General features: G+C 49.8%; 3 protein-coding genes and 1 long non-coding RNA gene across 6 annotated transcripts; 3 read left to right on the forward strand and 1 right to left on the reverse strand.

Annotated features, from left to right (window-relative positions):
* Positions 1–4,974: 4,974 nt before the first annotated feature.
* Positions 4,975–21,850, forward strand: LOC137668260 (uncharacterized). The gene is made up of 3 exons (XR_011048908.1): positions 4,975–5,047; positions 8,006–8,081; positions 21,779–21,850. It is a non-coding gene; the product is annotated as an uncharacterized lncRNA (long non-coding RNA).
* A 1,269-nt stretch (positions 21,851–23,119) lies between these two features.
* FLNB (filamin B) lies at positions 23,120–96,321 on the forward strand. The gene is given in 53 exon segments (XM_068409649.1): positions 23,120–23,240; positions 23,243–23,281; positions 23,284–23,325; positions 23,327–23,446; positions 23,448–23,508; positions 47,133–47,381; positions 48,358–48,455; positions 49,342–49,489; positions 52,615–52,733; positions 53,479–53,556; positions 54,354–54,516; positions 55,768–55,965; positions 57,672–57,809; positions 59,019–59,145; positions 59,699–59,835; positions 60,209–60,402; positions 60,762–60,875; positions 61,405–61,548; positions 61,897–62,020; positions 62,279–62,439; positions 63,015–63,105; positions 63,360–63,529; positions 65,685–65,802; positions 66,533–66,795; positions 67,414–68,011; positions 68,241–68,414; positions 68,802–68,964; positions 69,351–69,511; positions 70,649–70,816; positions 72,333–72,456; positions 72,727–72,883; positions 74,598–74,787; positions 76,715–76,962; positions 78,727–78,801; positions 79,526–79,628; positions 80,497–80,637; positions 82,235–82,363; positions 82,862–83,035; positions 83,188–83,346; positions 83,726–83,929; positions 84,546–84,698; positions 85,020–85,142; positions 85,696–85,756; positions 85,758–85,812; positions 85,814–85,961; positions 86,418–86,555; positions 86,646–86,761; positions 88,626–88,758; positions 89,803–89,891; positions 89,893–89,980; positions 92,427–92,645; positions 93,597–93,800; positions 94,516–96,321. Coding segments are annotated over 53 exon segments (7,866 nt in total). The 5' UTR covers positions 23,120–23,153; the 3' UTR covers positions 94,704–96,321.
* Positions 96,322–105,633: 9,312 nt separating this feature from the next.
* DNASE1L3 (deoxyribonuclease 1L3) lies at positions 105,634–111,379 on the reverse strand. The gene is made up of 8 exons (XM_068409487.1): positions 111,236–111,379; positions 109,478–109,566; positions 108,680–108,772; positions 108,269–108,381; positions 107,645–107,757; positions 107,115–107,272; positions 106,114–106,210; positions 105,634–105,852 (listed from the first exon to the last, which is right to left on the reverse strand). The coding sequence occupies exons 1-8, from the start codon at positions 111,365–111,367 to the stop codon at positions 105,724–105,726; spliced, it is 924 nt and encodes a 307-aa protein (XP_068265588.1). The 5' UTR covers positions 111,368–111,379; the 3' UTR covers positions 105,634–105,723.
* Positions 111,380–119,863: 8,484 nt separating this feature from the next.
* ABHD6 (abhydrolase domain containing 6, acylglycerol lipase) lies at positions 119,864–135,176 on the forward strand. 3 transcript variants are annotated; one of them, XM_068409418.1, is made up of 10 exons: positions 119,864–119,940; positions 123,572–123,641; positions 125,352–125,499; positions 128,871–129,027; positions 129,444–129,557; positions 129,800–129,932; positions 131,016–131,173; positions 131,964–132,018; positions 132,501–132,601; positions 133,301–135,176. In XM_068409418.1, exons 3-10 carry the CDS (start codon positions 125,381–125,383, stop codon positions 133,475–133,477), a joined length of 1,014 nt encoding a protein of 337 aa, XP_068265519.1. In that variant the 5' UTR covers positions 119,864–119,940; positions 123,572–123,641; positions 125,352–125,380; the 3' UTR covers positions 133,478–135,176. The 3 variants fall into 3 exon arrangements, with proteins under 3 accessions (XP_068265519.1, XP_068265520.1, XP_068265522.1); XM_068409419.1 differs by lacking the exon at positions 119,864–119,940 and adding an exon at positions 122,876–123,094; XM_068409421.1 differs by lacking the exons at positions 119,864–119,940; positions 123,572–123,641 and adding an exon at positions 123,651–124,314.
* The last annotated feature ends 4,829 nt before the right edge of the window (positions 135,177–140,005 follow it).

Below are 140,005 nucleotides of genomic sequence, written 5' to 3' on the forward strand. Positions count from 1 at the left end.
GAGGTCCCCAGCTCCCTTAGGACCACCGGTGGCTTCTGGGCATCATCTGTGTATTTCACAAAATGTTCTGAACTATTTTCTGCTGCGGTCACTTCCAGCAGGTGTTTTTAAATGTGGCGACCACTCGTTCTTCTTCCAGCCCTTGTTTTCCTCTCCTCTTCACCTGTTTGAATGTTCCTGTCACAGGGGAGCGGACCAGGAGGGTTGGACCACTGGGCTGAAATTTTTCTCCTTTTATTTTTCTGAGATTTTTTTTTAAACAACTGCATTTTTAAATGACATGTTTATAAGTATGGACCTTATTTTCAAAACAAAGCGCACCACTAACTTTGCAAACAGCTGTTACAGAGGAGAGCCCAGACTGGAGACCTTTCGCATCCATAACTGACCGTGTGCAGGTATGTGTTCAGTGGCGCTTTGTGCGTCTGCTTTAAATTGCTTTAAATTACAGCAAGGGGTCAGCTATGTTTAAACGGACTCGGAGGTGAGACCGAAGAAATGAGGCTTAAAATTCAGAGCAGCCCAACCTGCCCCGCCACGGTGTGACTGTCTGAGTAACTCGCTGGCCTCAAGCCATCACCCTGGCTCCTGGGAGAGATGCTTTAAAAGCTCCTCACATGGGCAGTTCAAGTGATGTGCGCATGGGGGAAAAGAAAATAGTGTTTAATTGAAGTGCTGCACATGTATATATGTTTTTAGGATAAACAAAACAGATTGGGCAAATATTTATTTCTGCCCCTACTGCTACAAAGCAAACTTTCCCACAGCTTTTGACAGAGATAATCTGTTTTTTAGCCACGATGGTGAATTTGTAATGACAAGTTTTCATTTTGAATGTTTCAGGATTTCCTGATTGGTTCTCATGCAATTATTTTGATTAACAATGAGGTTCTCAGACCAACTTGAAAGGGTCTTGGAGGCTTAGGAAGAACCTGGCTCTCTGTTACTCCTCTCTCACTGGGATTATTTTCCACAGCTTTCTAGCACTTGAATAAAAGTCTTTGGAAATCAAAGAAAACTGCATCTCAGAAATATTTCATATCTCTACCCTTTCTGAGAAGAGTTTCTCTAAGTTTATAAAAATGCTTGTTCCCACATAAAAAAAAAAAGAAAAATGTAGGGCTGTAATAAGAATGAAAACCCAACATATCTTTTTTTAATGAAAAGGTGTATTTTTAACAAACAGATGAATTCTTTAGATGGTCATTTCTGTGAGAAGGCAACACCTGAAAACAGAGACTGAGAAGTATTCAGGGTGTTTCTGATTAACAAGGAAATGAGATCTCAAACTAGGAACCTCTGGATGTTTCTCTTTCATTTATAAACATGGGAGGTGGCTTAAGAAATTAGGGAAAAAATCCATTAGTATTGTTTGCTCAGATTTCATTGTTCTAGTCTTATAATTTATATCTTTTGCCCTTTTTTTAAGATGATTTGGAGATCTCAGACTAGCTTAGGCTGTGCATGCCAGCAGGTCCCCACCGCACTGCCGGTCTCTACTGCAGCTGATGGCATCATTCTGCAGCTGGGAACAGTCCTCTGGAGCTCCCAATTCCCCCCCGAAAACGCCCTCAAGGGCAGGTAACCATAAGCAAAAGTGATGTATAATGTGCATGGACGCAGTGTACCCTGGGCAGGGTCCAAATCAGCTGGGTCTGCACCTCCTTGAACTGCCCCCTGAATGCCCGCAGCCCACGGGATTCCTCCTCATGGGGAGGGGAGAAATAGGAGACCTTGTTTCTGCTGCTCATGGAGGTAACCCAATCTCTTTATTTTCAGCTGAGAAATCACCATCATTTAATGCAACTGCTTAATTAACATCAGCAAGGGCGAAGGCTGCGGTGGCCTGGGCACTGGAGCTGCCTCGTGCCGTGCCTGGTGGAGGGCAGGGTCCCGTAGGGTGGCCATCGTGGTCCACGCTGCCCCCCCGGCACTCTCCATGGCCACCGGCACCTCTGCCCCTCACCTAAGGGAACACGGAAGGGTGGTGTCAGCCAGGTGAGCCTAAATGTTTGCGATGTAACGCTGCAAGGGCTGCTGGGACAGGTCCTGCGTTCACTATTCGTGTCCCAGATTAATTTATCACCTTGCAATAATTGAAATAAAACAGCAGATTTAAGCATCATAGCGGCAGATCCCAGTAAGGACTGAGGAGGGTGGTTTTGATACAAGCTGAGCAGCCTGTAAATGAAAAAAAACACGGTTTTAGCTTTCCATGAAAGTGAAGCTTTCTGAATCCACGCAATTCCGCAACCAAACTGTTCAAGTTTAGCAAACACATTAGCTAAAGGTAAGTACGTTTAGCAGCGCGTTTTCTTTCACACTGCGGCAAGTGGAAACATAAGCCGTGCGTCTGGTGTGATCTCTGTACAGATGGGTTTGAAATGCTGGCTCCATTCTGAAACATCATCATTTTTACAGCGGACTTCTAAAAAATATATTGTTGCTGCTAATATTAGGTATCTGTATTTTAAAAGTAATTTCCCTGGACTGCAATAAAATATTCTAACAGAGTTTTGTTCTCTAAACAATTTTAACCCGTGTTTCGCCTTTTGGGGAATACTTTTGGCCCCAAGGCAACGCAGAAGAAAAATTGCTGGCTAAGTAACACCAGATGCAGGAAAGACTGCCGCCTGCTCGCAAGCTCCCAGGTGAGGCGGCCTTTCGGGCTGAAATACAAATACGTTTTGTAATGAAAGCAGAAACTCTCTCTTGCTTTAGGACACAGGGACCAGCCATGAAACACAGAAAGGTTTCTTGCTTGCGCTGCAGCAAGAGGCATCGGTGTAGTTACATTTTTCATACTTGCAATCAAAATCCCCAAAGCTGCCCTCCCTCCAGAGCAAGGCTTGAAAAATTATCTTAAATGTTGGCCTTTAAGGCAAGTCACATAATGGGGCTGATCTCGGGGATGGATGAAAAGCTGCCGCAGCCCTTTGATAAGGGTGTCTGCACAGGGATGACCTGTCGGCCGGCGTCTCGTGCGCCACTGCCGGTGAAGCCGTGGGGGTGCCGTGTGTCACCTGGAATCACAGCGCTGCACTCAGAGCCTCCCGCTCCGGGGAAAAAGAGCAGGGGGGCACCTCTCCCCTCCCTCTCCTTTGCTCGTGTTCTTTCATTGAGGCTCCTATTATTGGGCACAAAAGTCACCTTTTGTGTCACTCGGGGTGCCTGGGTGCTCGAGGGGCCTGGCCATGGCATATGCCGATGGTCCTTCGGGAATGACCTGGCCAGGCAGAAACGCTGACGGGCGCATCCACCCCAGAGTGGCTGGCTGAGGCTCCTGTTGTTTATACGGGGCTAAAATGCATTGGAGTCATTCAGGGGCCTAGGCAAAGCCTGTGGCCTGGGGAGCTCACAAGAGAAGCCCAGACACAGGGTGCGGGGTGGGACGTGCTGGTGTTGGAGCTGTGAGTTGCAGGAGCCTCATGTTCGTTATTTGCTCTGAGCGCTTTGTTGCCAGCGATGAGGGCCCTGATGGGTCCTGTCCCTCTGCACATGCATGGGCTGATGCGTGGAAGTTCAGCAGGAGCAGGCAGGGGCGAGTGTCGGTGTGCCGGGCAAGCGAGCACTGTGCCACAGGGCACTGCAGCACCCTGGGGTGCGACGGGTCTCTGAGAAAACCTCCACCACAGCTTGGCCCTGCTGCCTTCCTGCCAGCCCCGTGAAGTGCTCTTGTCCCTGCCCTGCGTGGCCTTCCCAGCCCGCCCGCCTGGCACATCCTCCCATGGAGGAGGCTGGTAAGTGTTCGCACCTGTCCCTTTCCTCCGACTGCCCCCGCAGCCAGGCGAGAGGGCAGCCCATGTGTGACAGCAACACCGAGAGCAGGGTTTCATACTGAGCCATGATTTCATGTCTAACAAGTGGTGTTTGAAGAAGCCTTCACCAGGGCAAGACTAGCTTAGATTCCTGGAGGGCAGGAGCCTTAAGATCCCTATCTGCTGACTCTGAACGGCCTGCACGGGGCACGTATGGTGGCTAAATGTGAGTGTGAGCCTGCAGCAGGGGACAGGGGACAGAAAGCAGTGCCTCAAAAGGCAGAAAGCGTTTCCATCGCTCAGTGTTGTACAGCAGAGAAGTGCAAGAGAAACATGGAGGTCAGGGCTGACATCATCACTTAACTGTTTTATGCATCTTGCTGGAAATAGCAGTATTTTGAGCTCCTGGTGGCTGGCCCTACCCTGTTCTATGTATTGTGGTAGTACCATGTGCAGGGGCTGGTGCACAGGGAGCTGGAAACCCAGTGGGCTGCGAGGGCCAAGCAGAGGCACCTTCTTCCCTCTGCTCTTGCATGAGCAAATGCCATTTCATCTTGAGCTGGACCACCAAACCCCATCCCCATCCCAAGGAACCCCTCTCTGATCAAAGCAAGGAGGGAGGTGGGTACGCAGGAAAGGGCACGGCCAGGCTGGGGGCTCCTGGCAGCAGGTCTGGGGCTGGGATGTTCTAGGGCCACCTCTCCACGCGCCCTCGCAGATCTGGGTTTCTCCTCTGCCAGAAGCGATTTCCACCCTCTGCAATTTCCCAGGGACTTGGTGAGAAAGGAAAAAAAAGTGCTGTCAAAGGTTTTCCCCTTCCCTTCCCAAGCGTAAGCCCCTGGGGTCTCTGGCTGGGATTTGGCAGCCACAGGAATGCGTGGGAATGCGAGAGGCTTCTTCGGGACGGGGCTTGGTGGGGTGTAAGTTGTTAAAAGAGGAAGATCTCACTGTGGGCTTCTCTGCAGCAAACTCACCCCCAGGTCTCAGAGCAAAATCGCCCACGCCGACCCCCCACGTCCCGGTTTCGCTCAGGTGCGTGTCCTTGTCCTCGGCAGCCTGGTGCAAGGGTGTGCTCAGCGTCCCCAGCACGGGACGAGCGCTGCCACGCAGCCGGCCCTGCCGATATTTCACCTTCCAGGGCGTGAAGGAGTTAAACTTTTCAGATGGAAAACGAGCTGAAGATCAAACCAGCAGCCTAGTGACCTCCCGCTGCTGTCCCAGCAGCAGCTCCCAGCCTGCGCCCAGCAGTTTCATCCATCGCTCGGCGGGGCCACGGGGAGCAGCAGCCGGTAGGTGCGAGGGGTGGCATGGCTGGGCACCGTGGGCGACCTGCCCTCGGCTCCGGCGGGACCCCCGGGCTGGGGCTGGAGGGTGATGGCAGGGTGCGATGGTCCGCGGGACAGAGGGAGCGCCAGGAGGGCTGTCCGAGATCCGCTTGCAGACAAGGGCTTGCTCAAAGCGAGCTTGTCCGAACAACGGCCAGGAGTGCGATTTCTTGCCATTTGGGATGCCCAGTTGGCGGATCCTGAGGCTTCGGGAGCAACATGGTTTTGTAATTGCACTCCTTGCAGGCAGCAAGGGAGGCTGTTGCGGGTTCATTTCTCCCTGACAAGGAAGGAATGATGGCCATGTTCTTCAACCCTGCCCTCTGATGATGGGCAGCTATTTACCAATAAGTGCAAAAAGCGCGGGGTGTTGGTTTGCAGTTTCTAAACAATGAAAGATCTTCTCAGTACAAATAGAAATTGTTTTTTTTTCCTTTGAGCTGAAAACATTGTGGTCTGATTCTGAGTAATATCAGGCACAGCCTATTGTGCTAAGTCTGTGTTGTCTCCCTGGCTCTTTGGTTTATTGAATGATAGCAAACACTCACTGGTTCAAAGACACTGTGTCAATAATTTGGATGTCTATTTTGCAGTAGTAAAATGGTGTAGTCCTACCTAAGTATTTGCATAAACATTTATCGTATCATTTATGTTGTAAAATGTAATCATTTTACATTATAGTAATAATTCCTCTTGTTCAGAAATCAAGGCTGAATCAAGAGTCATGATCATTTCTGGCGAAGAAACAAGGATTACACTTAGTTCAAAGAAAAACAAGTAGAACTACATCCCTGTAAAATTAAAACTAAAGTAGTGTAGCGTTCCCCTCACCCCAAGAATACCCTTATGGCGTTATAAGTTTTTCCGTAGAAAGAAACCAGGAAATATATTTCCCTAAAATCTGAGAGTCTTTTTTTTTTTTTTCCAATTGAAATGATCTTGGGATGGCGTCTGAAGGAGGTTGCCAGGCGGATGGCTGCTAAGCGGTAGTTTCTGAGCAGGAGAATGGAATTGCAATCACCATGTTTCAGAGTTGGAAAAGCTCAAATTGCTCTTTACTGGCCTCCCAGTCGCTACAATCCAATTCCCACAAGGTACTTTCTGGCCAGAGATGAGGCTCTTGATTACAGAAATGCAGGTCTCCTGGTAACCGCGCTTGATTTATTCTTCCGTATCATGGAGAACAAGTCAGTCTTATTCTCTGGAAGCGTAAACTCCTCCAAATGGTAATGTGTGGGGAGAAAGAATACAGCAATCTTTATTATCTTCTTAACAACAGCCCGCAGGAATGTGCTTTGCAGCGAGCGCAGCCTTCGAGTCCTCCTGCCTTGGCCCCGGCATCTTTCCAGGGGCTGCTGGCACAGCCGGGGACCCCTCTGCCGCCCGGCCGGCTGAAAACCAGGCAGGGGAAGCAATGATCCGAGTGGGGGGGAAGGAGGCTGTGGGGTACATTACGAGAGGAGCTCTGGGAAGTCATTAGTAGAAGTGCAGCGGGGAGCCCCGCTCCTGAGGGCACCCCAGAGTCAGCCTGCGACGGGGGATTTGGGGGCATCTCCTGGGGCCAGGCAGCATCTGATGTAGGTGATATTGGATGGGTCCCTGGTGCTTCATCTCTTAGGGCAGCAGGGAAGGGATTCTGGATGCTATGGGTTCTGCCATGCAGCTCGACGCCTTCCCGCGATGGGGGGGTTTCCCTGCGGACGTCCCTGTCTGCCCCTCGTTGTCCATAACTGAGGTCGCAGGGAAAAATGCCTGTAGGCAGATGGTAATGCGTCCAAGGGAAGCAGAACCTGCCCAGGCTGGTGGGGTTTATTCAGAGGGGACTTGATGCTACTCCCATTCAAGTGGATAATAAAACTCCCATTGATGGTTTTCATTTACTTATGACTTTCTATGGACTCTCGATTACCACTGCAACCATGCCCGGAGTGTGCGAGTGCGCAGGGGGGTGCATGGTGCCGCAGCGCAGAGGAGTCTGCTGTATCCTGTTTTTGTAAAGGGCTTTTCCTCTTAGTAGTTGTAGTGAAAACAAACATGTGGGAGAACAATGGGATTTTTTTTTCTATTTTCCTCTGCATTTTTAAATACAATAAAAAAGCCTATTAAAATTCCATAAAGCATGTTAACAAAAAAAGTGTTACCTATATGTTAGTGAGGAAAATAAGCGTAACTATGTGAACATAAAATCACAAGCACAAAGGTCATTTGCCTTCCTGATCTCAGCCTGTATTTTTGCAGCTGAAAGCCTATTCATTAAATACCTTGTGAAAACAGGGCAATGGTAAAGCAGAACAATGCCCGTGCCATAGAGCTGATATCAGTAATAAAGGAGGGTCAGCTTCACACCCCAGAGAAACACCCTCGCGCGCTGCTGCTGCGGGACTTTGCAGTCTTCTGAGTCATCGTCTCAGCAGGCAGCAAAGGGGAGTCCGCAGAAAGGATTTCCTTTCTCCAGAAGAGGTAATATTTTATTTGCCATGTCTAAAATACTTTGCAATAAGCAAATAAGAATGATTCTAGTCGCTGTAAAAATGGAAGTAATAGGAAGATATTAAGTCTTTCTAGGAGTAAAACTTGGGGTCACTGTTCATAGGACAAATCACCCCCAAGGAAGCAGGGACTGTGAAATCAGTGATGACGTGCAATATAACAGGTGGGACAACCACCTTAAATTGTTCCTATTTAAATTAGATGTGTTTTAGAGAAACGTCTGATGTTCATTTTTCCATACGCAGTGGTGGAGGATCCACCATGTTGGGTGGGTAAGGGTACAGTTAGATGTTCACAACGTAAAGTTGCTCCTGTTTGAAGATACATTTCCCTAGTGGAGGGCTTTGTTTAGCTGCAGCTTTCTGCCAGTGAGTCCCCTTCCCTCTGGGGAGGGGGGACCCCTCGCCTCTGACATTGCTCTTCCCCATGCAGGTGCTGCAGCCTGTGACTACGTCTGGCCGTGACCTCCTCAGCAGCAGATCGAGTTCCTGAAGCCCTTTGCTACAAGGTGGGTTTCCTGTGGCATAGCCATCCTCCTCACCGCTCTCCCTTTTCTCCTTGTCTTTTCTGAGTGGCAAACACCACACCTGAGTGCAACTTTCCAGTATGTTTGTATGGGATGAGGTTATTCATGCCACTAACAAAGTCCGGCATTCTTCTGACAGAGAAACTTGCACTAGACCCAGAAAAATACGAGATAAATTTTACTTTTAAAAGAGACCACATCCAGGGCTCTATTAAATAACGGCTGCTTGTCACTGCTGCATTGAGAGTGGCTGTGTGTGGACACCAGGGTGGGGACACCTTACTGGCCCCATCCATCGATGGGCAGGTGGGAAAGGCTGGGGACATATCGGTGGGACCAGATTTCATCCCAGTGTGTTTCGTTTCTGTTGAGGTCAAAGTGCTTCGTGAAATCGATATGAATTTGAAGGGATTATTTTAAGGGTGGGAGAAAGGAACAAGGTGCAATAATGTCAAAATACTGCATTCAACATTATTTCAGATTTATTTTGAAACAACATATCCTTTCAAGAATTGGTTTACTTTTATTCTGTTCTAACACATAATACAAAGAGAAAAAGAACAGTTTTGAAGTGCCTGAGACTAAGGGAGCAGCTTTTTACCATCCTCCTCCTGAGAACTGTACGCATCGGGGTTTTGGCTCTGACTCACAGTGATGCTAAATGTAAAACTCCTTTCAAATTAGGGCTCAACCTTTCTCACAGCTCTCTTCATAAAATGCTGAATGTTGAAGTGATAATGTTCGGAACAAAGAACACTTAGTATAAACATTTAGTTTGTACTAAATAAATTACACTTGGTCTTACAGTCACGTTATGGGTGACAGCTCATACAGCCTGCACCCTTCCCCTGTAATGCGCCAGAGCGAAGCAAATATACATCGTTGGGAAAAATGCCTTGTCTTTTGTCAGAGAGCCCAACTGCTGTCAGCAAACATATTGTGGGAATATGAATCTGGAAACAAACAGATCATTAGAGGGTGAGTTAAGGTTTTGTGATTTAATTCTAAACATGTTGAGTGAGGGAACCAGAGACGTGCAAGGCCAGGAAAACTGCGCACCAGAAGGTTTGTTTTTTTTTTCTTTAATGAAAGCTGGTATTTTCATTGAATACAAAGTGCTTTGGGTGACAAAGATGGTTACATATGGAAATATGAAGTTCCGTTGTTCTGGAGAATTATGAAGATCACTTGATTAGAAGTAACGTTGTGCCGATGCAAGTTCTACATTCTTTCCTTTGTGGAAATTATTCATCCATTTACAGAACTTTATTAACGAGGTACAATAATTTTCTGATGTTAAAAAGAAAATGTATACGGAGGACCTCTGCTTGCACAGAAAGCAGTGACTTGGGCTTGTGCAGTCACAGCTCTGGCTGGATTACATCTGTGCTTCACCCTATTGCAACTATAACAGGGTTGAGAAAATAAAACGACTTCCCTGTTCAGAGCATCCTTGGTGGGAAGAGCCTGCGCTGGGGCCGCAGAGCTGCCCAGCCTGCTCTGACTGCCAGAGCCGCTTGGGCTGAGGACTGTGGGGAAGCCAGGGAGGCAGAGGAGCTCTTCGGAAGTCTCCTGAGAGGACTTGGGAATCATCGGTGGTGTCCTGAGAGGGCCCCACCATTCCCAGCGTTTTAGAGAGATGCAGGTGTGGGAGTGGCCCAGGAGGAGGGAGGGAGCCAGGCCCCGTCCCTCGGTGTGAGGTGCTGCGTCCCCTGGGGTGGACCGAGTGCCTGCGGCCAGGCTTGTGCCTCTTCTGGGCTTTCATTCTTCTGCCACATCTCAAAGCTCTCTCCTCTGTGTCTAGACACATCACTGTAGAACGGATATCCCGATCTGCCCCAGACCCTGCTCTGCAGGGACAGTCACAGGGCAGGCTGTGTCCTTGTGTATTTTGGCAGATGCTGAGGCTTTGCTCTCTCAGGGAAAAGCTGCTTTGGTCTCCTCCCTTCCTATAGCCAGACAGCTACTGTCTTGGCCCTATAGCTATTCTCATGGTAGCCTGAGCTGCTCCATTGTACTGAAGAGGAGAAGGTTAGGGCAAGGGAGCAGCAGGACATCTCCACCTCAGAGTGCACCACTGAGCCCACATGGACCTGGAAGTCTTAAAAGGCTGCTCCTCTGTCCGGTACCTATCCCCAGAGTGCTTTCTTCAGGCAAGGGCAGCTCCAGACGCCTCTGCCATTAATGGTTTCCTGCATGGTGCCACGCTAATGAAAACTGAAAATCCCCTGAGGTGGCCAACCTTGTCCACCTGCTGCGTTCCCTCCAGCACGGCCCAAGCACATCCTGGTTCTCCCTAAAATCCAAGGATCTGCTTCCTGCGATGCTCCGAGGATGAGTATCCCGCCCGCACCATTAACCCAAACACAAATACAGTATGAGATTAGAGGGGGAGAAAATCATTCATTTCCCAAAGTCTTCAACAACATAGCAAAGCCATTCTCTTCCTCAGGAGCAGAAAGATGATTTTATTGGAGTAAATGCCCCTGCAAAGCTGGCCACAGCCCCATGAGCGGCTTGCAGCCGGAGAGACCCTCCTTGGGAGGATGACGGAGCTCAGGCTTGGAGGTGGCTTCAGCTGCCCCCACTGCTCATGGTCCCTTCGCTGCCACATGCCAGAGTCTTTCCCTGTGCCGAGAGCACGTCTTCTCTTGCCCAGCCCTTCTGCGGTGCGGTCAGGCTCCCAGTTATTTCAATCCTGAGTTTTATATGCTGTTAATTTTATAGCAAGGCAGAGGTTGATCAATACTTTCTGCTATTTCCTGCCTTCTCTCACAACGCTGGTTCAAACTGTTATTAGCAAACCAACCCCCCTCTAAAAAACCCCAGCCAGCTCTGTGAATCCAGCCCAGCACTCAGGGCAGCGGTTAGGGGGGATGCACGGGATGCACTGATGCCCATCTCAGGGTGAAGGAGCAGCTTTTTGCTGCCCTTCCTTTCTGCCCAGGAGAGAGCACCGATGCAGGAGCGGGCTGCGAGAGCACGGGAGCACTGCCTGGAGATGTTGGGCTGTAGCGAGAAGATACCAGTTGATAGTTTCAGCAAATCTGCCTGTCGGGATCTGAGTCTTTGTTCAGAAGTGGTAATGGCCGGGATAATGTGTTGTTTATTGCAAACAGGCATCTGCAGTGGCTTCGAAGGTCTGGGTGTCCGACCGCCCCGCTACACGCATCAAAACCCCTGTTGAGAGTTTCAGCCCCAAATTGAGCCTCCAAAGCCAAACGGTGATGGTATCACATTCGCTTTTCATTTCTGCGCGGGCACCGTGCCCGTGCAGTTATAACACAGCTGATTCTGATTTTCATATAGTTCATTGTTTACTTATGACTTACTATAAAGTTGAGCTTGTCTTATTTATGAGCAGCCATGAAGATATGGGATTTCATCCATGGGGTGATGACTCATTCATTGGGTTGGACTCTGTAGCTCCTAATACGTGACATATTTTGGACTATTGGATGAACAGCATTTCTGCATGAGCCCAAATTAAATGCAGTGAATGGAAATAATTAGTTATTTGTTTTTAAAATCATGTTTGTAGCTGGGTTTGTGCTGGTTCAGCTTCCGGCTCGTTCCACCGATGTGCACAAGGTCGGGATGAGTGGCCATACAGCCTCGGTGGAGAGGTGATGAACAGCATTTCAGGGTCAGACATCTAAACGTGTCAGGGGAGACTTTGCTTTGATTCTGTTGCACAAGGAAAAGCTTTGCAGCGCTGGAGCATTCAATACTTTCTATGAACTTTAATGACTGCAACATTTCTTGTGCTGCTGCAAACAATTTGAGAAACTAATTTGTAAAATCACTCGTAAAAATCTCATGTGCTTTCTGTAATAATAGAGCTCCTCGGCTGGAAAAAGAAATACAAATCTTCAGAAAGAGCAGCTCAGCAGGGGAGTACTTCAGCTGCTCCAGTCTCGGGCACACTTTCCCCTCCCATGGGTGCGTCATGCCCAGTGAGTTCAGCAGGAAGGATTCGTGCACGGTCAGAAACATCGCCCCCGGTAACGCTCAACTGCGTGAGGATAACGCAAAGTTTTTTAAAACCTTTTCCCCCTCCTTCTGCACATAGCTCTCACGGATGGGACAGGTAAATCTTGGAGTAACTCCGTCGCAGTGAGCGGCTGTTACGGCTTGCGAGTTTTCGCAGCCAGGAGCCCTGCCAGCAGGAATCTGTGCCTCCATTTCAGCAGTAACGATGCTTCCCAGAGCTTCGGGCTGGCGGATGGCTGGGAGGCAGTGGCAGGGCGTGTGGGGGACTCGCCATGACATAACCGCATTCCTGCAGCATTAGGAGATATTCCCAGGCTGCCGCAGGGGCAGCACATCCCCTTCCCCGCCTCCCACCCAGCCATGCTGCGCCGCAGCGGTTCTCAAGGCTCGGGGAGAGCGAGCGAACCCTTCACCTGCAGTGGGTTTAGGTGATTTCCCCGCTGTGGGTTCATGGGGATTTTTATCAAATTAAACTAATAACCTGTTTCAGTGGGGTTTGTCCTGTGCTGGGAGCGTGAGAGCTGGCCGGTGCCCTGCGCCGAGTGGGGCGAGGAGCAGCCGTGAGGGCAGGTTTGGTGGCAGCCATGGCAGGGCCAGACAGGGCCCCATGGGGAGCGTCCTGCCGCCCTGGGCACAGCCATGGGGCTCGCGGCAGCCGTGTGAAGTGTTCATGTGTAGGATTCGCCCTCCTGGGGCACGGGAGTCAGGCTGCCCATGGGGAACCCCACTGCTGGCTCTGCTCCCGAGGCCAGGGGCACGCAGCGAGTGCCAGGAGCCTGCCCGCCCCTGCTCAGCCCCGCATCCGCAGGCTCAGTCCTGCGTGGGGCACCCACTCATGGTGGCCGTCGCCTCGCCATGGCTCAGCTGTGCGCACACAGCAGAACTGTGGTGCCCGGCTTTGCTCCTAACCCACGGATAATTCTTGTGGGCTTGTGTCCAGCCCTGGGCTGAAGTGCCCTTCGCAGGGCCCTCTGGGGCAGTGATTGCCTTTACCGCGTCCCTTTGTCCTCCATGGCTGGCAGCTAAATGGACTTTGTGCTAATTAGTGTTTCTAAGAGCTGTCAGAGGGGTTGGGGTTTGCTGGGAAGGGAAACTGAGCTGCACCAGCTGCTGCTCTCCTGCCTTGAGCCTTCTAGGCTGGAATACAAATGACGAAGCCATTTCCCAGTTGCACTTCACCAGTTTGCAACCACTTCATCACGCCTCCCACTTTGCTACTGGAAACCTGCTGCTGTCAAGGAACCAGGGAGAGGATTTTTGCTTTGCGGAAGGAAAATTCGCTGCTGCTGTGAGGACTACAGAAAACAGGGTGGGCCAGTGCCCCCCGGGTTTGCACGTGGCCGGGCCCACCACCGCTGAGGCTGGTGAAGGAGCAGGAGGAAGGCTCCCGTGGGGCCGACACGGCCTGTAGCAGGGCAGGGCATGGCTCATCCATCTGTACACAGCTCCCAGCCCCGCCTGCACCTGCACCACAGTACCCATCCCAGCCGGGCACCGGCAGCACCGGTGTGTCAACAGCTGGATCTGTGCTTTTCTCACAGGAGCGAAGGCTCTCGCTGCAGAGCCTTCCCGGAGACAGAGATAGCGCAGGGGTGCTGGCGCGCGCCCCGCTCAGCCCCACGCTTTAAGGCACAGCCATACCAGGAGCTTGCCAGCCCGCAATGGCCGGTGCCAAAAGGACCAAAGTCCGTGCAGAACGGAGGAAAAGTTTTACATCCAAAGTTCAACCAAAAGGAGATATATCCAGAAGACCATTGCCGTGCAGAAAGCAGGAGAAGGGGACTTCTTGGGGGTACGCCTGGCCCTGCTGGTGTGTGTTGCAAACCGGGACGGGAGTTTCTGGTGCCCGGGGGAGCTGCTGCCATCTCCCTCCCCAGGCTCGAGCCTCAGAGAGGCCAAAAGCAAACAAGGGCCATCGGAGGCACCTGGGTGGCCACCGTGCTGTGCCCATGCAAGCAGCCAGTGCATCTGCAAGGGCAGCGGTGCTAACCCAGAGCTTTGCAAGGCTCCCGCAGCCCTGCCCGGGCTCTGGTGGGGTCCCTGCTGCCAGGCCCCCGCGGGGCTCCCACGTAGCACGACTGGCCCCAGCTGGATCACCTCCATCCTGCTGCAACCCATGTTATCACCACGGCTGTAAAGATAAAACCACTTACTTGAGGCTGCTGTGTCTATATCTCACTCTTCCCTCTCCCTTCTCTAACACCACCACTGCAGCAATGGGGAAGCAGGGACTAAGGGACCACCCTCAAAAAAGGGTCTCAAGCCATGCCCCCACCCTGTTCCCCTGTTATATATTGCTCTTGCTCGCTCTGATTAGCAGGACTGGGCTTGGTAGGGCTCCTTTTTTTCCCCTCTGTGTGATACCAGCCTCTCTGTTGGTGTTTTAACCTGTAATGCATATGGCTTACAAAGAGAAGGCTCCTCGCCGGGAGCACTATGCCAGATGGCTGATGTGAACTGCGGTGCCAGCTACTGCAGTGTGCCTGAATCACCCTTTGAAATACACTGTTCTTTGATTGGAAAGGATCTATTTTTACTTTTTGGCCCTTTTCAATCAGACAGCGCGTGACCAGGCTTGTTGTTGATATTATCTCCCGTTTCAGGTCTCTGTCAGGCACACACAAGGAGCAAGAGGCACCAGCTGCCCAGCTAGCTCCACCAGTAACACCTTCCTGATGCCATCTTCTCCCAGCAGCATACCTTTTGTTGCTTTTTTTTTAGCTGGTGATTTTGGAGCTGCTTCGCACAAGCCAGGAATTACCCTTATCCGCACTTTATAGTGGGGCAAGCAGGGACACGGGAATGGCAGGTTTTGCCCTGGAAGACAAGGGCAGAGTCAGAGCAGAGTGGGGGTCCCCACGGGGGAATCTCAGAGTTTTTGGGAAAAGCTTATTCCCAGAAAAGCTCCTGGGAAGAGGTGAAGCACAGATAGTGCCGGTGGGATGGGTGATCTGCTCAGCTTTCTCCCTGCCCTGTTTTGTCCCGTCTGGGGGCTCCAGTTTCTCCGGACAAACCCTGCAGAGCCATCCCAGGGCAGCCAGCCCCCCAGTTCCTGCTGGGGGCTGTGCCATCTCGCACAGCCCAGGGTTCCCCGAGCTGCTACCTTCCTCCTGCCCTCCCCTGGGGTGATGTCTCCCGTGATGTTCTGGGACAGCGGCAACACCCTGCCCTTTTCCCCCGGCTGGTGCTTCTTGCACCCGCGCACCCGCCTCCGCCTTTCCTCCTCGCAGGGCGTTGCTGGGCAGAGCTCAGCCACAGGACATTGTTATGCTGCAATATATTAACAGCAGAACTGACTAACAACTACGCGGGGGGAACAGTGGCTTGAGGCTGGTGACTGCGGGCCAGGTCCAAGTGCTTTTCTTCCACCCTGTATTGTTCCGAATTCTCACCCAAGTCAATGCGATGCTGCCCACAGAGGCCTCTGCCATTCCTTCTGGTTTCTGCAACATGTTTAAAAGGTTAAGCTCCCTTTCGAGCAGAGAAATGCCCCCAAATACACGGCCTCACGCATACAGGCGTTTATGAAGGAAGTTAAATTCTCTAATTGCTTGGCTGGATCAAGACCAGGCTGCCAGCGCAGCACCGGGCTGAGCAGAAGTGTGCCCTTGTGCACCAGCCAAGGCTTATCAGCCCGTGTAGGGGCTAATAAAGTAGCTTTCAAAATGAGTCAGTAGACTTAAGGCTTCTTATGCAAGATTTCTGTCTGGGAATATTTTCGTGAGAAATGTTTAAAAGAAAAAAAAGGAGAGTGACTTCAGCCTTCTGCAGAAAGCAAATCCACTTAAAGCGTTTTTTTTGGTTGATTATTCACCATCATGAGAACACTGCGATGGGGACATAGATGTGAGCGCCGCACAGTATCGTGCCTTTCTTCTGCAGTAGCCGGGAGGTGCGTGTTTTCACCCACCCCGTGCACTGGCATTCTCATCTGCGTGGCTGCCGCATCCCGGGATGCGCCAGGAGAGACCTCCCCCTTCGGCTGCACGTAGGTCAATGGTTTTGTTTATGTCTCACAGAAGGGCTTTGGCTTGTTTAAAAAATATACGCTGTTCCCCTAGAAAGCGTTCCTTCCTACGCTTCATCCAGCTGTCCCGAGGAGGAGCTTGGCTGCTCCGCTGCAGTCAAACACCATCATTCATCTGTACCCCAGGTTAACACAACTCCCAAAGAGTAACCGGTAACACTCGGAATTACATGCAGTTCACGAGCTCTGGCAGATGTGAGATGTTTTATTCTAATTTTACACCGTCACTCCCGCGAACTCCAACTCATGGAGTAAAAGCATAAGAAAATAAGCTCAAAAGCTGAGAAAAATGGGCGTACCATCTTTGGAAGAGAGCCCTGGTCACTCTGGGTGCAAACACAAGCCGTAGGTAAAGCTGGAAGCGAGCAGAGAAAATGCCTAATGAGGACCATGCCTGCGGTATCTGATAGGGGCAGGAAGCTGTGATTAGCTGCACACTGGAGCATTGTGTGATTTTGTATAGGATCCGACTTCTCAGGTGATGAAATCAGATCCTGAGTTACTTTAAAAATGCATTGCTATTTCAAATTATTTTTCAACTTCGTGTTTGATATGTCAAGTCACATTTATTTGGTTAAGCTACATTTTGCTTGGACACCCACAGCGTGGCCATCGCTGCATTCCTGGGGCTTGGTGGGGGTTCTGGCTGGGAGCGGGGCTGCTGTGGGGATGTTTGCATTGCCAGGCATCATCCTCAGGTACCAACACAGCTCATAGCTGGATTTTGCAAAGAAAGAGATGCTTATCCATGGCTGCAAGTATACATTCCTCACTTAAAACCATCTTCACAAATTACAAGTAAAATTAAACACCCTGTAGCACTTTACTAACCAGAAAAATAGATGAACCTAGAAAAACAGATGAACTTTGCAGCATTTCCACAGGAACAAGTGGCGAGGGTATTTTGGACAAAGAAACGAGGTGAATTCCTGAATGAGACACACTCCCAGAGAATGCCCTGTCCTTGCTTTCCCAGCATGTGCTAAATGGGTTCCAGTTTGGTTGTCTCCTCTGATTTCAGCTGCCACAGGATAGCAAAAAGCAGGAGCAGCCTTGTTCTTGGGCCATTTACAGCCTGTGTCAAACCCAGGGCTTTAAATTCCAGCTGCGAGTCTCCCTGGGATCCAAAGCAAGAGCAGCACTGTAAGTTCTGGCAAAGCACTGTGTTTGCCAGATGGATGGCTGCTTTTGGCACCACTTTCAGCTTCTGGATACATACATAATGCAGCAAGACATATATATATACGTATATAATGCAGAAGACCTCTACGTACAGAAGAAAAATCATATTCTTCCAGACACAGAGAGATGGAAAAAATGCCCCAGACACAACTGCTACTACAAGCAACTGTTGCCTAAATAGACTTTTGAATGATAAATTGCAATACAAATTCCAGGACAAGTCTTACATTTTTCAGCATATTTCTAGAGATTTCTCTGCCTAAAGACATCCCTCTGTCTGATTTGGCCTGAACTGCTGCTGCGTGCTCTCGTATTGCTGTCTTCCCTGGATAACAGAGGTAGGAGGAAAAAGAAGATGGAAAAACTCAGAACAAGTTGTATCAAATGTCCTAGCCAATATTTGTATAATGCAGAACTGCTTTGCTTTCCATAGAGCTGCTGAATAAGGAAAATGCAATCCATGACGCAATCCATTGAATTCATGCTTTGACTTGAACGACTTGCCTCGGTTTTGCTTCGCTTGGTAGAGATCATGATAACGAAAGGAGAGGCTAAATGACTACTTCATCAATCAAGAAGAAACACTTCTATTGTCTTTTAAAGCCCAGCAAATAGCGTACCGGATGAAGAAAATGTGCGGTGTGTCTGGGAACCTTTGAGGCGGGAGGCGGGGTGCTGCTCCCAGGGACCTGGCTGTGACTGCTGAGCCAGGATCTGCCATCTGCGGGGCAATGCCACTTATGGTCACTTAGTCATGAAATCCCATCGAGTTACGGCCTCTGAAAAACCAAACCTTTAATTACTTTGGGCCTCAGCTTCCCTATCTCTAATGTTACTGGCCGAGTGCTGAATTAGCGGAAGAGTCTCCCTGCGGCGCTGCGAGGATTAGCATCTGCACAGCGTTTTGAATGTGCTATAATTTACTTTATGGCATGTGTTGTGCATGGCTTTTGTTGCACTGCACAATGCTGTCCTGTGTTTGGATAAGGCTATTATGTGTCAAAAACTTATAAATATTTAACGTCTCCTGACAAATTTCTAAAGCTACCTGGGTGCTATAGTCCATGGCCCAGTTATTCCTTTTCCAAGCCATTGCCCTGACAACTCCCAAGCTTCAACAGCCCCAGGCTACAAACCCTCAGAGTGCTGTGGCTTTGACAGAAGCCTTTGGAAAGGATGGAGGCATCTTGCTGTCTTTTCACCACATGTTTCTGCTGAGATGTGATGCACCTTCAAAGTCATTTGTGTGGGGTTAGTTGTAGTGTGGGGAAAAAAAAATCCGTGTTCCTTGTGTATTAGCAGCAGCACTGAAATCTTTAAAAGATGACGTTTCTAGTTGCACAGATCCTCAGAGAGGTGATAACTGAACCATGATCTGCCAGTGGCAGAGAAAAGCCCTTTCACCTGCAAAGACTCAGCCCTGAATGCTCAGCCACGGTTGATTCCTGCTCTAAGCAAACTGTGCTGATATTGGATTAACATTCGATATTAATTCTGATTTGTGTCCTCTTACGATCAAAGCAAGCTGCTGCTGAATAATGAGTCAAGCAGAGAACACGTACGGTGTCCCAAATGGCCGGGATCTCTCTTAAACAGCCCATGTTTTGGAGGAATCCAAGAACATATCATCACATGAGACGGTGATAAAGTTGATCACCCCAAAGCAGACCTCAGACTTCATTAGTCAGCCCATCATGCGCTGTCTGTCCACTGATGTCAGTGAAGGGCCGCGCCGCTGCTCCCCACACCCTTCTGCTTTTGCAAGCCAGGCTTAAACAGACCTTTCCTGAGTTAAACAGCTGGTGATCAGAGCTGCTACTTCCCCCTACTATTAGGATGCTCCAAAAAACTAATGGCAAGCGTCCACTGCGGGGTCCCACAGTATGCTTCCAGGGCCCTGAAAGATGTGATAAACAATCTGTGCTGAGATTAAATTTCCATTAAGGATTATCACAGATTCCAGCAAGAGCAGCAGCAGACCTGTAAAGACCAGCCAACTTTTATTTACCTTTACAGTTTAAACTATGCTCCTAATTTTTTTACTCCTGCCTACAAAGCAACTCCCTGTAAATTCACAGAGCCTAACGCCATAATCTGGTTTGAGAGACATTCTTCAATGTCTTTTTTGCTAAAAACAGAGAAACCAAATGCCATTACAATTCATTCCATTTGTCAAGGCTGCATTTTCAAACACAAAATATTCGGAGCAGTTCTATGATAAAACTGTAAGTATGGGGCAGTGGAAGACCTCCGCTGCTGAATAGACAGGGTGTTTTTAAGTCCAGCCTTGCAGTGAATTATCATGAAGAGGGAGGAAGAGTATTTTTAATACAGTGGAAAAATTCAGTGGTGTGTTTTTGCAACTGCTTAAAGAGAACCAAAAAGCAATGACAGTGTTCTTCCTTCCTTGTATCTGCATCTAATGAGCAAAGGAAGAGCCGGGATGGAAAGATCCTCATCATACAGGACAAATCAAAAGAAAAAAGTTATCTGCCCCAGAGCATAGTGTTGAAATCTCCCTCCCTCTCTGCATATATACGTACATCCACACAAACATCTACCTGTATAAATATACACATAAGGTATTTCTGTAAGGCATGCATGAGTTCATTTGTAATAATATACAGTACCAAGACGGTATTCCATCAAGTATGGATTCATGGGTTAGCTTATTTTTACTTCTCTGCCTTCTGATGAAACTTGAAACACATGCTCACTTTTGTTAAGGTGTCTTCCAACTTCATTTCAAAGGAAATCCAGTTTTTCAGGCCAAACATGACCTCAAGAACAACCCGATCATGGAGCAGGACATGGGGACTCTCATCGGCTGCGGAGGACAAGGCATTGGTGCTGCAGGAGCTGGCCAGCACAGCGGTCACTGTCACGGCTGGGTGCCACGCTTGTGGCCAGGCAGCTCCCAGAGATGGTGCCTCTCCTGCACTGACCCCAAACACCCATGCAGGCGATGGGGTGCACTCAAGGAGTGCCCCCCTCCTCTGCCCATCAACCAGAAACAGTGCTCAGACCATGGTTGGGGCGGGGGTCATCTGTGGATGGGAAGGAAGGATGGAAGGAAGCAGGATCTATTCCTCAGCGCAGAAATTATTTTGCTTTTTTCCATTCTCTTCCCATAAAGCAGTCTTTGTCTCCCAATAATCATGAAAGCAATCAGGATGCAAAAGGCCAAATTTTGTTCAAAAGCCTTGTGATATGCAGGGAAGGGTGACTGCGACACGAGCTGCTGCATCCAGACCACCAGCGTCCCACCGACCCTGCGCAGTCCCAAGCAGCAACAGCCCCGACTGCGCCGCTGCCCTTCTCCCGAGGCTGATGGGGCAAGCGGGGCTTACAGCTCCGCGCCAGAGCTTTGCTGAGCGCTTCACAGCTGTTTTTGTGTCTGAATGCTGCTGGTGGGGTGGATGGATGGACTGGTGAAGTGGTGCAAAGCCACTCGCAGAAACCACTGCCCTTATGTGTGCAGAGCATGGTGTAGCACAATATGTCTTTGGGATGGAAATTTTCTTTGCTAGGTCTATGGAAAAAAATGACCTCTAGTGAAAATTTTAGCTAAGTATTTAAGTTAAAAATTAAGATCTTGATACTGATTCTGCCTTTTTCCTCTTTAACTTTTATTCACTCTGTTACAGAAAAAAATAGCTGAAGCTTCAGCTTTCAGTGTGGCCTGGGCACAAAACGATATTAAAGAGAGTGTGCATTACTAGGTGCAGGAGTGTAAAGGAACTGAAATTAAAACGTTATAAACAATCAGATAATCCGGATGTGGAATGGTTGCTAAGGAGTCCCAACCCAGGCCAAAGTCAATAAGCAATTAGCACCTATTAAAAGATGGAAGTACAGGATGATGGGAGAAAAGTCCTCGAAAAAAGGCTCAGCTCCACGTTTCCAGCTTTCTCTCCTGCCTGTGCTGATGGCAGAGCTGCTCGCAGTGGCACAACCTGCCCCGGCTGGGGCACTTCTATGGTCTGTTGCTGGTTTTGCTCTATAAATAAAACCCCCTCAGTTAAAGCCAGTTTTTATTCGCATCTTTCTTGCTGCTGGGCTCAATAATTTGAGGAAAGGGCAGTGGCTGCTGTGCCATGAGATACACCTCATCATTTCAGTGTATTAAATCTGCGCTCTGATTTCTTTGACAGTTTTAAAGCAGGAGGAGATGCTGCCTGCTGGTTGGGGAGCAGTGGAAGTTTAGGCATAACTCCCACTTTACCTCATCTTCATCTTGCTTCTTTCTTATGTTCTTGTGAACAAATTTATCTACTAAATTTATGTAGTCTGGGAGAAGTTGTTAGGTCACTGGAGAGAAACCACAGTGCCATGGTTGAGTAAAGGCATTAGAATAAAACCCTTGAAAGAAAATAGTTGGAAATCTGTATTCTAATTTTAATGGCGAGTGGCTATGGTCATTTAATTAAATTAGACTTTATTGATTATGTTTTAATGGATTTGTTTTCTCTGGCAGACACATCTTTCAGTGTGGTGGCCTTGATGTAGACAGATAAGCACGCATACACTTTGCTTGACATCGCTGGAGCAGCTCCTGGCAGCAAAGCCAAGACTGTAAGTGTGCGCAGGATCAGCCGCTGAGGGGAGGGCAAGCGGGTGGGCACGGGCTTCCCTCCGGGCAGGGACACGCAGAGGCACCTCACTGCAGCTTTCACTGACCCGGTAAGGGTTATGAGATGTGTTGGCGACCTGTACAGAGTCAGCATGTAGCAACTGCAGATGGGGCAGTTCTGTTGACTCTTTGCTGTCATCAAATGAGTCAGCGGCAAGTCACAGTCTTGTATGTCGGCAGGGAGTGGCAGGGCAGGAAATCCGTCACAGAAGTGGGGAAAGAAAGGAGAGAACCCTCCGAGAATTCAAGCCTTACTGATTGCTTTTTGAAGTGTCTATTTTCTTTAAATGGTTGATAAAATCGTGTGTATCAGTACAGAGGGTGCTATCCCCTAGCAGTGTGCTGCACCTCGTTCGAGCACAGCCACCCCCCGCTGACCCTCGCTGTACTTTGCCCAGCTCTCCTCATGGCTGCAGTGTTTTACAGACGTGCAGGCACCAATCCCTCCCAGCCGGGAGCTCGGGCTCTGCCGGCCTCTGCTGCACGGCTCCGCGCTGCGCAGGCCCCAGCGCTGCGGTGTCCACCCGTGGCTGCATTTACCGCTCCCTGGCTGGTGGGGTGGCCTTTGCTAGGTGCAGGGTGCTGCGCTGCCCCGGGTGTGCGGGAGGGCAACGGGGGCTGCGCTCCGGGGTGCGCTGGGGGTTTCGGTTGTGTTTGTGCCCCGGTGCGAGGGGGCTGGCACCCCCGGCCACGCACCAGCGCCAGGGCAGCTGCGCTCCTGCTTGGGCACTCGTGCCACGGGGGTTGTGCCCCGGCCCGTGCGACGCAGCCTGTGCTCCTGCTCGAGCACTGGTGCCACGGCGGCCGCTCCCCGGCCCCGCCCGGCGCCACGGCCAGGTGAGGGTCGGTCCCGCGGGGGCCCCCGGGGACCCCGTCCTCGCCGGGGCAGGGGAAGCCGGGCGCGCTCCCAGCCGAGCCCGGCCCGGCCCGGCCCCCGCGCAGCCCCCCCGCGGGGCCGGTTCGGCGGGGTGCGGGAGGCTGATGCAGCCGAGGGCGTTGCCGCTCCCGGCGGATAAAGGCCGGGCGGCGGCGCGGGGCCCGCGCAGAGCCGGGGAGCGGCGGAGCAGCGCGGAGCGGGCGGGACGAGGCAGCAGCGGGACCAGGCACAGGAGCGCGGCCGCCTCTGAGCGCTGCGCTCCCTTCCCTCAGGCGGGCGGGCGGGGCGCGGGCGGAGCGGATCGAGGAGGAGGAGGTGGCGGAGGCGGAGCGGGGCCGCGCCATGAGCACGCAGGCGCGGGGCCAGGGCGGGCGCAGAGCGGCCGATCCCGACGGCGAGATGCCGGCCACCGAGAAGGACCTGGCGGAGGGACGCGCCCTGGAAAGCGGATCCAGCAGAACACCTTCACCCCGCTGGTTGCAACGAGCACCTGCGCTGCGTCAACAAGCGCATTCGGCAACCTGCAGCACGACCTGAGCGACGGGCTGCGCCTCATCGCCCTGCTGGAGGTGCTCAGCCAGAAGCGCATGTACCGCAAGTACCACCAGCGGCCCACCTTCCGCCAGATGCAGCTGGGAGAACGTCCTCGGTGGCCTCGAGTTCCTGGAGCGGGAGAGCATCAAGCTGGTCTCCATCGGTGAGTGCATCCCCACCGCGGGGGGGTTGGAGTGTTTTTTTGTAGTTTTATTGTGTTTTTTTTTCCCGCGCCGGACCTTTGCCCCGCACGGTGTGGGCGGGCTGGGGGCAGTGGGTGGCCATGGGGTGCTGCCGGCCGGGCTTCCCGGGCTGCGGGGTCAGCAAGCTGCGGAATTGCTGCTTTTTCTTTCTTTAAAGAGCAAGTTTTGGGGTGCAGTGTGTGCTCTTGTCCTACAGTCCCCATTGTCAACGTTATCCTGTCCCCCTCAGTTTCTCTCTCAGTCACCGTTTCATAGGTGAGGCTTTGCTTTCAGGTCTTCTCCTGAAGAACCCCAGTGCCAGAGCACACTACCTCCCCGTGCAGTTTCCCCAAGCGCTGACCCCTCCGACAGCCCGGGCAGGAGATGCAGCCGGGGTGATGCTCGCCCTGGCTTGCGTCCAGTCGGGGTACCAGGGCTCTGGCAGGGTGCTGGAGCCTGGCTCTTGTGGGGTGAGCTGCAGGGAGATACACACTAATGTAGGTGGTGGAGGAGCATGAGGAGATTTTTCTTGCTTGCCAGAGCCTGGTAGATGATGCCAGTGTTTAGGTTAGCGGGGATGCTTGCCTAAGTGCAGTTGCAGCTTTTGAACAGGCTGCACTTTCTCCTTAATCTTTCTGCTGTGGTAGAAAATGTACGAGGACCTCTGCTAGCTCCTGGAGATAAGTGGTTTGAGCTAATGCCTGCCCTAGCTGGCACTAGGTTTGACTGTCCATGCCATACTGGAGGGTGCAATTGCTAGATAACTGGTGGTCTGCTCAGGAAATGAAAGCTGTTGGCATGCATGTTAAATTGCAGAGGATCCCTCAGGAATGCATGTGGTGACCGTTTTGGGAATAGCTCAGGTGTGGCTCCAACACAGCCTGCAAAGCAATAATATGAATGCCTGAGAGATCTCTGGGAAGGAACGTGAATGCCTGTTCTAGCTCTTTGCCAGATAACTCTAATTACTGCCTCCTGATGACTCTGGCCTCAGTGAATTTCACAGCTGAGTTTGGAGGAGTGCAGCTCTACTCTGTTGCCTAAAACTCTTGGCAAAGGTGCAAGCTGTTTCCCTTCAGAGGCTTTAGCAAGAAAATATAAACTTCTCCAGTTTGGGAGAGCCCTGGCCTCCTCTGGAAACCTGTGGCTGGGTGGAGTAGGTGGGTACCCTATTGTTCCCCCCTACTAATGTGTAAAGCAGCTTTGGGCAAACGGGGGACTGTTGGGTCCTGGATGGCTGATTATCCTCCTAGGGCAAAACAGCTAAGGTACTTGCAGCTGGGAACGGAGCTGGTGCTAATTGTTTACTCAGAGGTGCATTCCCTTTGCACACGGTGGGGTTCGAGTTGCAGCTGCTGGCTCCTGGGCTGAGCTTGCATTTGCTAACATCAGAGCTCACCTTTCTGCTTCAAGCCACTGGAATAGCTCCTTACCACACAATGCTAGCACCAGGCAAGCGCTCCCCTACTATTGTGGTGTTTGCCCTTAGAAAAAACATCGCTGCTCCAGCTGCCTTCCTATTTGTCTATGGGACTTCCCGAGGGCTGTGGGTTTGGGAGATCAAGGTCAGTCCGGTCAGGCCTGGCTTCCAGTGACTTCCTTTCTGGAAACGCTGCTGCAGCAGCACAGCTCCCTTACAGGATTAGACTGAGCTGCAGGGTGGCTGTAATCATTTAAGACTTGTCTAACTGTTCTGCAGTTTACTTGCATTGTGTTGGCTATTAAAAAACAAAACAACAACCAAACAAACCCAAAAACTGCCAAAACCCCCAAAAACCTGCAGTTGAAGCTTTGGGGAATGAAACAGCTATGACTGCTAGTGCCTTTGCCATATCCCAGCCTCTGCCTGAAGGGGTTTACAGCTCCATCTGTGCTGTGCCACCAGAGCTGACTGGTAGCACAAGAGCCATGGTAACGTACAGTTCTGGATAAACTGAGCCACTCCTGAACTCGATTTCCAAAAAAGACATTCAAAGCAAGCCTTGTGGTGCTCTGCTTGGTTGAAGGGGCTGAAGCCCACGCCACATTTCCTGCAGGCGCAGTATCGGCTGGGATCATTATCTGCCCCGAGTGCGTTTCTCCCTGCAGGTTCTGAACAACTTGGGACTTTCTTTTTGTTTCTAGTTTTTTGTCTTTTGTGTTGCTGAACAAAAATGAGGCAGTTATGGGGTCTGGAGCCATGTACCAGTAAAGGCTTTTAGGTAGAGAACTTTTATGACCAGATTGGTCTTTAGAGCCTGGTGTGTTTAGGGCCAGCTATGAGCCAAATCAGCTGGGAAAACCTGACAGCTGTGGCTGCTGGATTTCTGGCATTAATAATGCCATCAGACCTCTGCAAAGTGTATGCAGTGCCTGTTCCAGTTATTATTTAACTTCCAGGAATGTTTTGGAAGCCATGTATTATGGCTCAGCTACTGCTGCTATACTACAACCACACTTTTAAACTTTTTCAGTAGCAAGCTTCTGGCATTCAGTTTTTGTCCATTTAAAATAAGTTTGCCTATACACAGAGAAATCAGTTAAATTTATAGTGTTTGGCCACAACCCTTTCTGGATGCGCAGTTAGGAGTCCAACCTCTCCTGCTGATGAAACCCTTGTTTAATCAGTCTTCTGGTAGCTTCAGGATGCTTTTCTTCTAAGCATGAAGTACCTTCACTTCAGTGCAGATTTGACTGCATGTGTGGTCTGCTGTAAAATCAGCCATAAATCACATAGGTGCTTTGTGCCATCCAGCAAAGATGGGATTGAAAGCTCTGAAAAAGTTGCTGTGAGGGCAGGTGACTTCATGGAGTGACATGATATAGCTGCTGTGCTGCTCAAGTGTTAACAAGTGTTAAGTCTAGCTTTTTTTTTTGTCTGCTAGACTGAGATAATTGCAGATTCCTGGGTGCTGAGTGGCACACGGCGTGACAGGCACTGCAGAGTAGGACGCCAGGAATGCAGAGCACAAGGGCTTTGCTCTTGGCCGAAGGAGCTGATCGACTCTGCAGATTACTTTGTACAGGAGCCACATCGTGCCTTGGTAAAAGCCGTAGCAAATGGCAGAGAAGGGGGGGGGGTTGAAGCTAATTTGGCACTGAGCTTGCCCCTAGAAACCCTGATACCAGGCAATAGGACTCAACTGATTTAGCTTAGGAACAGAGGAGTTCAGTGTCTGAAGCCTGGTAGGTGGTTTCGCGCTGTGACCTGCCAAGCTGCACCCAACCTTGCAGCCGGCAGGTCCTACGTGCATCCTCTGGTGCCGTTCGGTGCCTGTTGGCAGTGTCCTCGTGGCTACTGCTCACCCAGCAGCCCTGTGTTGCTGGCAGAGGCAGCACAGGTGCCGAGCAGCTGGCTTGTTTGTTCGGTAAAGCTGCAATCTTAGACTGCAGCAGCCAGATTGATCAAACTGAAAAACATGTAGTTTCTCTTTGTTGGGTTGCGGTTTCACCAGATAAGTGAGCTGATCTGGCTTGCCTCCCAGCTGCAGGGTGCCACTGGGATCCGGTGCCAGCCTCAGCTACAGCTGTGTGGTTGGTTTTAAGGTTTGTCTTTGTGGTGGTCCTGAGTCCCTCTGCAGTGCCTGGATGGAGCTGAGCTGTGTCAGGATGGAGATGCGTAAGGAGAGGATGAGGTTATAATCATGGTCTGTTGGTACTTGCCTTGTGGAGACCTTGGTGGTCTTGTGATGTCCCAACTGCAGGAGTACTTCTGGAAGGGCTGTCTCTGACCAAGCCTAACCTGTGTATCAGGTGGGTTTTTGGTTAATGACCAGGTACTTGATGTGTGCACTGTGCTCTGTAGTGCAGACCTCCAGCATGCTCTAAAGATGAAAGTGTCTTGACCTGTGAGTCCTTTGAGTACCTCTTTGAAATCTCATTTTAGGAAAACGATTGAAGACCAACTTTCTTCCTAGGGTGTTGATACACTCAATGAAGGATGACAAAGCAAATTTTAAACTTTTGGAGGAAAATTAATCTTTTCTAAAACTTGGTTAATGTATTGTCCTGTAACGCCTAGAGCTAGGTGCTTGAAAACTGAAAAAAGGAAAACGTGTTTTCAGCCTGTATACGCTTATGGTCTCTCTCTGTCTCACTCCAGGTGCTATTAACACATCATAAGGAGGTAGTCAAAATACACTTGCATTTTGGTCTGCCCTTACCTGTGACTTCCCTGGAGGCTTTTTTTCTGGAAGATATCCAGTGTGTCTTGGAAGCAGGTTTCTGCTTCTTGGAAATGTGACACTTAATCCTTCCCCTCAAAAATTATTTTTGATTGGCTGGCAGTGGGCCTCACTGCTGGAGACTGGAGGTGGCTTTGGTTTCTGAGAGTGGCTGGTCTCCTCAGGACCTTCTGTTTCAGTAGTTGGACTGCTGGTCTAAAGCAAAAGTGGCTTTGCATGAGCTATTTGCTCCAAGTTACAGGAAAACTTTAAGGTAGCTTAAACAGGCTGTTCTTGCATTCTTTTCCATATGAGCGGAAACTTGTAAAGTGATCAAACTTCAGTAAAATTACTTGGGACCGGTTAGACTAACATGTTGAACAGCTATTTCATTTAGGGCACTGAATGCTATGCCAGCTATTCAAGAAAGACTGAAGTCTTAACTGCTCCATATTCTAATGCCGAGTCCTGTATTGACTTACGTGGAGATGTTTAAATCTAAATGGGTCAGGAGAACTCTTTTCCTAGCCTGCAACTGTAATCTAAGAACGTGGTTAGCCTTGTGTGTGGCCATGCTTCTGTGTTGCCAGTATTGTTCGGTGTCCGCTCCAAGCGATGGGAAGTAAAACAATGATCTCTGAATCCCCCAAGCTGCAGAGGAATTCTGTTTACTCTTTGCCACTCAGAAGCAGGCTTTGATGTGCAGCTATTGGGACCTGAACAAGGGCCTGCCAAGTTTAAACCTCTAATACACGCTAAGCCAGCACAGCAGAGCAAAACTGCATTGCAGGTGATGCTGGTGTGAACAGACCTCTGCACTGTGACACTCACCAGGTCTCTGCCACCAGCATCAGGTGGACCTGCCTGCGGACCTGTCCTTCCTCTGTTTGACTGGTGTGGTACACAGCCCATGAATATGGTGCCTGACCTGTGAGTCATTATGATAATGAACATGCAAAGCTTAGCGACCCGGGGTTTGGCTCAGTTAGTGCTTGGTACTGGTGTGCCTGAAGAGCTCATCCTAGTGGATGCTGCTTATGAAGCATCAAGCCTGACTTTGGCTCTTGGTGAGGTAGCCAGGCTTTCTGTAGAGAAACCCTGAGGGTTCCTGTGAGATTTCTTGCTTTCTGTGTGATACTCTGATAGTACTGTGGGTCCTGTTTCCAGAGCAGCTACCCATGGGGAGGGGGGAGTCATCTCTGTGCAGGCACACCAGTGATGGGCACGGATGTTAGGTAGGTAGGCAGATGAGGATGTGTTGCTAGTCTGTTGGGACTTGGCAAGAAAAACAGAATCAGGTGTTCCAAGTGTGTCTGTGCTGGAGGAAGGAAAATGCTGTGTAGCTGAGTGTTAATATTGGAGAAGAATCCAAACCAAAATATATATAGAAAGGCTGAGGGAAGGCACTGCCCATCCTGAAGAGGAGCTGAGCAGCCTTTGCCACCAGCCTTTGACGTATGGCACTGCTCACAAGGCTTAGTTTGTTGCAGGCTGAATTCATGCCAACAGTGGGGGGAACAGCTATGTGCCTTCATGTGTTTGGAGAAATAAGAGTAGCAGTTTTCATGAAAACACTGTGTCTGTGAAACCTGTGCTAGCTGCTTCTGTATCTTTTCTCAGTTGCTCTAGTAGTGTGTGTGTGATAGAGGTGGATACTCACCCACCCATCTTGCAACCGCCGCCGGGGTGGGGTGAGCAGAGCTGCCGTTGCTCTTCCTGGGAACTTGACCTTGGGTTCAGAGTTGAGTCAACCAAGATCTGAGGTTCTCTCTTCAATGGGCTAAGTGAGCTCTGCCTCTTGATTTGGATTAATGCAATGAAGCTCGAGGGAGAATTTTTCCCTAAATCTTGCTTCTGGGAACTTGGTGTAGGGTTTTTCCCCATAAGGCAAAAGTTTCTGTAGCTTGCCCTCCTACCTGTTTCTGTCTCTCCTGAGGAAGGACCAGTACTCTGTAATCTAATAGGGAAGACACTTTCCTTCAGGTCATCATTAGGAGACAAATCCTAGATACTGTACTCGAAAGCCTTCCAGTAAGTGTGTGTTTTATCATAACCAGATGGTTATCTGGGCTCTGATGTGGTCTCTAACCTGTCTGTGAGCCTCCCTCAGCTTTCTGTCCCTCCTGCAAGTAACCTTGAGTTTTGGAGGTGTCTACATAATATCTGGTACATCGTAGTGAGGATTGGATCTGCTATGGTGGGCTTTAGGTTCAGCTAATGGATTGCAATTCCTTGTGTAAACACTATTGTGCTGTAAGCAGCTGAAATCTAACATCCATAGCGAGATGTATGCAATCTCCAGTTCCTACTGTGCTAGTACGTGGCAACTGTAATACTCATGACCACTAGAAGAACAAACCGGATTTTTTTTGTTAGTGAAAACAAGCTAGGCCACTTCAAACAATGGCTGAACACAGCTTTGCCCAAGTTCCTGGGGAAGCAAGGGTTGCCTTACATGTCCTCCCCTGTGCTGAGTGACACAGCAGACACTGCCCTGAAGCTGCCTGGGGGTGGGCTGGAGATGGAGCAGCTGAATCCTGTCTTCCCTGCTGTGATGGGTTGGGGTTGTTTGGACCTCCTGCTGATACTGCCCTTGGAAGAAAACGGCCATGGCTCTCTAATAAACCTTCTGAGGAGAGTGGCCACACATACAGCTGCATTGTCTGGTTGCTAATGGGATGTTTCCTCTGAGTCAGATAGGTGATGGTCCTCTGCTGTTCCTTACAGCTAATCTAATGGGAAGGAATAGATACTGAAGGCAATCTCTAAAGCATGAATTCAGCTGATATTTCAGAGTTGTTTTCTCTGGGTCACTGAAATATAGCAAGTTTCAGTGATCAGGCTGGTAAGTTGGTGGTGGCAGAGCTGTGAACATCCAGGCTGGGATCTTTCTTCCAAAGGGACAAGCTGTTTTCATCTAACAGCAGCAGCAGGTTGCATGAACTCTCCTGCCCATGTTACCCAGTAACAGCACAGAAATGGCTGTGGGCTGCAATGACATCATGAGCTGTGGCGCCTTCTCCCTTGCTTCAGGGCACACCGTAAATCACAACGCATTTATTTGTCAGAACACTGGATTACTCCGGCATGAGCTGGCCAGGCTGTGTGGCAGCACAGCTCCTGAAAGCTGGGTCCTCTGGGGATGAGGTGGGCACAGACAGACTGCCATGCTGACACCCAGCCTGCCTGCTGGGAGGGAGGAACTGGGCAAGGGCTCTTGCAGCAGTACGTCCAGGCACACGCAGCGGGCCGTGCGTTGCCGCAGACGGTGCTCGCAGAGGCTGTGAGCAGCCCTCTGCTCTCCCCACGCTGTTGCAGAGGCTCTTGCTGTCTTCTGCAAGCCTGGGTGGGGTGCGGGCATTTGCGACGCTGGCCGCGGGCCCTTTGTGCTGCTGCAGAGCCCTAACTGGAAGCAGAGAAGCCACCCTTTCTGCTAGCCCACGGCTGCTGAGTTTCCACCCGCTTTTTGTGCTGAAATCTGGGGGGCACTTCAAACTGCCTGTGAGACGAGCTCTGGGCTGAGCTATCAAATGCAGCTCTGACACCCTGGCCTCTGCCTTGCGTAGGTGCTGTGAGTGTGTCCGGACCGGGGGCTGCTCCAGCCTGCCCTGGGGCTGGGATGGTGGTGGCGGGCTCTCCTCCATGGCTCGCAGCCCACCGTGATTTTGGGCTACCCCAGGCGCTTGCGGCTGCCTACTGGTTTTGATTAGTCTGTGGCCGCCCTTGTGAGGAGACAATGTCTGTGTCTGTATTTCTGAGCCTGTGTTACAGGGCACTGCCGTGGCTGGTGGGCCTACAGTGAGCTGTAGGAGGCAGCTGGTGAGCTGTGTTGGGTAAACAAGGTTTGAAGGCCTCCTCTGGAGCCCTGCAGCAGAAGGCACAGCGCGGAGCTGCTCTGAGCAAACACCCCTGATACGTGCATCTGAAGGTTATTCAAACACAGAAGAGGAAATACTGTTCCCCTTGGCTAGATACTAATGTGCTCTATCTGTGTTTCCTTTAAGTGGTATAATTAACTGTTTTACATTCCCTTTTCTCACAACAACCTTGCAGCAGTTTTAGTGGACTTCCCATAGGCAAATACTGTCAAGCCAGGTCTCGGAGTCAGTTTAGGTCTCAAGGCTAAAATACTGTTGAGTATGTCTTGGAGGTGACCTTTACCTTTGTGCAGATCCTCCTTTTATTATAAGGTGAGTGGTAGCAGCAGGTCCCTCTGGGCTCGGACCAGAGGAGCAAAGAGCCCAAGCTGGAGGGTATGTGCAGGGTCCTGCATTTGTCTGATGCATCTCCGTGGCTGGGAACTGACAGTATAACAAATATACCTTGTATCTGTCATGGTGTGAGACACAAATCTTGGATTAATCTGACTGCTTTTGATCCTCAGTACAGAATGGAGAACAGTCGCTTGCTAAACAAAGTTGGTGTCAGACTGTTGTCTTGATGGTGCAAGGTATCAAGTGTTACTTCACCTTCAGAGCTAGACAGTGAATTTCTGTAGGGTTTCCTTCTCCCTGCAAGGCTCTGAGTAATTCTGTTTGTTGGTCTCTCAAATGATCCAAAGCTCAGGCACCTCTGAGCCTGCTCCAGCACTGGAATGCTCCTGCAGAGCTGCTATTTGCTGGAGTCACTGCTAGTCGCGGTGGCTCTGAGCAGTTGTCACTTGCTCAGACACTGGCTGTTACGAAATTCCCCTGTGGGGGAAGCGTTAGTGTCTGAGCAGACTTAACATATCGGCTGTGGGAAGACTTAGGATGCTAATCGTGTTGTTTCAGCTTTGTTCTGGCTCTTGATTAACAGTGTGGCTGCATGCAAATATCTGATAGCTTATGTAAGTGCTTAAACAAGATCAATGATCTAATTAAATGTCAAATAGAAACAGCTTTAGTTGTCTCTGAGGATTATTTCTTTTGGTAACTCTTTTAGGCTTGTGGTAAAAGTGCTGCTATGAAGAAATAGGAAGACTAGGCTGGTGACTGCTAGGAAAACTTGGGGTGACTCTTGAAAGAGTGATGACTTCCAGTGCAACAGCCTGAGCTGAGCAGTGCTGGACACTGCGGCTGTTGGATGTCAGGACAAAGACATGGGTGCTTCTAAACTGGGACCACAGGACCCTCTGTAGTGGTGCAGTCTTAACGTTCTCTTAATGCTGTGTGGTTATGTAGCCCCGTGGTGTCTAGTGCTGGCTAAAGTGAGTTTGACACTCTTAACAGAGGATGCAGCATGTGTGGACAACTGACCTGCTACATCAAATATGGGTGGCCAAAGGGAGGAGGAGAACTCTTACCACACACCCAGGACAGCTGCTATCAGAGAAGACTCTGGTTGGCAGAGGTTGGCTGTGTGTTGATAAACCAACTCCTGTACTAATAGTACTTCCCTGACCTAGCCTGAGTAGTGAGCAAGGGTGAGGATTGCCAGCTAAATCAAATTGCCAAAGACCAAGTGCGATGTCTACTTGAGGGGCCACAAAATCAGGCTACTGAGGAGCACCTGCAAATCCCTGGGGCTCCCCAGAGCTCTGCAGAAGCAGGCATGGCTCACAGGTAGCCAGTTATAGCTTTTGCATCCAAAAAAAGCTGGAAAAGTCTGAGATTGCCTTCCAGTGATTCAGATTCTCCCTCAAAATGTAGGAGTGAAGAGGCACTAATGGAAGTTCTGCATTCAGCTCCCTGCCATGGTAAAGCTGGGCTGCTCAGCCCTGCCCTTGGTGCTGTCACAGCAGATGATTAGTGGCTGCTAAGTGAGCATTACTGAGCATGCTAATGACTTGCAGACATCTGCAGTTGTAGAGATAGGAGCATGTGGGACTCCTGGACAAGGATATTGCAAAGACCTTGTCCCAGAGAATTAACCACATCGCTGCCGGGATCCTCACTTGAGTATATCCCAATGTACTGCTTCCTGGGAGGAAACAGTTTGGAGCTACCCGGCAAGGGTCAGCTCACGGAGGTGGTTTGCTCTGCCATGAAAGCACCAGGAGCAGCAGGCTCTAGCGAGGACCTGCTAGGTCAGGCCCTGCAAACAGCCGAGATGTCTGGGGTTTCCTGGGTGGAAAGCTCTGCTGAACAACCCTGACTCAACCAGGGAAGCCCCTGAGGTTAGTGGCATAAATCCCTACTTCAGTAAGTCCACTTCAAATTTTGCAGTGGTTTTGTAGCCTAGCTCTGAGTTCAGTGTTTAAAGAAATACCTCTTCTGATATAGATATGTAACTGAAGAAGACTATGTACCTTTAGTAGGCTTTTAATTGCAAGGAGGAAAAATGAACTGCTTCACGTGAAGTGCTGCTACTATTGGTTAAAAACACTGCCTAAGGCAGAGGAAGCTTAATTAACCAGCTTTATTACTTAAACATAAGCTTTAACAAGCTGCAGAATATTTCTTACTTAAGAATATTTCTTTATTTACATGTAAGAAAAGTAGCTCAGGCTTCTGAAGCAGTAGTTGGGCAACAAAAGTATCGAAGCTCAAATGTAGAAGCTGAAAGGAGCAGCCAGTCCTCATCTAGGAGTAGGACAAACACCTGTGTGGCTTTTGGTCTGTCTGATGGAGATAGTAGTATGTTACTGAACATTTTTCATGGTGAAATGGAGGAATTGATAACAAATGAGGTGACCTAATGCTGTACCTAACCTGGTAGGTGACTGGAAGGGGTATGGGAGATCAGGCAGAGCAGCGTAGCTTGCAATGTTGCTGCAACTATTCCAGCTCTAGCAAAATGGCCCCTAGAGCCAGTGCTTTATTTTTTTGTGTTTTGTTAAAAATGTGAAATACAATAGGCTTGCAAATGTGAAAAATGTGAGACTGCAGATTAAAATGAGATCTTGCAGCTGGTGAGGATTTGGGTAATTGCCTGCACCCTGTTCAGTCAGCATGTGTGTGGCGGAGCGCTGTCCCTGAAGACTAGGGAGAGAGCTGTGAGCTTGTGAAGTTTGGAAAGACTTGTGTGAAGCCGTAGTTGGAAGATGTGAAGTCCAGCCTTCGGAGAGGAAAGGTGGTATCCCTCTGAGTGCTGGCTAGCTCGGAAATGCTGTTGGCAGCCAGAACCTGTTATGGCCAGGCAGCTCCCGACAAAGTTGGATTAGGCTGATGGTGTCAAACGAGCGGAGCTGCTCCTGCCTCCTGCTAGGAGCAGCCTGCGGGGGGAGAGCAGGAGGATGGCTCCTGAGCAGAGCCTGTGCGTGGTACAGGACCCGTGGTGTGGGAGAGCAGCTCCAGGGGCCGGGGCCAGCCAGCTCACGGCAGCTGGTGTGAGCCAGGGTCCCTTGGGCTGCTCGGAGCGATGCAGAACTTGCCCATCCAAAGTGCGGTGAGCGAGTTTGGGTGGGAGGAGCGGGCTCGTGGTCTGCGCAAGTGCGCGTCACACAGCTGTGGGTAATATGTGCTCAAGCTGTACTGTTAATCCCATATGGTCCTCTTTAAGGTGCTCAGAGACCACCCGTGCAGACTGCGCCTTTGCAGATTCACTGCTGTGCTCCTGCTTGTGAAGGCTCCTCTCAAAAGAGGTCTGTCTGATAGTGGCTGCCACTGTCAGATGAATTACCTGGGCCTCAAGCCAAGCGTCTATTCCTTATGTTAGTGGCTTGTAGCTGAAACCGTGTAAACACAGTGCTGTCCTGTGTAGGGTGTTAAACACACAGGGCTTAAATCTCGACTGCGCAGGGGCGGGCCTTGTGCTCATGTGCAGGTGGAAGTGTGTTTACTGCTGGGTTGCACAAGTATACAAAAATATGTTCAACGACTTCACTCCTTCTCCAGAAAGAGGGGAAAGCTGCTTTAAAAAGCATTAAGACATCTCATAGTGGTTGTGGAAAAGCAACAGTGCCTGCCAGGACTACAGGGATGTGCAGTGGATGCACATGTTTGTAGTGACTGTGCAAATGCCCCTCTTGGAGCATCCTCACTTGGTGGGCGGCCAGAGAAGGCAGCCTGGCTTGTGGCAGATGTGCCAACCCCTCCTGATGACACATCAGCCCTTGCATGGCAAGGCTGTCGTGGTGGCTGGAGCTTGGAGGCAGGACCACAGCTGATTCAGGCGGTTTGCACCATCATGGCAGTGCTGAATTGCAGTGGTGTGGCAAGACACGTTCTAGTGACAGTGTCTGGGTGTAGGGCTGCTTTTGGCGCTGTGTGTTTATGTTGAGAGTGCGTACTTACGTCTGAATGTCAAAATGAGTTGTTGAAATGGCTCAGATGTTGGTGGGAGACTTTCAAAGTGGCCTTTCCTGTCTGCAGTGGGAGTGCAATTGGCATGTAGAGATTAATCACTTTTCCTGTTGCTTTTTGGGGAAATGGTTAGGACAGAGATAGCTGACCTGCTGATAAATTCTGGAATAACTTTGTCACTAAGCTACAGAGGGCTACAGAGCATCTGTAACAGGGTGTCTGTGCTTAAATGCTTCAAGAGAAAACCTGCATGGAGCTGTGCTGTTAGGTGCTCAAAATTGGAGACTATCAGGACTGAGACAAACTACAAATGTTTTGGCATACCTTAAGTAACTGGCAGGGTATTTCTCTGATGTGTCACCAACCCAGGACACAAAGTATGCTCCAATCCAGGGCTACTCAGTACCTGCAGCACGGAGTGGAGATGGTTGAGCCATGCAGGGCTGCATGAATGGGGGATTTCCTTCGAACAGCCCTGTGTCACAGTGAATCACAGTCAGTACAGTGATTCTGGTTTCAGATGGAAAAATTGAATCTTGATGTATGTTGTGGCCAAGGATTTCCCCAAACAGTAATCACTTCTGATAATTTCCAATGTGTTGGTTTTGGCTTCAGAAGCTCCATCCATTGCAGCTTTCGTGCTTGGCGTCTGCCACACACAAGATGTTAGACAGTCCTATCTGAATGGGCTCATTTATCTCGGCAGGAATTTTACATGCTGTTTCTTATAACCATCTTGACCTACCCCCAGTGTGAGTAAACACGCTCTTCAGTAATGCAGAGGTCACTCTGGCGTCTGGAAGCCTCTAGATTACTTGTTGCTCTTCGGCCTCACCAAGGCACTTATTTTTTTTGCAGCTGCATCTTTTGCACCTTTTCCATCTCCAGTGCACGCTGGTGCCTAAGGATGGACCTTCCTGTTGGTCCTTTGCACTGAAGCTTGGTAACCTTCTTTCAGTAATGTCAGATGCAACACAGCGCTAAGGACTTGTCACCCAATGCCTGTGCCAGCCCATGGGAGGTCTGTGCATGAACTAGCCAGATTTTTAACCTTGATGCACCCTGAAGCGACCTGGTGAAATTTAGGATTACCTTAGTCCCACAGAGATGGCTACAGCACTGTCGTGCTTCAGAGACAATACTTAGTTTTGTTGTGTTAAACTTGCAGAAATCTGACCCTACAGCTGTTTTTATCAGTTCGGCCTTTTTTTATCAGTTCAGCCTTGCTGATCAAGGCTTGGCTTTGTAGTTGTGTAAGCACATGGTGTGTTGTGAGGAGGCGCTTTTTTGTTTGCACACGTGTGTGAAATAACCTTCAGCTTATCAGACTCCTAGACAAAGTATTTCTTGCGAAGGTTAGACAATTTTGCGTTTGACTAAAATTATAATGTCTTAAAGTGGAACTTGTATCCTTTGAATTGGGGAGCAGTGTTGCTGACTCGGGCGTAGCAGCCCACGCTGATGGGAAGGCGAAGCCTTGCAGCGCTGTGGCAATAAACATTCTGACCCCTGGGGAGCAGAGACCTGGCGTGGGATCATTCCCCTTTCGCTCCCATCCCACGCCCAGAGGAGGGAGGTGTAGTTTGTGTCATGTCACTTGGCTTCAAAAGCTGAGCCCTGCATTTCTCAGCAGAGTGTGGCAAAGGCAGGATGAGTCCTTTCTTCCCCCCTCCCTCCATCATTTAACAGAAATCCACTTTCCGGCTTGTTCGCTCCCCACTGCAGGGACTTTCCTTCACAAGTCATTCCCAAATGATTAATCAGCACTCGGATGGCTTGTGTTGCCCTGTCCCCATGGCTTCCTGGTGCTTTCCTCCTCCTGCGTGTGACCCTGGGGCAGTGGGGGCGAGCGGTGGTGGGGGTGCAATCCTGCAGCCCTTCCCCACAGTCCCATCCCCACACTGCCTGGGGCTTTCCCAAGCCGCCCGTTGCCCACAGGGTTGATGCAACTGATCTTTGGGGTGCTGCCAACCATACCGTCCTGGAGGATGGGGTCTGCTGTGTCATCCCCCAGCTGGTGGGGAGCAGGAACGTCCCAAGTGGACTTGGGCTTGGGAGGCACGAGGGGGTTGCAAGCCTGTTTCTGCCTGCCAGCTTCCACTCGTTCCTTCCCCGAATGCAGATCTTTGCAATCGAGGGTGCTGAATTTCAGCTGCCGCATCCCGCAGCGGCCTGGGGCGCTTCCACCGTCCCCCGCAGAGGCAAGCGGGAGCCGCGGTGCCCTGGCTCGTGGGGCCGGGGCCGGAGGGGCGGTGGGATGAGCTCAGCAGCGGGGAATGCGCTTTGCTGGGCGCGAGCGGGGCCGCGCTCACAGGGCCCATTGTCGGGGAGGTGTTGGCAGTGATGTCATGGAGGGCGGCGTGCCGCAGCAGGCCCCGCGTGCGCGAGGGCTGCCAGAGCCCGCTTCTCCATCGACGGGGTGCGGGAGCCGCAGGTGGGGTGTCGGGGCTGTACGAGAGCGGGGTGCCTCCGGCCCCATGGCCACCGAGCGCCCGGCTGTGCCGGTTAACGAGCCGGGGTTTTGGGGTCAGAGCGCGGTGGTGGCACGCTGGCCGGCTGCCCCACGGAGCTGGCGAGGGGCTCGCTCGCTGGGAACAAAGCAGCACTCATGGAAACTTGCTGCTGTACAAAGGCTGAACATTCAGGCTCCTTCCCCACCCCCCCCGGAAAGGATCTCGAATAATTAGCACAGCATTCCTGTACGCGGCTGGGCTGGGTGTCTGCTCCGTGGTCCTGCAGCTGCGAGCGGGGACCTGCTTGGCAGTGAGCAGCAGAGTCCGAAATAGCCGCTGTGAATGGCAGCTCTTACTCCTCTGCGTTGCATCCTGGCTCACTGCTGCTCCCGTCCCAGCAGCATGCAGCCCTCCTTGTGCTCGTGGTGGGGATGCTCCTCAGGAGCACTCGCGACAAGAATTGGATTCGCACTGACAGCTCCTGCCGGGGGCTTTTCCTTCTCACACGTTTACCTTCTCGTATCCATAACTTGGTGTATAGCTCTTACAGCAACAGAAGCCCTAGGTATATTCAGGCTGAACGTATTAAGGAATTTGAGCATAAGCCACCCACAGTTTGACTTTTTTCCCCACCCACCCTAACAATTCCTAATTTTGAAATTCTTGACTTTTCCTTCCAGCCCCCTTGGGTGTTTTCAGTTTCTCTGGAGAAGCTGGGTTGGTTGCTGTTGCTGTTATACTGCTGCTTAAGCTTGCTTCATGTTACGCCTTTTCTCTGCTGGATGTGGGATGTAAGTGGTCTCTGGGTGCCCATTAAGAAGTTGGGCAGAGCGATTTTAATCTGTATTTTGCTCCTGTGAGCTCCACTGGTTTGATTATTTTTTTCTTCTTTCTGTATTAAAAGTCTGTACAATTTTTTTTCTTGCCAAATGCTACGCTGGAAGGACTGGGTTTGAACTTATTTTTACAGTTGCCTGTTCCACCTCATGAGAGATCCCTTCCAGAGGCCCAACATGCACCAGTAGACAGTACAGGGTGGTGGATGCAATAGTGGCCTGAAGTTCTCTGACTGATCTGAATGGCTTCAAATCCCGTTAAAGTAAAAATGATTGAAAATCTCTGAATTGTAATGTTTAATCTCTCAAATCCTAAGATGAGTCTCACAAAGGAATTTTAATTTTTTTTTTTTAATAACCAGACACCCTGGTAAGCAGAGAGGAAAATGGCTTCTGTCCCCTTGCAAGAAAAAAACAAACAAACAAAACAAACCACCAACATTTTTTTCCATCCTTCTGTCTGTGCCCATATCAGCACTCAGTTACTGTCCTTGCAACCCTCCAGTGAAATGGCATTCATCCTCTGAAAACTCACCTTCTAAAAAGCTTAGTAGATCTGCTGTGTACATGGTGTATCACTCACACTGCCTGAAGATACACCTCCTCGGGTAAGGAACGCCCTGAGGCTCGTCAGTGAGGCTGACCACTGGCTGTGTCTTGGCAGGGTGTGGGAGCTGGCTGGGAGCAGATGAGCTGAAAGCCCGCTGGTGTTCAGGATGCTGAGGAACCGCTCCTCTTACGGGTCACAGCACGGACTACAAACACTGCTGAGAAGCAGAGATGCAGCGGGGCTGGAGCACATTGCCATTGGAGGCTAGCAGGTCACAGCCAGGAATCCACGGAGCTGGCTGGCGTTCAGCTGCCCCGGTGCCAGCTCTGTGCAGTAAGCACAGCCTGTGCTTTCGCGGTCTGAGCTGGCTGCACGTGGCCAGAGGACCAGCTATATGCTGAGCCCTGAGAAGCTGCGAGGTGGACCTGGGCTGAAGGGTCACTGGAGGAGATGGTTGCGGTATGTTCTCAAAGCACAGAGGAACCTGTGTAATTGATTTAAAGACATATTATCCCTACAGAGGATGTTGCTGATGTCTTTAGCAGGCGCGGTAAGCCTGTGAACACATACTGTATGCTTCAGCAAAGAATTTCCTTAGGCAGCTAGCTCAGCTCCATCTCATCTGCATGCTTCTGTTCAGCATGCAGTGCAGAGCAGGGCTTTCAAAAAGCTCAGTTCAATGTGGAGTTTTCACTGTTGAAGAAGATTAATCCCTAATGAGTGCTTAATTTTTCTGTCCCCCAATTGCTATTGCTGTTTAAGGATAGGTGAGAATAATTAGAGGCGGGGAAATGCTCAGAAACTTCAAGACATCAGGATTTAAAATTCCTACAGTCTCTATGTAAATGATCCGTAACTGGGATGAACTTTATGCACTATACAAAGCTCCTTCCATGTCTGGAAATAAGGAGTAAGGGCTGTTGTTGGGACCGCTCCTTTGTTTTGTATTAAGGAGCATGCATCTTGAGTTCTTCCTCCATATAATGCATAAACCAAAACTTTAAATAGGGAAGACATCAAGATCGGAGAGAGTGACCACCTTGTAGAGAAGCTGGATGCAAAGATCAGTGCTGGTTGTGTTAGAACCTCCACATCTGAAGATCAGCAGCAAAACTTCTGAGATGGCTTTGCCCAGACTGTGAATAAGCAGTGTTGACTGCAGCCTCAGCCAAGAAACTGTTTAAAAACAAAAAAAAATAAAATTCACTACTCAAAAGTTACTTTTCAGTCCTTCATTTGTTTCACAAGACTTTGCACAGTCTGTATTACTAGCTGTATTTGGTAAGGAAGCTGTCTGCTGCAGTAGCTTATCTTGTTTCCACTAATTGTCCAACAGAAATGACTTGCAGCTCTGCTGTAGGGCAGAGTTCAAGGAGCGCTGCCGCAGTTCGGGTAGTGCTTGTGCTTACTCTGAATGCAAAGCAGACTTGGACACACATGAGCAAAAGATACTGGTCACAAACTTGTTTGTAACACTGGGTTTGTTTTTTTTTTTTTTTAAACTGTAGAATAATTTAGTTTGAGAGACCCAGTGAAGGTCATATAGTTCAAGCCATGTGCTTATTCCAGGTAGAGTTGAGGGATCTCTACTGGAGCAGATGAATTTGCAAGCTTCAAATCGATTAGGAAGCATTTCTTCTCAGAGGGGGTCATTAGACACTGGAACGGGCTGCTCAGGGAGGTGGTGGAGTCACCATCTCTGGATATGTTTAAGAAAAGACTGGACATGGCACTTAGTGCCATGGTCTAGTTGACATGGTGGTGTCAGGGCAATGGTTGGACTTGATGATCCCAGAGGTGTCTTCCAACCTGATTGATTCTGTGATTCTGTAATGCCAGGTTTCAGTTCTGGCGCTTGCTCCTGGGGCAGCTGCAAGCACAAATACAGAGCACCAAGCTCTGCAGCACTGGCTGTTTTCCACTTAGTAGGTTGGGTTGGGAAGTTTTTTGTGGCCCAGGCCATAAAAACGACACACGTTTGTCTTGAGATGGTCACATTGCTGGCTCAGGCTAGTCACGCTGCTGGCTGAAGGCTAGGCACTTTCACATCTATCTTTGTGCTTTAAGGAGTGTGATATTAACAGACCAAGTGTAACATATCATATTAATATTTAGTATAGAGCAACAATTATAAATCATCTTGAGCAGTTAAAACTTGGTTCCTTTTCAAGACTGAGACTGGTGGCGTGTACTGCTGGCCTATGGAATTGCCATAATCCATTTTTTGGGCCAGTTGCCACTTAGTTAATAGGATAATAAAAGGGTAAGAATTACAATCTAGACTTGGAGGTGTGATGGGGGAAGCAAATGAGCTCTGCTTCAGTCTGTTTTCCTCTTCACCCTACCAGGCAGCCATTTAAATCCTAATAGCTGACTAAGAAGCAGGATATTCCTACATAAAATTTAATGTTGTAGGCTATATATAGGCTTCTTTTTTTTACAGAAGAGTGAGTGCTTGCTTGTTCAGTGCTGGTGTTGATTCTGCAGAACAGCTTAAGTCTCGTTGGCAGGTTTTCCCCAGTAGTGAGTGTGTAGGTCGTGTCGAGCTGCATCCCGATGCTGGGACCTCTGGGCAGCGGGCTGACTGCAGCCTGTCCCCGCAGACAGCTGCTGCCTGTGTGCAGCTGAGCGAGGGCTGCATCTTGCTTGTCAGCTGCTGCTATTTTGTTGAAGTTGGATTGCCATCAGGTGCTTTTAGAGGAGGAAAGCAAGTTAGAGTTGGAGTAACTGAAGTTAAAACGCACATTAAACAGTGTAGGTGGGAATGAAGGTTTGTGTTAAATCCAAACTTGAGCGTTTCTGCTTTTTCTGCTTCTTGCTCATTCAGGACCATGTGTTTAGCCATGATAACTTGCAGACTGTCTGAAAGTGGTCACCTAACAGCATTTGAAAATTTGGAGTCCACAGCAGAGTGTCAGGAGGGCTTGCATGTAACAGGCCAAAATTATTAGTTCTAATGGGGGGGGGAACCAACACACACCACACACCCCCAAGCCCTCACCCTTTGGCTGTTCCAGATGGTACCTCTAAAGTTGGTTGTTTCCAGTTGAGCTAAAGTCCTCCCAAGTACTGGTCTGAGGCAGGCGAGATGTCCTGTGGCACGGATTCTTACTTCATGCCTGGGCTCCCCATAAAAACGTGTCCTTTGAAAGCGCAAGTCAAAGGCTGTCAGCAGGTATCCCGCTCTGCTGCGTTGGCGTGACTCAGCTGTGCAGGAGCTTTGATCTCCAAAGCATGCGTCTCCTACCCGGGTACCGTGAACCAGTGAGCGAGTGCGCTCTGGCATGCGTGTAAGTGTATTGTGCAGGTATTAACATGGGCATTGTAATATGAATAAAGCAAATTATGCAGATGACCATGCTTTCTCCAAAAAAGATTGCATTAAAGCTGTCTACAGTGGTGCTGTAAAGAGTTTGTTCAGCCCCACTAAATTATCTGGGTGGATGAGATGCAACAGCTCGCTTCCTCCGAGCTGTGGGAAGGTGGGGATCGATGGCTGTCGCCTGCGTGGAGAGGGCTCCTTTAATCTGCGGAAACACGCCTGGTGCCACGGAGTAAACACATGCACTCTCCGTTTCAGCTGAAAGCAGGCAGTTTGTTCCCATCTACCTAACTCATAGAAGCTGAAAGCCAAATGCTGCTGATGGTGGATGTGCATCCTCGAGGGGCCAGGCTGTTGTGCTGTGGTTCTGAAGCACTGACCACAACACGTGTGCATCTCTATGTTGTAAATTTACTATGAGCTCCAGAGGAGCAATTGAGAAACATGGCTTGAAGGGCTCTGCAAAGTGTAGATCTTGTGAGTAATAAGTACGCCTAAAAGTAATTTTTGTAGTAGGAAAGCAGTGTTGCAAGATCTGTTCATGTAATCAGTTTTCCAGCCTGGCATGGCCAGAAAAAGTGTCTTGAAGCAGACCAGGGAATGGGGGGAATCCAGTTAAAAGCCAGCTGAGCTGGGGTACACGGCAGCACCTGCAGTAATGATTATTTGATTGTTGGTGCTTAAGTGTCACTGGAAACACATTGTTTGTTTTTTCCCACTGTTCCAAAACCCTTGGCAGTATGGCACTGGCAGTGTGCACTCAGAGCTGGTGGGTGATGCCTGTGAATTTGGTTGTGCTAAGAGGATTTCAGGGTTCTCTGAGACAGCTCTGTGCTTCTTGTGCAGGACCTGTTAACGGAGGCTTGTCTTCCTGGGTGCTGCTTGCATCTTAATGGCCAAGGACCTCGAGGAGGACACACTGAATGTTTTTAGTCGGTTGATTAAAACAGCAGCACTAAAGCGGAGGGTTTTCTGGAGAGGCTGAATGGTCAGGTGAAGCTGAGCTTTACACCAGTGCTTGGAAGCCAAGCCTGCTTTGGGCTGGGCTCTCTGGTCTCTTCTTGAGCATGAGGGTCCTTTTATATCGTGACAGACATTGTGAGCCAGGGCTGAGCTGCTGGTGGGATCCCCTGTAGCTGGAAGCGGGGTGCCTGTGGGAAGGGCGTGCGGGCAGCTCTGCTGGGTGCTGATACCGTCTCCTGTCCTGCCCAGAAGTTCTTCTCCCTCCCTCTTCCCCACCCCAAATGAAAGCAGACAAGCCCTCCTACAAGCAGGCATGGAAAAAATTACATCATGAGATCCCTATGCCTGTCAGGGAGCGGGGAGGCTGTAAGAGCTTGCTAACTTTGCTAACAAAGTGCAGTCGTGGGGCTGGCACGAGCCCTGGGGAGGAAGAGCCATCCTGTTCCTGCAGTGACCTTTTCCTGTCATCGGGGCAGTGGCCCCACACCCGACCTTTCTGGACGAGGCTGATGAGACGGGATATTCTTGCTCTCGATGTGAAGCTGTCTTGTGCCAAGGGCTCTTTTTTCCCAGGTCAAAACCCACTGCCCAGCCGTGCCCTCGGAGGTGGCGATGGGGTGCTGGAGGAAGCTCTGAGCACGCAGCCGGTTGCTGCAGTAACTGCAGCACATCCCATATAGATGTTGTTTATGTGCTGTAAGTATGAAATGGGCCAGTCTTTATCTCGAGTAACGTGCGCTTAGCAGTGTGCTCGAGGTGATTCTGTCCTGCTGGCTTTCCTCCCTGGGAATGCTGGATGGCTTTCTGAAACGAGTTTACTTGTAGCACACTAAATCTTCTCTGCATCGACTCTAGTAAAAATGCCGATGTCAGTATAAATCCGAAACTGAAGCTCGGAGACGTTTCTGGCGCAGGGATGCGATGGCCGGCGGTGCGTTCCAGCACTGCGGTGTGAGCGGGTGGTCCTGCCATGGGGGTGCGGGATGGAGGTGCCGCAGGCACGGGGAGCGGGTGGGCAAGGGGGGCTCGCACTGACAGTCTGGTTTTTGCTCACTGCAGCCCTTAGTTCCAGCTTGCGGAGCTCAGGCACTGCGGTGAGCCTGCCAGCAGGGCTTTGGGTCTCTCTCATGTAAAATGCAGCTCTTCCTTCTGCTCTGATACAATTCCTTTCAAGAAAGCTTTCCCTAATAGGTTGTAAGGGAGCATCTTCCCTCCGCTGACCAGTTTGCAGCTCAACTGGAAGAGAGGGGAAATGCGTAACAGCAGGGACTGTTTGGTTGTCACTAGGAGACACACTACTTACATGATGTAGACTTCTACCTTGGAACGTGTAATTAAAACCCAGTGGGGCTCAATCATCTCGTAGCTATCTGTTGTATATCTCAGACTGGATGTGAAATCAGCTGTGAGCAGTCAAGCGGCAGACACATCATAATCCTGTAAGATTAGTCAAAACTGATGTTAAAAAAATCCAGTACAAATAAAATCTGAGTAGAAACCAGACGTTAACTATCCAGAAAGGCCAAACACCATTCAAGGTCTGAAGTTACAGTATTATCTGTTCAGAACATACCGCCCTATTGTGAAACCATGTAAATATTAACCACTTTGCCTGAGCATTGGGTTAAAGGGAACACCCTGGTGCTTACTGTTCTTGGTTGCTGTTCTATATAATCACTTGTTTGGAAAGTCAGGAGTTCTTTTTGTATTGATAAGATGGTATTGGGTTGCTGCTATGGTCTCTGAAGAGGAGCAAGTAAGGCATGCCTGGTGGATGTTGGGCATGGTGAGGCTCAGCTTGGAGGACTTTACCTGTAACACTCTGAATTTGAACTGGAGAAGGCCATTGAAGTACCGAATGCTTTTCCTTTGCTAGATAGGACTCAATTAGATCCCTGTGCAATTATTCTGGTGGCATGAAAGTGAGTTTATACTGCTGTAGCTGCCTTTACTCCAGCATCTGCTCCGGGTGCTGGAGAACAGACAAAAGCTTTCAGGTCACTTGTAACTTCTGTTGAGTAAAAAGGGGTTTCTGTAACAGTTTTCACTGAAATGGAGGAAAGAACAGAAAAATGCTCTGCTGTAACGTGCTGCTGTGAATGAAAGGATCAGTCAGGCTGAGGGCATCCCAAAACATTTTAGAAGAGCCCTGGTTTGGGTGAGCTTGGACAAACTAGAGCTGTTACAAGTGTAATACAACCTGGGTAGCAACTGCAAGCTCAAAGGGAGTGCATCCAATCTGTGACTCACTAAAACCAAAGTAAATTGCAAGAGTATTCACAAAACTGTAGAGGTCACTTTGTAAGGCCAAACTGATGCAGAAAAATATCCTGCCCCTTCAGGCAGCTTCTTGTGACAATCTGATCTTGATACCCAGTAGCCTTAAGCTTAGCTGCACTGTGTGTTTTATAGTAGAGCTGCGGCGTAGCCACTGTGGTGATAAACTTTTGCTAGGCTAGAGCATGACATGGAAAAGCCAGAGCTGGCTTCTAACTATGGGTTTGTAGCATGAAGGGATGACTTTTTGTGGAGGCAGGAGTGTGATGGTGCAAAGGATGCCTGATGGACTTCCACTCCCCGCTTTGCTATTTGTACTCAGGTCATGATATATCCAGACTTTATTCTAATTCGAAACTCTGGCTGTGCTAGACTTCATCATATAGTGCTTTTTTTGGCTACCATTTTTAATGCAAACTATTGGTCTGTGTGGAGCGGCACATTTCTATATATAAATGCAGTTTTATAAATGGTGCTTTTAGGTATGCCCTGGGGTATTTCACCCCTGTTGGGATGCTGTTCTTGTGAACTCCATCGCATGCTGCTTGGCCTCTTCCATAAGATACAAATGCCCTTAAAAATACCAGGTGGCACCTATCATCCAAATGCAAAATACCAGAGATCTTAAACTGCCAGTTCTCCTAAGCTTAACGTTGTAAAGCTTCAAGGGCAAGACACACCACTTTTGGAGAGCACTGAGTCCTTGGACTCTTCTCTTTTCTCCCATCTAGGACAGGGCATGAAGAATGGTGTCTGTGCCTGAGCAAGTGCCTGCACTGACCTGGGTCGCTTCTCTTGTCCTTGATTACCTGGACACGAGTGCAGGCACAGTATTTTAAAAACGTGCCTCTTTCCTTTGGGGTGGGAAATAATCAGTTTTATGTCTTTTGTCTTCAGATAGTAAAGCCATAGTTGATGGAAACTTGAAGTTGATCCTTGGCCTGATATGGACCCTTATCCTCCACTACTCCATTTCCATGCCAGTGTGGGAGGATGAAGGTGATGATGATGCAAAGAAGCAGACCCCTAAGCAGAGGCTGCTGGGCTGGATCCAGAACAAAATTCCTTACTTGCCCATCACAAACTTCAATCAAAACTGGCAGGATGGCAAAGCGCTGGGGGCTCTTGTTGACAGCTGTGCTCCAGGTAAGTCCTTTGCTCTAATGGTCAATGTTTTCCTTGCTGTCCTCGTGGCTGCTCTGCTGTTCTTATGGGAGGACGTTTTCACTGCTGAGCTGGAGACGGGAATGGGGCTTTTAAGAAAACACAAGTCCAAAGAGGCCAGCTGTGGGAAACAGCAAGTTGTAAACGACTTGGCCAAGAGAAGTACTGGCCTAAAGCAGAATGTGTGATTGCATTATTGTAGGCGCCACGTCTAAGCTTTGTATTGGGTGCAAGGGACAAAGGCACAAATGCTGGCTCCTAAATGCAAGAAAGACTTGTTCCCACAGCAAGTGCCAACAACCTTTCAACTTCAGGGCACAGCAGGAGGCTTCATGTGTTCTCCTGAAATAGGGTTGCAGAGGGAGTACAGAGCAGCCAGAAGCCGCACACTACCTGAATCTCCAGCGTTTAGCAAGCTGAGGCTGTGCTACTTAAAGCGAGTGATGTGATGAAGTGTGAAAAAGGCACAGTTTCCTCACCTTCTTGTCCAACAGCCTTGCTAGTGCGATTGCCGGTATTCATCTAATGCAACCTGGGGTGATATGGCAAGCAGTTTAAATTTTCTTTTCCAAATTTGCTGCAGGAGAGCCAGTGAAACATAAAGATGTATTCGTGCTGAATTTGGAGTGGTGTCTTGCAAAGCTTAAATTTAAAGCAGTGCAGTTGTGTGGCTGACTGAAAAACTATACATCTTTGGTTGATGGCCAAGATGGGTGGGAGTCTTTTTGAACTGGCTGTTACTGGCCTGTGCCATAAGGGCCCATGGAGGTGCTGGTAGTTGTCTCAGAAGTGTTTCAGTGAGCAGCACATGCTCATCGTGTTCTGGTTACTCCTGCAAAGCTCTGAATGTCTTTCTGTAGAGCAGTGTCATACAAGTGGCTGTGGAGTTTGTGCTTGGTTTCTTCAGCTAGGGAAGCTCCTTTGCAGATAACACCTAATAACTGAAACGTGCTTGCAGGCCTGTGCCCTGACTGGGAGAGCTGGGACCCGAAGAAACCCGTTGACAACGCTCGGGAAGCCATGCAGCAGGCGGACGACTGGTTGGGTGTGCCTCAGGTAAGGCTGTGCAGACTGCCCACGGGAGGCACAGCGGGTAGCTTTGTGCTTGCAACCAGCTTGAGTTTAGATTGAGGAAAGCAGGTGAAGTTGTGTGGACACTTCCAAAAGTTACAGTTTACTCCTGTGAAATTGCCTGAGAAGTTGTAATGAACCACACTATTACATTTCAGAGCTCTGGTGGTAAGACTTTGTGTAGGTGTCTCTGCTGAAGACAGCTGGTGTTGCAGCATGTAGGGTAGGGAAAAAAGTGCGTGTGTAGTGGTGCCTCTGTCTTAGTCCATGGAATGAGTTTGTTTTGCTGCGTTGAATTCCACAGAAGAAAAACTCACTGGCTTAGGAAATCACCTGCAGAGATGACTTTCAAACAGAGAACAATGTTTTTGCAAACTGGATTGTTTTCGTGCTGATAAAGCCGGATGGAATTGTTGAAGTGTCTGAAGCTGTCAGAGCAGCTTGTATCGTGGGAGCAGGAGAAGAAACTGGTCACAAGTTTCACTTTGCAAGCACTGCAGTTCAGAGCTGTAGCACACAGGATTATGAATTACTAATTCTTTCAGTTTCAACTATCCCCATGTTGCTTTTCGAGGGGAACATAGCTACTGTTGTCTTGCCTTGCTACCATTTAGTTGTCACAATCTTCTGAGAACCCCAAATAATCAAGGCACAAAAAGCCCTCAAACCACGTTGAGACCATAATGAGCTGCTTGATTTTCTTGCCATGAGATAATAAATGATGTTGTGTGTATCAAGGGGAAAATAAAGGTAAGAAATCGCATTAGCGTGCAGGAGTTTTGAAATGTAAGACTGTGTCATGGCTCTGTTTCTGTGTTGACATGTGGTAACCACGCACTGGTAAAATATACTTAATTGCACTGTCTTTCAGGTTATTACCCCTGAAGAAATTATCCACCCTGATGTGGATGAGCACTCCGTAATGACTTACCTGTCCCAGTTCCCCAAAGCCAAGCTGAAACCAGGAGCTCCTTTAAAACCCAAACTGAATCCAAAGAAAGCAAGGGCTTATGGCAGAGGTAAGGACTCGGTGAGCTTAAGCTGCACAGAGCATTTAACTCTTCAGAAAGCTGGGTGGGGTTTTTTGCTTATGTTGAACTCCAGACCTACTGTAACTGACTTCAAAGTTTCACTTGTATACTCTTGGTGTGGTGCCTAGTTTCAGAAATACGTGGATATAGTCCAAAAGACACTCCTACTTCTAACATGTAAATTCCCCAAAGTCTCTGAACCTGTTCTGCAAGCTGCCAGCCTTGCGCTCCACAGCTGGAAGAAGTAGCATGGTATGGGGCTAAAACAACCTTGTGTGAAATTGAAGCTAGCAGTATTGCTGCTGATGGTCGTTGACCTAGCAGTGAATGCTTGCCGTGATAAAGCACTCCTTTAAAGAGGAAAAACCTCTTTACATCTGTGTGTCTCTCTGAGCAGGCTCTGTAGAGGCAGAGTCTCCAGTTTCCCAGGCTTGATGGCAGATCTGTATTAGGGTAGGCTAATGCTAAATAAGTTATTTGAATTGATCGGTCTGTGTGAATACTTCGTTTACACATGCACAAAGGTGGGTTGGTAAACCTTCAAACATTAAAGAGTGCCAAGCCTTTGCTGTAGAGGCTGTATTCACTAATTGGAAGGACTTGTCCATAGATATTTATGCAACTGTACATCTACATAGGCATTCTTATTTTTAACTTACCTTTTAAATGGATAATTTCCTGTAACTTCTGATGTGGTTCTACTCCAGATTGGAATACAATCACAACTAAACGAATGAAAATGAGTTTTTACATTAGGATGCTCGGTAGGTAGCAAGACGTCACTTAAGCATTACACTTTGTTCTCCATTCCATCTTCTGTTTTTTAGATCTGAGGGCTGCTGTTGGTCCTTCAAGATTTTTAGAATTAGTGGGTTTCAGAATTGAGTGTACAAGAGTGAAGTGGAAAGAAATGAAACACCTTATTTTTTTCTGGTTTTCTTTTTTTTTTTTTTTTTTAAACTTGAAAACTTAACTGGTGGAATGAATGGACATGGACACTACCTGTGCACTGAAGAGCAGTCACTACAGTCAGAAGTGGATTTAGCAGTTACCCTACTTGGGGCTTATGTCCTTCATTGGTGCCTTCCACAGCAAGCCATGATACATAGACACATTTGTCAGACCCTGAATGTGTAGACTACCTATACTCCACTTCCTGTGTAAATGACGGATCAACCTGCCCCAATCTGTCAAGTCTGGCTTTAGGCATATTCTTATTCTTTCAAAAACTGGAGTTTTGTTGTCTACTTTCATACATTCAGTGATCCAGGGCCATTGTAATGGAAATTATAGAGTGAGCTGCTCTTATTGAAAGATTAGTGTTTTCCCAAAGTTAATTGCCAAAACAATCACTAAATATAATTGACAATTCTGACTGCTAACGTGTGTCAGAACTGAAAGGGGACTCCAGCAGCAAGGGGCTTACTACCAAACGGGGCAGGGTCTTTTGGACAAATGAGTAACAGGTCTTCATGCTTCCAGAAAAAGGTGACTGTGAAGTGGGTCAGTCTTAGCTTTTTTTATTATTGTTTTTCAATGGAAGTTGCTCATAACCTCCCAACATGAGTCTTCGCTGTAGCACACTGCCCTGGACACTGTGGTGGCTTGCTCCGAGGGCAGCTGTGTGTAGACCTGATGTAAAATGAGCCTGTAGGGGTGCTGTACAGAATCGTGCAGATCATCAGTGATGCACTATGAGTTCTCATTTAACCAGCCAAAGCAGATCTCTGATAAGAGTAAAATCTAGAAGATGAAATGTTGGCTAAGGAAGTGTTGTGACTAATGCTGTCCTGGCTGAAGCTGTCTTCTGAGGATAAGCGATCCTTCTCGTTGTGCTCGCAGAAGAAGGGAGACTTAACTCGAATACCATATCCTAATGCTTGTTCGGTGGACTGAAGATACGCAGAGCGAATTTATAGCTGTGTAAACTAGATGATAATCTAGGGCTCAGTTTGAAAGAATGAATATGTCAATTGTTAACACCTTATCAGAATGCTCAGATTTCCTAGTAAAAACATGATCTTCCTTGCATTGCTCTCAAGTTATTGTTTTCTGCAGATAAACAAGTTCAGGAATTCTGTTGTTCACAACCACTTCCTTTATAATCTGTCAGACGTTGCACTTTCCACTAATTGTGCTATGGAGCAGTAGTGCCCACGGTTTTATGAATAAGCCAAGGAGTAATTCCCTTAGACAGAAGGGTGTATATGTTTGGGCTAGTCTGGAACCAGCAACTTTGGGGAAGTTCTTCCACCCACTCAGTCTGACACCACCATGACAGGTGTCATGACCTGGGGCTATGTATAGGGATATGATGAAACCCTGCCGGTAAATGCGTGCTGTATCAGGCCCTGTGCTGAGGAATATGGAAACTGATTAAAAGTTAACTGGAAGTGGCACTGAATTGCAGGATTTTGTGGTTTAAAGAGGTTCCCGTGTGCCATTTGTACAGTGTTCACTCTGGCAAAGTAGTTTGAACAGCTCTCAAAGAATAATAAATCCGAGCAGTGTCTATATATCTGAGTTCTGAAAATGGAGTAAAATGGGACAGTATAGGTAAGAACTGTCTTGCTTAAATTTAAGTCTTTCACCCTTGGCTCTAGGGTAGTGCCTTCACCGAAAGGCTTTCCAAAATTTCTCTCCTGCCTCCATGGTTGCCCTTCCTGCGGTGCAGCACCAGTGCAGTGTGTAGCTGTGTGGAGCAGCGCAGCTCCTAAAGAGCAACTAATGCACGTACCTGGCTCGCTGTCAGCGTCGGCTGGGCTCTCGCCAGCTGTGGGGGTGACCCTCGGTACGTTGCTCAGGCAAATGGGGTAACTTGCTTTCACCCGAAACCAGGTGCCAGCGGGGTTCCTGGCTCGGCCAGAGCTCCTGAGATGAGTCGGGTGCCAGTGATTCAACCGGTTCTTAAAAACACCTTTATTGTCAGAATAGGGGTTATTGTGAGCTTGATGCTCTGGGCAGCAGGTGAAGAGGTATCATGCAGCAGCCTGGGGAAGCTGGTGCTGGGGGCTTGTGTGGGAAGACAGGTTGGACAGCTTGTGGGTAGCCTCCAAACTACCTTCTGGGTTTTGCAGCAACAGCTAATGTGCCTCCCTGTGTCTGTCTTACAGGGATTGAGCCTCACGGGAACATGGTGAAGCAGCCTGCCATCTTCACGGTAGACACCATCAGTGCTGGGCAGGGAGACCTGATGGTCTTCATAGAGGATCCAGAAGGAAACAGAGAGGAGGTAAGTATGTTAAATATTTTATGCAGAAAAGTAAAGCTGGTCTGCATGCTGAAGTTTTTGCAGTAACCTTCATCTTTCACAAATGAGGTCTTAACAGATAAGTAACCTAAAAAGAAGTTGCAAAATACCATCTATCAAAAGTGCAAGCCTCAAGCTTTTTCTCATAATTGCCTTACTGGATGAACTTGAAAAAAAAGTCACTATCTGCAACTAAGCAACACAGCTCCAGTGTCCAGTAGTTGCAGTGCTTAGTTTGACTGGCCAAGTACATTCTGACACGCTTTTAGATAACACACATCACTAAATCACTGTCTGCCCTTACTCATTCTGCAAGAATGGCTAAAGCAGCTATTTAGATGCCATGAATCATTTTGAGTTAAAATGCTGGTTTTAATGTTTATAGAAACTTCTCATCCAAGTGCTCCACTTGATCATGTTACAACATTCCAGAAAAATACAGCTGTACATTGGACTTAACGTCTCCTCAGTTTTGGCCTGCCTTAATAGAGCAATTAAGAGCAAGGGAAGGGGCTGAGGGAGGAGGGTGGGGAGAAGGCAGCTTGTTTCATCTCATGTAAAGGTGAAACCAGTGGGGTTTTGCCATACGAGAAGAGGAGGAAGCAAGGATCCCTGCTTCCACAGCAACACGTCTCTGACATTGCTGACTCTGGAAATAGTTTGCAGTATCAAGCTTAGGCTGGCGTGCGTAGGCACAGCTCAGTGATGGATGTGTTTTCTCTCCTAGGCGAAGATAACTCCGTCCAGTGACAAAAACAAGACCTATTCAGTTCAGTACATACCAAAGGTTACTGGACCTCACAAGGTAGGTTGTGTGTCAATAACCAGTATTCTCTTGCTAAATGCGCTGCTCTGCTCGTTGTTAACATGAGCCCCTGAGGACTGCCTGTTTGCTGACAGTGTAGTAGCCACTCTGGGCATCCTGAAGAAAAGGTAACCTGATGTGGCCTTAATTCTCCATCTGGGCTACTGAGCTGCCCCCTTTCTCAAGGGGGAAAGGGTGTGTGTTGGGAGAAAGTGTGTGGGTGTTTGGATATCAAGTGCTACAGCTGGCTCTTCTCTCACCTGGGGCCACTTCTTGCAGCTCGTGAAGCCAGTTTTGTGGGTTGTCACAGAGATGCAGAGGAAAGTACCAGGTTGTTTCTGTAAGGCGTTTCTTTGCTGGTGATATTGTACACCGTAGGGCTTTTGCAGAGAAGGTTCCCCACCCAGCTCTGTCCCCAGATGCCTGCAGAAGCAGGTTTATGATGGGTAATCCCATTGCCTGGCACTTGCCTGACTGGCTGGTCCCCACAGCCAGCCTGAAAAGTTGAATGCAACTTCTGCTGCCACTTCACTGCTGGATGGTGATCTACCTCTTTTTGGCACATCCAGATTTAAGCATCCCTGCTGCTGTGGCTGATCCCATGATCAGTAGCACTTTAAGGAGGTGGCCAGCAGTTATGCTGCATGGGCAGGATGAAGGTTTTGGGATGGATGGTTTCTCTCACCTCTGAGGCATAGACTCTCTGTGCTAGGAATGACCCCATGCTTGGCTACGTGGCGGTGACACTGAGCTCTGCCTCTCTTCGGTGGGTCGGAGCTGACATTGTCTGCCTCTAGGTTTCAGTCCTGTTTGCCGGGCAGCACATCTCAAAGAGCCCGTTTGAAGTGAACATTGACAAAGCCCAGGGAGATGCGAGTAAAGTAACAGCAAAGGGACCGGGACTGGAGGCGACAGGGAACATTGCCAACAAACCTACCTACTTTGACCTCTACACGGCAGGTAAGCAGAATGAACAAGTGCCGAAATCCCGCAGCTTCCTCAACATGAGGAGAGCCTAAGCCTTGAGGAATAAACAAACTGAAAAGTGAATGAGGATTTGCAGCCCAATCAAATTAAGAGGTGAAATAATAGCCAGGCTGCTCTGGGGGCTTCAGCTGTGTATGAAATGTTTGAAATAGGAGCTGAGCTGGGCCAGGAAGGTGCTAAGCATTACCCAGAAATTTGCCATGAACTTGCTGAATGGCAGCAGACAAGTTCCTGGCTGGTTTCTTCCCCAACTCATTTTAAACAGGAATGAGAAATGCCCACCTCTGTAAATGCTTAATGTGTTCTGTATTTAGCTTTACAGAAAGAATCTGCTGCCGTGCTACTTTGAGCTCATACTTCCATGACAAACTGGTTTCAATCTCTGTTGTAATTATTAGAGGGCTGCTATCTTCATTAGGGCATCTCCATCACGTGACTTGTTGCCTGCTATTAGGCCAATGCTGTAGCCTAGGGGAGTGAGTCAATAAGATGCTACAAATGCTAATTCATTTAGAACAATGTGAAACTACTTAGGGCAGTTACTTGAAGTATTTAAACAAAATATGCTGAATAGCATATTTTAAATTGCCTTCTGCCTGAGGGTGCTTAGAAATAAAATTAAATGTGGTTATGGTGAGGGGAAGTGTTATGTTCAGCCTCTAATTGGGAGAGGGAGTGGTCTGAATCATGTACAGACATGTCTGGACTCTGAAAGTGTCTGGAAAACTGTTTTTGTTGCATGAGCAGTTGAATAAAATGTGAGAGGAGCAGGTGTCAGTACAAAAGTGAATATGTATAGTGTGGCAGAGAAGGATCTTTGTCCAGACCAACATGTACATTGTCCGAGCTCTTAATCTAAACCACTTCAAAGTTTGAGAGATTGAACTGACTGGTTTGTTGGCTAGTCTGGTGGAGGTGCTACAGGGTGGTGGCAATAGGGTAACTAGTCTGTATGTGTATTCAGTACTATAATACTGTTGTGAAACCCTGTGGATGGAGCAGCAGATCCCTGTCAGTTTGATGGCTTCATGGAGATGCCACCTTGTCTTACCCTCTCCCCACTTGAATGTCTGGTTGCTGTCAGTGGAAGCTGAACATCTAGGCTGTGCCTAGAAATGGTAGCAGAGGACAGCTGTCTGAGCCCAGACAGCTGGCTGTGATCCTAAATGCAGTGCATGTTCCTGTGGGGAAGCCAAGGCTCAGCTGGGCTTGTTTCCTTTGCAGGTGCTGGTGTGGGTGACGTGAATGTGGAAGTGGAGGATCCTCAGGGGAGAAGCCTTGCTGAAGTTGCAGTAGAAGACAAAGGCAACCAAGTCTACCGTTGCACCTACAAACCTGTCCAAGCTGGTCCTCACGTTATCAAAGTGACTTTTGCTGGGGAGGCAATTCCCAAAACTCCTTGCACTGTTCTTGTTGGAGAGGGTAAGCTTTTTAAAAATGCACCTAAATGTAGATGGACACTTTTCTCCTTGGATGTCATCACAGAATATGCTTGAATCTTGCCTTGGACATTCTCTGTACCTTTCAACATCTTGGAGTTGATTCAGTGGGTCACCTGGGTATTCATAGGGTAAAACAGTGCTCTCTAGCAGTAATATGGCTTTTGTGGCTAGAGTTTCCTTTCTGCCTAGACCTCTGAACCTTAAGCTGCCCTTTGTATTTTTTTTGAAGTGTTTTATGCAGCTACGTAGTGTCCTGCTGTTTTCCACCTTTGTTCCTCAAATGACTATATTTACTGTTTTCCTCCTTAACTGACACCTAACTTGCTTTCTGTTCCATCCTTACGTGCTCCTACGCTTTTAGATCTCTGCTCATCTCTCCTGAGCTACCCTCCATTTGTGGAATTTTGGACTTCACTGCTAATGGCTTCATAGTTGGTAAGAGGTGTGCAGGATGCTCCGTCGTGTTTGCTTTTTGTAAGCTTCTAGCGTGCAGCTTGTCCTGGCCAAAAGGGTTTTTGGTTTTGTTGGAGTTGGGGAAGAAAGTTGCAAGCAAAATGAAGCGGTGTGTGACCCAGTCAGTGAAACTGGCTTAACCACAAGCTGCCTGACTCAGTTGTGTAAGGGCTCTGCGAGCCGTTGCTGTTCCACGTTGGGCACGCTCCTGTATGCTCCCACCAAGTTTTCAGAGCTAGCAGATGGCATGCAATCTTCACTTACACCGTCCAGTGTAGGACATGGAGTGGTGTTGGCTGCTGCAGGGGTGAGGGTAAAACTTGTAAGCTATTGAAACGAGTAAAAACCTAACGAGCTGCTTGGCAGACTGTAAGCACGGCGTGTTTTGGGGAAATGCATGTTGGGTTTACACTGCTGGGAAGCTGTGGTTGTTTGTAGTCTCTTGAAACCCTTCAGGTCTCTGGAGTTGAAGACCACGTGATAGCTGAGATTGTGTAATGAAAACTGGTCATAAATGCACATTACTTATTTATGTAGCCGCTCTGCAGGCCTGGAGAAGCACTTGGAGTAAAGGGGTCAAGCGTAAGCTTAAGCTCAGCGATATGTAACCCACTGCCCCTATCCATGGCTGCTTCGGTCTGCAGAGGGCTTGATGGCTTCGCTTCTGAACGTGTGAACTGCAACAAGCAGAGGGTTTTGATGTGACGTCTCTTGACGAAGCACGTGCAGAACTCAGCTTTGGTAACACCAGTTATGCCAGTCACGTGCTTCTGGAAGAACAGCACAATAGTACAGTTCACTGGGGCTTATCTGCAAAGGGAGACTTCCCCCCGTGCAGCAGTGTGCCTCTCAGTGTGAAAGGCGTCAAGAAGATCGTGCCTGGTATGGCAAATACCTGTACATGATAGCTATATAAAAGGTTTGTATTGATAACTGCCATCAAATTGGAAAGCCACAGGGCTTCAGCATTTGCTTTACTTCTAAAAAATGGCCCTTGTAGGAGGTCAGTGTTGCCTGGCTGCACTGAACGCTACTGCCCAAAAGCGATGGGACGTAGACAGCGGCTGGGCAGACTCCTGTCTGTCTGCCTTAAGGCATAACGTTAAAACTTATGCTGAAAGCTAAGCTGTGGTTGCCCTGAGTCAACATTAAACTAAAAGTTGTTCCAGGCTGGCTGGGCTATGTGTATGTGGAGAATCAAAGACTGTATTGATGTCTGAAATTCCCTTGTAGCCTGCAATCCGAATGCGTGTCGTGCCACTGGGAGAGGTCTGCAGCCCAAGGGCGTCCGCATGAGGGAAACAGCTGACTTCAAGGTTGATACGAGAGCAGCGGGGAGCGGAGATCTCGGAGTGACTATAAAGGGACCGAGTAAGTGTTGGGGTGAATTTGTGCTGTGGATGTGTTTGGGAGAAGTGGGGGAAGCGGAGACTGCGAAAAGGAAGAGCAGTAAGGAGGTGGTGGCCTGATGGAACTGATGGGATTTGTATCACCATAAAAAGGCAAATTTCAGAAGGGTTTTCTGGTACTTTTTGTCTAGTGTGATGGTTCCGATCTGCAAGGCTGGGTAAGATCACACCTGGTTTTAGGTCTCTCCATTTCAATGCATGTCGGTTAGCAAAACAGAAAATCTGCCATGGCCTCCAAGCTTTATGGGTTCACATTGCATCTTCATCTGATCCGTGGGAGCAAGTCATGCTCCAGGGTCTCTGGCAGGGTGGGAATCCTGCTCTCATAAAGCTAGGAATGGCTCAGAGCAGCACTCCAGACTGCACTGGATGCTTGGGCACGTGAGCAGGGGAGGAGAGGGTCAAGGGAGCCTCTGTAGGCTGACATGAAGAGCTCTTGCCAGGATCCATGCCCAGGTCCTTTGCTGTGTCCTGAGCTCTGGATGTGGCCCTCTGCCTGGACCGTGGAGGCTGGGGCGATGGGAGCACCAGCGGCTGCTGGCTCGTGCAGCGGGCTCCTGGGCTCCTGAGGCTGCCAGCAGCGGTGGCTGTGCTGGGGGAGCTGCTCTGCTTGTGTTGTACTTGTGAGCCCGTCACCTCCCCCCCGGCTGGGATGGTATTAAAAGGTGCATTGTATTGCCTTCACCTCCTCCACACACACAGTGCTCTGACTGTGTGGCTTAATGTGGTTAGAGGGAAAAAAAACCCAACAGACGTATCAATGTAAATTTTAGCATATTAAGCTTTTCTCCCTAAATTCTTCATCTTGAAGAAAATGAAAAGTAGGCATTCCCTGCATGCTTGTGGTTACAAAGTCTGACAAATGTTAAGCTTTTTTGTTTTAACATATGACATGCATCATACTGCAGACTAAGAAAATAAAACACAAGGGAACCTATTAAGTCTGGTAACTTAAAATACTTTCTGCTGTATTTCTTCTGGAAGTGTTTGCTGTCTTTGTCCTAGAGGGCAACTAGAACTAACTTCACTTATAACCTGACCTTTTTTTTTTTCTGGTGGAAGAAATTTATTCTTGCAAGCTAAAATAAATACTAGAAAACATGAACTTGTCTGAGTAATTGAAGGCAGGATGGAAGCTGTTAAGTTTAATGCTGAACTGATCTTTCAACAGAGGGCTTGGAGGAGTTGGTGAAACAAAAAGGCTTTATGGAAGGTATATATGCCTTTGAATATTACCCAGCTACCCCAGGGAAGTACGTTGTCACGATTACATGGGGTGGGCACAACATCCCCAAAAGGTGAGTTAAAAGTAGCTTTTTTTGAGTTTCTGTGCCCTTTGGTGGGTTGTGTAATTGGTGGGCTTTTAAAGCTGACCTTTGAAGAAAATCTGGGGGGCGCAAAGTTAGTGGCAAGCAGTTGCTATGACAGTTTATCTGCAGCCTGTTTTAGGGCTGCAGGGGCTTATATTGGGAAAGCTTTGAAGGGTGATTCGCATCAGTCTTGCTAAACCCAAAATGATGAATAGAAAAAAAACAATAAAACTTGGTGGATCGTGCAGCTTGGATTTCACTGTGAGTTTTTGAAGGGATCTGTTATTTTAGTGTCCAGGGCTACAGCAAACAGTGCAAGCCAAGTATTTGACACTCAAGATTTGTCATGCAAGATGTAAGCATGCGATGGGTTTGATGACCTCTCTGCTAGAAAGACAGTCTGCTGGGCACTGTGCCACCACGTGATAGCATCTATTAATTTGGGAAATCCAATGTAAAGCCTCATTAAAATGCCTGGGGAAAACCACGGATGCTGTATTTGTCCTCGTTTCTAATCCCATGCTTTGCTTTTCTCTTGCAGCCCCTTTGAAGTTCAAGTGGGTCATGAAGCAGGTCCTCAGAAAGTGCGAGCCTGGGGGCCAGGACTGCATGAGGGGGTCGTGGGCAAATCGGCTGACTTCGTGGTAGAGTCCATTGGCACAGAAGTTGGCTCTCTTGGTATGTTACTTTATTTAGTTTGCCTGAAATATTTGTATATTGCAATGCTAGCAATGAACTCATGAGAAACAATAGCTTTTCCAGAAGTAAAAAAAAAAAAAAAAGTCTGTAAGACATTTTGGTCTAAAAACAAACTTATATCAGAGTATCAAAGGCAAGTCCTAGAGACAGGAATGTGTGTGATGGGGGGTGTTAATCTGTGGTTTGGTGGGGTGAGATCCAGAAGGGAATGATGAATTATCTCCTATATTGCTGAAGAATGGTGATAGAGTGCCAGACGTGGTTATGGCTAATAAAAAGCAGTTTGGGGAAGTGATGTTGAATTAGCAACCACCACAAACCTAACACAGGGAACCTACTTGTTCTTTTTCAGGCTTTGCAATAGAAGGCCCTTCTCAGGCTAAAATTGAGTGTGATGACAAGAACGATGGCTCATGTGATGTGAAGTATTGGCCCAAAGAGCCTGGTGAATATGCTGTGCACATCATGTGCGATGATGAGGACATAAAAGACAGCCCTTACATGGCCTTCATCCGACCAGCTTCAGGAGACTTCAACCCAGATAAGGTGGTGTATGAGAGTTCACCCATGGCATAACATGTCTTTGATATAACTCCAGTAGAGATGTTTCTGAAGGCTTTTGGTAACAGACTTGACTCTTAAGCTGCCTGTACTTAAAGCTCTGAATTTGCCATGCTCCAGCCAGATATTGCTCAGCATTTTCTAATAACACTGTTGTGGTTTTGATTTAATGTAATGAAAACTTGCTGAATTAGTCCAAATTCTTGACTTTCACACTAGCCTCTACTTGTATTCCATGCTTCATAGGTTTTGTGGGAAGGAGAAAGTCTTTAGAAATAAATCGCTTAGTTTTACTTCTCTTTCTGAACTGCAAGCTAAGATTCTTGGGGTGGTTTTTTTTTTAGGTGAAGGCTTATGGCCCGGGCTTGGAGAGGACTGGCTGTATAGTGAACAATCTTGCTGAGTTCACAGTTGAAACCAAGGACGCTGGGAAAGCACCTCTGAAGATGTATGCACAGGTAAAAAGCCAAAGGCAGCTATGTGAAACTTCAGCAAAAGGGTTTTAATACTGTTGAGAAAAATGCCTTGAGTATTTCTACTTGCTTACACACCACTTAATTCTGGGCATATGTAATTCTCTCAGAGCTCTGTGCTTTGATCTGTGTAATGTAGTCAGGCAAGAAACAGAACTCAGGACAAGGTGACTTCTCCCTGGCATATAAAATACATGGCTTTGCTTCCTTACTTGGAGTCTCCTCAGCAAAGCAAGCTGTAATTTCCTGGAGTTGTCATTTGGAAGCACCTGAAGTGTCTCTGAGCCTGTGAATTTCAGGCAAGCTTGTTAAAATATGTGTTGTAGGATGGTGTTAGGAACGAGCAAGTGTTAGATGAGGAAGACTTACAGGACTGTAATTTGCATGTTTCTTCAGTATTTCTAAGCTGCAGTTCTGGAAAAAAACCCTACATTTTGGAACAGTCTTGGGCTGTTCAAACTATACAAACACTTTTAAAGTACCTGAACCTTCTGCTTGTATTGCTGCTTTTTAGGATGGAGAAGGAAACCCTATCGATGTCCAGATAAAGAGCAAGCCTGATGGTGTGTTTGCCTGTTCCTATCTGCCAGTTAAACCAATCAAACATACAATTTCTGTTGTCTGGGGAGGAGCCAACGTGCCCAATAGCCCATTTAGGGTAAGTACAGAGATGGATAGCACTAGTTCTAGGCAAGCAGGACGTTCGTGCTCACAACTACAGGTCATTACAACCAGGATGATAAAACCCTTCTGTGAACTTCAAGGAGATGTGTCCTTCTGCTCCCTATTTTTAGGAATCTATCCACTTGAAAAAAACTTTCTGTTCTTACAAGCTCACATGTCAGAGGTCTCCTGTCAGTCCAGCTGGAGCCTGAGGGGATCAGGGCAATTCACTTTTAACCTTCGTACTGTTTTCCTGTAGCCTCTGTCCAAGCAATGCTCCGACTTGACTGTGAGCTCGAGTGTGACACAGATGTGTGATTCTGACCCTTGTGAATCTGTGTAGGTCCTTATAGGTCAAGGGAGTCATCCTCAGAAAGTGAAAGTGTTTGGACCTGGTGTGGAGAGAACTGGCCTGAAAGCAAACGAGCCGACCCACTTCACTGTTGACTGCACGGATGCAGGAGAAGGTAAAGGCAGGCTGGGCTGTTGCTGTGGTGTCAGAACCCCAGGTCATGCAAGGTGGGGGATTATATACTGCTTCATACTGCTTTTCCTTGTTTCGTGGAGAAACCTTGGGAAGCGGAACATTGCAATGAATTGTGGTGTGATCTGTTAGATCCCTTAACGTGGTGACTTGAACAGCTGCTGGAAATGGGAATGAGCTGACTGTTTGGCTAGCAATGTCCGTACCGTCGAGTAACGAAACCTCCGTTTGCTTTTCCTAGGTGATGTCAGTGTTGGAATCAAGTGTGATGCTCGTGTGGTCAGCGATGAGGAAGAAGACATAGATTTTGACATAATCCACAATGCTAATGATACATTCACAGTGAAATACGCACCACCTGCTGCTGGGCGCTACACTATTAAAGTGCTTTTTGCAGGAGAGGTGTGTAATCTTTGTCTTACAGCCTGATGTTTCTAGAGTCTGTTTATCTGCTCTTTGATCACTGAGCATGTGCTAGTTCACAGCTGGCTGTGGCAGTTTACAGCTGGCTTCTTCCGTTTCAGCTCACATGCACTTTGTCTGGTCACTGTTTCTAAAAGCACTGTTTTAGTACTTAAAGGTGCACAAATGAGGGGGGTTTGGAGACACTGAAGTTCAAGCGTGTGATGTGTTGGGCTGGCATAGTGAGTGTGGTCTCAGTGATGGGGCAAAGCTGCTTTCTAAAGGGTGGAAAACCTAAGTGACTCCAAGGAACATGGGAATAAAAATGTTTTCCTAAAAAAAAAAGAAAAAAAAAAAAAGGGGGAGAGAGGCCCCTGCAAACTGTCCAGCTGTTAACTTTGCCCTAGACTTTTAATGATACTACTCAGTAAGACACAGCAGAGTGTTTAAGTGAGGTGAAATTTTACTCGAGATGGTCCTGGAGCTAAAGGAGAAGTATCTTAAAATGATTATCTGTCTAGTTTTGGCTAGTGAAGAGTGACCTGGTTATGTTCAGAGCTGTGTTTCTGTTGCAGGAAATTCCTGCCAGCCCATTCAGAGTTAAAGTGGACCCCTCGCATGATGCCAGCAAAGTGAAAGCTGAAGGACCTGGGCTGAACAAAACTGGTGAGAGCTGGGTTGAGATGGTGTGGCCAGTGCTGGACCACGAGGGGCTGTTGTGGGGTAGCCACTGCCTGGCTTGAGCATTGCTGGGATGCAGCGATGCAGTCCTGGATATAATGGGATGGGATGCCAGGGAATTGGAAACGACTCCGTTCCCTTGGCATTTTGCTTGACTGGGCTTTGTAGGTACAAAATACTTCTTGGGGAGAGTTTCTGTGTGCGAGCTCTGCATAAATTAGAATTAACGTTTTTTTCAGGCGTGGAAAATGGCAAGCCAACACACTTCACTGTGTTCACCAAGGGAGCTGGAAAAGCGCCGCTGGATGTGCAGTTCAGCAGCCCGGTGCCGGGAGAGGCAGTGGCAGATCTGGATATCATTGACAACTATGACTATTCCCACACTGTTAGGTACACCCCAGTACAGCAGGTAGGTCCGACTCCTGTAGGAATACAAGAGTGAGCGGCTCATGTTGCTGTAGTGCTGTGACCTCCTGCCCTGGTACCCATGCCCAGAGGAACAAGCAGATAAAACTTGCCAGGGTGTCCTGTTCCCTGGGATCTCTAAAGCCGGCAGGATGATTGGGATTGGAAAGCAGTAATTCAGTTTTCTGGTGTAATTTTCTTTTCTGGGATCAAGTGAGATATTGAAGCAGTAGTGCAGAGCTTGTGTTGTCATTCCACACCTTATCAGTCAAAGAGGGAAGGTGGCGAACCTTCCTGGGGTCTGAAACAGAGCTGGGCTGCCGCGGTCCTGCAAAGTCAGGGCTGTGGTGTGCCGCCTCTCAGCAAGCTGCTGTTGTCAAAGGAGCCGCAGTGCAAACCAGAGCAGGGACAGAAAGCACAGTGTTTGGGTGATGGTGCAGCAGCTCCCCAGTAGGAAAGTGAACGAGTTGGTGCTGAGGAGGGGAGCTGGGCTGCACATTAAATGCATCAAAGTATTTGTCTATATTTGAGGTTTGCCCTTGGTTGGAAAAAAATTCAGTCTAACTCGTTTTGGTTCACAGACAGAGGCTTCCTAGCAACACCATTAAAGAGCTGAAAGTGGAAGCTGCTAATAACTAGAAGTATTTTTCCTCATACTGTGCTTGCATGTTTGTAAAGGGCCATTAAACACCAGAAAGCACCAATCTCATGTATTTCTGAAGACGTAGGTGCTGTAGGGCTGAGATGTAAGTGTTTTGCTGCTCCTGTTCTGCTGAACAAACACATCAGCTACTTGGTCATCTGCTCCGGCTTCCTTGAACATAGCTGTGTAAAACTGGACTGATACGGAGGACTGCAGCATTATTGATCTGATAATGCTGGATTAGCCGTCTTGGAAGCACCATAGAGCTAGCGTTTGCTTCTGGATAAAGCAGTTGCGTGATCTCAGGATGTGGCTGGCGTGCTTTTTTGGAGAAGCTTTTGCTTGTTCAGTCAGGGTTGGTATGCAGAAGGGAGCAGTCGTCTGAACTCTGTGCGTGTGTGTGAGCAGTACCAGATTGCCATGTGTCACGTGAAAAGCAGTGGTGAAACAAGCCAGGATGTCCAAACCAGATTTCCCACTTGGGTCTCCCATCTGGAGGGGGTACCTTGGGTCATGGAGGAGCTGTGGACTGACAGGAGATGCTCGCCGATAGCAGTGGCAGGAAAGCAATGGTTAAAAAGAGGAGATGAAAACAGACTGCACAGTGATTAGAGTAGCCTTGTTGTCCCTCCAGACTGTGAGCATGTAGGTCATTGCTGGACCCTGTCTTTCTCTGGTTCCTAAGCAGTGGCTTACGAATGAGACTCTGGACTCTTCAGAGTGGGAGGAGGACAGACTAGGTAGTTTAAATTCCTGAGGGGCTGCGTCAGCAGCAGAGGAGCCTTGGTTTAATGCTGTTTACTCAGCCTTATCTATCTACACGGTGTTGCTACAGCTACCCGTGCGTGTGTTTTCTAAAAACAACCAAGAAAAATCATGGAAGCCATTCACTAGCTTGCACGAAACATCCATGATTATTTCACTTGGGAGCTGAATCGGCCAAGAACGAAAAGTAAGCAAACAGTGAATATAGCTAAAATATGGACTGCGGTAGGAGAGAATGAAAGGAGCACACATCGTGGGCTGGAGCTTGCCATGGCTGTGCAGTATTCCAGCCAAAATACACAAGAGCATTAATCTTTCTGACTTGTAGAGCTTAAAACCCTGGTATTTCAGATGCTGTAATAGTACGGCCTCTTTGCAGGCTTGGCTTTGGCCTGGCCTCTCCATGTGGTGGAAGGGGATACCTGGGCTGGAGCACTGGGACATTCATTCAGCTGTCGGGTCTGAGTGCCGAGAGGGTGGGAGCCAGCCTGAGACAGAGGTTTTGCCAGGCAGCTTTAGTATAGTCTAATTAAGTGTTGGAAAGAACTGTCTTTTCTCTCTTCCTGCATTAAATAAAAAACATCTAATACTTTGAAGGGCTGCGGTGGGATGAGAGCTTGACAGTCCATAAACCAGTAAGTTTGGCTGTGGTCAGCTAAAATGGATTAGGTGAAGTGGTTATGTACTGCTCGGATGTTAGTGCGTCTGTATGAAGTGAGGAAGTGAGCTAACTTGTAAATTCTCCAACTAGGGTCCAATGAAGGTTTTGGTAACCTACGGTGGTGATCCTATCCCTAAAAGCCCTTTCACAGTGGGCGTTGCTGCACCGCTAGACCTAAGCAAAGTTAAAGTCAATGGACTTGAAAACAGTAAGTACCTCTGGGCTGGAAGCCCCATAGCCTGCCTCTGAAGTGTCTCCTGAATCTGGACGATAGCCAATGTGTCCTGCTGGAACAGAAGTGGGCAAAACAATCGTCTTTGTAACTTGCTGCAGTTGGGGATCAGCCAGCTTCAACTGTATAACTTGACCAGTCTGACTTAGCTGGTCCTCTTGAGGACTGAATTTCAATTTAGATTTTTTTTTTTTTTTTTTGGCAAAGATTATATAGCAATGTGTATAAAGCATGTGTTGGGGCTTAGTCCCCTGTGGTGAACAGAGCTGGACTTCACCAGGCTGAGCACCTGCTGATGAAATCTGGTTTCCTTGGGGCTACATGGCTGTTTGTTCAAATATATGTAACTGCTACAGTGCAGAATGTCATTCATACAGTCTCTTTGTTTTCTAAAAGCGGAAGAACTTAAGGCTGTGAAATATTGTTGCATTCCTGCAATGAGCCTCTGATACTGTCAGGCCATGTCGTACAGGCTTGTTTAGCACTGTAGCTTTGTAGCTCCAATTAACCAAAGCACTTGTTTGGTTTTCTGTTGGCAGGGTTTTCTTGCATGCAGAGGGGTGCAGACTGAGCAGGGCTCTGCCAGTCCTTGCTCCCTCGCTGGTATGTGCATGAGAGATTTCTTGGAGCACTGTCTGATGTTGAGTATTTAACGTGGTAGTACTCAATATATTTAATGTAGTAATATGGGTTTTGTCTTTTTCAGGAGTGGAAGTAGGGAAGGATCAGGAATTTGTAATTGACACCAAAGGAGCTGGTGGGCAAGGTAAACTGGATGTTAATATTGCCAGTCCTATGAGGAAAGCTGTGCCTTGTCTGGTGGAACCAGTTCTGGGTAAGGAGTGCAGCACTGCAAAATACATCCCAAGGGAAGAAGGACTGTACGTGGTGGATGTGAGTTATGATGGCAACCCAATCCCAGGGAGCCCCTATACTGTGGAGGCCACGCTACCTCCAGACCCCTCCAAGGTGAGTGGAGGGTTTAGGGCTGTAACAGCAACTGATACGTGAAAACTGAATTGTTCGTTATTTTTCATGAGACTTGGCTCGGTTTTGGCCAAACCAGACCCAGGAACATCCTTGCTCAGAGTGCTGAGTTGTTCCTTTTGCAGGCTCTATGACTCATGAAAGTAATTCCTGTAACACTCTATTTGAAAAAACAGTGAACTAATTAAGAATACTGCAAGCATCCTGCATAGTGGGGCAAATACGACTATTGCTCCTAATTTGATAGAAGTTGGCCTCATGAGCATCTTGACTGTATTAATTGAGATGCTTCTTTCTAAGGAAATAATTTCAAGAAAAACATGTATACTGCCATCAAATATTTTAACATTTCTACCTTTTATATCCCATGGCTATTGAAGAACAGCTATAGTGAGAGTATGAATATCCTTGCCTAGAAACCTCTTTGGAGGAGAGATACCAACTCAACAGTAAACTAGGAGGAGTGGCAAAGGAGACGCTTTCTGTGTATTTTTAAGAGCTTGTTAATAGAGTCCCACGTACAAACAAGTCTGTCTAGGCAATCTATGCTGGCAATAACATGAAAAAATGAGTTTAGCTTAACTGCATATTCTCTTCTAGGTGAAAGCTCATGGTCCAGGTCTTCGAGGGGGCCTCGTTGGAAAACCAGCCCAATTCACAATAGATACCAAAGGGGCAGGAACTGGAGGTTTGGGTTTGACGGTAGAAGGCCCATGTGAAGCTAAAATTGAATGCTCTGACAATGGCGATGGAACTTGCTCCGTCTCCTACCTGCCTACGAAGCCTGGAGAGTATTTTGTAAACATCCTATTCGAAGAAGTTCACATTCCTGGTTCGCCGTTTAAGGCAGACATAGAAATGCCGTTTGATGTCTCTAAAGTCATTGCCACGGGCCTGGGTCTGGAACGTGGTAAAGTAGGTGAAGCAGGGCTGCTGAACGTCGACTGCACGGAAGCAGGTCCCGGGGACCTGCGGGTGGACATGATGTCGGATGCTGGTTCCAAAGCTGAGGTCCAGATCGATGATAACAAAGATGGGACCTATGTCATAACGTATGTGCCGCTCTCAGCTGGCATGTACACGATCAAGATGAGATATGGAGGAGAGCAAGTGCCTAAATTTCCAGCCCGAGTCAAAGTGGAGCCAGCTGTGGATACAAGCAGAGTTAAAGTGTTTGGGCCAGGAGTGGAAGGGAAAGGTGAGAAAAACTGTTGTTATCAGTTTGTCGGGCTTGCAGTCCTTTATCCTGCAGAGATTATTCTGAGCACTAGAAGTTGCAATAGCCTTGCGTGTTCCCATGGTGACCCTTGGACAGGGGTGTTGCGCTGTGTTCCAAAATGAGTTGTTTATCATGCTGGTTCACAAAATGTTTTGTCATTGGAAATACGTGCAGTTCTTGAAGTGACTCTTCAAAACATATCCTGCAGATGTGTTCAGAGAAGCTACAACTGAGTTCACTGTCGATGCTCGACCTCTAACGAAGACTGGTGGTGACCACATCAGGACACAGATCGTGAGCCCGTCCGGCTCCCCCACAGACTGTCTCATCCAAGACAACGCTGATGGAACATATTCAGTAGAGTACACGCCATTTGAAAAGGGTAACCTCTGGGTTTGGTTTGTGTTTTTTTTTTTTAACTTGAGAGGGGAAAACCAAGAGCAAGCGGCTCTCCTGACACTTTCATTTGGCAAACTGCTGAGGTCTGCCAGTAACTTGTTGGTATCTTAGCAAGGTTTTTGCCAGTAGAGGAGCTAATTCTGCAGGAGGTAGCTCTATTTTAACTTGAAGAACTGACTTCTATGGTAACTTGGCTTCAGAAGAACAGTGTGTAGATGGCATCTCTGTTATGAAACACTAGTGAAGTCTTGTGAAATGCAGGAGGAAGCTCTTGCCCATATATTGATATTTAAGTCTGTAGCATCTTGAAGTAATGTTAAGGGATGAGAATATTTAGGAAATTCAGGACGTGTTTTCCTCCTCTTAACAGGTCCACATACAGTCAGCGTGACGTACGACGGCGTGCCTGTGCCACACAGTCCCTTCAGAGTGAGCGTGACAGAGGGCTGCCATCCATCACGTGTGAAGGCACAAGGACCCGGGCTCAAAGAAGCTTTCACAAATCAGCCAAACGCCTTTTCGGTTGTCACCAGGTACCTGGGTCTACTTGATCCTTAAGGAATATCTGAGGGAGGGAGGAGTGTAGTGGGCTGTGCGATACAGGATGCTAAACCCAGTACAAATACTTCTAAAAAGGCCAAGCTGTGTCCTTCTGATTACTGGGTGTGCTACCTCATCATGTACCGAGCACTCTGCTCTGCAGAGGTTAGGGCTTGGTAGTGGTTGAGGATGAAATTTAGGAGAATGCAAGTGAGGTTATGCTAAATGGCTTTGCATGCCAGAGCATGCTGAAGGCTGGACATCAGAAGTCAGGATACTGCGCTTCTAATAAGGGTAAAAATGCAGCCAGAACACACAAAGGCTACGAAGCTGCTGTTAGAAGCAAGTAATTCTAACAATGTGCGTTTCTGTCTTGCAGAGGGGCAGGAATTGGTGGCCTTGGAATAACTGTTGAAGGACCTTCAGAGTCTAAAATTAGCTGTAAAGATAACAAGGATGGGAGCTGCAGTGCCGAGTATGTTCCTTATGTTCCCGGAGACTATGATGTTAACATCACGTACGGGGGAGAGCATATTCCTGGTAAGAGCTCTTGCTCAGTGGCTTTCAGGTGAGGGAAGGCATTGAGCTAAGGACTCAGTGCCTTGGCTGCATCTCACTCGTGCTTGGGAAGGTTGAGGTTTTGACTTTCTTCTTGTCCTTGGAATTCAGGCAGAAACGGTGGCGGCATTTGTTCCTCGCACCCGGCAGGGAAGCGTGGAGCGCTTTATGCTGTGGTGCGGTAGTTTTGAGGAAGGGCTACAGGCTCTTCTTTCTGAAATAGCCTCTATGGGGATGTGGAGGATCCTTGTTGAGACTGTAGCACCCACAGGGGGAACAAAAGAATGGGTGCAGATGGGTAGGACAGGGAAAGGGATGCTAGCACTAGACAAATAAGTGTTATTGTGCACAAGTGGTGCATAATACATTAGGTAAGAAATAGCCCTTTGGTATATGGATGCCTTCAAGACTGTTCTGTAGTAAGATGGTCTAATGGGTGAGCTTGTCATGGGGATTATATTAAACACTGCAAGTTTTGGTCACTGTGGAAAGCATAGTAACTGTTTCCTAAACTAGACGTTTACCTGTGTATGCATTTGCACTGCATGTTAAGCTGAAGTGAAGTAGGTTTAAGGAATGTTCCAGGTACATCTGGCATCCAGCAGTTCGTGATTAAAAGAAGGATATTTTGCTTGATACCAAGAATTAAATGTTTCTAAATGCCAGACACAATTTGCTGCAATGTTAGAGTTCTTATGTGCTGTCATACAGCATACATCTAGGTATTCTTTCCTAGACCTTGAGTGAGACAATTGTTTCCTGTTTGTCCCATTTTATTTGTCAACGTACTGAACTTGGTAAAATATGAAGGAAACAAGTGCCTGCATGATGCTTCATTTGCACTTCAGGTTTCTTTCATGCATTTTTTTTTCTGAGGTGTGAGAAGCAGATGGATCACAACTGAATTGTTGAGTAGACAGTGAAAATATGGAAGCACCATCATTACACTTCTGTCTTTTGCAGAAGCAGAGACATAGCGTGGAGGCTGTGGGGCTGTCATTCCTGCTCGAGATTAAGGGATATAGTAATAAAGCCTAAGGAAATGTAGGGAAAAAAGACCTTTGGTTTCCTGTAACTGTTAACTCTGTGGTGTTTAACACTTGCTGCATTAACTTCCAGGAAGTCCTTTCAAGGTTCCTGTGAAAGATGTCGTGGATCCCAGCAAGGTGAAGATAGTAGGACCAGGTCTGGGAACAGCTGTTCGAGCCAAAATCCCACAGTCCTTCACTGTAGACACCAGCAAGGCAGGAGTAGCACCCCTTGAGGTGGTGGTGGCAGGACCCAGAGGTAAGAACCAAAGTGCTCCGTCCACCTGTGCCCCCATCTCTGTGTTTGGGTGGGTAACATGGTCCTAGACCTGAATGCAAAGGTGGTGATACCACTTGAATGAGCATTTCCCTCTGTTCCTGTTCATCCAGTGTGTGCACCTTGACAGCCGACCCATGTGTCGTGCTGTAAAAGGAGGAGAACTGTGTCCTAGGTAGTGCTGCTGTAGGCAGCGTCTTTGAGCTGGGAGAAGTGACGTGAGTAACCATCACTGGTGAACAATTGTGGCTTAGATTTAGACATCAAAAAGTAAATCCAAAGTCTCACACGTGAATGGTGACTTGGGAAACCAGTGTCACTGGGTTGCAGGAGTCTCTGAAACACGGTGGAACCCCTCAGTGATCCCCAGAGAGCAGCAAGCCTCTCAAGCGATAGCATTAATGATGTTTGCGTTAACCTAGGAAACTGTGCCTTGGTGGCACAGTATCTTGGGCAGCACGTACCTTATGGCTGCAAGTCTCACCTTGCTAGGAGGCAAGAGCTGCTTCCCCACTCAAGTGCACAGGTCACGCTGGTGCGGGTGCCCCTCAGGTAACCCTTCTTTAATTTTAGCGGATGAGACGGATTCCCAGGGATGGCGCTCCCCGTTGAAAGCGATTTCGGATTTCTTTAAAGGTGATCCAAAGGGTGACACTGAGACAGGTTTGAACTCTCACTAACTACTGGCAATTTTGGCTCTCGGAAATCCAATTGGCAGCAGCAAGAATCATCTGGAGGAGGGAGTGGGAACCAACAGTGTTGCTTTTAGGCTTTGCATGGCAACCATACGTTTCTTTTGCATTTGCTTTACTGCTAATCTTCCCTGTGTTTTAAAGCCAACTTGTAATTGTAGACTGCTTTGTGTGTTGATCTGGACTGATATGTCACGTAATCTGCTGTAGATTTAGCTTAGTGCAAATTGAAATAATTGATCCTGCTTTCTTAGGACTTTGGCAGCTCGCAGGGCTCTCCTGCCTAGGCAGTGAGCCTGCCTTTCCAAATACCTGATTGTGAAAGACTCAACTGGTGAATGCTAAGCACCAGCTGGCTTTAGGGCTCAATTCTGTGCAGTGAATCCCAGTAGCAGTATGTAATCTTCTAAATGACAGTTCAGGCAATTATAAACATTACTCATTTTCTTTCTCAAAAGATCTGCAGTGTATTCTGAGCAACTGCACTTGACTTGGACTGTACAGAAAGGCAGATTTTTCTCCTGTATTTTCATGTTAGCTTTTGTTACAGGGAGAAGATGGGAGCCCAGAGAGTAGTGGATAACAAATCTTATCTCAAGTCAATGGCTCTTGAATACAAAATAAGGGAAACTGATCACTGATCCATTCCCATTGCCTTTGTTAAAAAACAAACAAACAAACATTTGAAATTTAGCTTGTTGCAAACTATATATGAGCAGTGCATCTTGGAGCTTTGTGCAGCAAATGGCTGGAGAAGAATTAAGTTTGAATAGTGCAGCTGAGAAAATCGTCTGTTGCTTTTTTAGGAGTTCTGGAGCCTGTTAATGTAGTAGACAACGGAGATGGCACCCACACAGTAGTGTACACCCCCACGCAGGAGGGACCCTATATGATCTCTGTCAAATATGCTGATGAAGAGATTCCTCGCAGGTAAGGTGATGAAGTTGAACTTAGATGAACTGAAGATTTAATGACCTGATCGTGCTCTCCCAGCACGAGCACCGTTTAAGGGCCAACTGTGGTCCTTTCTACTTAACCAGTGCAGATCCTTGCACAACTTCAGTGTTCAGTGGTGGTTTGAGCCTGCTGCATCAACAGCAGAGATGCCACAGGGGAGGTGTATCCACACCTCAGCGTGTACTGCAGTAACTATCAGCTGTTGACTTAAGAAGAGGGGGCAATAACGGGTTTCCCTTTAAGTCCCTTCAAGGTGAAGGTGCTTCCTACATATGATGCCAGTAAAGTGACGGCGAGCGGGCCAGGTCTCAGTTCCTATGGCATACCAGCCAGCCTGCCTGTGGAGTTCGCTGTGGATGCTAAGGATGCCGGGCAGGGACTTCTGGCCGTACAGATCACTGTAAGTAACTACGAAAGCAAGCAGGAGTGGAAACACATTGTTTTAGGTGGGCGTGTGAGTGGAAGTGTTCACAGCTGTACCCTGGCATACCCAGTGCCCTGGAGACTGGGCTGCTGTCTGGACCTTAAGCTCTGTCCAGGAAAGTCTTGTACTCTGCATTTGTGAAGCTCTTGAGGCTGCTTTTATGAGACTTCTGTCTTAAAGTCATCACCCATGCTATATTTGGCTCTTGGTTAACCTTATACTCTGCAAATGCCCCAAATAAGATAAATAGTTTCATGTAAGATTATGAAAATGCTGGAATTTGAAGTGGAGACAGCCTTCTAGCAGTGTAGTTCAGCAAGGCCATGAGATAACATCCACACTGAGCATTACATGATGATAAATTATCAAACAAGTCTCCCTCAAGGTTGCCAAAAGTCATAAGCTGCTTGAGGAGATACTACAGGAATGTTTTCATTTGACTTTGTTATTGCTCTTCCTGAAATTTCTGGTGCTTGGACTCTGTGGCCTCAGCAAAAAGGTCTCTGGTTAGTGGGCCATAAAGCACATTTCTCAGCTCTGGCATGCCTAGGTCATGGCATGGCCGGTTGTACTTGCCTTTCTGCATTCTTGCTCCTGTGCTGTCTGCTCAGGTGCAGCAAAGCTGTTGCCTTCATTCTGGCATGCAAGTGTGCTCTTAAACGATCCAAAGTGCTTATCAGAGCTCCCAGCCTGGCTGTGGCTTTGAAGATCAAGTTCCACAAGTCCTGCATGGTGGGAGTGCATAGGTGATCCTCCTCACAGCACTTGTTTGCTTCTTGTTCTAAGCTGTTGAATGTCAAACATTTCACAAGCCTTCCTGAAAGAAGTAAGCTCTTTTGTGCTGTACCTAAAATCTCAAGTACTTTGCAGCTTATACTGTACCCCAGGCAGTGTTAAGTCATAAAATACAGAATGGGGTCAACACATGGTTCCCTGTAAGCAAGCCTGGAAGACGCTCTAAAATGGTTCACACTTTGCAGCTGATGAGTTGCACTGAAAGCTTAGGTTGGGAGTAGATCTGTTGGAAACATTGTGCACAGTGCTGATCTTGGTTATAGATATGAAAGCTTGATGCTGAAGCTCAGATCTGTATTGTTTATGCATCTCTAATTCTTGTATTCAGTGTAGAAATGGTAGTTGAAGGGACTGCATAGACCTGCTTTTAACTGTAGACCTTGCAGTGTGTCAGGAGCTGGATGCCTCACACAGGAGGGTTGACAACAGACTCCAGTAGTGCTTCCCCTGACCTCAAACCTTTCGGGAGCAGGTGATCAAAGCTACTCAGTGCTTTCTCAGGACAGAGCTGCTCAGTCTGGCTCCTGATCTGTGCCTCAGTGACCTGGGAAGTGTTCTTCATTTCCAGCAGTGATATGACAATGAAGCCTAAAATTTTTTACAATTAATATAAAGGTCATTGAAATGGCTTGCTGCATCTTATAAACATTCTTGTATCAAACAAAGGGTAGTTAATGATAGCATTGATTGTTTTATAGTGGTCTGATACCTTTTTGCCCCTAATAGTCTATTCTTGGTACTAGTCGTTCAGTGAAATATGTTTAACCCTCAAAAAGCTGCAGTTCTGTATCTTTTTCAGACTATCTAAATATTGTTGTGAACAGATGTGCGGCCCTGCGAAGGGAATTAGTAACTGACTTCATAGTGCCTAAATCTTCTGTTTTGTGTTCCTCAGGACCAAGAGGGCAAGCCCAAGAGAGTGGACATTCATGACAACAAGGATGGCACTTACACAGTCACGTATGTCCCTGACAAAACGGGCCGCTATATGATCGGTGTGAAGTACGGTGGAGATGATATCCCGTCCTCTCCCTATCGGATCCGGGCGTCTCCAGCTGGGGATGCCAGCAAGTGTTTGGCCACAGGTGAGTGTTGGCTCCTCTCTGTTGCTGTTGTTTGTGCTTGGAGTAAAGCTGCCTTCTGAGCATTGTACAGTTGATGAAATGGGTGTAGAAGATGCTAGACTTGTGTAATCTGTCTGCTCTTACAAGAGGGGTTTTCCTAAAGATAAAGAAGCATCCACCCTGTGGGTGAGCAGGAATCGCTTGCAATCTCTAGCAAAATCTTTCAAACTGCTGGGTTGTTATAAACTGCCAGATGCAACTGAAGTCTGGTGCTTATTTTGGCCTAGATAAATCCTACTGAGAACTGCAATGAGGTTGACTTAAAAATAACACATCTGTGGACGTTCACTGCATCGTGCTCCTTGCACTGCGAGTGTTGCAATAAGCTTTTAATTCCAAGCAAGATCAGAATTAATTCTGAGGATGTAAATAGCTGGCCATGTGCTTCTGCATTAGCAAAGCCTGTTCAGGCTGGGTGTTGTTAGTGGAGGTTTCTGCTGCTTTTGTGTCTGGTGAAGTTGGCCAGGGTCTGAACAGACTTTTGGAAGGTGTGGGTAGAAGGAGAGAACCTAAAGATAAGATGTTCCTACAACTCAAAAAAAAAAAAAAAAAAAAAAAAAAAAAAAAAAAAAAAATCATTGCCTCAAAAATCGATGCCTTGGGGTAGGGAAGGGACTCCAGTTTTGTTGCTGTAGGACCACACTTACAGCTTTGACCCTTACCTGTTCTCAGGATGGGTGGTCACCACGCGGCTTTGGGCTGGCCACTGCAGCATGCTGCCACCTCTCAGCCAGCCCCGGGGGCTGTGGCAGGGAGCAGAAGGGACAGGAACTAGTTACAAGAATGCCACTGAATGTTAAATCCCCTGATTTTAAAATATATAAATAAATTAAGTGAGACCAAATTGAACAGGGAAACTTAATCCGTGGTTGTGGACCTGTGAGGGTGTCTGGGCATTGTGCTGACCTGCATCGTGCAGTTAGAGCATACCCGGTGCCCATCCGGCAGCTGTCTGCTTTCAAGCCTGCTTAAACAGAAATATATTCCTGGCACAGTGGAGAACACACAGCGGCAGATATCCCCTTTGCTTCCAGATTTGTTTAAAAGAGGCCTTAATGGCTGAATCTGATACTCTTCCAAGTAACTCACGTTGCTAACTATTCAAAATAACTGTGGCGGAGATTGCTCTCAGATGCCAGCTTAAATTTCCCCTTTCCAAGAAGTGCCTCTGACTCTCCGCTGTAGCTGAAATACAATCGCTGTAGGAGTAGATGCTGGAATACCGTCAAGGCAGTAAAACGGCAGGTTCGTTGCCACTTGAAAACGAGCCGTTTACCTGGTAAGAAGTGCCGATCAAAAGCAGGAGTATTAAATGTGTACTGCAAGTAAGACTTAATAGTTCTCATTTAAACGCAGCGTTCTTCAGGCTGGATCTGATTGCTACAATTTGGGCATTGTTTCATGATTTTTCTTTTTGTGGGGATGTGTGGCAGAACAGTGGAAAATCATTTGTGGGTTATGTAGGAGGAAACATGGCTGTGGCTGCTACTGTTCCTTTTTATAGCTGCATACACAGGGAAGTTTATGTTAAAGCAGTGACAGCCGAGTCACTGGTCAGGGCAGAAAATGGTGCCTTTGGCTCTGCATAAAGGAGTATGACGATAAGAGTATGGGTTAAGGCATTACTTTCTTCAGACTTAGCTTTTTTCCCCCCTCTGTTCTCATCCAGCCTCTCTGGTTGCAGAGAAGGAAAGCTGGTGGCCAGCTCTTGCGTGCTGCTGTGCTGACCAACACTATGATCATCCCTTGTTGTACATCTGCTCCCAAAACCATGTCCGTGGGTCCTCGGGACCGGCGTTTTGGTGCCATGCTTCCCAGGCGCCTTGCAGGCGGCCTGCCTGGGAAAACTGTCCTCTGAATGCTTTCTGTAATGAAAATTGCCTTGTAGGTCCTGGAATTGCACCCACTGTGAAGACTGGTGAGGAGGTTGGTTTTGTGGTAGATGCCAAATCAGCAGGGAAGGGAAAAGTGACGTGCACCGTCCTGACGCCAGATGGGACAGAAGCTGAAGCAGATGTTGTTGAAAATGAGGATGGGACTTACGATATCTTCTACACCGCTGCCAAACCGGGAACCTATGTGATTTATGTCCGCTTTGGTGGGGTGGACATTCCCAACAGTCCTTTCACCGTCATGGTAAGCCAGCTCTGCTCCCCAAATACCTTCCACTTGGATTCCTGCTGCAACATTTTATTTAGTGATAGGTTAACTTTGTGTGTAAATGTCTGTTTAGTTATTTATTAGACTAGCAGGAGCTAATGATAATTAGCTTGTTAATTGCAGAGCTTATTTTGAGCAGGCAATACAGTTAAGTGAAGAGGGATAGAAGCCATCAGAGGATGAAGACTTGGCTTCTCTGAACAAATGCATTTTTCATTTCCTGACCATGTAGTTCTTTTTCTAAATGATGTAAGGGTGGTTGTAACTGGCTTCGACGACTAATTACTTCAGCTGTTGTCAGATACGGTGCTCTGACTTTGTCCGTTTCTCCATCTTTATAATGTTGACCCCAAAATAAGGAACGGTCTGCTGACAGGTCCTAGGGAAGCAGGCTGTTAGCTCACACTTAAAAATGATTTGCAAGTGCTAGTTAAACTGTTATAGCCAAATCCCCCTCCTTCTAATTATGTTCCTTCCAATGCGCAGTACTTCAGCGTGTTTAGCTTTAAAAAGCAAACAAAGCCCCAGCCTCCCTGAGGAGCAGACTAGGTGCCTCTCGGGGCTCACAGAAGCCCTTCACGTGAAGAACAGCTCTCCCTGTTGGCAGAACAAGTCTTGGCCTTGAATCTCAGCTGGGCGCATCTTGGTCTTGAAAGCACACGGCCATACTTGTGCTGAGCCTGGCTGGAGCCCACTGGCGAGCCCTCGGGGCTGGGCACGCTGGCTTTTCCTACCTGCCACCCTGGCAGATCGCTACCGGTGTCTCCAAAGATTTCCATGAGAAAAATTACTCCCTTTGTTGCCGCTTAAAGCTCACCGCAGGAAATACCTCTCAAGGTCAGGGAGCCTGCTCCTGGCCAGCCAAGATTCCCATTTCCTAGCTGACCAATACAGTCCATGTTTGACTTGGGTGTCTTGGCTGGGGACAGAGAACAGCGAGACAGCAGGATTTCTGTTTTGCGTTGGTTTTCTTAGTGGAGTCTTTCCATGCATGAGTTTCCAGCGGATTATTTTGTGAGGGTGGTTTGCAGTGGTGTAAACGGGCAGGAGGAGCTGGGGTGGCTGAGCCTGGTGAAGCTGCGTGTGTGGATGTGAGCCCCAGCCGCTCTTGTTGGTTTAAGTGGGGGAGATGGGAATTTGCAAGTCATGCTCTTGGCATGCCTGGTGGGAAGGGAGGCTGCAGCGGGGGAAAACACATTCGGTGTCTTGACGATGCTGTCCCAGCTATGAATCAGAAGAATAGCTTTGCAGCTATGACTGGACGTGGGCTTGGGTTATTCACCCAAGAGCACGAGAAGGGAGCAGCCTTCCCACGGCAGCAGGCTGCCCTGCCTCCCAGCTCACACCCCATGCTGCCCAGCACCTGGGGACTTGCATCTTAGGTTTAAACCTTTCACTTCCCTCCCTGCACCGGTCCCATAAAAAAGCAAATCTGAAATTCAATTCCACCAGTGTTTAGGCACTGCTTTCCAGCTCCCTTCCCAAGCTCTCAACAATGGCATGTACTGGCTTTGTCCCTTTGCTGTGCCGCTGGTGGCTTCCCCCAGTGCCTGCAGATACAGGCAGTTTCCCAGTTTCCCTGTCTGGATCCAGGTCCTTGCGATGGCAAGAGCACTGGGGAGGGCTGTGTGGTGGCAAGAGGGTGTTGAGGAGCTGGAAGGAGCTGCACGTTCTGTACGGTGAAAGGTGGGAATGCCTCCGTGCCAGAGTAACACCTAACGTGCCTTTACCCCTGCCCAGGCTGTAGATGCGGATGATGCCGCCGTGCGGTCGCAGGAGCCAGTGCGTGCCTCCCCCCCCGGATTCCACCCTTGGGTACACAATTTTTACATTTTTCAGCTGTTTTTCCCCCATCTGTGTTCCATTTCAGATGACAGCCTGCTTCTTGGGACTGCTTGAATCGCTCTGGTCATTGTGTTCATTCTTTCTGTTTGATCAATTGTTCTTGGGATCCAGACCTTGTTTTTTCTTTGCTGCTTGAAGGGAATCTCCAAATAAACTCTCATTTAAACATGAAGAGGATCATTACACCTACAGCTTCTACTTCTGCAATGTCTACTGTTGGCAAAAGCAACCTGAGTGCACCACTTTGTTTTCTCAGTAAAAGAGCACAGTGTCTTGAGTCCAGAGTCACATTTTTGAAACTCGTTTCTTTTGTCCATTTTGTGTTGCAATCACTCTGCCCCATTCAAAGATCACTTTCTCTTCCAGGCCTTAAGCAACTAAATCCTTTCAGATGGGAACCACTTTGGGTCTTGCGTGCACTACGTTGTCTTCCATCCCTTTGTGTTCCATTTTTATCTCTGGCTTTTTTCCAGCATGTCTTCCATTCGCACCGTGTTTGATTCGCTCTGCTGTGCGGTGTGGTGGTGTTATGAAGGAGAGCTTGGCCGGACACTGCTCCGGGTGAGCCCAGTCCTGTGCCTGGCTGCGATAATCACCGCACGCTCTCTTATGCTTCTGCTCGCAGTGGAGTTGCTCAGTACTCGTTTGGGTTTACCATCCTTTTTGAAGTGACCCATCTTTTTGCTTCCTTTAGGTCACAGAAGAAGCTTACATCCCAGTTGGAGACATGAATGGCATGGGGTTCAGGCCCTTTGATATGGTTATCCCTTTTGCTGTAAGGAAAGGAGAAATAACAGGTACCTGGAGTATGCGTAGCCTCTCGGGGAGGTTTTGCTCTGTGTTAGCATGTTTATCTGTTTGCAGCTAACAGTCTGGGTGGTCTAGACCACAGCGTGTGGGGGAGGATTGTATCCTGCCAGCAACTTAGTTGTTTAATTTCACATTCAGTGGCACCCGCTGAGGGTGAGGAGGATACGCCCTGCTGATGGTTTGAGTTAAATGAGAGGATGCTTGGTGCTGCAGTGAGCTGCTGCACTGTAGGACCTGTTGCTGCTTTTTCCCCTCTGGAGCAGCTACATGCATCCTTGATGAGCTCCGTTATTTATTTTGTGCAGATGCTGCAAAACTGTCTAATCCTGCATTCCTGTCACATACCTTCTCCAAAGCAGGCGACCCCTCTTCCACACGTCTGGCAGCTGAGAGCATCACCCCAGTAACACCCTGGTTGCACTAGGCTCCTGCACACATGGGCTGTGTCCCCTCCTGCTCAGCAATCCCACCCCAAGCCCTGGTCTGTCCCTGCTGAAGGGACAGTTGATCTTCCTTTTCAAAAGAGCTGCAGGAGAGGGAGCGTCTTGCAACGAGGTAGATTGGTGCTTTTCCTAGGGCTTGCCCTGGAAATTTCAGTGGCTGAAGCAAACAGCCCTGCCTGTAGAGTTTGTAAGGTCACAGGACTGTTTGCCAGATGTCTACCACTGCGTTGTATTCATGTAGCTTAAGTAGAAAACAAGTCTGGTTAGTGTTCCCATTAGTCTCCTATTTGTGCCTGTGGGTAAGGAATTTAACAATTTAAAATGCTTGTTCAAAATGGCTAGACAATTCTTTGTGGGTGGGAGAGGGGAAGCAGGCAACTTCTTCTGTAACTCCCATGGTGGCTTTTCTTAGGTGAAGTACACATGCCCTCTGGAAAGACGGATACGCCAGATATCGTGGATAACAAAGACGGCACAGTAACAGTGAGATATGCTCCTACTGAGGTCGGGCTGCATGAAATGCACATAAAATATATGGGAAAGCACATCCCAGGTGAGTCTGACAAGGCAGGCAACACAAATCCGAGTGCAGCGTCCTGCTGGTGCATCTGCTCCCTGGGGAGGTTTCTATAGCTCAGTTGTATACGCTGCAGTAAGAACTGTCTGGGACGTCTTACCGTTCAGCAGCAGTTCATCTGCAAGCAGTCCAGAGAGCAACTAAAGCGAAGGAGTAAGTGCCGGCACATGTGAGCTTCCATTGTGGTTTAATAGTACCAGCCAGGCTTAAAATGGATTTTGGTTTTGGAAACTAGCTTTTGTGACATTTTATTATGAAGAAGAAACATATAATTTTCTAACTACCATTTTTTTCGGGTTGAAATTTACTGCTGTGGTGCTCAACAAAACTAGTGGTTACAGCGTATGTTTATCCTTAAAACTGCACTGGCATAAAATCTCTGATCTGTGGGAAGGACTAAGTGGCTAAAACACTATAGTTACTCTTTCCATCTCATTGCAATAAAATAAAACACACATGCACACTATGCTGTAATCTCTCTTTCTTCCTGGCTGCTTCTTAACAGACAGAAACCGCTGCTTTTCATTCTCTTTCTCTTCTCGTCTCTTCTTTTGTCCTGACTTCACCAGCTCCCCAGCTGAAGCTCTGCCTCGCCAGGAGGCTGGGGCTGCCCCGCAGTTCTCTGGGCATGCTGGCTGGGGGGAAAAGGGGCAGAACTGTAGCGGGTTGTGTAAAAATGAGAAAAAATACCTTCAGCACTGCCTGAACTGGGCTGCTGGTTCTTTTGGTGTGCAGAAACACAGGATAACTTTGGCTGAAGCAGGGAGCTCAGTAGTGTGATGCATGGTGCTACTTCTGTATCTTCAGCACTTTGTACGGATATAGCAGCTCCATAAGTGCTGAACTGTCGGATGGATCGGTTCAGTGAGACCATTACCCTGCACCTGGGCAGAGGGATGATGTGCCGTAATTTTTCCTTCTTGAAGGCTATCATGAATCAAACTTGCTACTGTCGCAGCTGCAAAATCTGGATTTGGACTTAAGAGCTATCTGTCTTTTTTTGAAACCATTATAGGCTGTTGGTGACTGTACTTTTTGTTCTTGTGCACCAGTTTAGCTAATCTGAGGCTGGCAAGTATGTTTTTGGATACCCTTCAAACTTGCTAGTTCAGGTTCATTGAGTCAGACAATGTGCTGTGCTAGTTCCTAATTCTGAGCAACCAAAATTCAGGATCTGTGCCTGAACTGCAAGCCTGCTTCTGAGTCATGTTCTGATTTAATGTCATAAAAATAAACTTGTAACGAATAAGACCTTTTACAACATTGTTGAAGCTTATCTCTGGTAACTTGAATAACACTTACTTTGTCATGACTGAATGTGGAACAAATTGTGGAGAAGTATCTTCTGAAGATGAAAGGGGAGGCTTACTCATTTTTTGAAGGGCATTACAGTCACATAAAGGTTCTTCAAATATCAAGTAGTGAGAATGGCATTGAAGAACGTGGGTATCAGTAAGCATAAGAATAAGATCCAGTTGGGACAGAGCAGCTTGATGTCTGTTTTGTTCTTGTAGTACAGGCCACTCATCCTTAAAAGTGCTGCTTTTGTGGTTTTTTTTTTTCCCCCCTTTAGAGAGCCCTCTGCAGTTCTATGTGAATTATCCAAATAGCGGCAGTGTGTCTGCTTACGGGCCTGGCCTCATTTATGGGGTTGCCAATAAACCGGCAACTTTCACCATTGTCACAGAAGATGCAGGAGAGGGTAAGTCTGCTCTTTAAACCCATCCTACCCTAAGCTAGGAACTTCTTGGGAGTGTAATGCACATCAGCATTAATTTGCGTTTGTCTGTCCAGCTGTGAATCTCTGGTGCTATACGAATGACTTCTTGCAAGTATCAGGTGAAACAGATTTCACCAAGCTGTAACTTGAAGTAAAAACGGTCTTATTACTTCTTACTGAGAGCAGTAGATGTACCTGTGGTACAGGGTGCAAATGATTCCTTTAATTAAAAATGAACTGAAGGCAGCTTAGATCTAGTGGATGATGACTGGATGTGGAATCACTGTTAGGGAAATCTGACAGACTGAATAGAGTTGTGGTCTTAGTGGATTGGCCTGAGCTGTTTTTGCTGCTGTCCTTTGAAAACATACATCTAAGCTGCATTTTCAGTACTAAGTAGTGAGTCTTCCTCTTTGGACCAAGTCTTTGGACTTCTTGTGCATGAAGATTTACAGAAGTGCTGTTCTCCTTGTTTTCTAGGTGGGCTGGACTTGGCCATTGAAGGACCTTCAAAAGCAGAGATCAGCTGCATTGATAACAAAGATGGGACGTGCACAGTCACGTACCTGCCTACTCTACCTGGGAACTACAGCATCCTGGTTAAGTACAATGACAAGCACATCCCAGGCAGTCCGTTCACGGCCAAGATCACAGGTATAAAGTTAGACTGCTGGAAGCACTTAATAATGAAAATTAATCTCTAATAGCATGGGGGACCTGGTTTGCAGCAGGAACATGAAGTCCTCCAACTTGTTCTGTGCTTAAGCTTGTAATGTGTTCTGACTAGTTTCTCTTTATATATTCAGATGATAACAGAAGACGGTCCCAGGTTAAGCTTGGTTCTGCTGCTGACTTTTTGTTGGACATCAATGAGACTGATCTCAGTCTTCTAACAGCCAGCATTAAAGCCCCATCAGGTCGTGATGAGCCTTGTCTTCTGAAGAGGCTACCCAATAACCACATTGGTAAGCTCTGACAGTCTTGATCTGAGAGAGTCGTATAGTAGCCTCTACTCCAGTTTTCTTTGCCATGTAAAATGACTGACTTCTCCGCTCCTTCACAGAAGAGCATTGTCAAACCAAGTGGTTGATATTGTTTGGTACAGTTGGCCAAAGACAGATGAGTATGAAGAATGACCTCTTGTGTTAGCTTACATGTGATGTGCCAGGTTGTGATTGAAGTGCTTTTTGTCAGCATATGTGAATGGCTTTGTGGCCCATTTGAGAGCAACACTTCAACATGTGTAAAGGGAGTGCTTTCATTTCTTGGTGTGATTGAGGCATTTAAATCAAGTATAACATGCATAAAAAGTTAATAAGTTTGTCACATTTCTCTGCTTTGTAGGCATCTCATTCATTCCACGGGAAGTAGGAGAACATCTGGTTAGCATCAAGAAAAATGGGAGCCATGTGCCAAACAGCCCTGTAACAATCATGGTGGTCCAGTCTGAGATAGGAGATGCCAGACGAGCAAGAGTCTTTGGACGTGGCTTGGTAGAAGGACGAACCTTTGAAATGTGTGACTTCATTGTAGACACAAGAGATGCAGGTTAGTTCCATCACAAAGGGACTTTGAGATGCTGTAAGATACGTATCTGCTCCAAATGAGAGCATTGTCTCCCTCAGTGTGCGACCACCAGGTCACAAGCCGCAAAGCAGCAGATGCAAATAGTGTATTAAGCATGCACGGTTATTATTGTCAGTTATTAACTCCAGACAATGCTATTAACTTCTAAAATGCTTTGCATTGTCTTGGCTGATGTCTTCCGTTACAGCCAACAGGGACTGTCACTGAGGCACTGATGAAGCTTTTCTTTCATTTGATGGTGCTGGTTCTAGTATTGCTGTGTACAGCAAGAATGAAATGAGGAAGATGTTTCCCTGTTGGTTTAATGTGGAGCCTTGAACACAGTCTTCGAAGCTAACTTTTCAACATTAATGAAATAAAAGGGATATGGTCAGAGCATTTTAGGAGCTGAATGCATGCTGTGCCTTGGATATCTGACTGATTAGGACTGCAGAAATGTCATTAAGGCATCATGCAGCTCTCATGTGCCCGTTATGATACAAACCTACCGACTAGCTGCTGCTATGGGTTTGGACTATTCTATGTCAAATTTATAATAGCACTATGGAAGTCTGAGGCTAATGTAGCTGTATTGTAGGTTATGGTGGGATCTCACTGGCAGTTGAAGGACCCAGCAAGGTAGATATCCAAACCGAAGACCTAGAAGATGGAACTTGCAAAGTGTCCTATTTTCCAACTGTACCTGGCGTGTACGTTGTGTCCACTAAATTTGCAGATGAACATATTCCAGGTAAGCAGAAGTTTTGGGCAACTTTTTGATTAGTACAACAAAAGTCTTACCTAGCTGGCCAGTGCACTGGAACTGCAAGTGGGCTGTGTGATCTGGCTCAGACCATAAGTCCCAAAGATTCAAGGAGATCCTACTGGTACCCTCCACAAGCAGCAAGCATCCAAACCTGTTCGGGTTACATGGGTGTATTTCGCTTGGACCTGACTGTTAGATGGCTCTAAAACTTCCCCTATGATCCACTACAAGTCAGAGGAAGCTTTCAATCTTCTCAATGAAGTGTGTAATAAGCAGAGGAGGAATGACTTGCTGTGCTACTTACAGGCAGCCCGTTTACAGTGAAGATAAGTGGTGAGGGAAGAGTTAAGGAGAGCATTACACGAACAAGACGGGCTCCCTCTGTTGCAACAGTAGGAAGCATATGTGATCTGAACCTAAAAATTCCAGGTAAGCAACATCCCTGTCCCCATAACCGTAACTTGCACGTGTGTAGCGTGGGTGTACCTGAAGTGGTGTTGTTAAGACAACCTCATATTAAGATAGTTTAGGGAAGAAACACTTGGTATTGTAGTCTCTTTGAACAGTTAAAAATAAGCATAACAATGATCAACATATGGAGAAATAAATATCAGGGAGGCCTTAATCTATTCTGGGTACGGCAGGCTGGAGAACGGGCTGCACAGCTCACCCTATCTCCAGGGTTTTTAGATCATCATGTTGCCTGTACTGCTGTCTGGCAATTGTGAATCATGTAGGCCAGTCTTAGCTGACTGCCTTATCCAGCCTCTTCCATCTGCCTCTGTAGCACCGGGTAAGCTCTAGCTGGCCGGGCTTGCTGCTCAGCAGCACACATCTAGCTGGGTGTGCAAACTGGCACCTATGTGCCTCTTCTGTCATTTGTACTGTGTAATCACTTGAGCTCAGGTCCTGCTTCCAAAAACAAAATACCAAAACCCTTTGTCACTTTCTAATCTGCATTTTTTTATTCTCTTCTTGTTAGAAATTGATTGCAGGGATATGACAGCCCTGGTAACTAGTCCCTCTGGAAGAAACTTGAGGCTGAATTGTAGAAGCTGACAAAAACACCTATTGCGTCCGCTTTGTGCCACAAGAAATGGGGGGTCCACACTGTGGATGTCAAATACAGAGGGCAGCCGGTGCCGGGCAGCCCCTTCCAGTTCACCGTGGGGCCGCTGGGTGAGGGAGGAGCCCATAAAGTGAGAGCTGGAGGCCCAGGGCTGGAGCGTGGAGAGACGGGTGTCCCAGGTGAGTCCTCTGCTCTTGGTAGGCTCCAGTGCTCACCGTGTGCAGGTCTGCAGTGCAGTGCTTGGGTTTCTGTTGGCCTGTCCTCTGAGAGCTTGAGCAGAGCTTGGTGTAACACCCTAGGATTGCCCCAAGTCAGGGGTGGTCAGTGGAGAAACATGGAGAAATAATATTGCTGCATCACACGGATGGAGAAGTCTGGAAATCCACGTTTTGGAAACTGGCTGCTCTCACAGGATGAGCTTGAGGTTGTAAGGTGTGTTATACAGGGCTGATAGGCTAATTTGAGGCTAATAGGAGCCTCTTGGAGAAACTGCTAAGTGTTATCACCCAGGATGGCGGGACGAGGTACCATTCCTTCTACACATAAGTATGGGATGCTGCACAGTCTGTTAGAAAGAAGCTGCAACTCAGCAGCAGCAAACTTACTTTTGTGTGTGCTCTCATGTGGTTCAACAGCTGAGTTCAGTATATGGACACGGGAAGCTGGAGCTGGGGGACTGTCTATTGCTGTAGAAGGCCCAAGTAAAGCAGAAATTGCCTTTGAGGACCATAAAGATGGATCTTGTGGTGTGTCATACATAGTTCAAGAGCCAGGTATGTACCAAGACCAAATCATACTGAAATAACACTGAATGCTACTTTCATAGAAACTAAGGACACTCACTGCTTCTCTTCTCCCTGCAGGCAACTATGAGGTGTCTATAAAGTTCAATGATGAGCACATTCCTGAAAGTCCCTACCTGGTTCCTGTCATCGCCCCCTCTGATGATGCTCGCAGGCTCACTGTCACTAGCCTTCAGGTGAGACATAAGGAAACATCTCTGCAACTTGCCACACAGACTGATTTCGTCCTTGTTCTCTGAGACCAAAATGATTGTCCTTTGTTCTTAGTGATAGCCTTGCCTTGGTTGGTGCTTGTTTTCAAGCTCAGCTTGCAGCCAGAGAGAGGTTTTTTGGCAGCTGGCCCCTTGGTAACTTGGGGTGGTAGAGCTGGCCCAGCTCTGGCTAGCCAGAATTTGAAGGCAGAAGGCTCAACTGAGTGTATTACAGGTGGTAACACTTGGGAATTAAGAATAAGATGCTCTAGATATAGCATTGGAGGAACTAAAACTTGCTTTCCACCCCGTTAGCTAGGGGAAGGCCAAGGAGAACTGAAACATGAACATGAACCACCAGTGATCATGCTGGTACCGACTTGCTCAGTTGGCACGAGGACTGAAGAGCTGGGTTTCTGTGGGTGAGGCAGCGTAGGGCTGCGTAGTTGGGATGTTGCTGCAGCCTTGCTGGAGCACTTGCATGGGCAGATGGAGGGGCCCCACCGTGAGGTCAGAGCGCAGATTTGCCCTGGCTGACGTCACGAAACCACACAGTCGCAGCTCAGATGATTCATGAACAGTAGCAAATCTCAGAGTGAATCACAGTTTTGTAGTTGGTCTGGGCTCATCTGTTAACCTCACCATATCATTTTGTGTGTGTGTGTGTGGTTACGTGCGTTAAAATACAAGTAACATTAAAGGCCTGGCTTAAATCTCCAAAGCGAGAAACTTGGACGTGAGACTGAGAATCTGTGTCTAAATATACTGTACCTCAGTCCTCATTGAGTTGAGATAAGCAATTAGTACTTTAGTTGAGGCTTTTTTTGGGGTATGTCCCAGCTGTGGTCTCCAGGAGTTTGCCTGGGCTGCAGGACTCCTCCACGTTGGCTGTGTAAATGAACCATGACAGCCTGATCAATAGTATCTCTTCTAACCAGGAGTTACAAGGGCGTTAATTAGTCACTGTGGTATTGATGTTTCACTTGTGTTTCATTTAAAGACTCTTTGACAGGAATACTCGCTTCAGTTAAGTCCTGGAGAGGCAGATAAAGCTGAGTATTCGGTAACAGAGCGCAGTGCAGCATCAGCCTCCGCTAAACCCACATCGGGGACTTGCTTTTATACGTTGTACCTCAGTTCTACTCAGTTGCATTTATTTCCCTCTTCAGGATTTAGTTGAAAACAAATTCAGGTAAAGTATGTTCAGCATAAAATATTACTGCTGGGTAGCTGCATGGGCTGCTCTGGTTGAGGACCATCACAGGACAGATGCTGAGCTGCCTCGCCTTCCACCGATGGCCTGACAGCACGGCAACATCTGGTTTCATGCTTTAAATTACTTTCTCATGTTAAGACGTCTTGTAGTGGCATTCTAAATGCAGCCTCTTGTGGCAAATATAAACATGCATATTACTCTTTCAGACAACTGGATTATCAGAGGCTTTTCCCCTGAGTGAATCTGGAATGAATGAACAGGCTGGAAATGGAGCTATAGCTTAAACATCCTTTAAATCAAGTGCCTGAATACTGGTGGCTGACCTCGGTGATAATGGGTGACTAGTCTCGTAAACCTCCCTTTGCCTGATTTGGCAGAGTCGTGTGGCTGCCAAAAATGGGCTGTTACCATGGGAAAAATCAGCCTATCCAATGTGGGTGACTCCTAAATCAGCCACCCCCTAAGAGGGAGAGAGCTGCTGATTTGAGAGTTAATGCAAATCACAACTTTACACCTTTTGTTGAAACTAAAAAAAAAAATAAATTGTGCTGAAGTGGTTATTTCCCTGCCACAAATCTTGTGCTGTCTGAAACGAGAAGTTTAAATTTGATAATCTGACTGTTGCATTCTCAGGAGTCTGGATTAAAAGCTAATCAGCCGGCATCCTTTGCTATAAGGCTGAACGGGGCAAAGGGCAAGATCGATGCGAAAGTCCACAGCCCCTCCGGAGCTGTAGAAGAGTGCCATGTGTCCGAGCTGGAGCCAGGTGAGCATGGCTTTACGGTGGTCAAAACAGAGTGACCTCCAAAACACGCTTGCTGCCCCATAGCAAGGGGGTTTAGTCCCTTTGGCTTGAGAACAGTGTACACAGGGAACAAGCACCTTGCTTGGAGAATGACTTCTTGGTGTCAGGAGTTGTTTGGTTAGGGCTATGTCCCTGCTTTTCCTAGATAGCTCGTTAAATGACTGAGCCCTAAGTTGTGTAAGAGACAGATATTTAAGTCTTGGCTTGCCAGTGAGGGTACAGTGACATTAGTCATAAATGAAATACAATGTGGTTGTTGAATTTAGCCAGGGAAGAAGTTTATTTTTCAAAGCTATGCTTCCATCTTGGACTAATAGTTTATTTTTAACTCGCACTCACTCCTTCATACTAAACATCAAGGAAGCTGAATGTAAGCAAACACTACAGAAAGCTCAGCACCTGTTTCAGCAATGAGCTTTTCTTTTTCACTTGGAGTCTGAATGAATTATGGTCCATACTGTGGACAGACAGCAGCTGTCCGACTGGGCAAGGTCAGTCCCTTTTCTGGGTTAGCACACAATTAAAAATGTTAAATATCAGCAAATTGCTAAATGACTGTATTAACTAAAGTGCGGTGTCTGTTGGTGTCACAGCAGCACACTCAGCCCGCTGGTAAGATTTGGCTTGTTCTTACCAGCTGCTTTTCTTCCCTGTGCTGCTCCCTTGGCCGCTGACAGGTTGGGCTGTGATTAAGCTGTCATGTTCAGTGCACGTGTGAGGCAAATAACCCTAAAACTCACCCTGCAGACTAGATGACAGCTGAGATCAGGTCCTAGTAGACAAGGTGAAAATGCAACCCGTGACACCTCCTGTGATAAATACAGCTTTTTCCTCCTTAAAATATGAGCTTAGCAGCTTCTGTAGCTGCGTTTGCTTAAGCTGAGACCAAAATATGTCGTAGTGTTACAGAAGCCTTGCTTGGCTTGCTAACCAGCCCTGCGCTGGGTTTAATCGCTGCCTTATTGTTATCTCTGATACATCAGAAAAGCCACTTCTCTCTTGCAGATAAGTATGCGGTTCGGTTCATCCCCCATGAAAACGGCATCCACTCAATTGACGTGAAGTTCAACGGAAGCCACGTGGTGGGCAGCCCTTTTCCGAGTGCGCGTGGGCGAGCCGGGCAGGCGGGGCAATCCCGCGCTCGTCACTGCGTACGGATCCGGCCTGGAGAGCGGTACCACGGGTAACCCTTCTTCTGCAGCTCTGATACAGGCCTGTTTGCACTTTGGCTTTCTGAGAGAGACAGAAGCTGTTCCTAGGCGTATTTTTACATGACTTTCCTTGCTTAAGGCAGCTGAACTAACCCACATTCTCTGCCGACCTGGGTGCAGGCTAATTTTGCTTTCTCGCATGCTCCTCAAGTCTTACAACCATCGATTAGCGAGTCTGCAGGCTACACTGAGCCTTAGCAAACTTAAAACCTCTGTAAACCTGCAACTGCAGCACGAGTTCACTTGAACTGGTTAGCAGCTGGGCTATGACTCTGCCAGTTAGCTTAGCTCCACATCAGTGGTCCCTCGGAGCTCCGAGATGCTCTGGCTCCCTTCCATGTGTGAACACGACATCTGCAAAGGCTGGAGGCTTTTGTGAATGCAGATACTGAGTTGGGCGTCTCGTTGAAGGACTCTTGTTTAACTTGCATATCCCTGTTAATTAAATGGGTGTGAGGGTGTCCCCAGTTACCTTTTCAGTGGTTGCACCTCTAAGAAATTTCAAGTTAAATGTAATATGTGTAAACTCTAGGAAGTACGGTGGATTGTTCTGTTTGAGTGACCTATCCGTGCTTCAGATGTAGTGTGAGTGCTGACTGTTCTTGGAAATCAGACATGTAGTTATCTGCTGTGGCTGCCCCATCTCATAGTTCTCAGCTCAGGAATGTAGGGTTTAGGGTTGGTTTTTTTTTCATTTATATGACTTATGGCCTTAGAAAGTATGAAAACATAACAGGAATATGCACTTCAGTTTATTTAATTGTGTTCTTTCTTGGGCCACACACACAGGGGAATGGCAGAGTAAAACTGATTTTTTTTTTTTTTTTTTTTTTTTTTCTTTTTGATATGCAAGGTGAGAACTAGTTCCTCTTATCCTTCCTACTGCTGTCTTTTGTGGATTCCATTTCGTACCTTTTTTCTCCCTGGAAAAAAAAATTACTGCAGTTATTCAGTCAAAGCTTCTGCTGTTCTGGAGAAACCAGGCAGTTGGTTTTGGAAACACGTGGCTATACTATGTAAAATAAAGCTATTATATAGCCTGTGCTGCTTTAATAGGTGGAAACAAAAGCACTCATTAATACTAGCCACTGATGCATCAGGGACAGGGGAATTTTTCTCCATCTATAAAGGTGCTTGGGGTTGTTCTTTAATTTAAATAAACTGTTTAACTTCAGCAAAGTTACTCTGTGCCCCCTTGTTGAATCCTGGCCGCTGCCAAGAGCTCAGTGCCCTGGGAGCTGCTGAGCAGCGTTTGTGAACAATGATCTAGTGTAGAGGTTTCAATAGCTGGTCGCTGAGCACCTGAACCCTCCCCCCAGAGGGGTGCGCGTTTGCGGCCTCCAACAATGTGAGCCTTCATTTGGGGCACAGGGAAAAAGCGTTGACTTCAGAGCAAGAAGTCTTCAGGGAGAAGCTGTGAAGCTTGCTGGCTTTGGAAATTAATTTTCCTCTGGCTGAGCGGTGCATATTGCAAGCTGCCTGCCTTACCTCCCAGGCAGGCAGGGCCAGTGGGATTTACTGCTAAAGCACTGGGAGAGGGCACAGTCCTCTGTGGGAGCCCGGTTCTTCCAGCATTGTGACACAGCAGCCTCTTGTGTGGAGAGGCTAGAAACTTCTCCCTAGTTTATCACCATGCTTGCATGCTCCGGTCGCAGCTGTAGTAAACTTTCCCATAACCGTCCTGGTTTTGATTGAGCTCGAGCACTTTATTCCTCCTCAGCAATGTCTGATACAACAACCCAAAGATCATAAATATTTGAAGCCAGAGTTTGACAGTAAATTATCTGGGGGCTGAAAGCCTTGCTTAATTTTTTGTTGTGTTGCTGGCAGTGTGTCATTGGCTCAGTATTAGCAGCAATAATTCAGCTGTGTTAACCAGATGCTGTAATTAAACAAGCTTTTGTTTCCACAAACTGCTTGGAGTGCTGCTGCCGAGCAGTTCAAACACCCGTCTCCTCCAGGAGATCTCCTGCCCCTTGTCTCTCTTGCTTTCTTGTGGCCTCTTCGCTGCTGATTTACAGTCCAGGCAGTGAGATGGCTCCGAGCTTAGCCATGCAGGAGGCTGTGTCAGCACGGGCTCTGGCCCCCAGTTGAAAGGCTCTTGTTCTGAGAGTTTTCTCTCTAAGCCAGACTTTTGATGCCAAATTCCTTCCATTTTGGTCCTAAAGGGCTCTCATGACCCCTTTTCCTGCCTGCCCCACAGTCACACAGAGTGAGTGGAGGAGGGAGCCGGGGTGCAGAGCCCCTGGTTGGGGTTGGTCCGTGCGAGGATGCTGGGGGAGGCACGCTGTCCCTCCCTGCCTGCAGCCTTGTGCAGCCTCGTCTTGCACCGAATTACCCGTTCCTATTTAGTAACAGGCTGTTTTTGTAACATCGGGTGTGAGGAAGAATGTGTCTTACTGTGCTACGTCTTTCTAGGGTTGCAGTCGGAGTTTTTCATTAACACAACCAAGGCTGGTCCAGGTACCCTCTCTGTTACAATTGAAGGGCCATCAAAGGTGAAAATGGACTGCCAGGAAACTCCAGAAGGTTACAAAGTCATGTACACACCCATGGCTCCAGGAAACTATTTAATTGGAGTTAAATATGGTGGACCTAACCACATAGTGGGCAGCCCCTTCAAGGCAAAGGTTACAGGTAAAAAGCTAACCAGTGTTTACTGTGTGCCTGAAGTAGTTTGTATCCTTCAGCAAATATGTCCCTCCGAGATAGTGCGGCATCCGGGTCTAGATGCCCAAAAACATGAGAAGCGAAATGTTTCTCCCCATCACCTCCGAAGCCTAGATGAGGGACCTCAGGAGAGGCTACAGAAGCACTAGCCATGGAGCTTGCCAGCTTGACTCAGTGGAGGGCTGTAAAACAGCTTCAGGGGGGAATATTAAATCCTCACCCTAGTCCTAGGGTGTTGCATTGGCAGTAGGGAAATAAGACTTATTTACCCATTTCCCCCTCAAAACCCTGAAACCTGGTCACCTGTAGCATAAGTGATGCCCCTTTTGGTCTCATTTTGGGGCAGGTGTCACCTAACCAAAGGTCAGTAATGTCTGGGAGGCTTTTAGATGATGTGAGGAAGGCTGGTTTAGGAAGCTCTTTCTCTCTTCAGTGCTGTGTTTAAGCACAGACTGGAGCTCATCTCTGCTGCTGCCCCTGAGCTAGTGAACCCTCTCCTGGTGCCCGTGGCGCAGTGATGTTCTTGGGAGCGGACGGCAGGGACTGCGCTCCCTGGGGCTGGGACATTCTCTGCTTTCAAAATGGGTTATTGCAAAATTGCATCTGCTTTTCTGCCAACTCGAGTTGTTTTTGGCATTTGGTGATTGGAGCACAATTAACTCTTCTTAAGCGGCCAGCTTTGCTTAATGAATCCTGAAGTTCCTGTGGTCCTTTAGCCACTCAAGGGCTCTGGGATGGGATTGTTGCCAGCGTTGCTGGAAGATGTCAGCTTAAAAACCCAAGTAGGAAATTGCTCCTCTCTGAAAATGCGTTTTGGATGCAGAATGCATGCTAGTCATTAGGAGGGTTTCGAAACCTCCTTGTGAATGCCTTTCAGACGGGGTGAATCTGAATGTCAGAAGTCTTCTCTGTTTCCAGGACAGCGCCTGGTTAGCCCGGGCAGTGCCAATGAAACCTCTTCCATCCTGGTAGAGTCAGTGACAAGGTCGTCGACTGAAACTTGCTATAGTGCCATTCCCAAATCCACCTCGGATGCTAGCAAAGTGGTTTCCCGAGGAGCAGGACTCTCAAAGGCTTTTGTGGGTCAGAAAAGTTCCTTCTCCGTGGACTGCAGCAAAGCAGGTATGGGTACAGGAACCAGCTGGATGTCAGGGTGGTTCAGCTGGACATTTTTTGCCCCAAAGTAATTTGCGAAGTTAAAATTCAGAGCTTGAGGTGATGATCTGGTTCTAAAGAAAACCTCTAAATGCTACATAGTGCTCACCAAACCAATCTCTAATATAGAGGCTGTAAAGATGCTGGTTCCTCTCCAAGTGGCTTTGTCTGAGCCAGGTGCACCTGAAAGAAACCACAGGGTTCTGGCACAAGAACAGACAGATTGCTGAACTTCAGCAACCCGCGTGGTGCATTGTAGCATGTAATGCAAGGTGTTCCCGTAAGCCTTGAGTGCTGATAATCATCGTCTGGGAGCTTTGTGGTGGGTGGGTGACAGGCCAGCTGGGTTCACTGGTCTCTGCTATTAACTTCTAACGAAGTGCTTGAAGAGCGATGCCTGCTCGCTTTCACGAGCAGTGTTAATGTCTCCTGTGCTCTAGTTGGATAGTGGTAGCCTGTCAGGTCTGGCAAAATGCACAAATAAACCCTTGCCTCTATGAGGTTGAAGGCTTTTTTTAAAATAAAATTCCCTCTTATACCAAATTAGCTTGGCCATACCTCAGAGTACCACTCTGTGAATTAAAATAATAAAATCCTTGTGTTACGGAGCTAATATATTACGGTACAACCATGCTTGTTTATTTAAGCTTAGGAATGCTAACAGTCTGTTATTTTGCTGCAGGTTCCAATATGTTGTTAGTTGGCGTCCATGGCCCTACAATACCATGCGAAGAGGTATCCATCAAGCATTTGGGCAGCCATCAGTACAACGTAACGTATGTCGTCAAGGAGAGGGGTGACTATATTCTGGCGGTGAAATGGGGTGATGAGCACATCCCGGGGAGTCCCTTCCATGTCACCGTCCCCTAAACTCGACGAGCGTCAGAGTCGATCTTTGCGTTTGCAGTTCAGATGTAGAGTTATGCTGGGTGCAGTCCTGTTGCAAAATGCAGTATCTAGATACACGCGGCTCACATTTCAATACAGTCAGAAGTAAACCCTGTAAGTTTATTTTTTACAAGCATTTCACGTCTATCTTACTCACCAACCTAATGTCAATCTATTTAAAGTCCTCCTCAAATTGTACCTTTGCAGTACTGTCTGGGTCACTGTTAATGTTTGGAGAATCATGTGGATAACTAGACACTAATTTCCCTTGCGGATGTTAAAGGCTTTAGGTGTTAATTGAAAACTGGAATTTGTCTTTGTAATTGGGTATCTTAACTACTGATTTTATTTGACTGGAGACTTTACGTTTTAGTTATGGAATATGACTTGGGCTGTCCCCAGTTCAAATTCTTTTCTGTAAAGAAATGAGGTAAAACTGGTACTATGATAGGTGCCTTTGTATACTTGATCAATTTTAACACTTAACATTATAAAAAGCTTCTAAAAGTGGCTTTACGACTCAAATTTAAAATGTTTCTGAAAATGCTTTGCTAATGGTTTACATCTAGGAAAAGTTTATCTTTTATAGCAAACCAAAAGCAGACAGAAAATGATTTCCTGGAAGCTTTCAGCCTTTCTATGTTAACGCTTTGTAAATCTAGACAGGTAGCTTTTGGGCCACGATGCTAGCAATGCGGTTTTTAATTAGCTGGGGATTCTGGTGAGATTTCTGTAACTTTACAGGTAACTCCCCACACTCTTTTTGATTTATTTTATGAACAACCCCCGGTTTGGCTGGGTTAAATAAAGCCCCTAAACTCGCCGAGCCAGGCACAGCTCTCACCTGCGTGACCCAAATCGATGCAGGTCAGAGCACAGCGGTGCACTGGGAAGATGGTCACCGATTGCCCTGGAGGCTGTGGGCCAGGTGAGTAGCTGAGATGGTACAAAGCAGCTGGCCTGGGGATAGGATCCCACATCTGTAGTCAGGTATGGGGCAGGAGGGAGGGCGGGTGTGGGAAGTTACCAGTGATAGCAATAACCAGTCAACAAACCTGTCTATGGTGCAAGTCATTTTATTATATCTCATTCCAAGGACGTGCCTGAAGCACGCTCGTGTCTCCTGAAATCCCCTTTGCGCTGCAAAAGGCATTCCTGCTGAGGGTCAGGGAGTGAAGGCGCCCGTTATAACTTGTCTGTTTGTCCTGGATTACTCCATGCTACTTCCCAAGCGCGCATCTGAATTACTGTCAGCTGCTGGGGCTTTAGTAAACTCTCCAAATGAGCTTTAACTCTGCGATTAGGAGAAGGTAGGATTTGTTGAAACATCCCTGTCTGTCCCTAGGGAGAAGTTCACGCTTACGGTTCTGTAGTTATGTGTGGATGCACTACTCTCCAGCACAGTCATCGGGGAAATAAAGGAAGGTTGGGGTTTTTTTTACTGTGCTTTTTTTGTGCCTTAATGTGAAATGCTCACTACATTGTAAACTAGGAAGTAAAACCAAAATAAACTGGAATAAAATGCAGGATTGTAAAATTGTATCTTATAACTTATTAAATAGAAATGTTTGCTTCATTAAAATGTGCATGTTAAAAACAACATCGGGTTCTTTTCATATGTAGTCAGAAAAGTTCAAACTAAAACTACAGCACGCAGCAGCTTCAGGCAGAGCGAATAACCCCCGGCCCACGAACCATGCAGGTAGCTGTGAAAAACGTGGGCATAACGTCAGTGCCATTCTTTTTTTTTTTTTTTTCTCTCTAATACTTTTTTCCCCTAAAACAAAATGTCTGGCAAAAGTTTAAGCCATGGCATAAACGTACTGGGCAGCAGCAGAGGTGGTGTGAACGGGGCATGATGCAGCTGTGCCTGTGTAGACCCCAGGTAGAGGGGTTACAGGTCTGATCCCGGAGCGCTGCCCGCCGGCTCCTCCGGGCTCCCCGAGGTTGTTTGCAGAAGGTGGTTCCCTGTACCTGGGCCGGCCAGCTCCAGTGCACAGCCATGGAAACCAGCAGATGTTTTCCCAAACACAGCTCCTGCTGGAAGCCTCGCTGACACCTGAGATGCAGCGGCTGCCAAGGACTTTCCTGCCCCAGGTTTATCAGATTATTTCCTTTTTATAGTTAACTGTGTTTCATTAGCTTTGTGCTACCTCAGCCTGAACCTCCTGTTTAATGTTTTTAAACAAAACAGAACAACCTGGATACAGCTGTTGGGTTGAGTAAACCTTGAGAGCCTCACACGTGTGTAACTCCTGTTTCCCAGTAACCCTGCTCTTGCCTGGCATTCTCTTGCCTGTTACCACTTGGTGTCTTGGTCTAATCACACTAGCTGAAATTAATGGGAGTTGTCCGTGAAGGTGATGGACCCTGATTGTTACCTTGTCTGAGGTTACGGCCAGCAAAAGCTGAGCTCTGCTTCAAGCGAGCAATTCTGCCTTGCCTGGGCACTGACAGCTGTGGGGTGGCCACAAAAATTAACTTGCTAAGGACAGCAAGTGCCCCATGGTGGTGACGAGAAGAGCTTTTGGTGCAACTTGGCTGCATTGATATCCTTTGGTAACAGCATTCAGCCAACTCCACCAGCTCTGGCAGCTGAGGACTGACTCTGGGCACGAAGCGGTGCTTTGAGGGGCATGTTGTCGGTAGCCAGCTGGACCCACGCCTGCTGGTGGCCAGTGACCCAGTGCAATCCATAAGTCAGGACACCACCACACAGGAAAGCCTGCTGGGACCCATTGCAACTCCAGGAGGTTCACTGGACATTTTGGAGGGTGGTAGAAGGTAAGTCCCTGCAGCACACCAGTTACCTAGGGATGGTGACTCCTGAGATCATCCCATCCCCCTGTATGGTATTGGTGGTTTTTGATGCCAGAAGCATTTGTTCATTTCAATGGGCAAGGGATCTTTGGACATGATGTCCTGGAGCTGGAGCTCCTCATGACCTGCACACTCTGCCTGTCCTTCGCTCCATGCTGCTCAAGTCTGTCCTGTAGCAGTCCCTGTGCTGTGCTTGTACCTGCCATACCCTGGAGTCTCACCTGCATTTGCTGCCCACTGCCCTTCTCCTTTGGTTGGGGAGCTATTGGAGTTCCCTCTTCAGACCCCTCTGGGTGTCCCTGGCCTTGCCTCTGTCTGTTTCTGATGGCCATCACTGGAGCCAGCATGGCAAATACCTCATATACTTGGGCATTCCTCAAAACTGAGAATTGCGTTTTGTCTTGTGCAGCTCCATTACAGAAATGCAATCAGGAGCGCATCCACCAATTCTCTTCTGGTCAGCGCCTTGGAGGCTGCTCCTGGGGGATGGTGAGGTGGTTGATGGCCCCTCCACACACATGTGGTGTACTTAAGCCTGCTGACAGCATGGCCCTTGCTTCCTGCGCCACTCACAAATGTGAATGGGCACCTTTTGTTCTATTGTGCCTGATACAAGAGATGCAGGAGGTCTCGTGTTAGCTGGGGGAGGCAGCTCCTACACGCCTGGCTCTGTCAGACACTTTCTGGCCGTGGTAGAGGTCCTGGTTTGCTGTGGGTGTCCTTCACGCTGGGCACAAAGCTGCCTTCTGCAGGCTCCAGTTCCTGCCTGTGCATCATTTTGGGGGGAAAACCCCACTTGAGCCACTTTGTCAAAATACCTTCAGCCTGTTTGAAACAAAGCATGAAAGTGTAGCTCCTTCCAAAAGGTGTGAGGGGCTGTTTCTGCTCAGCTCCTTGCCTCAGGCAAGGGAGAGGGTGACCCATCCATGCCAGTAAGATAGCTCTCATGCCATCTGTCACCTGGTCTGTTATTCTTGCCATACCGTGGATGGCATTGTTTGGGGTGTAGTACCGAGTGCCTTGCTTTATTAATGGGCTAAATGGTGTCCCCTGTGATGCGTGTGCTGGTGAACTCGCAGTAGCGTTTGGTGACCGGTGGGGCTGAGCACAGGGTGCACAGGGGCTGGCGGTACCTCCAGTACCAGTACAAGTGATTATCTTTAATACATTGAAGGTCTTTGTCATTGAAGGTCAAGACATTGAATGTCTTTAAATTATTTTAATAATTTAAATTATTAAATCTTTAAATTATTTCAAATTCATCCTTGAATTATTTTTATATATATATAAGATAATCCAGTATACAGAATCACAGAATTGTCCTGGTTGGAAAGGACCTTCAAGATCATTGAGTCCAACCATTAACCCAGCGCTACCAAGTCAACCACTAAACAATATCCCTAAGCACTACATCTATTTGTCTTTTAAATACCTCCAGGGATGGTGACTCCACTGCTTCCCTGGGCAGCCTGTTCCACTGCTTGATTACTTAATTTTTCTGGTGATGTTACCGCAGAGGTAAGTCTCCAGCCCATGCCAGGCATGGGACTGCGCAGAGCACTTTGTGTCCCCAAAATGGAGCTCCCTTCACCCACCAAGAAGCACTGAGCCGCTCTGACATTTGTCGGGTGTATTAGCAATGCGGGTGGTGGGGCTGTTGCTTAGCAAGACTCTGGTTTTGGTCAGATTATGCAAACCCTGTAATTAGTTTTCCCTCTAATTGCCTGTGGAAAGTGAGATTGTGAAGTTCCTGGTCCAGAACCTGCTTTTTTCTCTACTCAGTTTTAACTTCTAAATGTGTTTGGTTTAAACTGACTTGATTTGATTTTCAATTTTTTTTTTACCCCACATTGAAATGTACTTGCAGTACAGACAATGGACCTTTCTTTCTTAAAAAAAAAGGAAACAGTCTATGTATTAATCACATTTAAAAGCCTGTCTGAAGTGGTTACATACAAACAGACGTCACTTGACAGAAACTGGGATGGAGTTGCATAAAGCTGTTAAGTCAGGGAACGGCACAATGCTTTTTGACACAGTGGTGTTTATTTGCTTGAAAAAAGACTCTTCCCAAAGCATTTGTTATCACGACAGCTGGCTGTGCCGCTCGCCCAAGGGCCAGACGAAACTGGTTGCCCAGTTTGGCCTCTGCCAGGTCAGGGACAGCTCTGGACACGCTGGCACCCAGGGGACGGGGTCTTGCAAAGCTGCCGTCAGCGTCCCCAGGTGTTTATACTGTGCTCTGTGCCAGCTGGTTTGGAGGATCTTCATATTTTTTCTTCATATTTTTTCTTCATATTTTTTCTTCATATTTTTTCTTCATATTTTTTCTTCATATTTTTTCTTCATATTTTTTCTTCATATTTTTTCTTCATATTTTTTCTTATTATTTTTTCTTATTATTTTTTCTTATTATTTTTTCTTATTATTTTTTCTTATTATTTTTTCTTATTTTATACATCTTCTGTCCACATCCAGAGAAGCAGAAAGGAGTGTCTGAAGTTTTGCCGCCGGCAGTGACGATGTGGGACATGCCGCTGGAGCACCCAGCCTTTCCGTATTGCTGCGGGCCAGGAGCAAACCCCCCTGGTACCCACACCTTTCAACATGAAACTCCCCAACTCCTGTAAGCAAATGTTTATTTAAAAAAATAATTTTTCCCTGTCTTACAGCACTTAGAGATATCCCCATCCCACCATGAGGTGCCACATCTTCACGGCTCCATCCGAGCTGGAGAGGAAGCAGCAGGAATACAGCAATTTTGTTTTCTGCACAGCCTGCAGTAATCGTTAATATTCCACAGGTCCCTCTCGCAGAAGGTTATCAAAACAGCCCTGCTGTCAGCTCTCCCTCTTGTGCAGGGCTGTTTCCACAGGGCCTCCTGGGAAAATGCTTTTAAATGGCTTTTCAGAGTTTCTCAGACTTTCAGAGTTAATTTTCATAGTTGTGAATTGATATTGCACACTTAGGAAAAAAAACATTGTCACTGAATCAGGGTGGATTTATAGCTCATGTCGCTATTAATTTGACCAGGATTTAAAGCGCATTCTTTATATAATGTGACTGAAAGGCTGATATATGTGATTTTTAAAAAAGAATGTATAGGCAAAATATGATTTAGCAGGAAGCAGAGGTACATTTGACAGCTCCTTCCCGTGATGAACTGCCTTTCTGCAGGACCTTGGTACTGCAAATATTTATATCCGTGCTTAGCTGGAAGCCTGTGAATCCTTGGAGCCCCAAGGAGGAGCTGGCCTTGCTGGGAGGGCATTGCTTTCTGACAGGGAGGGCCTGCTGGGGTATTTTTTTTTTGAGAGAGTGGGATTTTGCATCTGGCTTCACTGAAAATAGCTGGGGTCAGGGCCCCCTCCCAACCGAGACACACAGAAAGCGGTCACGTCTCCAACGGCAGCATTTGCAGAGCTTTTCAGGGAAGGTTTCTGGTTCCTTTGCCAATATGGAAATTAATTCCTATAAATCTGTCTCCTGACTAACAGAAAATACCCTGCAAACACCGCCAGCTGAGGGACTATATTTAAAATGACACATGAAGCATTTAACCTTGTTTTTCGCACCAGCTAGAAACCAGACTGCACAGAAAGGGCGTTCATAGCTTTATACCAGGGGATAGAGGGGAGGTGGTGTCCTTAACCCTCGGGATGGTGGGGGGGAACGTGGGCTAAACTGATCCAAATTGCAGTTTTCCCCAGCACTGGAGAAGGTGGTCGGTGGCATCTGCCGCAGGCGGGCATGGCAGAGAGGGGATGGTGGTGCCGGGGCGGCCTCTCATCGCTCCCCAAACCAGGTACAAACCACCGAAGGGCAAAAGCGGAGCCACTGAAAGACACCCCGAGGGGCTGGCAGGGCTGTGATGGCAGCCAGGCTAACTCAGTGCCCCGCTGCTCTTGGCGCGGGTCTGGCAGGGGACACCAGGGCGTCCCCTGCATGGATGTGCCCCGAGACCTGCCAGCACCTGCTCCCGGGAGCCGCTGCCTGTGAGCGGGACGGCCTCGTCACGGTCATCGCAGTGTGTTTCCTGGTTAAGTGACCGTGGGCAGTGAAGAAACAGGCCTGGAGCCAAAAACGTGTGGCCTTGTTGTTGCAAAGCTCATTGACAGACACAGTGAGACCAGGGACGCTTTGGGGTCAGCTGCGGGCAGCTGTGGACAGGTCTGTATGGAGGCACATCGAGGATGCAGCTCTGTGAGCTCCCAGCTGGGGATGGAATTGTGGTCCCCCTGGCTGTGCTGGGCTGTGCTGGGCTGTGCTGGTCGGCTCTGAACGCCCCCCGACGCCGGGATCCGTGGGGTGCCACCAGAGGGTGCCCTAAGGACACTTAACGCACGTATGGCCTCGGGAGGCCCGGAGCCTTTGCAGAGGGAGAAACCTGCGTACCCTGGGCAAGGGGCTGGCAGAGGTTGTGGAAATAGTTTTAATGACCCATAGATGGAGGAGGGAAAAAAAAAAAGTGAATTTTCGCATTGTTTTCCTTGTTGAATAAAGGCAGGGGCAAGATGACTGCTGTCCTCCCCTTCCGCTCTCCATCTCCTTGCCTTGCTCGGCAGAGGGAAGCCCCACAGGGTCCACTGAGCACTGTGCCACAGGGAGACTGCAGACAAGCTCCCGTGGGTGCCCGGTGAGCCCCTGCCCCGCTCTTGGCCCTTTTCCGCAGCAGATGATCCATCAGCGAGTGGTCAAATCCAGCCTGGGGCACCGCGCTGCTCCCCATGGTCCCTCCGGACGCCGAGGGGACCGTGAGGCAGCCAGGCTTGGACCAGTGGCTGGTTCTGGCAGTCCCACGCTGGTGTAGGCTCTTTGATTTTTCTGCCTTTGCTATCACTATCAGTGGTACCGGCGCCGCTGTGCAGTAGTGCAACACAGCCTTGCTCCGGGCTGCGGCTCAATTGCTGGCTGCACGTCTGTACGTGGCCACACATCTGTACATCTGTATGTCCAGACACAGGATGCACGTGGGTCCCAGCCCTAACCCCATCACTGGCGGCTTTGGTACCTGCTTCTTTTCGCCCATTGCTCGCGTGGCAGGGAAGCAGCAGGAGCTTTGGAGGGTGTTCGGGCTTGAATTGCTCATGTCTGTGTGTATTTGTGCACAGTTAAACTTTCAGGAAAGCAAATGTGGATGTAAACCCAAATACGAGATGCTGGGCTGCACACAGGTATTGCCATGTCAAAGGGCTTCAGAACTGGGGACACTTGCCATGATGCAGAGAGGGGACAGTCCCTGGTCCTGCTGACCCCTGTTCTTCTGTGCAATTGGTTAAACAGCACATCCCAGCATATTTGCCTGATGGATGGTGGCTTATGTATCATTTCTTAATGTTCCCCTAGTGCTGCACGTTCAATCGCAGTGCGTGCTGCGTGGGTCTGTGTTTGGGGATATACAGACCCTGAACGAACAAGCCAGGTGTGTCCCTGTGGGGTTTTGTACCAGCTCTTCTGTGTCCTCGCTGCTGCCAGTACCTAAAAGGAGGCAAAAGGAGGTACGTAGAGCCTTGCCCAGGGCCAAAGGTGTCAGGGTTCTTGGGGGTTAGTGGGGAGCGGTACCAAGGCCAGGAAGAGGACACAAGCCCTGTTCAGGTGAGTCCAAGGTGCAGATGGACAAACTAGCCAGCGGAGATGATGGAGGTTATGGAGAAACGGCAGTCCTGCCTCGGGCTGCTGCTGTGGGCTCCTGGGGGTTTCCCTCCCAAGGGACTGACTCCCCCAGGGCAGCAAAAAAACATACTAGTGTGAGTTTCTACAGGGTGAGGGGCAGCCCTGGCTCCATCCCCAGTGCAGGGCAGCAGGGACCTCCCGTGGGGCTGGGGAGGGGAGTCTCTGTGGGGAGCGAGGATGCCTCCAGCATTCTGCATTGGAGAAGGGCTTCCCAAGGACCCAATCCTGAGGGATGGCAGGGGGTTCTCAGCACTTCTTGTTCAGCTGGACCCTATCTGCTCTATGTTCTCACCTGGCCAGGGCTGCTGTGGAGGAAACAGAGTTTGCAACTTCTGAAGAGCCTCTCTTTCTCTCCCAGCCATGATCTGAGATCTGGCTTGCATGAAATAAAGTCTCTCCAGGCCACTTCGGATTCTCATTGTAAAACTCCTGTTTGATCATAAATAAAGCTTAGAAGCCTCATTGATCTAAAGAGAAACTTTGTTCTGGCTGCAGAATACGTGGAGGCTCCTGCAGGCTGGAACAGCTGAAAAACCCCTTTGCAGTTGGGACAACCGGATAATGGTCCCATGGTGGGGAAAATCTAGAGAAGACATAAACTGTTAAACTTTTTGGGATGTATTTACGATATTGTCTAATGAATGTACCGAATATACACAGGAATATCCATAGAGACGGGCTGTGCTGACTGCACGAGCTTTGGACACCTCCCAGCACCGATCAAACGCTATGAGCCGAGCACGGATGCCGTCTGTCTGCTTTGAGTCCCACAAAAGTGCATCCCAGCTCTCCATGGAGGAGCATCATTTTGCAGTAAGATGTCTGTCTGCCAGTCAAACACTCAGCCTCTCTGCAACAGCATCGCCAGACTGACAGCCACTAACATCACTCCTGAGGCTGCAGCAGCTACTCTCTGGCCATGAGTCTTATCTTCAGATGCTGGGTAAAGGATTATATTTGATGTCATAAATAAGGACAAAGCTTTTTCAATAAAACTTAGTCATATTTATGTATTTTTCATGATGGAACATACCTATTATTGCTTTCCTGGAGTGTGATTTATTCCTTTGTGCATTGCTTCTTTCTTAAAGAAAGTAGGGGCTTATGTAGGACTAAGATGTGAGGCCAGAGACTTACTGATTTCAGCCTTCACATGGACCATCACTGCTGTCAGCCAGACAGTGGCATTTCTATAAAAATCCCAATGTAAATATTGGTTCTAAACCAGGCTCTTTCTCTCCTTTTGCCCTGGCTGGAGTATAACTGAGGGAGCTTATGAAATGCTGTGTCGTTTCAAGATTAATGGCTATTGAATGTCGGGCAGTTCTTTTGTCTGCCCTGCATGCCCTTCTCCTTGGGATAATCTTCTCTCAGTTTAGTTTCTTTCCTCAAATTCTTTCTCCCCAGACAGCGAGTTTAGCAAAGGACAGACTGTTTTCCTCCCCTAAAAGCATATCTCGTTTGCTGGCCCTCCCTGCCCCATCTGCACACAAACCAGGGGGTGCTGATGAAGGGAGATGAGTATTTGTCCCTCCTGACAGTTGGATTTTTCCCACTTTTCAGATGCCATCTGTGTGACGGGGTTTGGTTCGCACTAAATACATCCTGTGGGCTGAGCTGAGAAAACAGATTGCTGCACTGCTACGTTAAATAACCAGCATTAGAGTCTGGTCCATTGGAGAACTTCAGGCTGCTAAGGAGGGGTTTTTTTTGGCAGGGGGAGAGGGGAAGGAGATGCAGCTCACTTCCATGTCAGCATGCTGAGATCGGATTTTAATTTAAGCTTTGTTCACGCTCTCTGTTGGCAGCGCTGTCACCTGGGCTCCGCAGGACTCCTCACCCGCCGTCTGCAGGCAGGGTGATGGCAGCTGGCAGGCAGGCAGGCAGGGGTGGGACCCACAAGCGCTCTGTTCTTGCTTCTCCCTGGCTGCGTTAGTGCAGCAAAGGGGCTCTCACTGCCTCTCCCTCCGTCTTTTCTTTCTGTCTTTCCCCAAGCCCTCCATACTGCGAGCAGTTTCAAACGCAGACCGAGGAAATACTCGAAGTTCAGCAACATTTTACATTGCAAACCACCAGGCAGAGACCTGGGTCCCACCGGTAATGGCTCTGAAGCATCCACACACATGCATGATGCAGCAAGGTCCTTTTAACGCCTCGGCCCCTGCAGAGGGATGGCAGAGCTCCAGAGCCCGCGTGAGCGTGTGGAGATCCCTGCCCTTCAGCCCTTACAGACAAAGTACACAGAAGTATTTTAGCCTTGCAGCAGCTCTTTACATTTGGGATCAGTACATAAGCCTAGTGTGTTGCTTCTAGCTGATTTATTTTCACATACAAGGAAAATAACCTGAAGGTTTAATTCACCTTCTTACCCCAAATATTTGAAGTTTCACAAAATATTTGGGTTTTTTTTCCACTAAATATTGCACTTGCTGTGGGTATATCTACACTAGTCTTCTACAAGATCTGTTGGCATCCGTGTATTTCCATGCCACTAGAGGACTCAGCACGCTCACGAGCCTGAGCGGCGGCTCTTTCTTGGTCTCCTCTTCTTTGAAAACTGCGATTTCAGCCAGTTGAAGAAGCCGCCTTTTGTTTTTAACTCAAACTCTACAGGGAAGTGGTCGCTCACCCCCAGCGCCTGCAAGACAACGGCACAGAGGGGTTAGGAACTGGCTGCTCATGCTCTTTCCAAGCCCTGTCCTGGGGGGTTGCACTGCAGCGGTGGAGAGGTGGATGTGCAGTGGTGGATGTGGGGAGGTGCAATGCAAGCATTGCGTTGCTTCAGGAAGATGCAATGGTTTTATGGACAAGACCATATCCAAAACTGCCTGGATAGCGCTGGCTTTGTGCTCCTGCATTAGCCCTTGCCCCACTGCTGCAGAGGTCATGCTGTGCCTACCTGCTCCTCAGTCATCTGAAAGTCCTTCTGGAAATCAAAGATGTTGACAGTGTGTGGCACAACAGCGTTGACGAGCTTCTGCCCACTGACCACGATCCTGCAAGGAGCAAGGGTGCTGTTATGGGGGGTCCGACCAGCGGCAGCCACGCTGCACCGAACCAGTGGCCAGGGAGGTGGCCTTGATGGAGTCACAGCTATGTATGGATTGTCCTTTCCCATGGGCTGCCTACTTAGAGATGCCAGCATATGCTTTCTGCTGAGTTTGGCTGATGGCTTTCCTTGGGAGTGAGACACCTAAATACCTTGGTGTGTGTTGGCCTTGGAAGCCAACGTTAAACGACTTGTATCTAAACCCACCCCAGCAGCACTGCAAAGTTCAAAGCCATACTTTGGGTACAAAAATCACAGTACACCAATGACTGGAGTCTCAGTAAAGTCCTGCTTTGATCCAGAAGCTCGTTCTGCAAGAGGTTTAAGTCTTGACTTACTCTGGGCTCTAACAAGCTGAGGTATTTATTGTCCTTGCTGAGAGAGCTGCAGGTAGCAGCAGGGCTCGCCACGTGCCTGGGGAAGGCGAATATCCCGCCTTCTGACCAGAAGCGGATTTTGCATTTCTCAATGCAAATTACGAACGCAAGAGCAAAAACGATGGCGCAAAGCTGGCACGGAGGAGTCAGCAGCACCTTCTACCTGGGTGTCTGCAGGGCTCTGCAGATGAGAAGTGCTGTGTAATTGCCTGTCATTTATCTCCACCTAAGCCAGAGCAATGGCTGGTTCTTGCATGAAATCTTTCCCTTTCTGCAAAACTGCTTGCCAACAAGCCTGCAAGGTGCTTTGTGCTCCTGACTAGAAGTATTCGGATCTCATTTCCCCCCAGACAGTGTTTTATCTTTGAAGGCTTCCTGCGCATTTGCTTTTCCTGGCAGTCACTGACACCTTTCCATATATTACTTTTCTCAGAAAGTCATAAAGAAGGAATGGTTCAGCAGTGAACCTTTTACCTGTCATACGGGCAGCTTGTGCTTCCCTTCACCGTCGTGTCATTTTTGTCACTGATTAGCCAGACGAATTCGGAGTAGGTCCTCAGCCGGATGTTCTTCCACTGCTTTTGGGGAACGTAGCTACATCCAGCGTTAAAGTCCCCCATGAAGATGAAGTTCTAGAAGGTAGGAGAGTTTTCAAAAATAATCGTGAGGACAGCTCTTCAAAAGAAGACCAGCAAGGACATTTAGGGTCAACAGATGCTCCCAATAGCCATATAGCTCAAATAGCGAGCGCTCATTGAGTGCAGTGGGGCTTCTCCTTTCTGCTGGGCACACCACCAGGGCATGCTAATAAAACAGCAGTTTTATTAGGAGATCAAGATTACCAATTAAAACGTGGAGAACTCGATGAAAATACATCAAAGAGATACTCAAAATCTGGGGCTTGTTGTCAGCGGTTTTAAGGTTATGAGGCTGTGAACAGAGAACAGCCTGCCAGGTGACTCAGTACCAAAGCTGCTGCTAGTAACGTAGACGTGTCAACTAACCTCGGTTTTCCAGCGCTGTTTTACGTCTAAATACACATCATAGAGCTCATCAATCTCCCGTACGGCCGTCTCCGGCGTGGTGTGCAGAGGGATTATAGCAAACTCTTTGACAGCTTAAAAACAAGGCAAAAGAACGGGAAAAAAGTTACTGGTTAAACACACACTGAATCACAAAGAAACTGAGACTGACTAGGAAGGAAGAAGTTTTTTCTGAAGAAGGAACAGCCTCTGTTCTGGCTGTGGATCAGAGGCGTTTGCTGTGTAACTGCACAGTGCTCCCCAGCAGCTGCTGAGCTGTGAGGTGGTGAGGTGCTGTGTCAGGGCAAGGCAAACCCTGCTCCAACACCCATGGCGATAGCTGCTCCAGCAGCACAGAGCACATCCACCAAACCGCTGCCCATGGTGGGGCAGGGGCTTTCCTGGGGCTGCCGGCCACGGGGCCGCGGCGCGCACCGAGCTGCGGGCGATGCCGGCGGCAGCAGCCCCAAGGGCAAATGCTGCTCTTGTAAGGAAACGCAGCGTGGGGCCGGGATGCGGCCCCTTTCGCCTGCACTCAGGTCCAGCCAGCTCTGTCTTGCTCCCATCTCGACAGGGGGAGAATGATTTATTGCTGGAACGTCTCACCGGTTTTTGGAGACTGGAACCAGATGACAAAGGGCTCTCTGGAGAAGGCATCCTCATCCCCAGGCTGGGTGTCAGGGTACTGGTAGGTTTGTTTCACCGATACCAGATGTTGCCTGCAGCAGAACAAACAGGACAGGGGATGTCACTCTCGTGGCTCGCCAAGATGTGTCTCACACTGAGTCCGGGCTCTGACCCGGACCCTGGAGCATGGTCCAGGATGGATACAGCCGGGCTGGTGGCTGCGCCTGGGGCGATCCCCACACCCAGGCACAGCCCATCCCACCCGCACGGCCTGCACCTCTCCAGCTCGCTCGGAGCAAAGCCATCACCATGTCCAGCCCTTCTCTACAGGGCTGCAATGCGGGAGGGCAGAGAGAAGGGCTGGCCCGTCGACGAGGGGAGCTCGCTCACCTGTAGATGAAGGCGTACTGCTCCTTGTAGCTCTTCCTTCCCAGCCTCTCGCTGACCACCCAGCTGTACTCCTCCTTCGGCCCCTTCAGCTGGCTGGAAGGAAAGTGATTTTCCTGAGTTTATTTCTGCATTCACAAGGGGTGGAGGAGGAGATAATTTTGCCTGTGCCCAAGGGTAGGGGACATTGCCTGCCTGACCTCAGAGGCGGGTGGTAGAGACAAAAAAACCTTCTCAGGACCTGTGGTCTGGACCTGTGCTCTATTGCTGGCCCTTTCACTCTACATCTTCCCTCCTTATTGCAGCCTCTGTCTCTCAGCTGGGTCTCATGTCCAGCCCGGCATACGCTGCTCTTTCCCCTGGTCTGTCTGTCCGGGCAGGCGGTCTCCAATTGTAATGGACTGTTGAAGACTACACTGAAAGCAATGGGTGATGGGATGTTCAAAAATTGGAATGAACACCTAGCAGAGGCCACCTGGTTAGTTAATACCAGGGGATCTATCAACCGGGCTGGTCCTGCTTAATCCAAACTGTTGCACACTGGAGAGGGGGATAAAGTCCCCGTGGTTCATGCAAGGAATATGTTGGGGAAACCAGTTTAGGTTACTCCTGCCTCGAGCAAAGGCAAACCCACGCGTGGAATTGCTTTTCCTCAAGGACCTGGGTGCACCTGGTAGATGATGCAGGAGGATGGGGAAGTTAAACGTGTACCCCAAGGAGATTTGTTTTGGTGCTGAGCAGAGCACAGGCTCTTGCCAAGCATCTTTCCCAATATTTCCCTCTTGCCCATGGCCACCCTACCTGGTGAGCTTCTCCACCAGGAGAGGACAAACCCGGTTCTTGTTCTCCTTGATTTCCATCAACAACATGATGTCGCAGCGAGAAATGATCTGCAAGAAGAAGGAGCAGAAGCAAGTTTGCACGTGGTGGGTTTTGGAGGATTAGAAAGAGGTTAGAAAGAAGTGGTTACTGGGTGGGGGAAGTCCTTTGTGGAAGAAGCAGCTCCCAGCCTGGGGTCGTGGGAGGGGGACAGCAGCCAGAGTGAAGCCCTTCTGCTTTCGGAGCTGCCTCATGCCCATGCGGGAGCTGGGACAGGGAACTCAAGAGCTGTTTCGGGTTTGTTGAAAAACTTTTGTGCCTGCCCCTGAGGAGGAAGTGTGGAGGGGAAGGGGCAGCGAGAGCCGCTGCTGTGAGCCCGCTCTCCCCCACCACTGCTGGGGTGCTGCCTCTGGCCCCCCACCTACAGTCAGTCGTGCTTTTCTCTCCTCCCTGCCCCTTGCCACGTAGCTTTTCTTCTCTGCCTCGTACTGGTGCTGCACACAAGCATCCCAACTCACTGGGTGCCCAGACAGATGTGGCAGGAGGATTTGGGGGGACATCAAGGAGAGCTTGTTCATGTCTATCATCAATCCACTGCAACGGTTTCCATCCTGTTCTGGTGTATGTACCACTATGGTCCTATCGCTATGCCGTGCCTCCCAAACTCTGCGTGAGCTGTCAGCGTTCACCTGTCCCAGTCACCTGTTGCAGACCCCTCTGAAACAGCCCGTGGAGCCCAAAGCGACCCCCGGTCTGAAAGCAGGGTCCCGGCACCCGCAGGCTGCAGCACCGCAGAGGAGCCGCAGGGTGCTGGGGACAGGGGGAGGCTGCCCCAGCCAGGCTCGGATCCCACAGCCGGTGCTGGGATTCCCCGCAGGAAAGCCCAGCTCAGCCTTCAGCCCTGCATGCTCAGGGGCTTCCTTCTGCCCCCGGTTTTGTTGCTCTTCAAACTTTGCAGGTGATATTCATGGGAAAAAGCCCCTTTTTGCCCCCTGAAACTTGTAGAAATTAATACATTGCCCATGATTTAGTATATATTGCCCATAGTGCTGACAGTGTAGGAAGAACGACCCAGAAGTGCAAACCCCAGCAAGCCCCTCTCCTCCAGCTGTTGGCAACGAAAGGATTACAGCCCAACCAAAGGGTGGCATTCCTGGCTAACACAGAGCACCGCGTCCTCCGCTACTGTGGCATCTCGGAGGGGACTTGCAAAAGCTCTAAGTCCAAAACATGGTTCTTACAGAAAGCTGAGTTATCTTCAGCTGCTGTAGAGGAAGCCTGATGGTGAGCATTTATTTACATAAATTAGAAATCAGGCTTTGCAGTTTTGTACCACACTAATATGATACTCTGCTGTCCTGAGAATATGTTTAATTAGAGAAGAATATTTCAGAATAATTAGCACATAAGCAAGGTAAATAATGTATCACAAAGCAAAGCTCTGTGGATTCAAAGTGAAAACTATTTTTACTGTGTGAAGAGGTTTTCCTCCTTTCCTAACTCCATTTCCAAAGGAAACAGCAAATGTTGTTTCTGTTATATTCCCATGCAGGCTAAAATAACAGCTAACATCCTGCTCAACCACAGGCTGCTTTTACTTTAAGGGTATAAAATGGTTTAAATTATAATTTTTTTTTTTACTTGAAATTCAACTGTGAAAAACAAATAAAGTGCAAGATTGTGTAGCTAAGAAATCCTCGGACAGCTCAATGTCTGTCTCATCCAGGCAAAGGAACGTACCTTGACCACGGCATCAACAACTTCAGGTCTGGCTATTTTTGCTTCTCCAAAAGACCTCACGTTGAAGGAGCAGATTTTTAGGCTCAGAGATGGGTTGAAATTGAAGAGCGAAAGCAAGATGAAGAGCCACATCTTCAGGGACTTGGACAAAATGAGTCGCTCCGAGTGTGGCTATAAATACATGTATGTGTGCGTGTGTGTGTTTGTGCATCCGTCCCTCTGCAGCCAGCTGGGAGGTCAAAATGAGCAGTCAGCTGTGTCGATCACGAACATGAACAGGAATCGCCGTTTCCTCCTTTCCCTCACTTCCATTTCCCAGCACAAAGCAGCATGGAGATTTTGAGCTTCTGTCTTGGGGAAAACCAGCTCTTTTGAGCCGACCTCTCCATCCTGGAGGAGCAACTGCTCCGCCTGACCCCAGCATCTCTCCCCATGGGGAGGTACCCGCTGTGGGATGCCTGCCATGCCTGGGCACCAGCCGGGACCACCCCGGGCAGCGCCAGGCCAGGACTGGGCTCCCTGGGCCACCCAGGTGAGAGGTCAAGAGCCTGCAGGACAAGGAGGTGGATGGGGAGGATGGTGAAAGGGTCTAGGAAGCAGTGGTGGGGAGAGAGGGGTTTCTGGAGAGCGCTGGTGGTGGGTATGAGAAACCCCAGTGAAAGGCAATGGTGGTGGGACACCCTGGGCACAGAGGTTTTGACCATGTCCATGTTTTGTTCTGCTTTTGCCTTGGTTGGAAAGTCATGTTGTGGGAAAGTGATAAACCGTCTGGCGCTCCAGGCCACGCACTGTTACCCGCTTCTCCCTTCGCCCACAGCTGTGACGTGCCCTGCTGCAGGACGGCCGCGTTCATTTGCCCACAGTTAACAGGGCCCGCTGGCTCAGCTGCTGTGGTGCAGCCCTGGGGAAGGTACGAGGTGCCCCCAGTGCTGCCCCCAAACCCCCGGCCAAGTGTCCCCAGCACAGCAGTCTCAGGCTGGTGACCCAAGGTGCGTGCACATGGGTCTGGCTTGTGCCGCATGGCAGAAGGGGACACACAAGTTTGGCCAAGATGACACTCGAGTGAGGATGCTGCAGATGGGGCAGCTTTTGTAGGGAAACCATCCCCTGCCCTCCTTTCCTCCTCTGCCGTGTGCCAGCCCTTGGCCAGGGATGCATTTTTTGTCCCCTGATTTGGTATAATGGCGGGAGGTATAACAAGAAGTCCGGCTAAATGGCGTCTTCAAGCGCCTTGGGTTTTTCTCCCTGTGCTTACAGGGTGCTTCCACGACCTCTCTCCTTTTCCTGACATCAGCCACAAAGGCTGCTTGCCCCCCGCTGCCCTGTCTGCACGGCTGCCTGTGCAGATCCAGATCCAGTGCATGGCTCCTGACCCTCTCCAAATCCATTAAACGGGGTCAGATGGAGCTGGCACAAAACACGGCGCATGGGGGGCTCCCAACAACACAGCGCGGCTGACCCCAGTGAGATCCCAGCCTTGCTGGGGAGGTGGCTGCGGCTCTGCATGGTGTGTGCTGCCAGCGTGGGAACGGGCACCGCACACCCATTTCGGCTGGAGGGGGATCTGGGGGAATTGCTGCTAGCGAGGGGCACGCTGCCGTGCTGCCGTGGCGCTGGCTAACGAACACAGTGCTCAGGAGCAGGCGGGCGACCCTCCCAAGTAACAGGGGCCGTACGGTGCTTCCTCTCCATGGGGTCTGTGACGAGCCAGGCTCGGGCAGGACAGGCTCTGGGTGAAAGTAACAAAGAGGGAGGGAAAGCGACAGCTTTAGGGGTTGTAAATCTCCCACCTGGCCTTGCTAAAAGCGCCAGCGTGAGCCAAGGACTTGTGACGGCTGCTGCAGCCTCAGGGTCAGAGTCATCGAAACCCAGAGCTCCCCCCCAAACCAGGCTCGCTTTGGCTACCCTGGCGTCAAAAAGCAAATGTTTGTTGTCATGCCTATGAGGCCTTTGACCCTGAACCGTGGGGACCCGCCCCCGTGGATGCCGTGTTTGTCCCCAGCACCGCTCACTTATCAGCCTCCCCTTTCCCCCCCACCCTGGGCGTTATCAGCAGGACAGGCAGGGCCACCCCCGCAGGGACAGGCAGCAGCAGGGTGACCTGCGGGGGGGGACGCGGGGAGCTCCTTTCTGCACTGCTTTATCTCTCTGTTTACTGCACTTTCTGTGCATGTACTCTTTGCTCCTTATCAGGCCATAAACCCCGCTCTGTGCAGGCTCGTGAGCCCTGCCAGTTCGGGGCTGGTCCTGGTCTTGCACAAGAGGGGTGAAGCTGCTGGTGAGACCAACCTGAGCTGGGGTTTTGCCCCTACCCTGAGGGACGCTGGGTGAGGGACACAGCTCCAGCTGAGCAGCACCTGCAGGACATTCCCTGATAAAGCCCTTCCACACCCTCTCCCTGCTCCCAGGGGAGAAGAGGCAGGTGATGAGGCTGCAGGCAATGCCAAGAGCTTGGCGCAGTGCGTAGGCGCTGCCAGCCCCTGCCTGCTCCTCCTGATGGCCCTTCAGCCAGCCTTTGCTGGTGGGGGCTGTGGCTGGTGCGTTGCTATCTCCAGAGCAGTGATTCAGCCCTCTGTCATCTTTCCGCTCCCAGGAAGGTGCTGAGGGATGGATGGGGTGGGATGTGTCCCTATATCGTACGCCTGCTTAGGGTCCCCGTGGGACAGGGGGAGTGTGAGGGTCCGGCAGCGATGCGGGAGTTCCTCCATCTCCCTCAGGGCACAGCCGCCACCTTCCAGCTGCAGCCCCGGCCACCTCGCAGGGCACCCGCAGCTTTGTTTGTGCTGGCAGAGATGGGCTGAGAGGATCTCTGACGTTTCCTGTGCCTCTCTGGGAGGGCTGCGGGGAGAGGCCGCGGGCAAGCCCACATCCCCTTCTGCTCCGGCAGAGGAAGCCTATTCTGGGCTCGGAGGGCAGCGTGACTCATGGGGTGCCCCATGGAAGGAGGGGCACCTGTGGGGCACGGGATCGCCCTGGGGCTTTGCTCAGCTCCTGAAACTAAAGCTGAAGCTTTATTTCTCCTCCCATGAGCAAAACGTGGTGGCTGTGCACTGGTCGGGGGCTTAGCACTGCTGGGGACACCAGCACTGCTGGCCCAGCCTGCCCAGGCCCCAGCCCGTCAGGGTGTCCCTGCTGCCCTGTTCAGCACCCCAGTAAGCCTGTCCCCCCAAAGGGGAGCCTGCGGCGCTGGGGAAGCACTGGAGCGTGGGCAGAGGGTGGTGTTGGGGCCTGAGGGGCAGTGTGGGGACCGGCACCTCCAGGCTGGTGGTCTCCAGGTGTCACCACAGCTTTGTTTTCCAGACAAGGGGCACACATGCTCCCCTTCCGCTGTGACAGGCTTTAAGGTGTTGGGTGTTTCTTAATCTTTATCATTTTTTGCCCAAATTGCAGCTCTGTCAACATCCGCTGCGGCAATGGGAGGTCTGTGGGAGAAGTGGGAAGGGCCAGTCCCAAAGTCACCAACGTCACCGTAAAAGTAGGTTCATTCAAGCAAATCGAATGATCTTTGGGCTCTCAGCAACCGTATCACAACCATCGGGCAGAGTATTTTATCACGGTCTCCTGGAATTTCAAGTTAATAAGTAGCAAAGCGCTCAGGCCAGTTTGTGTTGCTAAAGTTCATAACTGGGCTGCAGACCGAATATGGTCATTTGGGAAGTGGCTTTGGCGTCGATCTAATAGTGGCAAGTGTCCTGGCGTGACCCTCTGGAAATTCAGTGTAATTGGGGGTAAAAATATGTGGTGTGCAAGGTACGTTTTGAATAAATAGTGTCTTCTTTGATAATTAATCTTTATAATTCTGGAAGGTACGTGATCTACTTAACAAATCACTGTCAGGGTATAATTCCTTTGCTGGCACAAAACTCTGATAGGGTTTTCTTTTTCAACGTAACACATCAGTATTGTTCTAGTAGTGGTTTAAAGCGTGAAAGCCTGCTCGCTAAAGCAGCTCAAGGAAAAACGCCTCATCATGTTTTCAGTTTCTTTAATGAGGCCACTTAGCTGAGACATAGGAGAGGGTGTGGTAATCTGAAGTAAAGGCTTTGACGCAGGACGATTAGACAAGGCTTGGAAGTTACCCCGCCATAAAGACATTGCAGCCACCAAATAAGGAGGGTTTTGTGGCAATAAGTACACCCTTATTGTTAGCAGTTACAGATGTAATTAAAATGTGTGAAATACATGCAATAACTTTGAGCAGAGTTAAGAAAGTATTATTGAAAGCTGTTAACAGGCAAGTAGGTTTTGCTTTATAACATTTTAACAGTCAGGAGCATTTGCTCCTGTGCTTGTCCCAGGTGGTGCAATGAAGCCGCTGGAGAGTGACGGGGCAGTTATTTACCCCTGAGCTCACTGGGAGCTGCTGTTTGCAAACCGGGGTGAGCTGGGATCTTATCCCTGCCCCAGGGGGTGAATTTTGGCAGCTGTATGTCATCAGAGTCACCCTCTGCTCAGGGGCATGACAAGGTGTTCCTCAACAGCCAGTCCCGTGGGTGGGCTGCGGGGCCGTGGCAGGTTCATGGGGCATCCCCCGGCCCCGGTGCTCTCCCGTGCCCATGGTCCCCTGGGGATTGCTCATGGCATCGTGCCACAGGGCCAACACTATGTGAGTGGAAATAGATGGGGACGAGTCACCCTGGGAAGGTGATTCACTTGGCCAAAGCGGCATGCCGTCACTTGTTCTGGTTGCGAACAGCCCCGCTGTGCTCCCGGGGGATTCATCACCCAGCGGTGGAAAATTACATGGAAGCCTTTCATCTGGTGGAGCAATGCTAGTCCTCAGCTTGGTGAGGTAGAATCTTCGGTTCTCCACAGCTACCCTGGCCTGAATCCAACCAGAGCTTCCACCTTCCTATGGAAAACAAGGAAGTTTATGTGAAAGTCTCACTGCCTTGTTCTGGGGACACAGGCCAGCTAATTCTGATTATTTTTTTTTTTCCTGCGGCTACTCTGATTTAGAAAGATGTTTTGTTTCTAACTGTCCTGGTTTTACAGGGATAAAATTTATAGAATCAATTTTCTGTTACATTCTGTTACAGTCTGTGGCCAGCTGTGGGATGGTGATCAAGGCCATTAGCAGGTAAATCCAGGGCAGCTGCCCCAGGCTGGCCCACAGGTGTGTTCTGTAACATTAATCTCAGGGTCACTATAAATGGGAAAGCTCGTGGGGATGGGGGACCTCTTTGTTTTGCTCTTTTCTACCCTGTATTTTTCTTCTTCTTGATGGTTACTATCCCTGGAGGAACTTGCCACCACTCTGTGAGCTAAGTACAATTTTGTGTCTTTTGTATTAGCATTGATATTGGTTTCCTTATTTTATTAAATCTGTTTAAATTCCAACCCAGGAGTCTCCCTCCTTTTCCCAATTCCCTTTCTCAGTCAGGGAGGGGATATTGGGTGATAGAACAACTGGTTATTGTTTAGCCCTGGGTGCGGGCTGAATGGAGACACTACCTGGATCACAAGTCATGCCCTGCCCTGCTCACAGCACCAAAGCTGTGCTCCTGTGCTGGTGGGAAGCCCAGCTCCTGACACTGGCATTAGGAAGGAGGAATTTGCAGCTGAGGGCCAGGATGGCTGGTGCTGGGCTCTGAGACGCTGGCAGCCTTGGGGTGTGATGTGGGAGTGACTTGGTCTCACCAGCTGCCGCAGCTGTGTGATGAGTTGTGTCTGTGGGCTGAGAGGAGGAATGAAATGCACGGGCAGGTCAGTACATGCACTGGCCTTTAATTTGAGCTTGCCACACTGCAGCTACCCCAAAAATGGCTTTGCAGGGTCCTCAAGGAGGTACCCAGGGAGCTTCTGGGGCTTCCCCTCAAGGCTGGGCTCATCTGCTCTCTGCAGAGACAGGGAGCCCAGCCGTGCCCTGTGCTTCCCCCACAGCCCCCCATGCCACCCAGAGAGCCCAAGGACTCCTCTGCTGTGCTGGGACGGAGGAGCAGCCTTGGCCCCTGCCCAGCAAAGTCACCACGGCGCTGCCAACCGCCTCGCCAGAGCCATGACCCCTTGAAGCTGTGGCCTTGTCCTGGCAGTGGCTGGCTCAGGAGAGCCCTGAAGATCCCTCCTTTCCCCGTCGGCACCAAAGGAGACACTCGATGACTCTTCCCAGTGGCTGCACGTTGAGATTGCAAGAGCAGATTCCCTGGTTAGCTCACACCATGTTTCAACATACAACCACCGCAGGTGTCTGCTTCAGCTTCTCTACTTTGAGAGCCATCATTCACTATGACTGATTCCAGGGGCGTTCCCACAGAGTGGCCTGGGACAACCAGCCGGTGGGTAATCCATCCCCGGCGTGAGTCAGCACCGTGCCGCACGTGTGCTGTGGGAGCCTGGGGCTGTGCACAGGAAAGTTGAACAAATATGACTGCAACCAGCGTTTAAAGGCTTGTGCAATACCTCCCGTGTCTGCTTAGGTCACCTTAGTGGAAGCTCATCTTTGCTTAGCCTCGCTTGACTGGGAAGCTCTTCAAACAAAACCCCAAAAAAGCTGCATCAGGCTGCGCCTCGCCTTCTCTGGGCCACCTAAAACCCTCCATTTCTGTTATAAATAGCTTCTGACAGCTCATGTCATCAAAAGCTCTTGGTTCTTGTAGTAAACTCTGACCTGGAAAGCCCTTTATGCCAGTTCTTCTCTCATCTCTCCCAGCCTGCCAGACCAAAGGGACATCCTTTATCAAAGCACAGATGTGGTGAGGATTTGACCCAATTTGCTTGTGTTTACTCAGGAGCTGATCTCATTTCCAATTTAATTAAGTTTTCTCATATTTTTGGGCACATCTTAAAGGTACATACCAAGCTGATATGTGACCCAAGAGGAATAAAAGTAAATTTGCTTAGAGCAAAAGGATTTGGATGGCAGTTTTAAGAAAAAATCAAAGCAGATTTTAAATGCAGGTTGAAATGCAGCTCTTGAGAGCAAACAGTGTCAGCTGTTGAGAAGAGAGGGCAGGTAACAGGCTTGTAACCTAAATGACAGGCTTAAAAATCCTATTTTGGGTGCAAAAGTGTCAGTGGGATGCTCCGATTTCAACATTTGTGCCCTTTCCATGGGAAATGTAGCGGAGCTCTGTGCTCCCTGATCACAGCCCCGTCCCAGGACGTGGGAAAGGGACAGACGTCCCCCAGCCCAAGCTTGCTCCCAGGCCTTGTGCAAGGGGGCTGTGCGGGCTCTCTGTGGGGTGCAGCACTGCGTTCCCCTTTGCATCTCTGTGGCAGTTTTACTGCACCCCCTTTACACCCCTGTTGTATCCACCCTTGTATCTCCTTGTTGTAACCCTGTTGGAGCCATATCACATCCCCTTTTTTAATCCCTGTTGCATTCCCATGGCAACCCCATTGTACAACTTCTGTAGCCTCATTGCATCCTCCTCGTATCCCTGCTGTGTCTCCTTTGCATACTCCCTTACACCCCTGTTGTATCCCTGTTGTGGCTGCATTGCATTCCCCGCCCCTTGCACTCCCTGTTGCATTGCCTCTTGAGCTGCTGCATTGCATCCCCGTTGCAGCCATGTTGCATTGCCCCTTGCACCCCCAACTGGAGTGATATTGCCTTCCCCTAAGCATCCCCACTGTATCCCTATACAGCTGCCTTGCATTCCTCTCGCACCCCTGTTGTACCCCCTTGCACACCCCCATTTCAGTGTCACTGTGTCCACCTAGCAACCCCATGGAAACTTCATTATGTCCTGCAATTACAACCCTGTTACATCCCCCTTGCACCCCTGCTGCAGCCCTGTTGCATTCCCCCTTGCACCTCCACTGAAGTCCCATTACATGTCCTGATTGCAGACACCTTGTAGCCCCTTTGCACAGTATCCCCCCTTTGCACCCCACTGCAGCCCCCTTTCCACCTCTCTTGTACCCCATTTGTACCAGCACGGAAACCCCATTATGTCCCACAATTACACCCCTGTTTCATCCCCCTTATACCCCTGCTGCAGCCCTATTGCATCCCCCCCTTGCACCCCCATTGAATTCCCATTACAGTTCCACAGCATCCCCCATTGCAGCCCCCCTTCCACCCCTGTTGTACCCTGCCTTGTACCCCCATGGAAGCCCCATTATGTCCCCCCTTGCATCCCTGCTGCAGCCCTATTGCATTCCCCCTTGCATCTCCATTGAAGTCCCATTACATCTCCCTGTTGTAACTGCCATGTAGCCCCTTTGCACTGTATCCCCCCTTTGCACTGTATCACCCCCTTGCACCCCTCTTGTACCCTTATGGAAGATCCATTATGCTCCCCCTTTACACCCCTGTTATATCCCACTTGCACCCCCACTGCAACCCTATAGCATCCCCTCCTTTCACCCCCATTGAATTCCCATCACATCTCCCATTACAGCTCCACTGCATCCCCCATTGCAGCCCCCCTTCCACCCCTGTTGTACCCCACCTTGTACCCCCATGGAAGCCCCATTATGTCCCCCCCTTGCACCCCCACTGCAGCCCTATTGCATCCCCCCCTTGCACCCCGTTCTACCCACGCCCATTGCACCCCCCTTTCACCCCCTTGCAACCCAGTTGTATCCCTCTGTACCCCCCCCCACCCTTCGCATCCCGCCCCCTCCCCGCCCCGACGCATCCCCGCCTCGCCCCCGCGGAGCCGCCCCGGCACCGGCGCGGAAGGGAGGACGCAACGGAGCCGCCCCGTTTCCATTCCTCAGCGCTGCCATTGCGGCTCGACACGGCTCGGATCGGCACGGTGAGAGGCGGGGAGGGGGGGATGTGGGGCTGACGGTAGCAATGCCAGGACCGGGGGGGCGCGGGGAGCGGGGGTGTCCGGGCACCCCCCCGCCCCGGTCCCAACCCTGGCATGGCTAGAGGTGGGGAGGGATAGTGGGTAGATCAGGAGCAAAGCCAAAATGCAAGAAATAATTGTAAAGTATTATTAAAATTTAATTAATTTGCCTTAAAATTCCCCCCCCCCAAATAATGAGAAAACGAGGCACAAAGGGGAGGAGAGTGGCGTCGCATCTCAGCCGCTGCTGTTTGGATGATGCCGTCATTTCTCTAGAGGAGGATGCTTTTGGAGAGGGGGGGCTGCGTGCTGGGAGAGGGAACCTGGAGGTGACACCCAGTACCCCTACGCCATCCCTCTTCACTTCTTTCCTACCCACCCCGCCGCCACCCTGGGGAGCTGAGTCCAGGCACACTCGTGACATCAGATGTGCCGTCCATCCTCCGCTGCGTGCGTGTGCGGCAGGACGGGGATGGCGACGGGGTCTGGAAGGAGGACAGGCACGTTCTGAATTTCTAAACCAGCAACTTGGCTGGTGGCACAGCTCGCTCCGGTCGTGCTTTTCAGCAGCCTTGTCCCCAGGCTGGCTGGCAGCAACGCTGACAGCTCATCCCTCTGTGTTCCCAGCCCCGGGTGCAGCAGTGGGGCTGGGGGCCAGCCTGGACTATCCGGCTCGTGATTAAGAGCCGTATTGCACAGATACAAATGGGTCAGAGATGCACGGTTTGTGAAACGGCGCCGCAGAAATAGTGATCTCATTTCTGCCATCTATAAATAAATCGAGGTGAAAGGGCAGATTTCCTACTCCCAGCCCTCCAGAGGCTGGATTAAGATTGAGAGCTGGCTGGCTGATGGGCAGAGATCTTTCCAATATTAATAGATCTTAAATTATAATTTAACTGTGAACGGCATCTAAAAGATCACACTGCAAAATATACCTCTGAGGAATTGTAATATTAGTTATGTCGTCATTTATGGTCAGTATTATTTTTCTGGCTGTTGAGGATGCCGAGGGGGAGGCGGTTTCCAAGGGCAATGGCTCACATGTTTTGGGGTTTTCTTCTCACATGGTTAGTGGTGTGAGTCAGGGTTTTGGGGGATCCCATTGCCGCCGCTGAGGCTCATCAAAGTCCCCTGTTTCTGCGGTGGGATCTTAAAATTGGTTGATGTTTCTTCTTCTAAAGCTCTTAAAAAAAAAATTAAAGTATGCCTGAATGTGCTGCTCAGCTTTCAGCTATTCGGAGTTTCAAAGCCCATTGTTGGTCAGCCGTGGGCTGCTCTGGGCGCGGGGAGCAGTACGCGAAGCGCCGAGGGCAGGGTGACAGCCCTGGTTTTGCAGCCCAGTCCCGATGAACACAGTCCGATACAACCTTTGGGCTTGAACTTCGGCACATCTGGCCAGTGTGATTCCTGCCTTGTGATAACCCTCCCTGACCTTGCACAGGGCTGCCCAGCACGTTGGCTGCCGCTCTCCCCTCCCCAGCTGAGCCCCTCTGCCTTTTGTGCCACAGCCACCCAACGTGCCCCCCCCCAAGTATCCCTTGCCAGCTCTTGCCCCATCAGGGAGGTTGGCTCTGAGACTTGCTCTGTGAGAGATGCTGATCCTGGTGAAGAGCCTCCTGTCTCCTGGGTGACAATCCCAGCTGCTTTCACATTTCTGGGATTGCTTTTTTTTTTTTTGAGCTAAATGCACTTTTTTGATCCCACACACCGGCATGTGCTGCTGCTGATGCATCTGACATGGGCCTTGGAAAAAAAATCCATATATACACCTGAGTTGCATTGTTGGGTCTCCTCCAGCCTCCCTGGTGTGACCCAATGAGCTTGAAAGAGGAAAAAATACCGATGAGGATTCAAACCTTGCTCACAGTAATTTGTTGTCCCTTTGGCTGGTGGCCCTGGGGACTGCCACCAACATGCTGTCCTTCATAGCAACCTGCACCCCCTCCCGCCTCTTGGCCCCTCTGTTTGCAGCTGATGAGGCACCTGCTTGAATTTGGCACAGAGGAGGAATTGGGAGACAAGTGGAGATGTGGAGGCTCTCCTTAGTGTCTGTGCTTGGTCCATCCATCCCGTTACTGGGGGAGTCCTCCCAGGTGGGCCGTGGGGGCCGTGGCGGTTGGTGCCTGCACCTTGGCTGCCAGCGTGGGAACCAGTGCTCCTGGTCTGGCACCCTGTGCCCTGCTGGGTGTGCAGCCCACTCAGCCTTATCGCCGCCCCAATCACACAGCATTTATCAGACTTGCCTAATTGATGTTTGCAAGTTAATTTATGAGGTACTGGGAGATCCTTCCAAGAAAGCAGTAGCAATGCTTGGGGCCATTTGCTGTGACTCTTGGTCACGGGGCGCCTCAAAGCGATGGATGAGCTGTGGTCTGAAGGCTTACAGCTGTTACTGTGGGGCTCGGTTTTATTTTTAAGTCCACAATGTCTCTCTAGCTGGTAGCGAAGGACCACGCTGGTGTCTGGGGTGGTGCTGCCCGTTCCCGTCCCTGGTACTGGTGCAGCAGGGAGGATGATTATCCCCCGGGCAAAGCACCGTCACAGCGGGTTGACACTGCAAGTGCTCCCGCGTGGCTTTGGGGAGCCGGTGTACCCGCAGTGCTGCTGGGTGCAGGGGTGGCTTTACTGGGCTAGGGGTGCTGGGGACCAGGGTGATGGTGGCCACCCCCGACCGCGGAGCTGGGCCTGCTGGCGTTTCCCTTTCTGCCGCCTCCGTCGGGGGTAACCGTGGAAATGGGTGCCCATGCTCTGCCCACGCAGAAGGAGGCTGGGCACCGCGGGGCTCCCTCAGCATCCTTCCCCCCACCCACGGCGGGCGGGGGCCCGGGCAGGGCTCGCTGGGTGCGCCTGGCTGGCATTGGGCGCCGGGGCTCACGTGGTGAGCGTGGCTGCCATGGCCCTGCCGAAACGCTCCGGCACGATGGGGCCGAGGGTCCCCCGGGACACCCCCGGCCCCGCCGCCGCGGCGGGGGGGATCTCTCGGGGATTTTCTGGCTCGAAGCAGCCCCCGGCTCTCATGCGGGGGGGCTCCGGTGCTCCCGCTTGAGCCTCCAGCGTGAATTTCCACGGCCAAAAGCTGCCGGCGAGTTCGGGCCGGCGTTTCCCTGCCTCTCCGGTAACGTCCTGCGGCTGCTCCGTGCACCCGCTTGGCTCGCACGGGGAGGGCTGGGGGGCACCGGGAGCGCTTGGAACATGGCGTTTAAAACGGAGGGGAAGGGGCTGGGAAGCGGCTGAGCTGGCTTTGTTCTGACAGCCGTAACCGCCCCGTCCCCCCGTGCCGCAGAGCCCTGCGCGGCGGGGGCTGCTGCCGGCCGCCCTCCCCGCGGCCCCGCGCCGGCCTTCGCTCCCTCCCCGGTGGCAGCTGGCACTTTGCTCCTGCTTGGCACAAGTGCCCGTGTTCGGCTTCGTTGTACGAAAGACCGTATTCACAAAAACAGGGGAAACGTTGATCAGAAGGTGAAGATGAGGCGTCTCGAGGGGAAGCCGGTGGCTTAAACACCCCAAACTCGCTGTCTCGCCTGGCTACCGCGTCTGAAAGGAGGAGAAACAGCAGGACTGCGATTTTAACCTTTTTTTCTTCCTCTTCTGACAGTGTTTTCAGACACCGCCACTACCCACCGCGAGCGGGACCTGTGCCGAGAAGAGGAGGGGATCTCTGCGCAGTAAGCTGAGCTTTTTAAAGGCTTTCTCCTCCTTGTTTTGCTTTCCAAGAGCGGTGGGGGCGGCGGAGGCGGTGACCCCGCGCCGGGGAGCACAGGAGCTCCCACTGCCCCTTGCCTTTCCCGTGCTTTGACCTGGCTGCAGCCCCATCTTGTTGCGGGTCGCCGATGGGAACGATGGCGATTTTCTGTGCTTAATTTCTTCTTTGTTGTAGTGACATAGCGAAAGGCAGCGAGTGCTCTTGGGTGGGCTCCCGTGCAGCCCTGCTCTCACGTACAAGGTTTATCCGTTGCACAAAGTGTTTATCTATGAACAAGCCGTGCAGAGATCAAAGATCTTCCTACGAAATGTTAATTAAACGAATAATGGCGTGTTGTTGAGGCTTGAAGAAGGAAATGAGGTTTAGCTTTGTTAAGGAGGTGCCTGGTGGAAATATTTACAGTATTCCTCAAATTTCAGTTATTCCTGTTTTCTCTGGGGGAAGAGGGCAAACCTGGCTGTTGCTTCAGAGGTTCTGCAAACCATTTTTCTTGGTCATGTGTAATGTGGGTGTTTGATGTGATCCATCGTGACGTCGGAAGGGGAGAGGATGTGACTGTGGCAACTTCTGTTCCTCCTTCATGGCAACTTCTGTTCCTCCTTCATGGCGTAACGTACAATATACCGCATGCTGCCGTGAGTCTTGCAGGAAGCAGAAATAAATCTGCCTGTCCTGGCACAGAGAAATGTGGTGGTGGTGATGGGGGGCGGGGATGGCTGGTGGGAGAGCAGGCGCTGAGGATGTTTCGTTTTATAAATGTGTGACAAAAGAGCTAGTGCCGAGGAAAGGGTGAGACATCCGTTGGTTAGCAGGGGGAATTAGAGGAGATGTGTGTGCGACAGGGTTTAATCTCTTAATGAGAAAAATATATCCAGGCTGCCTGTGACAGGGTGAGTTCAGGAAGGAGCGTGGCGTTGTGTGAGAGCTCGCCCTTGCGCCCTGTGTCCTTCGCCTGCTGCCCCTGAGATTGTCCGAAGGATGCTCGGGAGCCGGGATGGGGACCTGTGATGGACAGCAAGTGCAAAATGCCCGTGGGGCAGGAGCGAGGACGTGGGGGTGGAGATGAATTTGTCTCAGATAAGGGCTGGTGGCCAAAGAGCGCCCTGCCAGGTTGTTTCCTTCAGTTCCCGAGCCCATTAATAGGCTCTGCTCCCTTGATTAGTTGGTGCCCGTGCAGAGCAGTAATGAGAGCCGGGCTCAAGCCATCAATTCTAGGTCAGTGGTTGTGTGCTGGGGATGTGGGATTGGGCAGGGGGAGGGGAGCCGGAGCTGGACGCCTGCCTCTGAAAACCAGCGTGGAGCCGGCGTTAGGACAGCCCTTTCCCGTCGCCGAGGGAAGGCTGCCTGCGCCCAACAGAGCGGGGCTGTGCTTCCCTGCCTGCCAACTGCCCCAAGGGCCACACCGCACCCTGTCACCCCAGACGTGGTCTGTGCCTGTTAAGGGGGCTCATTGCCCGTTTGAGATGTGCTCTCCTGAGAGGATAACATTGCAATAATTAGATCCATTAAGAAGCCAGAATAAATAATTGAGTTTTAAAACTGAAAGAGACTTTGCCGTGCTCTTAAGCCTCTCACAGAGCCGCTTTCCTCTCTCTCTGGCAGCAGAGATCTCATTTAGCGTTGACTTGTCATTGTTTCTGGTGTTTAACCTCTGATCCTTCCCTAAATGCAGACAGGTGAGGCTGGGAAGTGGAGACCAGCATGGACCTGGATGTGCTGAACATGTTTGTCATCGCCGGCGGCACCCTGGCCATCCCCATCCTGGCCTTCGTGGCCTCCTTCCTCCTCTGGCCCTCAGCGCTCATCCGCATCTACTACTGGTGAGCTCATTAGCCCGGCTGCTCTCATCTTAGTGCAAGGGTGGCATTGCTGCCAGTCCTCATCAGGTCCCTGCGTGCTGGCACACGGGTGCACACAGAGCCCAAGGGCAGCAAGGTGGCACGGGCAGAGGGGGGTGTTCCTGCCCATGATGGTGACAGGAGCGGGTGAGGTGGGGTTTACCACGGGTGTACTGGCTGTGTGTAGCTTTAAGCATCTCTGGGAGAAGAAAATGGCGTTTTCTTACTGCTTTTTTGCTCCTGGGGCTTATGTCTGTCGGGGCAGCCTCAGCTGGGCTGCAGGATGTCTCCGAACGTTTTCGGGTTGTTTCCCCCAAGGACAGGACTGCGGCTGGGAAGAGCATCACCGTTGCTGCTGGTCCCCCAGCCTGACAGCCCCAGCAGGCTGGTGACCTCCCCTTGGCGATGCAGCCATAGGTGTGGGTGTCCTGGGCTCTGCCGCAGCTCCCCCGGCTCACACACTCCCTCCTGGTTAGCAGCCTGCTCCACACACAGGGACTTTTCTCTCGCTAGTAGCTACAGACAAGGCTTTTCTCATTTTCCCCCTCTCTTCTGGGCTGGGGCATCAGAGAAGATGGAGTGATGCTTTTCCTTACGCCCTCGCATCCCATCCTTTCTGGTACCGGGAGGCAGGCACTGCATCCTTCGGTCTTCGTCTGTCCCTGGAAATCAGTGATAAGCACGCTGTTGGCTTTCCTGTCTGGGAAAAGCTGGAATAACGCCCTTCAGAAGCCGGGGTAGTGTCTCACCGCCCGGCGCAGGCAGTTGCAGGCAGCACGGCAGGCTGCCCACACATGCTGCTGGCAGATGGTGGCTCCTGCAGTTTTGCTCACGGGGTGTTTCCAAATCAACCTGACCTCCTGTGAGAGAAGGACATTAGCCCACCCCGGCACTCGGACGCAGCAGCGTGATGAAGCCTGTGTCTAATGGCACGCTTATTAGCAACGTTTTAATCACAGCGTCTGGGGTCTGAGAGAGGAGGGAGGATGGGAGGAAACCCCCAGCGCCTGGATCGGCACGGGGGAGAATTTCTTCCTGTTGTGCATCACATGGGGACCTGCGAGGCCAAACGTCACTGCAAAGGAGAGCAGGCGGTGTGACAGCCTCCTGCCCTGGGGACAACCGGGCTGCTGCCTGGGGGCAGATCCAGATGTACTGGGCTTGTCAGTCAAAGGGGTGTTTTTCCTTTGGACATACAAGTGGCCGGTGGAAGCCAAGGAGGACCCTGATGGGCTCAGGCTCAGAGGAGGATCACTGGAGAAACGCTGCCGCACCAGAGCAGAGCGAGCGTGGTCGGGGCGAAGCCTTCCGAGGGCCAGAGTGGGATGGCAGGACAGGCAGCGGAGGGCAAGGGGCTGCTGCTGGGAGCTTTGAGGAGCCGAGTTGAGAGGGAGGTAGAGAAGACCCTGCTGCCGTGTCCTTCGGGGCTGCAAATCAGGGGCTGAGTGAAAACGCACCGCGGGTAGGTCGGTCTGTGCTCGGCTGAGGGAGGGAGCGTGTGAGCAGAGATCAGCAGGGCTGTTTTCTTTGGAAGGGTAAGTGCCCCCATCTCTCTCTCTTCCAGTGCTTCTGGCAGCATTGGCATCTCACAGGAGTAACTGCGAAGCTCTGTGTGTCACGGGCACCTCTTTTCTTAGGGATGGCGGGTGAGAAGAGCGTGTTCGCCCTTTACTCTTCCTTTCCCATTTGCTTCTTTCTGAGTCGTTTTTCTTGGGGTGAAATCTTTGTGTTTCCCCATTGGCAGAGGCAGGAGAGGGGCAGGCAGCATGCCGTGCTGCTCCCCTCTTTCAGCCCCATGTGGCTCCAGCTTTGCAGCCCGGCTCCTGGGAGGTCCCTGGGGCAGGGGGACGCTTCGCCCTTCTCCCACTACCCACTGCCCCCCTCCTCCTCCTCGCTGCCGCTCTGCATGTCCTCAGCCAGCGTGGCCGAGGGTCACGCTGAGCCCCCGGGGCTGTCCGGGGCTGCCGCCGGCCCCGGAGCCTGCCTGCTCTGCCTGCTCTGTTGCCCAGGGTTAATCAGTTTAGCTGCTGGCACTAAGCGCGTTCACACTTTGTGAGGGATCAGTTCAGCTTTGCACAGATTATTTTGCCTTCTGCTGAATTGATCCATCAGGATCAGTTGCTAAAAATGTTATTATCTTGCCCATGGGTAGTTTACCCCAGTGTCTTTGAGGCAAGGGCTCTTAAGACACTTATTCAGGGAGAAATTCACCTCTCCTTGTAGGACCAGCACAGAGCCGAGATGCTGCTTAAGTCCCGCTAACTCCCTCCAAAAAGGGATTATGCTAAAAGAGGATTGCACTACGCATAAGCTGTGAGTGGGCAGAGAGCTAGGGCAGCCTAGCAGTGTTGGTGACCTTGCTCTTGTGTCTCAAATAAATTCTGATATCACATATCCAAGTATTTGCTGGTGTCTTGGCCATCAGGAGTAGCCTGGTAGTTATCCTGACAAGGGTTACGTCTGAGTACAGGGGACATGCAGAGAAAGCAAGTGTGCTCCTCCGTCTCGGACTGCATGTACGCATCATGTGTCCAAAGTGTCACTGACAATCTCTGTCCAGGTCCCCTCTGGTTTCACTGCATCCTCTTTGACCAGGCTGCAGGTGCGTGCTGGCAGGAGCTGTCTGCCTCGGCTCTCAGAGGAACAGCCCAGGTTTCCCTGGGATTAGCCCGGTATCTTCTGGGGTGTTTGACCCTGCATAAGGATGGTCCCCTCCGGTCCTTTGAGTGTGTATAAATACGTTTTTAAAGCTTGTCTAGTTGGTATGTGGGAACTGGGTTTCTGTGGTGCTCCTGGGCGACACGGTTGTTTTGGCTGGGATCTGATGTGCTTGTCTGTGGGGTGATGTTCTCCCATTGCTGCAGGACTGTGCCCAGACAAACCTGTGACAGATCCACCTTTCCCACCTGGAAGAAGTGCCTCCCTTGGCCTGCCCGTCCCTCACGCTGCCTCGCCATGTGTGCTGCCTCTCTCCTCATACCAACCTTTGGGCGTTGTCAGTTTTAGGATTGTTAATTTGGCCCATTTCCATTGCCAGATTAGTTATTTAGGGTCTTTTTTGAAGTTTTAATCAAACAGAGTGTCTCCACAAGCCAGCTGCAGTGCAGCTGTGAATAGCCAGCCACCAGCACTACACCTGTAGGGATCACATGTAAGCACAGGGTCTGATCCAGGGACCAGATGCTCAGAATTAGTCCCAGTTAGTCCCGTGACAGCACTGGTGTGAGCCCAGCCTAACTGGCCTTAACAAACTAGCAAATCTGTGGGTGAGTTTGGACTTGTCACCTGGCTTATATTGTCGCTGGGCCCTGGTCTTGCCTCACTCACTGGTATTGTTTTCTCCTTGTTTCCAGGTACTGGCGCCGAGCCTTGGGTATGCAGGTTAGATATGCAAACTACGATGACTATCAGTTTTGTTATTCCTATAGAGGGAGACCTGGCTACCGACCGTCCATCCTGATGTTACATGGGTTCTCAGCCCACAAAGACATGTGGCTGTCCATAGTCAAGGTGGGACTCCATTCCTATCATGTTGCTGCTTAGTGAGAGTCGATGGTCCTGGGCTTGGGGGGCAGTGTGGGGACCCAACGGTTGCATGCATGGGATGTGATGATAGCTGTAACGTGCTAGAAACACCCTCCTTAGCTCTGTTCTCGTTGCTTGTTGGATCCCTTTCATCCCTATGACATGCGGAGCTGCACGGGAAGAGCAGTACGTACCTGCCTCTTCCATGGGAAGCAAGTCTTGGCTGTGGTTTCTCATCATGTCATCCTTGGTACATGAGCTGACTTACTCTGATGCAGGAGTAACCAGGGGCTGCTCAGAGAAGAGCGACCCCCCTGCTCCCACCCGTGGTCACCAGTTTCCATCCCTGGGCTTCACAGCAGTTCCCCTGTGCTGTAAACACCCCTGGTTTGTTTCTGCAGTTCCTGCCGAAGAACCTGCACTTGGTGTGTGTTGACATGCCCGGGCACGAGGGCACGACCCGCTCGGCCTTGGATGATTACTCCATTAGCGGGCAAGCAAAGAGAATACACCAGGTAAAGCCCCAGCATTGCATTGCCTCTGCAGAGGGAGGCAGGGACGTGGGGGATGTGGGGACATGGGGGATGTGGGGACGTGAGGGATGCTAAGCCCCATGAGCCCTGACTCGTGTGGCCCAGCTCCCTCCCTTCCCAGGCAGCCAGAGCCTCCAAGCTCAAGCTTTTGAGTCGAATTTCTCTAATGAACCCATGCTGTTGCTGCTCCTCCCCTAACAACGCTCCTTCTGCTCCCCTGCCAGTTCGTGGAGTGCATCAGGCTGAACAGAAGGCCCTTTCATCTGGTTGGCACCTCCATGGGGGGAAACGTTGCCGGCGTCTATGCTGCTCAGTACCCAGAAGACATTTGCAGCCTGACCCTCATCTGTCCTGCAGGTGGGCGATGCAGGGGGGGGCGAGATGGGGCGAGGGCAAGCAGGAGCCGGTGCAAAAGCCCAGAGCAGTGCTGGAGGCAAAAGAGACTTTTAGTGCAAAGCATTTTTAAATAATTTGTATGTACAGTCTGAAAATCTCTGGCAGGGCACAGGAGGAAATTGCAGCCTTGTCCTGACTGCTCTTCTCCAGGGCTTTGGAGTTTGCCTCGCTGTGCCTTGGGTAGAGCTGGGACTGGGGCAAATGGGACAAGTCCTGCTCTGGAGAAATGTGCCTTTTCCCTCCGGATGGCAGCATTTCACATCTGCAGCCTCTCGGTTCTGGAGGGGGAACCCAGGCAGCAACAGGAAAAGCCTCCCCAGTCTGGCCTCTTGAGACCCCCGGTGTGCCTGAGGGCTGGGGCTTCTGGAGCCGGAGAGCTCTGTCCTCCCACGTTTGGGTGCTCTGAGTAGGAAAAGCACTTCAGGGCTGAGCACAGGTCAGCGGGGTGTCCCTGTGCCCACGCAGCACCCCTCCATCCCCACCGTCCCCTCCATCCCCACCGTCCCCTCCATCCCCACCGTCCCCTCCATCCCCACTGCCCCCACCATCCCCTTGGCTGGGGGGCTCGGGGGAGCCTGGGCATAGACATGCTGCAGGAGCCGTGGGGGGTTTGGCAGGGAGCCTCTCTGCTGGGGAGGGCTTCGCTGCATCCCGGTTGTTATAGCAGCTCCTTCCCCCTCCCACACAAGGAAAGCTGCTCCCAGATGAGAAATAAGTGATAAAGCAAAGCGCTCGTTACCTCGCTGCCGGGCTCTGGGAGTGGCAGGGTTCCCGCTCCTCCCTGGGAGAGGGGGTGGCTGACTCTCTGTGTGTTTCTGGGTGTGAAGCCTCTGCGTAGGGGCTGCAGAGAGGTTTGGGGTTAAGCTGTCGGGATTTTCCCAGATTTTTTTCTTCCCCCCTTTTTTATTTTTTTTTTTTTAATGAGTGAGCAGGCGGGAGGCAGAGGCAGGGATGAGGGAGGTCAGCACAGTGATGCTCTGCCAGTGGGGCTGGTGGGGGTCTCGTCCGGGTTTTAGGTTGTGCCCCCCTTCTCGTTCGACCCAGGCCTGCCAAGTACCACCGACAGCAAGTTCATTAAGCAGCTCCGGGAGCTGAAAGACTCGGAACACATCGACAGGATCCCTTTAATTCCCTCGACGCCCGAGGAGATGGCGGATATGCTGAAGCTTTGCTCCTACGTTCGCTTCAAGGTGCCACAGCAGGTGAGGAGTCTGGGCTGGCTGCGGCGGCCAGGAAAGGGGGGCTTGGAGGTGGGGAGCGGGTTTGCTTCTCCCTGAGCCTGCGTGGCGGCAGCTGGGGCAATGCCGGGAGCAGAACCTGTGCTGCCTTCCCCCCCCATCCCCAGGCAGGGCATTGTCAGCCCCGCTCCCAGCATCTTTCCAGCACTTTCCCTTCAAACCCACTTTTTCCAGCTCCCTCTGGCAGCGCCCACCGAAATTCCTCCTCCCACGAGGTCTTTGGCAGCGGGCTGGGATGTCGAAGGGTTTTTTTACTAAATATGGCTGGCAGGAAGCATTAAATAACTAAGGCGGCTGTTGTCCGGCCTGGAGGGGGATTGTTTGCTGCTTTTTAAGCAAAAGTGATGGAAACGTTGATCGTCTCATTGTCAGGCAAGAGGAACTTGGCGAGGAGCTGGCCATTTAGCTGGTTTTCCTTAGGAAGTCTGGGACGAGTAGATTGGAGAGTAAGAAAAATATGTGAGGTAATGCCAAGACCTTTATTTTTTTTTTATTGGCAAAAGAATAAAAGAAGAAAGAAAAGCACAGTCACGGCTGAGGTGGCCTGCTGGCCTGGGGGAGAAATTGGGGTTTGCATCATAAGAGACAAAAGTACTTGTTGCTGAAACATACGTTACTCAAGCGCGGTTGCGACAGCCGGCCGTGCCTAGGAAGGAGCTCGAGCTGGGGCCAGGCTGTGCAGGGCACGCCGGGGGCTCGCTCAGCCCCGTGCGGGGCGTGGGCCCCCAGCAGCTCTCCTCTGCTCTCCCTGCAGATCCTCCAGGGCCTCGTTGACGTTCGCATCCCACACAACGACTTTTACCGGAAACGTAAGTGGGCGACGGCAGCCCCTCTCACAGGGCTTTCCAGCCGGACCCCTGGGGTGTGGGGATGGGCTGTCCCCGGCCCCATGTCCCCCGCTGCCATCTGTCCCCATGCCCCCCTGCTGCCTTGCTGAGGGTGGGAGCGGGCAACGTCATTAACAGCTTTGGGGATGCACCTTGGTCACTGGTAGCAACCCACTGCCACCCCCACGGGCAATGGGGTTGCTGCTTCACCCTTATCCTGCCAGCTGGGTTAATTAGTACTAATATCTGTGAGGAGATGGGCTTGGAGGAGGATCTCTCTGCAGAGGGGCTTGGTGGTGGTGCAGGACTCAGCCTTTGCAAGGACAGCCCACGGGGCTCTCTCCATCACCCCTGCCTGGGTTTTGCACCGAGGGGACGCTGACAGGGTTGTCCCCAGTGACCCCTGTGAGAAGGGAAGGCAAAGCATCCCCACGTAGGACTGACTCTCCTCTCGCCCCCACTAGTGTTTTTAGAAATCGTGGATGAAAAGTCCAGGCACTCTCTCCATGAGAACATGAGCAAGATCAAAGCGCCGACGCAGGTCATCTGGGGAAAGCAGGACCAGGTACACGGCCACCTCTGCCTCCGCCATGGGACCGTGTCTCCATCTCCGCCCACGGGGGCACAGTGGGCTGTGCTGCCGAGCTGTGCGCTGCTCTGTGTCGAGCTGGCACATGTGTGACCCCATCCCCGGTGGGTCTGGACATGGGGCTTGGCGAGGTGATGGGCAGAAAGCTGCCAGCCAGCGTGGGGCTGGAGGGAGGAGAGGGCAGAGCCGGGGCTGGGGCGGGCGAGGGGGCAGGCGTGGGCTGGGGAGAGGAATAAGTGCCAGCAAGGAGAGTTGTCCTGGCAACTGGGGAGAGATGTGCTGTTTGTGGGCAGGCGGCGAGGCAAAGGCACGAGGCTTCGTAGGGCTGGTTGCAGAGGGAGGAGTGGGAAGGAGGCAAGCTACAGGCATGCTGAGGGCTCTGTGAATGCAAAGGTGCAAGTGTTCGCTTGCAATGGCCCCTTTGCACTGAGCCAGCAGCCAAAAAGCATCCAAGAGAGTTCCCTGCTGCATGCTGAGATTGGCACCAGGCAGCCTCCCTGTCCCATCCCCAGGTGCGGGTACCGCGGGATGGGGCTGGCATCGCAAGGACCGTGTCCGCATCCCTGCTCAGCATCTCGCTTGGGCTTGCAAAGACAGCTCCAATGGGATTTCTACAGTGTCCAGCAAAGCCTAGCTCTGCCTGTGGGAGTGACTGTTTTTTCCCCTGCCCCCCAGGTCCTGGATGTTTCTGGTGCTAGCGTTTTAGCGGGTGCTATCCCAGACTGCCATGTGTACATCCTGGAGAACTGCGGGCACTCGGTGGTGGTGGAGCGGCCCCGCAAGACGGCCAACCTCATCCTGGAGTTCCTGGCACTGCTGCACAGCGTGGACAACTACAAGAAGCAGGCGTGAGCACGGCGGGGAGCCGAGCACCCACGCCAGGTCTTTTAAATTGTAAAGTACTGCAGCTCTGATAAGTTCTCAGGGATCTTGTACAAATCGGGGTGAATGCCAAAGTCCCTGAGGAAGGCAGAATCACTGATACCTAAACCTATAGCACCGCCGGCGCAGCAACCTAGGGGTCATTGAGCAGCCTCCCTAGATACAGGAATGGAAGCAGAATCTCTCCCTTTTCTACTTAGAGAGAAAGTAGAAATGAGCTGAAATCACCAAGCGCTAGCCATGCCGCGTGCTGAAGCTCCTTTCGCAGCCGCCCATCTTACCCGAGTTACCGACACGTAGTTGTTAATGACATTTACCTAAACTATGGAAGAAGTGTAGGAAGGAGGAAGTGTTCTGGACTGAGACTTACAATATTTCTACTACTTAGAGTCAGTCACGTTGCATGCTGCCGTGCTGTAAGAGAACCCCAGCGCTCCAGGCGTCTGCTCCAGTGCTCTGTGTGTAGCTCCTTAACTTGTGATTTATGCAGAAAACAACAGAAAACTTCACGTGTGGAAGTCCAGTGACTGTATGTGCAAAAATGTTTACACTTTGAGTGGGTTTTTTTAAATCCCCGAACAGCTCCTGCGTATATGTAATGCCTTAACTTTGCCCAGGGTACGGCGTCGGCGCGCAGCCCGCCTGAGGGTGAACACAGTGAGTGACAGCTCGGGGTGCAGACAGCAGCTTCGCTGCCATTGTGCGAACCGGAGGGATGGAAACCGCCCGGGGTGATTCGGTCCCCGAGTCAGCAATAAGCCCACGGGCAGAGTGCGAGTCAGCAAACTCGGGCGAACTCTTGTGTCAGCTCTTCTATCGCATCGCGCTGCTGAACACGTTGGTGTAAATGATGATTTTCTTAATGAATTCTGTGAATTCTGCGAACGCCGACGTCACCAAAACCAGGCGTGAGGGGTGGGAGCGGGCTGTGTATGTGAATAGTGCAGGGGATGCGGGCTGCTGGGCTCGCTGGGCAGCGAGGAGGGGGACAGCTCGCCTGTGAGGCGCTGGAAAGGTATGGTGTGCTTGTGCGTCCTCTTGATGACTGTAACTCCTGACCAAGTGAAATTATAGCTAGAAATGGGCAACGCAGACAAGCCACGCTTTGCATCCTGCAAGGTGATGTACGGGGACGGATCCTGCCCCTCCTAGGTGCGGTCCCTTGCTGCGTGTCCCACGGGGAGAGGGCTGGTCCTGGTCGTGGGCAGGACCAACGGCTGCTGGAGGGCAGGGTGGTGCGTGGTCCTCTCAAAGGCAAAGCAGCAGGTGAGCATCACCCCTGGGTCACCCCCAGCCCTCCCCGGGGGCTGACCCCAGGTGCTGCAAGACGCCCCCGCAGCCTGGGTACCCACACGTGCGGTGCTGACAGCCATCCTCTCGCCATCCCTCCGAGGTACCCCAACCTGTACTATATCTGAAACCCCCCGCCAGCTTCTCTGCTCATCTTAAGAGAAGAAACATCATTCTTTTAGAAAATTAGAAATTTGCTGTTAATTGCTTGGTTATTGTTTCTACTACAGGAGCTGATTTAAAAAAAAAGAAAAATTGCTGATAGTTTTATGTGGTAAAAGTCAGAAAAAGTTGTTTGGTATCTATATGGTTTCTCATATGCCACAGATTGCTGTACACAAAGGATTTATATGGCTATTAAAATCTAGTGATTTAAGGAGTCCACCGTGCAATGATTATTTTTTCCTCTCAGGAAGAAGGGGGCTGTGGTGTGGGATGATGCACAGCACATGGGACTTGCTCTGCTGCTTCTTTCCTCCCCATGTTTCTGGGAGATGCAGGTTTTGCCTCGAGGAGTATTTGATAATATCAAGAGAGACGGTGAAGACCAGGAAGGCTTGAGTCTCATATCTTCAAAGGCAATATGAATTTTTCTTTTTATTAAGAGGAGGTGGCCCTAAACACTCAAGAAGGAAAATAAAATCTCAAGGGCAGGGGAGTTAGCTTTTAAGCAACAAGATTCCTCTTAAAACTCTTGAAAGTGTGTTAAATACCAATTTCAGCTGTAATTACAAGTGTTACTGAATTCACAGAGTGTGCGAGGAATAGCGTTACATCAGTATCCAAGCAAAAGTATTTGCATTTCTCCTTTCCCCAGGAGGCTGCCGAGGCCCGGCAGCTGCTGTGTTTGACGGAGGAGCTGCAGGGAGGGCTGGGGAGCATCCCCCTGGCACCTCGTGCCCCTGCCTGCACCCTGCCATAGCACCCCGCAGTCAAGCTGCACAGCCAAGGGCAGCTCCTGCTCGTGCTGGCGGTGCCCGTGCCCAGGCTGGCCCTGGACCAGCCCCGGAGCCCACTCAGGAGAGGCAGGGAGGGAGGCTGCCCGCACCTGGAAACACACCTGAAAGCACACCTGATCACACACCCGCTAACGCCGGTGCAGGTTCCCACTAACCCTCGTTTCCTGCTGGGAGCCAGAAAAGCCCCACACCATGCAAGAGCTGCTCCTGTGTTTTCAGCTGCTGAGCCCCAGGGAGCCCCGGCCACCCGTCAGGTAAGGCTGCGCTCCTGGGCTGTGCGTGGGGCTCGGGATGGGGCAGAGGGTCCTGCTCCTTCGGGGGGGTTTGGGTGTCCTGTGGGCAGAGCTGGGGGAACCACAAGGAAACCACTGGATCCCAGTTGCAGCAAGCCTGGGCGCTGGGAACCTGCATCATGGCGTGGCAGGAGGGAGGAGTTTGCCTTTTGTTTTGTTGCCTGGTGTTTTAAGTGTTGCTTTCCTTGGAATTATGTGAATAAACCAGGTCTGTGCTGGGGCTGGGCTGGGTGGCAAGGCTCATGGAGGCAGAGGCTCACATAAAAGTTGAGTAGGGAGTCAGCCCTTGGTTGTTGTGGGTCTTACCGAGGCTGGTTCACTGTATCCTGAAAAGAGGTTGCAAAACAGACCAGGGCCGGCTCGCTAATAAACCTGATGATGCCTTGGAGCAAGCTGTCCTGCTGCTGAGCATCCAGGTTGTGGCAGTGCCTGTCGCCCCGCTCCTGGGGTGTCAGTGGGACCAGGAGGGATGGAGCTGGTGGCAACTGCTCCTGGGCACTCAGTATGTGCCTCACTGCTGCTGAGGGGGAAAATTAGGTGCTCTTGAAACACGGGCACCCAGGGAAACCTGGGCTGGGTCCTGCTCCACGCAGCTGCAGCCAGTTGTTTGCCCCCAGTAGAGAAGCATCTTTCTCCCCTTTTTTCCAGCAAAGGAGAATAACAGCATCTGCTGCCTTGGGGGGGTTCACCAGCGCAGCCCTGCGCAGAGCATCCCCTGACGGGTGGGGCGATGCTCGGGGTGTCTGGCGCCATGGTTTGGGCGCTGCCGTGGGTGTCCCCCACCCTGGGAGCCCGTCCCCCGGCTGAACCTTCCCCTGAATCAAAGTGTTTCGCAATCCTCTTGGACACAAGCTGTGTTTTTCCCACGGGAGCCTGGATGGGAGCACCCCGGGGCATGGCCCCTCGCACCCACTGTGGGAGGGGGCACCGCAGCCCCCACCCGTGACCCTGCATGCCGGGGCGCAGTGGAGGCATGTGTCCCCCATTACGCCCGCGGCTGCTCGGTGACGTGGCGAGGGTCCTCTGCCCAGACCCTCCAGCTGAGACCTGTGGCGAGTGCCAGGAAAACATACAGGATCTGGCGGGGGGTTGTGTTTCTGTTATTTTTCCTTCCAGAGGCCCTTTTCCGAACACCAGCCTCTTGGGGGCGGTTTGGGATCGTTCACTGAACCCTCGCTGGGCCACCAGCCCTCGGTGGCTTCCCCCTGCCATCCCCTGCCTCCGCCCGCGGCCTGGGACACAGGCAGCGAGCCTTGGTTTGCCTTTCTTACAGAAAAACTTTGTCCTTCGGCCATCTCAACAGCGTCACTGTCTTATATTTATTTTTTTTAAAACGCCCAGCAGATAGCTGTGGTCAGGGGGCTCTGACAAGGGCTGTGGCTGTCACCCGAAGGTGGGTGCCCAGCAGGGACGGTGGCATCGCGCCGCTCTCTGAAACCCACTTTTTCCCAGAAACCTTCATTTCGCTCCGGGGAGCAGGGCCCACGCACGGCCCTGGTGTGCTGCTCTATTGATTTTATTTGTTTTCTTGCTTTCTGGGAAAAGCTGCGCAGGGGCACTGGGTGCGCCGGCAGCTTTCCGGTAATGGCACGGGGATTTGTGCTTCCCCGTGGGTTTGCAGGGCATTCCCTCGGCCCGGGCTCTGGACCACCTCCGTGCAGGTGACCTGCGTTGCTGGGGTGGATAACACAAAGTCCTTGCAAGGCACAGGTGAATACAGCTGCTGTGGAGGCTTCATGCAGCTTTGCCTTGGCCTCTGCCTTCGCCACCCAAGTGTTGGGGAAGCCCAGGAGAGCTCAGGCACCAGGTCAGAGTCTGTGCCTGTGCCCTGAAGGAGTAGCCTGTGCTGCTCCACAACCATTTCGTGGGGTAGGAGTAATGTAGGGCTGGGAGAAAACTTAAGAGATCATCTAGGCCATCCCTAGATCGACTCCTGCATCAGCCCCGAATGACCCTGCTGGTCTTGGACATCCCACCACAGCTCCCCAGGAGCTGCTGGGCTCATAGGGCATCCTAATGAGCAGCCTGAATCTCTGCTGAAATCTAAGCTTATTACTTCTATCCGCGTCAGATGCTGGAGCGTGTTCATAACTCCCTGCAGCACCCTCTTGTGTGTTCACAGGCTTGCTGTGTCCAGAATAAAATCCTGCGGGCTGTGCTGGCTGCTCCTCCTGTACCTGGAGGGGTAACACAGGCAGCTGGGCACGAACTCTGGGCTCAGACTTTGCTGGCTTCGAACAGTGGGTGTCTTGCTTCACAAGTGTGTTAAGAGCAAACATCCCAGTCAGCTTGGTTTTAAAATAAATAAGTAGGAACAATAACAACAACAGCTCCCCACAGCCCCCCCGAATGATGTTGCTCAGCCTGTGAGTCACCCTTCCCTGCAATCCTGCTCTCTCCCTGCCTTTGCACACTGATTATTCATACCTGAGAGCAGGAGTCTGCATCGGTCTTTCCAGAATTAGATCCTCCTTTCTTTCCCCCTCCCCTTTTTTTTTGTCTATTTGTCAAGATCATCTGTATCCTACCCCAGCTCTCCAGCGCAACCCCTTGGGGTGGTCTCAGCTGTGTATTCATTAAGCACCCTGTCCTCCAGCTCAATTAGTGAGCTACTGCTGGAGCTGTGGAAAACAGTGTGTCTCCTTCCACAGGGAACCACCGATATCGAGTGGGAAGAATTTTGCTGCGTGTTTTGCAGCCACCTTGCAGGTTGAGTTGAGTTTCCTTATTTTTCCAGTGGGAATGACACAGTCTTGCTTGACAAAAACCCGACTAGAGAAATCCAGTCCCTACTGCTCTCTCTTTGCCCTGGGGGCCTGTTACCCTATTGCAAAAGAAAATTGATTTGGAGTAACGTGAATAATTCTTGTTATCTACCATCCTGCCAGTTTCTGGGTGCTTTGTATCCCTGTTCCCAAGCTGTTCTGGGACACCGTGGGGACCACCTCCAGATCCAATGTCTGGAACAGCCTTAGGGGAAATAACCCCTGGTGGTGTCCAGGAGGTTGGGAAATATTTGGAGTCCTGATTTTGACCCCGTAGGCAGGAAAGAGGTCACTGGCCTGTTTGGAGAACCAGGTGAAGGTTGTCCTTTGGAGGAGAAGTGGGCTTGCTCCCTACTTTCAACACTCCAGTTCCCCAGCACTTGTGGTGAGGTGGCACCAGGTGGCAGCAAGTGACCAGCATGGGGAGATGCTTCAGAACCCTGAGGGGGAGAAAAGGAGAGCCCTGATGCTGCACCCCTCCACACTCCAGCCTGCACCCAGCGCAGCCCAGCACCCCACTGAGGTCTTGCTCCTTCCTTTGGGCCGGTGCCCGGGCAGGGGCTGGCCACTCTGTCCGCAGGACCTGGGTGCTCCATATGTCCCCAACCCGTGTGTCACCCGTCCAGGGCAAAGCCCAGCATTCCTGTCTTGTGTTTGGATCTGGGTGCTCTCAGGGTCAAATCCTCTCCTTCCATAAGATGTCCAGACTTTGAAGTTTAAGGGCAAGTCACCCCTGAAAGGAGTTAAATCATTAACTTGTTTTGCAAGAGCCTTGATTTGGCCTGCAAGCAAACCCCTCCATGCTCCTGGGGACACTGTCACCAGCTCAAGAATGCTCTTCTGAGCTCTGGCTCAGAGGGGGGATGATGTGAGAGATGTGAAATGAGAAGACTAGGGGGTGCTGGGCCAGAGCACCGCTGCCGGGAGCAGTGTCGGTGTGTGCACCCCATTCCTGGAAGGGCTGGAGGAGAAGGGGGCAATGCATGTGGGATCGAGCCCCCTGGAGAAGTGATGTCAAGCCTCTTACCCCACACAGCTCAGGAGCACCCTCTTCTCCTCTCCACATCTCCCTTCAGCATCCGCTCCTCTGCCAGCACTTCCCACCCATGCAACCAGAGTGCCGTGGCCAGGAGGGCTCCTGCAAACATCCCCGCAGCACATGAGAGCTACCGACCTGCGTTCAGCCAGTGG

Source organism: Nyctibius grandis, chromosome 10 (genome assembly GCF_013368605.1).
Source record: "Nyctibius grandis isolate bNycGra1 chromosome 10, bNycGra1.pri, whole genome shotgun sequence".
Lineage (NCBI taxonomy): Eukaryota > Metazoa > Chordata > Aves > Nyctibiiformes > Nyctibiidae > Nyctibius > Nyctibius grandis.

Excerpts from the sequence above, each read along its gene's own strand:
- ABHD6 (XM_068409418.1), top strand. The coding sequence starts at position 125,381 with ATGGACCTGGATGTGCTGAACATGTTTGTCATCGCCGGCGGCACCCTG. Across the intron at positions 131,174-131,963 it reads GCTTCAAGGTGCCACAGCAG|ATCCTCCAGGGCCTCGTTGA; the intron begins GTGAGGAGTCTG and ends CTCTCCCTGCAG. Across the intron at positions 132,602-133,300 it reads TCTGGGGAAAGCAGGACCAG|GTCCTGGATGTTTCTGGTGC; the intron begins GTACACGGCCAC and ends CCTGCCCCCCAG.
- DNASE1L3 (XM_068409487.1), bottom strand. The coding sequence starts at position 111,367 with ATGTGGCTCTTCATCTTGCTTTCGCTCTTCAATTTCAACCCATCTCTG. Across the intron at positions 107,758-108,268 it reads GTTCCAGTCTCCAAAAACCG|CTGTCAAAGAGTTTGCTATA; the intron begins GTGAGACGTTCC and ends CTTGTTTTTAAG. Across the intron at positions 107,273-107,644 it reads AACAGCGCTGGAAAACCGAG|AACTTCATCTTCATGGGGGA; the intron begins GTTAGTTGACAC and ends CCTACCTTCTAG.